The following is a 144,179-nucleotide window of genomic DNA, read 5'->3' on the forward strand; positions in this document are numbered from 1 at the left end:
ACGAATCTCAGAAAAGGTTGGGAGTCTGAGTGAATGGGGATGTGGAAGTAGGCGTCCCTTAGGTCTAGCGAGACCATCCAGTCTTCCTTTCTGACCGCTGCTAAGACTGACTTTGTGGTCTCCATGGAGAACTTCGTCTTTGTGACAAAGACATTCAGAGCACTGACGTCTAGCACCGGTCTCCAACCTCCTGTCTTCTTTGATACTAGGAAGAGACGGTTGTAAAATCCCGGTGATCGAAGGTCCGAGACTTTGACCACCGCTCCCTTCTCTAGTAAAAGAGACACTTCCAGTTTCAGGGCTTGTCTCTTTTCTTCCTCTCTGTACCTGGGAGAGAGATCGATGGGGGACGTCGCTAGAGGGGGTTTGCGTACAAAAGGGATTTTGTACCCCTCTCTGAGTAACTTCACAGATTGTTGATCTGCGCCTCTCTTCTCCCAGGCTTGCCAGAAGTTCTTGAGTCTGGCTCCTACTGCTGTCTGAAGTTGCGGGCAGTCAGACTCTGCCCTTAGAGGACTTGGATCCTTTCCTCTTCCCTCGCTTCCCTTCGGCACGAGCACCTCCTCTGCTGGAGGCTCTGCCACGAAAGGGCGGAATAAAGCGAGACGCTGGAGTGTCTATCCTCGGTCTAGCAGACAATGCAGGCAAAGGGGGAGCTTTGCGAGCCGAGGACGCAACTAGATCGTGGGTGTCCTTCTGAACTAAAGATAAGGCAATTTCCTTTACCAAGACTTCAGGAAACAGGCACTTGGAAAGGGGAGCAAAGAGTAGCTCAGATCTTTGGCATGGCGTCACTCCAGCAGACAGGAAAGAACAGAGAGACTCTCGCTTCTTCAGGACTCCGGACGTGAATGAGGCGGCTAGCTCGTTGGACCCATCACGGACGGCATTGTCCATACAGGACATAATGAGCAAGGAAACATCCTTATCTGCAGAAGAGATTTTCCTGCTCAGGGCTCCTAAGCACCAGTCTAGGAAGTTAAACACTTCGAAAGCCCTAAATATCCCTTTAAGAAGGTGGTCCAGGTCCGATGGTGACCAACAAATCTTCGAGCGTCTCATGGCAAGGCGGCGGGGAGAGTCTACAAGACTTGAGAAGTCGCCCTGGGCAGAGGCAGGAACTCCCAAGCCGAGAACTTCTCCCGTGGCATACCAGACGCTCGATCTAGACGAGAGTTTAGATGGGGGAAAGGCAAATGCTGTCTTCCCTAAACTCTTCTTAGACTCTAACCAGTCTCCCAACAGCCGCAAAGCTCTCTTGGATGAGCGAGAGAGAACGAGTTTAGTAAAGGCAGGTGCGGTAGCAGGCACGCCTAATACAAACTCTGACGGCGGCGAACGAGGAGCCACAGAAACAAAGTGGTCCGGGAACAACTCCTTAAATACAGCCATGACTTTTCTAAAGTCCAATGATGGTTGAGTTGCCTTAGGCTCGTCAAGTTCTGAAGGTTGATCGTCTTGTGGTTCAGCAACGTCCTCATCTGATAGTTCCTCATCCGAAAACTGATGAGGAAACGGCAACGGAGTGGGCAACGTTTGGCTCGCTGAGTCCGGTCGCACTGGTGCATGCGTGACGGAGCCGGACGCAGCGTCATGGAACTGCTGCACAGTCTGTGAACTGTCAACAACCATGGGTGCGCGAGGACGCACAGCGTCCACCCGAGACTGCTTAGACCGTCTGGGTTGTGCAGTCAACACCATACCGGGTTGCGGAGGTTGACGCACCGCGTCAAAACAAGTCACCTCTGATGGTTGCTGAACGTCCTGAACGTCAACAACCACCTCCGTGCGTCGCCTAACGTCAACGTGCGGCTGGCAACCCACACTGGGTCGCATCGGTGGAGGTACCACCCCAACTGGTAGACGCGAGAAAGTTACCTCAGCGTCAACAGGACGCACAACAGACCGCTTGGATGGTTGTTGGCCAGAAGGTTCAGCAGCAACCTTCTCCGCATTAAAGTCCTCCATCAAGGACGCAAGCTTGGACTGCATGTCCTGCAGCAACACCCATTTAGGGTCTACGGCAGCAGGTGCGGCAACAGACGGAGTGAGCGACTGAGGCGGTACCGCTTTGCCTCTCTTAGGCGGCGAGCAGTCATCAGATGACGGCATCGAGTCCGAACTGACCCAGTGGCTACAACCGGGACGTTGGACTTGTCCTGAAGGGACCGACTTACGTTTCAAAGGTCGTGAGACCTTGGTCCAAGGTTTCTTATGAGAAACACCTTCGGACGACGAGGTAAAAACGGGCTCTCTTGTCTTACGTAGGTAGGGGCGATCTTGGGGAGATACGCCTGATACCATGGAGGGAACGTCTGTTCGCTGATCAAGGCCTCTCGAACCCATGCGTCGTACGACATTGCTTCTCCCCTGGGCTTGGGAGCTTGCAAGAGGTCCCGGACTAGGAGGACGACAGGCACGAACAGACGAACCCTCAAGCGCAACACTGTTCACAACACTTTGAGAAACACTAGGCACTTTATCACTTCCCGCGGCACTTTGGCACTTTAGTTCCTTAACATCCGCCATGAGTTGATTGCGGTCACTTGCAAGGGACTCAACTCTCTCCCCCAAGGCATGGATAGCACGCATCATGTCAGCCATCGATGGTTCCTGAGTGCTAGGAGGGGGGTTAGGAACAACCACTACAGGGGAAGGATTAGGTTGAGGAGCATGAGGAGAGGAAAAATCTACCGACCTAGAAGAACTTCTCCTTACCCTATCTCTCTCTAGTCTGCGTGTATACTTCTCAAATTCGATAAAATCGAATTCCGAAAGGCCCACGCATTCCTCACACCGATCTTCCAATTGACAGGTTTTACCCCGACAATTGGAACAAACAGTGTGAGGGTCGAGAGAAGCCTTTGGAAGACGCCTAGAACAGTCCCTAGCATTGCATTTTCTGAACTTGGGAACTTGTGAAAGGTCAGCCATTTTGAATTGGTCAAGGGAAAATTCCAAAAAACGATCTAAGTCATCAACAATGAATCCGATACAAAAAAAGAGTTCAAGGATTTATTTGAAGAAAACCCTGCACTGCGAAAGCTCAAAACCAAATTAAAGTACTTCACCAAATATGATGGGAAAAACTCCAGGTTTCAACAGCGAGTAAAGTACGTCTTGTCGACACGTCGACAGAGAAGAAATTGAGTCTTTGTTTACATCGAGTATGGTATCTGGCCGACAGTTGGCGCTGGTGGGCACACCCGCAACCTGTATAGCGATCGCTGGCGAGTTTTTTTACTGTTTTTTGTCTGTCGAGCAACAGAGTTGCAGCTATATATATTCACCGGCTAAGTTAAATATTTAAAATTGCCATATAAAAGAATGACATACTTTACTAAAAGAAATTGTATATCCTTAACATCTGAGTTACTTCAGTGACAATGGTTAAAGACGAGGATTCCTAAGAAAAAGTTCACAATAACCTGCATTGGCCAGTGCAAAACTACCACATTGTCCTCGTTATCATCTACAATAATCACACGGTAAAGATATATCTCAAATTATGAGAAAATTTTAAGAGCATCATGTACTAGGTTGATAGAATTTTTATCTTCTTTGAGTATTATATTTTCTTTAATATATTTATATTGGGTTTTGCTTATATTCTAGTACACTTTACTGACTAATGCATGGCATTCTAACAGTGTTCTTGATTTATATCATGGTGGTAGAATAAAGGAAGGGGAGACTCTCCGTTATCTTGCCCAAGGACTACAACTTAATCATGGAAGAGAGAAAAGCTGAAAACAATTAACTTCAACAGTTTATTCTCAAGAACAGTACTTGGAAACTGCATTTGTCTCCAAAAGACATTGTTCTACAGATGTTACTTTGGTAGAAAAAAAATATCTCCTCAAATTATTTCTGTCACTTGGCATCTCTAGTAGTGAAATAAAAAACTGAATTTTACAATAAGAAAGTCATCTTTCTTCTGTTATATTCTACTAAAAAAAATTTAAAGTTCAAATTAAACATATGATATATTTTGATATCTTTTCAGAAAAGATAAGCTTATAGCATCATATAAGGAGTAAATAATAAACAAATCCAAGGCTGTACATATGTACATATAAAGCTTGGATACACTTATACTGTACCTTTAAAAATAAATCAGACTAAATAACTGTATTGATTCTTCAACTAAAACAAACAGAAAAAGATTATAAAACTTAATTTCTCTGAAAAGGAAGACAAGCATGGCAAAAACTTATGGCCACTGAACATGCCCTGCTAATTTGCTGACCCTTCATCAGAGTGAGCCGTCTTACCCTTATTCAACTGCTGTAGCTCTTCTTCCAGTTTAGCTACTGTGCTTGCCAAGGATTTATTTTCCTCCACAAGTTTTACATGTGCAGCATTCAACTCCCTCCTTGAAAGAAAAAATAAGAAAATTAAATTTTCTCCTATTATAGCATAGATTATTTTATCGCTTAAAAGTGCTGGGGTTCCAAGTGAAATAAAAAATACACATCATTATCCAGAATTATTGTGTAAACATACGCAAACTTGATTTTAAATAAATATATGTGGCAAAATTACTGGCAATATTTGGTTCAACATGACTTTGTGAAAGGACATTTCATTCATGAAATTCATCAAATAAAAATTGCAAGCCTCAATCAATGGCATAAACCTTGAATCAGAATTAAGATGTGCACCGACTGATTTTAAACCAAGACAAGCAATTACCAATGTTCTCACTGAATTTACGAATGCTTTTGTTGTATATCATATCTGAATTTAAATAAGTATTTTTTCTATCCCAAAATACCCATAGACTATGCCTGTATTTACACAATTAATATATAATTTACCAATTTACTTGAATTATAAAAACGTTGACTTTAACCAAATAATTCAAGCAACTGGCAAAAGCATTATTGAGACTGGGTGTATTTAATTATCCATGATATTTGTATTTAAATAATTATTTGTTATGTTGCCTTGAATTAATTCCAAAATATTTTATCTTTTCCAATATACAGTAATTAATGAAAGAAATTACAAATACAGAATCTTCATTGAGTTAATGAAGAACCATCACTTATCTACTGTATATTAGGTGTTTGAAATAGAATAGTGTTAGTAATAAAATAACTAATTTTCTTCACTTTGTTTATAAGTTATAACTTTATTATTTGTTAATTAATACCAAAATACAGCATTCTATCAAAATACCACAAAATATGAGTATGTACAGAAAAATTATTTTTAGAAAACTATGAGAAATATGTATCATTATCCAACAGTCATATTTTAAATAACTTAGCAAATGGTATATGTGATCATTTTAACAATATTTCAATATACAATATTACGGTGGCCCACTTGATTTTAGAGTTTTCATAAAAGTGGCCCACTGACAAAACTTGGCTGGCCCTGATCTAAAGGACTCAGGTTTGCATAGCTAGGAAAAATACAAACTACTTCAATATTTTAGGGCCTTAGCCAGTCTGGCTCAAAAGAAAACCAGTAGTTATTTCTTGATATTCACATATTTAAATTGAACAGATTTGAAATACCACCCTTTATTATTAAGAAAAAATTCTATTAGCACACGAGGCTAAGGACTGCTAGTAACTAATTAGTTCTACTTATATTGATAGCTTACATAATTGTGATTCACCCTACATTTATGCCAATATTTGTTTCAATAAAGGATTTTGCAAAACATAGTTGGTAAACAATTGACTAAGATTAGTAATGAGGGTAATGCTGCCAAAAGGTCTAAAAAATCTATACCACCAAAGTTTTAATAATTTGTATTTTTCCTAATTATACACACCCAAGCCATTTAAGGAAGTTTTAACTTTATGCATAAAATTTTAAGTGTTCTTAATTTATATTATGGTGGTGACATAAAGGAGGGGGAGACTCTCCATCATCTTGTCCAGAGAACCAAATATGACATGACCACAACTTAGTAGTTACGGGTAAGGGTGGGGAAGTCCAACCTCCTTGCCAGCACACTGATTAGCCACTTTGACCATCACCTAGAACTTGAGGGGTGGTTGCAGCAGGAAGTGTAACTTAAAAGGCCTCGGGTTTGTTTGGTTTGGAAGAATATAAAATACAGTACAGTACTTTAAAAAAAAATTTATTTGTTCCCACATATACAAAATATACTTTAAAAAAGAAATTATTTGTTCCCACATGTATACAAACCCTTGTCCTTTAATAGGAGTTATTCTTAGGGGGGAGGAAGTTCCTCTAACCAAGTTGGCCAGTTAAAAATCCTCGGATGTCCGAACACTCGGACCTACAGAGGTGAGGTAGTGTTGACTCTTGTCTCTCCGGTAATAGGCTAAGTTTCTGTCAACACACGCAGTCAATGAGAAACCTATATCCCAAAGAGGATGTCATGTCTGAAATGTATGGTCAATTTACAAATAATGGGTTGTATACAGTGTCCATCCTCCCCCTCATAGGGGGAATGTGGGGATACTTCTATCTATTAAGGAATAGAAAAGTTGTTTGGAACGGCAGCTAACGTGAATATCAAAGTCTAATCCAGTAAATAACGACACAACCACTGCATCCCAAGGAAGGGGAGAGGAAAAAGGACCAAACGTTCTTCTTTCTCATCCTACACTTACATCAGGACCACTATTTTTGATGAGATGATTCTTGTTCTGTGAAGGAGCTAGGTTTTCCACACAAACTGCTGAACAACCTCCACTGGTCCCAGCGAGAACTTGTCTAGGAACTTGTGACTATGCTGTACTCCCGCAGATGGTGGGCAATGAAGGTTGCCTGGTGTTTCAAGAATTCGGCATTCATATCTTGCACTGACATGTTCTTCCTGAAGGCTAGTGTTGATCCAGTCACACTCACTTTGTAAGTGTCAGTTTGATAGAATTCCTCTGGATCTTAAGCTGACGGTAAGTAAGCTCGTCTTATGTTTTCTCAAAGCTAGATGGATATGGTGTTCCTGGAGATCTTCTTGGATCTGCCTGCACTCAGGAAAAAAATTTGGTGCTGCAGTCTGAAACTCCGAGTGCACTTCATGAGTGCCGTAACACCCTCACCACCCAAAGAAGCACTAATGACATTATAAATTCCATGAAGTATGCCTACTTGTTTCACCAAGGTCAGGGGTAGGAGAAAGACCATATCGAGTGTCTGATCTTTATCTGACACGTGCCTCAAAGATCTGTACAGGGACCTCTTGAGGGACATGAGAAGACATCTACAAACGATCTACTCAGGCATCCAGACATCTGTGCAGTGCCTCGCAAAAAGCATTTCACTAGATGTTTGATAGTCTTCACCCGTGAAGTGACTGGGATGTCACCAAGTTGTGGTACCTTTGCAGGTTGGGTTGGCAAAGCAGGTTGGGCTATAGTAGTAGTTCTCTCTGTACATCAACTAGGAATGGCACTAGGTCTGGTTACCATTCAGCATGTAGCCATTTGGGAGCCACCAGGGTTACGCTAAGATTTGGAGAAGTCACTCTGCTGATTAATCTGCAAATCAGTCAGAATAGTGGAAAAACATAAATGTCAGTGGCGCAAGAACTTCTGACTTGGGGGGAGAGGACGCAATTGGAATGTTCATGTGAAGATGAAACGGGAAGTGAAGACCACAAGCAAAACCTCGGTGCTCATACAAGCAAAGAAAATTATCATAGATTCCTCTTTCACCAGTATCGTAGCAGATGTCATAAGTTCTTTAGCCCAAAAGTTACTGTAGAACAGGCGCGAGAGATCGAAAAGCGAGGTGTCTGACAAGTGTGTAGAAGACCGATTCCATAGTGATCACACTGAGGCAGCTAAATCGGTGACGTAGCGGCCGGGATCATGATCATATGCATTGTGACCGTACCCATTGTGATCATGTCATGGGATCAATTATAAAATGTTATTTTTATTAATAAAATAAATTTTTGAATATACTTACCCGGTGATTATATAAGCTGCAGCTCTGCTGCCCGAAAGAAAAACTCTACGTTCAAAATACGCCAGCGATCGCTATGCAGGTAGGGGGTGTACATCAACAGCGCCATCTGTCGAGCAGGTACTCAGTACTCAATGTAAACACAGAACTCAATTTTCTCCTCGGTCCACTGCGTCTCTATTGGGGAGGAAGGGAGGGTCCTTTAATATATAATCACCGGGTAAGTATATTAAAAAATTTATTTTATTAATAAAAATAACATTTTTCAATATTAAACTTAGCCGGTGATTATATAAGCTGATTCACACCCAGGGGGGTGGGTAGAGACCAGCATTAATTGTTTACATTATTATGAGCTAAGTATTTTGTATTTCATTTTAGCAGTTATTCAAAATAACAAACATAAAATAAATAAGTACCTGGTAAGGAAGTCGACTTGAACAATTACTCTGCCTTTTTTAAGTACGTCTTCCTTACTGAGCCTCGCGTTCCTCTTAGGATGCTGAGCGACTCCTAGGAGCTGAAGTATCAAGGGTTGCAACCCATACTAAAGGACCTCATCAAAACCTCTAATCTAGGCGCTTCTCAAGAAAAGAATTTGACCACCCGCCAAATCAACCAGGATGCGAAAGGCTTCTTAGCCTTCCGGACAACCCAAAACAACAATAAAAAAACATTTCAAGAGAAAGATTAAAAAGGTTATGGAATTAGGGGAATGTAGTGGTTGAGCCCTCACCCACTACTGCACTCGCTGCTACGAATGGTCCCAGGGTGTAGCAGTTCTCGTAAAGAGACTGGACATCTTTAAGATAAAAAGACGCGAACACTGACTTGCTTCTCCAATAGGTTGCGTCCATTATACTCTGCAGAGATCTATTTTGTTTAAAGGCCACTGAAGTTGCGACAGCTCTAACTTCATGTGTCCTTACCTTCAGCAAAGCATGGTCTTCCTCATTCAGATGGGAATGAGCTTCTCGTATCAACAGTCTGATATAATAGGAAACTGCATTCTTTGACATAGGTAAAGAAGGTTTCTTAATAGCACACCATAAAGCTTCTGACTGTCCTCGTAAAGGTTTAGTTCGTCTTAAATAGAACTTAAGAGCTCTAACAGGGCATAAGACTCTTTCTAGTTCATTTCCAACCAAATTTGAAAGGCTTGGAATATCGAACGATTTCGGCCAAGGACGAGAAGGTAGCTCGTTTTTGGCTAGAAAACCAAGCTGTAAAGAACATGTAGCCGTTTCAGATGAAAATCCGATGTTCTTGCTGAAGGCGTGTATCTCACTGACTCTTTTAGCTGTTGCTAGGCAAACGAGGAAAAGAGTCTTTAAAGTGAGATCTTTAAAGGAGGCTGATTGTAGTGGCTCGAACCTTTCTGACATAAGGAATCTTAGTACCACGTCTAAATTCCAACCCGGTGTAGCCAAACGACTCTCCTTCGAGGTCTCAAAAGACTTAAGGAGATCCTGTAGATCTTTGTTGTTAGAAAGATCTAAGCCTCTGTGACGGAAGACTGCTGCCAACATGCTTCTGTAACCTTTGATCGTGGGAGCTGAAAGAGATCTTTCCTTCCTCAGGTATAATAGGAAGTCAGCTATTTGGGTTACAGAGGTACTGGTTGAGGATACTGATACCGACTTGCACCAGTTTCGGAAGACTTCCCACTTCGACTGGTAGACTCTAAGAGTGGATGTCCTCCTTGCTCTAGCAATCGCCCTGGCTGCCTCCTTCGAAAAGCCTCTAGCTCTCGAGAGTCTTTCGATAGTCTGAAGGCAGTCAGACGAAGAGCGTGGAGGTCTGGGTGTACCTTCTTTACGTGTGGCTGACGTAGAAGGTCCACTCTTAGAGGAAGAGTTCTGGGCACGTCCACCAGCCATTGAAGTACCTCGGTGAACCATTCTCTCGCGGGCCAGAGGGGAGCAACCAACGTCAACCTTGTCCCTTCGTGAGAGGCGAACTTCTACAGTACCTTGTTGACAATCTTGAACGGGGGGAATGCATAAAGGTCTAGATGGGACCAATCCAGCAGAAAGGCATCTATATGAACTGATGCTGGGTCCGGGATCGGTGAGCAATATATTGGGAGCCTCTTGGTCCTTGAAGTTGCGAAGAGATCTATGGTAGGTTGGCCCCATGTGGCCCATAGTCTCTTGCACACATCTTTGTGAAGGGTCCATTCTGTTGGGATGATTTGACCCTTCCGACTGAGGCAATCCGCCATGACATTCATATTGCCTTGTATGAACCTCGTTACTAGAGAGAGGTTTAAATCTCTTGACCAGGTGAGGAGGTCCCTTGCGATCTCGTACAACGTCATAGAATGGGTCCCTCCTTGCTTGGAGATGTACGCCAAGGCCGTGGTGTTGTCTGAGTTCACCTCCACCACTTTGCCTTGAAGGAGGGACTTGAAGCTTTTCAAGGCCAGATGAACTGCCAGTAGCTCCTTGCAGTTGCTGTGTAACGCTCTTTGATTCGAGTTCCACGTTCCCGAGCATTCCCGACCGTCTAGTGTCGCACCCCAGCCCGTGTCCGATGCGTCCGAGAAAAAAATGTGGTTGGGGGTCTGAACAGCCAGGGGCAGACCCTCTCTGAGGTTGATACTGTCCTTCCACCAAGTCAGTGATGACTTCATCTTCTCGGAAATGGGGATCGAGACCGCTTCTAGCGTCTTGTCCTTTTCCCAGTAAACAGCTAGATGAAATTGCAGGGGACGGAGGTGTAGTCTCCCTAACGAAACGAACTGTTCCAGGGATGATAGCGTCCCTATCAGACTCATCCACTGTCTGACTGAACAACGTTTCTTCTTTAGCATGTTCTGGATGCATACCTGGGCTTGACTTGTTCTGGGGGTCGACGGAAAAGCCCGAAAAGCTTGACTGTGAATCTCCATCCCTAAGTAAACTATAGTTTGGGATGGGACCAGTTGGGACTTTTCCATATTGACCAGGAGACCCAATTCCTTGATCAGATCTAGAGTCCACTTTAGATTCTCCAGACAGCGACGACTGGAAGACGCTCTTAGAAGCCAGTCGTCCAAATAGAGGGAGGCTCTGATATCCGCTAAATGCAGGAATTTGGCAATATTCCTCATCAGCCTCGTAAAAACAAGAGGAGCCGTGCTTAGGCCAAAGCACAGGGCTCGAAATTGGTAGACAACCTTGTCGTAAACGAATCTCAGCAAAGGTTGGGATTCTGGGTGGATGGGGACGTGAAAGTATGCGTCCCTTAGGTCTAAAGAGACCATCCAGTCTTCCTTTCTGACCGCTGCTAGAACTGACTTTGTGGTCTCCATGGCGAACGTCTGCTTTGTGACAAAGACATTCAGCGCACTGACGTCTAGCACCGGTCTCCACCCTCCTGTCTTCTTTACCACTAAGAAGAGACGGTTGTAGAAGCCCGGGGATTGATGGTCCCGGACTTTGACTACCACTCCCTTTTGTAGCAAGAGAGACACCTCCTGCTTCAAGGCTAGCCTCTTGTCTTCCTCTTTGTACCTGGGAGAGAGATCGATGGGAGACGTTGCTAGAGGGGGTTTGCGGACAAACGGGATCTTGTACCCATCTCTTAGCAACTTCACAGATTGTGCATCTGCGCCCCTTTTCTCCCAGATCTGCCAGAAGTTCTTGAGTCTGGCTCCCACTGCTGTCTGAAGAAGGTGGCAGTCAGACTCTGCCTTTAAAGGACTTGGTACCTTTCTTCTTCCCGCGTCTCCCTTCGGCACGAGCACCTCCTCTGCTGGAGGCTCTGCCACGAAAGGGCGGAATGAATCTGGACGCTGGAGTGTCCATCCTGGGTCTAGATACGGTAGGCAAAGGGGTGGCTTTGCGGGCAGAGGACGCAACCAGGTCATGGGTGTCCTTCTGAATCAAGGAGGTAGCAATCTCCTTTATCAATTCCTCTGGGAAGAGGCACTTTGAGAGAGGAGCAAAAAGAAGTTCCGATCTCTGACACTGTTACTCCAGCTGACAGGAACGAGCAAAGGTTTTCCCGTTTCTTGAGGACCCCGGAAACGAACGAAGCCGCAAGCTCACTGGATCCGTCACGTATGGCCTTGTCCATGCAGGACATAATGAGCATGGAAGTTTCCTTGTCAGAGGGGGAGGTCTTCCTGCTCAACGCTCCCAAACACCAATCCAAAAAGTTAAAAACCTCGAAGGCTCTGAACACTCCTTTTAACAGATGGTCTAAGTCTGAAGGAGACCAACAAATCTTAGAGCGTCTCATGGCTAGCCTGCGGGGAGAGTCTACTAGACTTGAGAAGTCGCCCTGGGCAGAGGCAGGAACTCCCAAGCCGAGAACTTCTCCCGTGGCATACCAGACGCTCGATCTGGAAGAGAGTCTCGCAGGGGGAAACGTGAATGCTGTCTTCCCAAGGTGCTTTTTGGACTGCATCCATTCTCCCAACACCCGTAAAGCTCTCTTAGACGAGCGGGCGAGGACGAGCTTCGTAAAGGCAGGCGCGGATGACTGCGTGCCTAAAGCGAACTCAGATGGAGGAGAGCGTGGGGCCGCAGAAATAAACTGATCAGGATACATCTCCCTGAACAGTGCAAGAACTTTCCTAAAGTCCAAGGAGGGTTGCGTGGTCTTGGGTTCGTCGATGTCCGTATGCGGGTCGTCAATGTGTGCAGCGTCGTCATCATCAGAGAGTCCATCATCTGAAAACTGAGGAGGAAGCGGCAAAGGAGTAGGAATCGGCTGGTCAGCTGAGTCCGGCAGCACGGGTGCATGCGTGACTGAACCGGACGCAACGTCATGGAACTGTAGCCCAGTCTGTGAACTGGCAACAACCATAGCAGCGCGGGGGCGCAAAACGTCTACTCCTGACTGTCTAGTCTGCTGTGGGCGAGTAGTGGTAACCACACTGGGTTGCGGAGGTTGACGCACCGCGTCAAAACAAAACAACTTAGGTTGTTGTTGTAACTCGCGAACGTCAACGGAAGGTTCCGTGCGTCGCTGAACGTCAACATGCGGCTGGCAGGGTACACTGGAACGCATGGGTGGCGGGACTCTCACAGCTGGAGTGCGGGAGAAGGTAGCCTCAGCGTCCACTGGACGCACAACCGTGGGTGGTTGTAGGCTAGAGGTTGGTGTAGCGTCAACCTTCTCCGCACGAAAGTCCTGCATTAATGACGTTAACTGTGTCTGCATGGTCTGCAGCAACGACCACTTAGGGTCTACAGTAGCAGGTGCGGCAACAGACGGTGTTACTGCCTGATGCGGTACCGCTTTGCCTCTCTTAGGAGGTGTGCAGTCATCTGAAGACTGCAGCGAGTCCGAACTGACCCAGTGGCTACAACTGGGCCGTTGGACTTGCGCGGAAGGGACCGACTTACGCTTAAGAGGCCGCGAGACCTTGGTCCATGGTTTCTTTCGAGAAACCTCTTCCGCAGACGAGGAATAAATGGGCTCTCTCGTCTTCGTGTGGGTGGGGCGATCTTGGTTAGATACGCCCGAAACCACGGAGGGAACGTCTGTTCGCTGATTAAAGCCTCTCGAACCCTTTGGTCGTACGACATTGCTTCTCCCCTGGGCTTGGGAGCTTGCAAGAGGTCCCGGACTGGGAGGACGACAGGCACGAACAGACGAACCCTCAAGCGCAACACTATCTATAACACTTTCCACAACACTACCACTCACTTTGTCACTACCCACAGCACTCTTACACTTCAACTCCTTGACGTCTGCCATGAGTTGGTTACGGTCACTCGCCAATGACTCGACTCTCTCACCCAGAGCCTGGATGGCACGCATCATATCTGCCATCGAAGGTTGTTGAGTGCTAGAAGGGGGATCAGGAGCAACCACTACAGGGGAAGGAATAGGTTGTGGGGCATGAGGAGAGGAAATATCAACGGAGCGAGATGAACTTCTCCTGACTCTATCTCTCTCTAGCCTACGTGTGTATTTCTGGAATTCGATGAAATCGAATTCCGAAAGCCCAACGCATTCCTCACATCGATCTTCCAATTGACAGGCCTTATCCCGACAATTGGAACAAACGGTGTGAGGATCGATAGAGGCCTTCGGAAGACGCCTTGAACAGTCCCTGGCATTACATTTCCTAAACTTAGGGACTTGAGAAGGGTCAGCCATTTTGAAGTAGTCAAAGGGGAATTCAAAATCTATCCAAAGTCGTCAACAAATAATCCAAAATCAATAAAAGAATGCAAGGATGTATTGAAGATAACGTCTGCAAAGCGAAAGCTCAAAACTAGAAATGTGTACTTCACCAAAATATGTGAAAACCAATCCAGTAAGCAACAGCGAATTTAGTAGGTCTTGCCGGTGGCACGACAGAGAGAAAATTGAGTTCTGTGTTTACATTGAGTACTGAGTACCTGCTCGACAGATGGCGCTGTTGATGTACACCCCCTACCTGCATAGCGATCGCTGGCGTATTTTGAACGTAGAGTTTTTCTGTCGGGCAGCAGAGCTGCAGCTTATATAATCACCGGCTAAGTTTAATATTGAAAAATACTGTTATGTTCACGATGATCATTGATAGTACACTATACCACGCTCCTTCTGCTGGGTTGTTGTCTCTGGAGCTCTCCAAAGAGGGAAGGAATGTAAACCTCAATACAGAAATCACTTGAGCTATTGCAGAGGTTTCGTTCCATGCCCCCAAGCAATAGCTGAAAGGCTGTAAAGTAGATACCTATGGGATATATTTTTTCATTATGTACTTCCATAATTTTTCATTACAGTATCTTTATAAATCTAAACTTTTATAAACCTTTCCAACACTATTATAATCCCATTATACACTCAAACATTCTTTTAAATTAAAACTTACTTTTACTGTAGGCACATCCTCACATGCACTTAATGAAAAAATTAAATGTTTAGTTGGCATTGTAAGGCTTGAAAGCAATTACAATTTTTGAAAAAAAAAAAAAAAAACACACGCACAAAATCCAGATAATGACGCAGAGCGATGGGATATTGAATACTGCAGTTTACTTGTATTTGTATAGGAACAAACAATCAATAATACATTACCTTAGAATTATTAAGGCAGTGAACAATTTTTTATTTAAAATTTAGTACTGAAAACTGAAGAACTGGAATTAGACTACAGTAATTCTTTTTTAACTCTGAACATATGTGGCAATATAGACAAAAAAATTAGAGATGATTATGGTAGCTGGTTCTGTGGATTGCACTTACGAGCAGAATACAGTATTTGCCTCTATCTTTAAAAATCAACAGTAGTTGTATAACAGTGACAATGACTCCCAGAATGGCACTTATCCATACAGTATTATTATTCTACTTGTACCCCCTTCCTGCCTCCCTGCTTTCCTTACTCTCCACACACTTTTCAAGATTTTAGGTACACAATGAGTATACGTCTACTGTACGAGTAAAACATATAGAAAATCTTTTGATTAAAGACCTTCCATTGTAGTTTTGTCCCAAAACATAGTAATGGCTTAACCTATTACTTTTTGAGATTAAAATATCTGAAACAAGAGTACAAAAATGTTCTTAATTAAAGTTGCTAAATCATTTAAGAAAAAAAATATTTTAAAAGGAACTAATTACACACTACAGTATTTACCAGTACTTACGCAATTAGATTTAGTTCATCTACAGGCAGACGATCTTCCCTTCCCTTCTGAAGTGAATTTTGTTCCTCTTTGAGCTCAGATATTTGTCCTTCTAATACACTTATCTCCTCACTGATTGTTGCCTCACTTTCTTCCTTTTCATGTACCTGTTTCATCAAAACAGGAATATAAAAGTCATAAATCAAACATACTCCACAATCCTAAATAACACATTAAAATCTTTAATCAAGCAAACCAACATAAACATTTGCCAATGAAAATTATATTCAATCTAACAATTATACTTGGTGTACATCTAATACAAATATAATAGTTCTATAAATAATTCAACTTACTGTATTATAAATCATACTCTAATGGGCATAATTTGAATTTACAGCTCAACTCCTTCAATCATAAAATTCTAAAATAAAAGAACTGACCTAAAGAAATATAATACATTCAAAAAAATAATATTACTTATCTTTACAACTTACAGTATCATTGAGCTTCAAACTTTGGAATCTGAAGAGGATATCTTTGCTGACACCTTCAATCTCATTCCTGCGTAAAATAAGAGAAAATATAATCAATCACAGTCATGAGTGGTAATGTATATATAATTCACAGAAATTTCCCACAATAAATTTTTCCTAAAACAAAATTGCAACATTTGCCTTTGATTATTTCCTATAACAAACTGGAAAGAGGAATTTAGCAGATTTCATGTCATTACATAGCATAGAGTGAGTGCTGTGAAAAATCCCTTAAATCTGAATAAAAAATAAAACCAATCTTACAAGATAATTTAGATTTAAGAATTACCGTAAGTTACATACATACATATACCAAGGCACTTCCCCCAATTTTGGGGGGTAGCCGACATCAACAAATGAAACAAAAACAAAAAAGGGGACCTCTACTCTCTACGTTCCTCCCAAGGGACTCAACCGAGTTAAGCTGGTACTGGTAGGGTGCCACAGCCCACCCTCCCCCGTTATCCACCACACATGAAGCTTCATAATGCTGAATCCCCTACTGCTGCTACCTCCTCGGTCATCAAAGGCATCGGAGGAAGCAGCAGGGCCTACCGGAACTGCATCACAATCGCTCGCCATTCATTCCTATTTCTAGCACGCTCTCTTGCCTCTCTCACATCTATCCTCCTATCACCCAGAGCTTCCTTCGCTCCATCCATCCACCCGAACCTTGGCCTTCCTCTTGTAATTCTCCCATCAACTCTTGCATTCATCACCTTCTTTAGCAGACAGCCATTTTCCATTCTCTCAACATGGCCAAACCACCTCAACACATTCATATCCACTCTAGCTGCTAACTCATTTCTTACAAACATTCTCACTCTCACCACTTCGTTCCTAACCCTATCTACTCGAGATACACCAGCCATACTCCTTAGACACTTCATCTCAAACATTCAATTTCTGTCTCTCCATCACTTTCATTCCCCACAACTCCGATCCATACATCACAGTTGGTACAATCACTTTCTTATATAGAACTCTCTTTACATTCATGCCCAACCCTCTCTTTTTTACTACTCCCTTAACTGGCCCCAACACTTTGCAACCTTCATTCACTCTCTGACGTACATCTGCTTCCACTCCACCATTTGCTGCAACAACAGACCCCAAATACTTAAACTGATCCACCTCCTCAAGTAACTCTCCATTCAACATGACATTTAACCTTGCACCACCTTCCCTTCTCGTACATCTTATAACCTTCCTCTTACCCACATTAACTCTCAACTTCCTTCTCTCACACACTCTTCCAAATTCTGTCACTAATCGTCCAAGCTTCTCTTCTGTGCCTGCAACCAGTACAGTATCATCTGCAAACAACAAGTGATTTACCTCCCATTCATGGTCATTCTCATCTACCAGTTTTAATCCTCGTCCAAGCACTCGAGCATTCACCTCTCTCGCCACTCCATCAACATACAAGTTAAACAACAAGTTAAACAACCACGGCGACATCACACATCCCTGTCTCACCCCCACTCTCACCGGAAATCAATCACTCACTTCATTTCCTATCCTAACACATGCTTTACTACCTTTGTAGAAACTTTTCCCTGCTTGCAACAACGTTCCACCAACTCCATATAACCTCATCACATTCCACATTGCTTCCCTATCAACTCTATCATACGCTTTCTCCAGATCCATAAACGCAACATACACCTCCTTACCTTTTGCTAAATATTTCTCGCATATCTGCCTTACTGTAAAAATCTGATTCATACAACCCCTACCTCTTCTAAAACCACCGTGTACTTCTAAGATTGCATTCTCTGTTTTATCCTTGATCCTATTAATCATTACTCTACCATACACTTTTCCAATTACGCTTAACAAACTAATACCTCTTGAATTACAACACTCATGCACATCTCCCTTACCCTTATATAGTGGTACAATACATGCACAAACCCAATCTACTGGTACCATTGACAACACAAAACACATATTAAACAATCTCACCAACCATTCAAGTACAGTCACACCCCCTTCCTTCAACATCTCAGCTCTCACACCAGCCATACCAGATGCTTTTCCTACTCTCGTTTCATCTAGTGCTCTCCTCACTTCATCTATTGTAATCTCTCTCTCTCATTCTCATCTCCCATCACTGGCACCTCAACACCTGCAACAGCAATTATATCTGCCTCCCTATTATCCTCAACATTCAGTAAACTTTCAAAATAATAAGTTAATTTAAAAAAAAAAAAAAAGTAAAAAGTTTGTTAGAATTCTCAAAAAAATAATAAGGTTGAGCTTCAATTATCCCACAAACTTTAAAATAACTTGTATTTTTCCAAACTATACAAAACTGAGTCCCTTATTAGGAGAATGATTCAGATCAGCTGGAGGACTAGGCACTTAAAACTTATAAAAAGGTGTCAGCAGTAGCTGGTAGTTACCAAACATTGAACAGTCACTTTGATTATACCTTGGGACTTTTAGGGAGCTGAAGGAGTGAATTTGAAGGACTCAGGTTAAGAATTCCCTGTTACTTAAATGGCTGGCTAAAACAACGTGATGGCTATGCTCAGGCCTGATAAAGTAAGGAGAATATGATCCTAAATACCTCTCAAACCAGGTTAGAAAGTATCATCAGGCTCATGGCTCAGGCAACCAAGGATGTTGCACAAGAAAATCTCTCTTAGATTAGCGAGTCTGTAAAGTAGCGCATATAAAAATCAATGGGTTTGCCTGTAAATATCCATCCTCCCCATCATAAGGAGGATGGTAGAATGAACACTTCTATTCAAAGGTATTAGAAAAACTGCAAATAATAGGTGAGGCACACCTGTAACAATGTCCATTCAGCTACATAGGATACCAACAGCTATACCTCAAGTGAGGGGAAGAAAAGAGGAAAAGGGCCAGACACTCTCACTCCCATTCTAGACTTATGTTGTAACTGCTATCTTAGACATGATACTGTACTTTTGGTCCTGTAAAGGGCTCGAGTCACTACCTCACTTGCTGAGCTGCAATCACTGGTCACACTGAAAACTTATCCACAGACTTGCAATTGCATCGAAACAAATAATGTATTTGAGCCACCAAGAGATTTTTCTTAAAGGATAGAGTAGCACCAACTCCTACAATCTCAATGCTGTGCACCTGAACTTGCTCTGATGTACCGGAGGATCTAGGGTAAAACGCTCTGTTAATAGTCTCTCGCAGCCAAAGGGAAATTGTATTTAAAGCAACTTTTTTCTTCACCCTACCAGCTACCAGTGCTTAAGAACAGGTTCTGTAACCTAGGTCTGGTAGTCTGGGTTCTCTTTAGGTAACACCTTAGTGGCCTTACAGGTCACAAAGGTAACTCATCCAGATCCTTGGTTAATTCCTTTAGTGATGAAATCCTGGAATTAAGAATAGATGAATTTTAAGTTTTAACTATGAACTCAGGAACAAAAGATAAAGCGTGCCTCCAGTGCTCAGAATGAGAGACTAAATAAGAAAGTCCACGTAGTTCACCTACACACTTAGTAGAAGCTAAATAAGCAGAAAAACACTTCTCAGGGTTAGGTCCCTATCTCACGCTAGCCTCAACAGTTCATAGGGATTTCTTTTCTTATAGTAAAGAAAACTGTACGACTCCACTGCCCTTTTGTATGGCATTGTCTGCTTTACTAACAGCGTTAATCAATACAGCAAAGAAAAATAAATGGAAAATATCCAATCTCCCGGGCGATGACCTTGGTTACATTCAAAACTAGTGCCATAGCCTCTGTACCATGATCTTCAACTGTCTTGAGTTAGAGTTCTCTTGCTTGAGGGTACACTCCGGCCCACTATTCTACTTTATTTCTCTACCTCTTGTTTTTTCAAAGTTTTTATAGTTCATATATGAAATATAGATTTTAATATTGTTACTATTCTATTTTTCCTTGTTTCCTTTTCTTACTGGGCTATTTTTCCTATTGGAGACCCTGGGCTTATAGCATTCTGCTTTCCCAACTAGGGATGTAGCTTAGAAAATAATAATAATAATAATAATAATAATAATAATAAAAATAATAATAATAAAGTCAAATTTTATGAGGAGGAAAGGTCTTCTCTATACTCCAGATAAGTACAGATAATTCCCAAAAAGGGAAAATATTCACTTCTCTCAGTCTCAGTACCTGATTCAAGGATGAGCAATACCCTTCTAATGCTGAGACAGAAGTATTTTTCCTTTCGTAGATACGCTAGAAAGTTTGCTACCAGTGGAATAGAGGATCCAAGAGAAGTTCTCTGTCGACGGAACCAGCAACAGAAGATGGCCCACTTTGCCTGGTACACATCGGTGGATGATTTCCTGGGGTAGCCAGAAAAGTCGTGCGATAAGCCTTTCTCTCTAAAGAGGTGCTGGGTAACCTCCACCTGTGAAGTGATAGAGAGCTGATTGTGCCCAGGGGGAATAAATATATATATATACATATATATATATATATATATACATATACAGTACATATACATATACATATACATATACACACACACACACACATATATATATATATATACATATATATATATATATATATATATATATATATATATATATATATATATATATATATATGTGTGTGTGTGTATTAAATATATATATATATATATATATATATATATATATATATATATATATGTGTGTGTGTGTGTGTGTATTAAATATATATATATATATATATATATATATATATATATATATATATATATATATATATATATATATATATATATATGTGTGTGTGTGTATTAAATATATATATATATATATATATATATATATATATATATATATATATATATATATATATATATATATATATATATATATATATATATATATATATATATATATATGTATTAAATATATATATATATATATATATATATATATATATGTATATATATATATATTTATATATATATATATATATGTGTGTATATAAATATATATATATATATATATATATATATATATATGCATGTAAATATATATATACCTGTATACAGTGAACCCTCGCTACTTCGCGGTTCGACAATCGCGGATTCACCACTTCGCGGGGTTTTTCCATAACCCATATATATATACATATCGCGGATTTTCCGGAAAATTCGAAAATACCGCGAAATCTGAAGACCCCCAAATACGATATTTTGTTACCTGTAATTCCATTAATACTGTAATTAGTAATATCTGCTCTTACTGATTGTTCATTGCATTACATATGATATATAATTCAGCACAGAAAGAAATAAAACACGAAAAGAGAATGTGATCATACGATAATTCAGTACGTAGTAAAATTAAATCGAACATGAAACGCAAATCAGATGCAGTCATACCATATTAGAATGGTGTGTACTGTAATGGATGTGCTTCTTTTCCATGAATCTTTTGTATGTATACGTACGTAGTACAGTACTGCATCCAATAATATTCTTTGTTGCAAAAATCACATTTCGAATAAGCGTACGAGAGAGAGAGAGAGAGAGAGAGAGAGAGAGAGAGAGAGAGAGAGAGAGAGAGAGAGAGAGAGAGAGAGAGAGAGAGAGAGAGGCGTAAAATAGCGTACGTAAAGTGTGTATTATTATTATTGTTATTATTATTATTATTGTTGTTGTTGTTAATAAAATTATTATTGTTATTATTATTATCATTATTATTATTATTATTACTGTACAGTATTATTATCATTATTTATTATTACGGTATTGTACTTAATCTACGTACGTTCAGTATGCGCGGGGCATCTTCTATGAGTAGGTAACCAACGCATCATAGTAATGTAAGACGGGTTGTGATTGGTTCAAGCGCTGATAGATGACGAATCAGAACTCAAGTTTTGTTATCTAGCCTGTGATTGGTGTTTTGCCCGCATCTTCTACCCGCAGCATCAAAGTTCTCGCGGGGCTGGATCGTTCACTCTCTGTTACCGCGTATCGCTGAGTAGACGTTCTTAAGTTTGTGAAGTTTAATCTGTGCTGTGTGCGACCTTTTTAAGTTGAACTTTTTGTTACAGTACTGTACGTAAATCCTACTGTAATGGCTCCCAAGCGTTCTGCTTCTCTTAAGGCTGGTAGTGAGCCTAAACGCCACCGAAGGATGATGACGATAGCTGAGAAGGTTACGCTTCTCGACATGTTAAAAGATGGTAGAAGTTACGCGGCCGCCGGCCACCATTTTGGCATCAACGAAACCACCGTTCGCTATATCAAAAAGGACGAGGCGAACATTAGAAAGACGGCTGCAATCACCTTTAGCAGATCAGCGAAGCGAGTCGTTACAACGCGTAATAAAACGATCGTACGCATGGAAGGTGCTTTAGCTGTGTGGATTGCCGACTGCCGGAAGAAGAACATAGCGTTGGATACGAACACCATCCAAACAAAGGCTTTGAGTTTATATGAGAATTTTGCTGCAAAGGAACCTAAAGACGACGACGGCAACCATGCTGAAGATGATGATGATGCAGATGATCCTCAACCAGGGACATCCACTGATTCCCAGCCTCAGAAACGTTTTTCCGCAAGCAAAGGATGGTTCGCGAAGTTTCAGAAACGCTTCGCCCTGAAAAGCGTTTCCCTGCATGGGGAGTCTGCTTCCGCTGACACTGCCGCTGCTGAAACTTACGTGAACCAGACGTTCAAGAATATTATCGCCGAAGGTGGATACAAGCCGGAACAAGTCTTTAATATGGATGAGACTGGCTTGTTTTGGAAGAGAATGCCGTCGCGAACTTTCCTGTTCAAAGAGGAAGCCAAAGCCTCTGGCTTTAAGGCATTCAAGGATCGCGTTACCCTCGTGATGTGTGGCAATGCTGCTGGATTTTTGTTAAAGCCGGGGCTTATTTATAAGTCGAAAAATCCTCGCGCTTTGAAAAATAAAAATAAGAATCTCCTTCCCGTGTACTGGATGCATAATCAAAAAGCATGGATTACGAAGATGCTGACCTCCAACTGGTTCCACCAGTGTTTTATCCCGCAAGTCAGTAAATATCTCTTAGAGAAGGGCTTGCCATTCAAGATCCTTCTCCTTATGGATAACGCTGGTGGACACGCAACTGACCTGTCGCATGAGGGCATTCAGGTTGAGTTCCTGCCACCCAACACCACGTCATTAATTCAACCGATGGACCAGGGGGTTATCAGGGCGTTCAAGGCCCTCTACACGAAGAATACCTTGGCGGACCTCGTTGCGTGTGTGGATGCTGCCCAAGATGACGAGGATGAAGATTTCAACTTGAAGGCGTACTGGCGGCAGTACACCATAGCCACGTGCCTGCAGAATATTCAGAAGGCACTTCAAGAGATGAAACCTGCAACCGTGAATGCGAGCTGGAAGAAGTTGTGGCCCGATATTGTTTACGACGACAAGGGATTTACTCCGTCGGAAATCCAACACTCTGCAATACGGAAATCTGTGCAGTTGGCTGCCATAATTGGAGGTGACGGGTTTGGCGACATGACGACTGAAGACGTCGACGAGTTGTTGGACTGCCATTCCCAGCCCCTAACTGACGCAGACCTCGAAGACCTGACGAAATCGGCAAGTGAGGAAGAGAGTGATACCCAGGAAGAGACCCAAGAAAATGTCGAAGAAACGGGCTTAACATTAGAACGGCTTGCCAAGGCCTGCAACCACGCGAAGGAGTTGAAAGAAATGTTGCAAGAGTGGGACGAGGATATGGTTCGCTCGATGCAATTCTGCAACAAGGTTGATGACATAATGACTCCCTACAAAATGCTCTTGGATCGAAAAAAGAAGCAGCGGCAACAACTTCCGATCACAATGTTCTTCCAGCCTCGCAAAAGAGAGCCAGTTCCTCCTGCTAGTACGCCTTCGGAAGAAATTGAAGTTTCCCAGGAAGAAGTTGAAGAGGTGTCCCAGGAAAAGACACCTCCGTCTGAAGAGACGTAAAATACTATCATTGGCTGCACAGTAGAACACATCATCAGCTTCATCATCATCATTTCTACTATGCAGCAAATTCATCGCCATCACCATTCAAGTTTTTCTTCAACTTCTTTCGTGGTGAGTACAGTAACAATTTTTATTTTTTACTTTAATATTCTTACTGCCTGTTTTATAGTTTAGTAATGTACGTACTGTATGCATTAAGTTAAAGGGAAGGTTTTAAAAGTCTACATGTTGTAACCTATCATATTTTTTTTGTTTAAAATTTACATTTACTGTACGTACGTAAAACAATCTCTCTCTCTCTCTCTCTCTCTCTCTCTCTCTCTCTCTCTCTCTCTCTCTCTCTCTCTCGTAAATTGTTTTCCTGCTTTGCTACGTACAATACTGTATAATTTATATTTGTAAGGTAACATATTTTGTAAATGCTTTTACTGTAAATACTGTACAGTATGTACTGTATCATTATTTATCACTATCATCATGCGCGTTAAATGCCTTGTTTGTTCTGAGCGTGGTTGTTTACTGAGCGTACACGCCGTCGTTTCAGGCGGCGTCAAAGAAAAACATTTCATTTGGAAGTCCTAAGAAAAATACGTAAACTAAAACATTGGTAATAAACAAATCAACATACAGTACAGTACTGTATAATCAATATAATCGATGCAAAAACTAACCTATACATATATGTGTACTGTACACTAAATGAGTTTGTTTCTTCATTATGATCAGAGATGAACGTAAACAAAACATTGGTTGCCATTTTTTATCGTGCTTTTTAGGTGTTTAGGAAACGCATGATATAAAATCGCCTTTAATATTTGTGCCTGTTTTAGTTTAGGGTGCTGTAGTACATGCATTAAGTGTTCTGTACATTAAAGGGTGGTTTGTTAACAGTACTACGTACAAGGGAAGGTTTTAAAAGTCCGAATATACATGTTAAATAAATAGGTAAATATGATGTCACTACTTCGCGGATTTTCACCTATCGCGCCCGCGTCTGGAACCTATCTACCGCGATAAACGAGGGTTCACTGTATATATATATATATATATATATATATATATATATATATATATATATATATATACTGTATATACTGTATATATATATATATATATATATATATATATATATACTGTATATATATATATATATATATATATATATATATATATATATATATATATATATATATATATATACACACATATCTAAAGTTTTTGAACGTCTTCTGGCAAAACGTCTTAATAGGTTTGCTGAAGGTAATCACCTACTCCCTAGTTTGCAAGTTGGTTTTTGTAAAGGCCTTGGAGCATGTGATGCCTTTCTTACAATCTCCAATACTGTACAGAAATCCCTTGATTGTGGTCAGGAAGTTCGTATGATTGGCCTTGATTTTAGTGCTGCCTTTGACCGTGTTAATCATGAGGCCCTTGTTTTCAAATTGAAACAGTTGGGAGTGGGTGGGTCGTTTCTTAGCATTATTATTGATTTTTCAAGTAATAGATCTCAAAGAGTTGTTGTTGATGGGCACCACAGTGAGTATAGGAATGTGATATCTGGTGTTCCACAGGGTAGTGTTCTTGGCTCATTACTTTTCATACTATATACACATGACATGTGGTTTTGCCAAGAAAACAAGCTTGTTGCATATGCAGATGATGCTACTCTCTTTGCATCAATTCCATCCCCTGAATGTAGATCTGGAGTTGGTGAGTCCCTTAATAGAGATTTAGCTAAAATTAGTGCATGGTGCAAATTATGGGGTATGAAGTTGAATCCTAACAAAACTCAAAGTATGATTGTAAGTAGGTCAAGGACGGTGGCTCCTCAACATCCGGATCTCAGTATTGATAATGTTTCTTTAAATTTGTATGACTCTTTTAAAATTTTAGGTGTGATTCTCGACAGGAAATTTACTTTTGAGAAACACATTAGGTCTGTGTCTTCTTCAATTGCACAAAAAGTTGGCTTATTGAGAAAGTCTTACAAGATTTTCGGTGATCAATCTATTCTGAAGAAGTGTTTTAATTCTTTCATTCTACCTTGTTTTGAGTATTGTTCTCCTGTCTGGTCTTCAGCTGCTGATTCTCATCTTAATTTGTTGGACAGAAACTTACAGTCTATTAAATTTCTTATTCCTGATCTAGATATTAATCTTTGGCACCGTCGTTCAATTACTTCATTATGCATGTTGCATAAGATTTTTCATAACACTGACCATCCATTACATTCAGATCTCCCTGGATAATTCTATCCTGTTCGTAATACTAGGCAGGCAGTTAATTCTAATAGCCAGGCCTTCTCCGTCATGAGGCTCAATACTACACAGTATTCTAGAAGTTTTATTCCAGCTGTTACCAAGTTGTGGAATGATCTTCCTAATCGGGTAGTTGAATCAGTAGAACTTCAAAAGTTCAAAGTTGGGGCAAATGTTTTCATGTTGACCAGGCTTACATGAGTCCTTTTATTGTTTATATATGACATATCTGTTTTTGAAGTTGTTAATACATATATACATGCATATATACATATATACGTATATATATATAAATATATATATACATGCATATATACATATATATATATATATATATATATATACAGTGGAACCTCTACATACGAATTTAATCCGTTCCAGAACCAACTTCGGATGTAGAAATTGATCGGATGTCGAAACGAATTTTCCCATAAGAATACATTGAAATAGGATTAATCCGTGGTTGAGCCCAAAAACCTATGATAACTTCTTAATAAACTACTACACATAATTTTCCCATGAGAATAATGAACACTAAATTAGATAATAGACATGTAAATAAGAAGAATAGACATGTAAATAAGAAGAATTAGCAAAAAATGATAAATAAGAAAAGGGTTTTTAGCGTCACTTTACCTTAGAAACTCCAGCGCAGGTGTTGTTCGTCTTCGCTACGCAGAGAGGAGAGAGGAGACGGACGGACGGCGAGGAGGTAGAGAGGTTAACTACGATAAACGTAACACTACCGTAACTTATTCTAACTTACACTAAGTGAACTTTAACATAACTTAGCTTATTTTTTTTTTTATTTTTATATTTTATATTTTTTTTACATTTTCTTTTTTTCTTTTTGATGATTACGTAATTTTAATCACTATCACTTACATTTAAAATTGACTGAATTTCTTTTGCTTCACTCTTTTCCGTTTTCTGTGTTTCACTTTCTTCCTCTTCACTCTTTGCCGTTTTCTTCGGTTCACTTACATCCTCTTCATCGCGAGTTCGCTTCGCAGTTTTTTTAAAGAAAGCATCGATAGATAATTGCTTCGTACGGCTTTTCAGAATGTTTCGAAAGTGCGTTAGGCAAACATCATCGAATTGAGAAACTACACGACAAACCTGCAATTTCTTTGGATGGTATTTGTCGATGAAGTCGACCACGTCTTGATATTTTCCTAACACCTCTTTTATTTGCGCTGAACCTAACACATGTTCTACCTCCTCGCTCTCTTCCTCGTCATCACTCATGTGCTCCGACATAGCATGGAGTTCCTTGAGCTCATCCGTCGTCAGTTCGTCGTGATGTTCGGCGACGAGTTCCGTAACGTCATCTGCGTCGACCTCCAGACCCATGGACTTGCCAAGGGAGACGATTTCCTCTACGGCTTCCGCTGCACCGACCACGGGATCAGGTTCGGGGTTAAAACCCTCGAAATCTCGGGGAGAAACTGCATCAGGCCACAGCTTCTTCCATGCAGAATTGAGGGTCCGTCGAGTTAATCCCACCCAAGCCTGATCAATGATCTTTAAGCAGTGCACGATATTGAAGTGACCCCTCCAAAATTCACGCAAAGTTAAGTTGGTGCTTTGCGTGACATTAAAGCACTGCTTGAATAAGTGCTTGGTGTACAGCTTCTTAAAATTAGAGATGACTTGCTGGTCCATGGGCTGGAGGATAGAGGTGGTATTTGGTGGAAGATACAGCACCTTTATGAACTTGAATTCATCGAAGATATCATCTTCAAGTCCGGGGGGGTGAGCGGGTGCATTGTCAAGGCATAGCAGGCACTTTAAAGGCAATTTCTGCTCATGAAGATACTTCTTCACAGAAGGACCGAAAACTTGGTTTACCCATTGCACAAAGAATTGCCTAGTGACCCAGGCCTTCGAGTTGGATCGCCAGAAAACATGAAGCTGATCCTTATCGACGTTGTGTGCTTTAAAGGCCCTAGGGTTCTCTGAATGGTAAACAAGCAAGGGCTTAACTTTAAAGTCCCCGCTAGCGTTGGCACATAGAGCAAGAGTCAACCGATCCTTCATTGGCTTATGCCCAGGCAATTTCTTCTCTTCAGCAGTGATGTAGGTTCGACTCGGCATCTTCTTCCAAAACAGCCCGGTTTCATCACAATTGAACACCTGCTGCTCTACGTAGCCTTCTTCCTTTACGATATTTTCGAATTTCTTAACAAAGTCAGTTGCAGCCTTTGTGTCCGCACTAGCAGCCTCTCCGTGGCGAACAACTGAATGAATCCCGGACCGTTTCTTAAATTTCTCGAACCAGCCACGAGATGCCTTGAAATCATCTAAGGAAGGCTCGGTTGAACTCTCCCCAGCATCACCCACAGAGCTCTCCTCCTTCAAGTCCGTAAAGATGGCGTGCGCCTTCTCGCAGATGACTGTTTCGGTGATGGTGTCGCCAACGATCTCTCTATCCTTAATCCACACTAGTAGAAGTCGTTCCATCTCTTCTATGATAGGGGTACGGCGTTTGGAAATTATAGTGATCCCCTTAGAAGGTTTCACTGCTTTAATAGCTTCCTTCTGTTTAAGGATTGTCGAGATCGTCGACATATTACGGCCATACTGTTTAGCAAGTTCACTCACGCGGATGCCACGCTCATGTTTTTCAATAATTTCCTGCTTAATTTCTATAGAAAGCATTTCCTTCTTCCTTTTCTCACCACTACCACTACCACTGGCAAAACTAAGCCTTTTTGGACCCATGATTTACGTAAATTATCGTTAATGGATGCACGTAAAAAATCACGATTAATTCACAGTTAATATCACAACGCAAAGAGCACAACCACACGAAGCCGGCGAGAACAGAGGACTGACCCAAGCCGCGCTAATTGAGCGTCCCTCCGAGGTCGATGTGCTGCCTTCTATCGGCGGAAATAAAAAACACTTCAGGCGCTATGAGCACCGACTACGCGTACGAGTATTGTTTACTTCGGGTGTCGAAAAAAACATTCGGGTGTAGAGTCGGAACGTGTTCGAATTGTACTTCGCGTGTCGAAAAATTCGGATACAACCGGTACGACGAAAATTGCTACTTCGTGTGTCGAAATAAAATTCGGGTGTAGAGTCAAAAATTTGCTCGAATTTTTCTTCGGATGTTGGAAAATTCGGATGTAGATACGATCGTGTGTAGAGGTTCCACTATATATATATATATATATATATATATATATATATATATATATATATATATATATATACGTACATATATACAAATATACATACATACATGCATATATGCATATATACGTACATATATACTGTACATATATACATATATACGTACATTATATATATATATATATATATATATATATATATATATATATATATATATATATATATATATATATATATATACTGTATATATATATATATATATATATATATATATATATATATATATATATATATTATATATTATATATATATATATACATATATATATACATATATATATATATATATATATATATATATATATATATATATATATATATATATATATATATATATATATATATATTTATTTCTGGGTCGACCTGTGACGGCCGGTGAAAAGTCCTTCTATCTACCTTTTCTGATATAAATCTTCCAAATATACCAGAGAAAAATAAAACCATGGAATGCAGAGGTTACTACCCTCGCGCGAGCACCTCGTGAGTGTCGTGTCTACATCGGGGGGACCTAGAATTTACTCTCAGGTACTAGAATTCACATTCAACGGATTCGTTCGATTGGAAGAGCATGCCTTGGTTAGGTTAGACAAGGTACCGAAGGTAACGGTATTATTTCCTAAAGGGCAGGCTCGATCTGTCTGGACCAGGATGTTGTCGGTCTGGGGGGTTACGATAATTCCAAGCTCACCCCACACAATGGGGAATACGCCATATCTACAGATGCTCTCATTGTTGCCTTGCCTATTATGGATAAATGGACAGGTCTTACTATTCAAACTGACAAAGAAGGTTCGGCCATACCGGCTCTTAAAGAGCCGGACCCCACCTCGGGGAGACCCTAGCCTCGATTTATCCCACTGAGACTTTGTTTCAGATATTCAGGAAGAACCAATCTCTGCCCTTCCAATTCGACCTACACATTTGGTGGTCTGATCGGGTTAGTTGTGGGAAATACGTTCTGTCTGAGGCCTCTATCAGACAGGAATCGAGCAGGCTGATAGTTCCTCCTGATGAGGTAAAACCCTCTTCCCTCAGGAGGAGGTGAACAAGGTTCTACAAGATGATACGAGAGCAACCCAAAATTGCAAGAATGAAGGGGCCTCGCTGCCAGAAAGAAGGTCGAAGACCAAAAGCAAGCTTTCTTCAAGAAGAAGCAGAGAGTTGCCCTCTACAAAACGAACCGGGGTCACTGCCATCAATAGTCAGTTACCCACTCGACATCACAGTCTTCCTCTGATTCGTCGACTATGCATCCGAGGTCCTCCTCCTCCACCAGTGACCCTCTCCCAGAAATCCACTCCCATCCTGAAAGAGTACACCACAGAGTTACTCAAGAAGAAAGCAATCAAACGGGACCGATCACCGAAGTTCCAAGGCCGCCTGTTCACAATTCCGAAGAAAGGCTTGTCGGCATTGAGAGTGGACCGGGACTTGTCAAAGTTAAACTCTTACATTCTCTGCGACAAGTTCCAGATGTTGTCTATCTCTCAGGTACGGACCTTACTTCCCCGTGGGGGCGTCACCACCTTTGTCGATCTTACCGACGGCTATTATCCTGTGCCTATAGCTCGAAACTTCTCTTCTTATCTGGGTTTCCGCCTAGGCAGGAAAGCCTTTGCGCTCAAGACATGCCCTTCGGCCTCAACATTGATCCCAGGATATTCACGAAACTGGGAGAGACAGTGTTAGAACAACTCCGGAATCAAGAGATACAGATCATTGCTTATCTGGATGGTTGGCTCATTTGGGCCCGGTCGGCCATAGAAGGCAACAGAGCTACGAAGGAAGTACTTCGATTTCTCGACAACCTGTGATTTCGGTTCAATCTCCAAAAGTTTCGCCTGCAACCATCAGGCCACTTAGATTGGTTAGCCATTCAGTGCGACCTTTCGAAGCACACGTTGTCTCTCCCTTCCAAAAAGGTAAGAGGAATAGCTTCCAAGATCAAGAATTTTCTCAAACACAAACAGGTGCTCAGAAGAACCTTAGAAAGTATCATCGGTCTTCCCCAATTCACTCCAATAACGGGTCTCCTATTAAAATCCAAACTCAAAGACATCAATCGAGTTTGGAGAAAGAGAGCTCCCCTCTGTCTTGAAAATGAGACTACGCCCATGGTCCGAACCGAAGAACCTCTCCAAATCGGTTCCTCTACAATTCCCACCTCCACAAGTGACATTCCATGCAACCGCGCCTCTAAGTGGATGGGGGGATTACTCCGAACATCAGATGTTTCAGGGCTCTTGGTCACCCGCCATGAAACAGTCCCATATCAATGTTCTCGAAGACATGGCAGTGTTCTTGACCCTGAAGAGACTCTCTCCTCCGAGGTCGAGCCACATCAGAGTAGTGTCAGACAGAACAGACGTAGTACACGGTGTCAACAGGGGAGGATCCAAGTCACCCAACCTGAATCGGATCCTGGTCACATCTTCGCCTGGCCAACAGAAAAGAACTGGTTCCTGTCAGTAACTCACCTAACGGGAGTCCAGAATGTGAGAGCGGACTCACTAGCCAGGACGAAACCACTGGAGTCAGAATGGTCTCTAGACATAATTTCATTCCGGTGGATACTCAGGAACCATTAGAAGAAGGTTTACCTATTTCCCCCACTGAATCTTCTAATGAGACTTTTACACAAACTACGCCCCTTCCGGGGGGCAGTGGCTTTAGTACCACCTCACTGGCCAAGAACAGTTGGTTTCCTCTCCTCCTCGAGTCGAAACTCCGTCCCTTCCGGATCCCGTTCCCCAAACTGACTCAAGTAATCCAAACTCACTATGTCAGATTACTCTAGGATAGCCAAAACTCTAACTTTGTGGACTACAGGAAGTTTGCAGATCGTAGAGACGTGAACATTGAACCGGAAAACGGTCTCTTCATCGAATCAGACAAAAGGGACTCGACAATTCGCCAATATGATTCGGCCGTTAACAACTAGCAGATTCCCTAAGAGTTCAGACCATACTCGTAGGTATCCGAATATAGCCATCTCTTTCTTGAGGTTCCTATTTGGCAAAGGCCTAACAGTTAGCACTTTAACCACCATCAAGTCAGTTTGGAAGAAGATCTTCCTTGTTGGGTTTAGCATTAATCTAGCTGATTCCTATTTCTCATCTATTCCAAAAACATGTGCTAGGATTTGACCTTCGGTTCGGCCACAAAAGGACTCTGGTCTCTGAACGGTGTCCTCAAAACTTGCGCCGGACACGGGCAATGAATCCTGCTCTTATATCACTCTTCTTAGGAAGACCTTATTTCTAACGGCTTTGGCCTCAGGTGATGGAATATCAGAACTAGCTCTCTCACGAACCCGGAAAACATAGATTTCCTCCCTTCAGCCGAAGTACTCCTTTCTCCAGACAATGCTTTCCTAGCTAAAAGATGAGGATCCGCAAATAGGTGCTCCCCTCGGAAGATTATTCCTCTTCCCCAGGATTTTTTCTCTGTGTCCAGTCACTACTCTCAAGGCCCTTTTAGCTAGAACTGCCACCCGCTCGTCTGGCCCCTTGGTTATCAGGGAACAAGGAGGTACTATTTCCATTCACGGTATCAGGCAACAAATCCTCTACTTCTTTAAACATACTAATCCGGAATAATTTCCCCAGGCTCATGATATACGGACAGTAGATACTTCCATCAATTACTTCCAGAACAGGGACTTTGATGATTTTTAAAAAATATACGGGTTGGAAATCCCCTATGGTTGTCAAACGCCACTATCTAAAGATCTTACAGGCCCTTAAATACCCGACGATGGCAGCGGGGAGCCTTTCCCTCCCCAGTAATCTCTACTTCTTCCTTTCTTCCATCTCTTCTCTTTTCCCTCCTACCCGCCACTCACACCACGTCACCACTCTCCTGGGTAGTTCGTTAGCCCTATGATATTTGCCATGTTTAATTCCTATGGTTTAACTGTTATTGTAGTTACCGTTCCTTTAATGTTTAGATATGCTTAGACATGTAAGGTTTGATGCCTTTTGCGATTCGACACTCAGTTGATTCCTTGTCGTCTTAGTTATTTAGTCTTACGTTCCCTATGTCATTTGGCTAATTGGTAATTGGACGTTTCTTACATTATTATATTATAATATTGTTGTACATGGTGATTGTATTCTCCTCATTATGTTATTACTTTATTGGGCTTGGAAGGCATTCTCTGGTACATTTTCACCGGCCGTCACAGGTCGACCCAGAAAAGGGATTTTGACGAAGGAAAAATTTATTTCTGGGGAGAGACCTGTGACGCCCGGTGAAACCCTTCCCGGTTATTTTTGTACGGACCCACCCTTTCCTTGCCAAGCCATGTGTTCTTGCAGAAGGATGACCTGGAGGGTGTTCGTGTGGGTAACAGTGGCATGGTGCAAGTGTGGTTTCTGGGGTCTTTGTTACGGCCCTTCCCTTTGATGAAGGAGTTATCTAATTGGAAGACAGCCTGTGAATAGTGGTTTTCACCATCCCCCGATGTAGACACGACACTCACGAGGTGCTCGCGCGAGGGTAGTAACCTCTGCATTCCATGCTTTTATTTTTCTCTGGTATATTTGGAAGATTTATATCAGAAAAGGTAGATAGAAGGACTTTTCACCGGGCGTCACAGGTCTCTCCCCAGAAATAGATTTTTCCTTCGTCAAAATCCCATATATATATATATATATATATATATATATATATATATATATATATATATATATATATATATATACTGTATATATATATATATATATATATATATATATATATATATATATATATATATATATATATACTGTATATATATATATATATATATATATATATATATCCCCTCTCTCTCTCTCTCTCTCTCTCTCTCTCTCTCTCTCTCTCTCTCTCTCTCTCTCTCTCTCTCTCTCTCTCTCTCTCTCTCTCTCGGCAAGCAAAAACAAAATTAAGCAAAAATGTTATTTTCATTAGTAAAATAAATTTTTGAATATACTTACCCGATAATCATGTAGCTGTCAACTCCGTTGCCCGACAGAATTCTACGGGAGGGATACGCCAGCTATCACTATACTAGAAGGGGGTGTACTCACAAGCGCCACCTGTGGCCAGGTACTACAGTACTTGTTGTTGACGCCACCTCACTTTTTCCTCGGTCCACTGGTTCTCTATGGGGAGGAAGGGTGGGTCAATTAAATCATGATTATCGGGTAAGTATATTCAAAAATTTATTTTACTAATGAAAATAACATTTTTCAATATTAAACTTACCCGATAATCATGTAGCTGATTCACACCCAGGGGGGTGGGTGAAAAACCAGTGTACAAGACTAAAGGATAGCTAAGTATCCCGTATTTCATATAATCAGTTATCCACAATAACAATGAAATAATAAGTACCTGGTAAGGAAGTCGACTTGAACCGTTACTCTGCCTTTAATAAGATCGTCTTCCTTACTGAGCGCAGCGTTCCTCTTGGAAGGCTGAATCAACTCAAAGGTGCTAAAGTATACAGGGCTGCAACCCATACTAAAGGACCTCATCACAACCTTTAACCTCGGCGCTTCTCAAGAAAGAATTGACCACCCGCCAAATCAACAAGGATGTGGAAGGCTTCTTAGCCGACCGTACAACCCATAAAAAGTATTCAAGAGAAAAGTTAAAAGGTTATGGGATTATGGGAATGTAGTGGCTGAGCCCTCGCCTACTACTGCATTCGTTGCTACGAATGGTCCCAGGGTGTAGCAGTACTCGTAAAGAGACTGGACATCTTTGAGATAGAATGATGCGAACACTGACTTGCTTCTCCAATAGGTTGCATCCATAACACTCTGCAGAGAATGGCTCTGTTTGAAGGCCACTGAAGTAGCCACAGCTCCCACTTCATGTGTCCTTACCTTCAGCAAAGCAAGGTCTTCTTCCTTCAGATGAGAATGTGTTTCTCTAATCAGAAGCCTGAATAGTAAGAAACTGAGTTCTTAGAACTTGGAAAAGAAGGTTTCTTGATAGCACACTATAAGGCTTCTGATTGTCCTTGTAAAGGTTAAGACCTTTTTAGATAGTACCTAAGAGCTCTAACTGGGCAAAGTACTCTCTTCAGTTCATTCCCCACCAAGTTGGACAGGCTTGGGATCTCGAACGACTTAGGCCAAGGACGTGAAGGAAGCTCGTTTAGCAAAAACCAAGCTGCAAGGAACATGTAGCCGTTTCAGATGTGAAAGCAATGATCCTGCTGAAGGCGTGGATCTCACTTACTCTTTTAGCTGTTGTCAAGCACACGAGGAAAAGAGTTTTTAATGTGAGGTCCTAAAAAGAGGCTGATTGGAGAGGTTCAAATCTTGATGACATAAGGAACCTTAGGACCACGTCTAGATTCCAGCCTGGAGTGGACAACCGACGTTCCTTTGAGGTCTCAAAAGACCTAGGGAGGTCCTGTAGATCTTTGTTGGTGGAAAGATCCAAGCCTCTGTGGCGGAAAACCGCTGCCAACATACTTCTGTAACCCTTGATCGTAGGAGCTGAAAGGGATCTTACTTTCCTTAGATATAACAGGAAGTCAGCAATCTGGGTTACAGTGGTACTGGTTGAGGAAACTGCATTGGTCTTATACCAGCTACGGAAGACTTCCCCTTGAGACTGATAGATACTGAGAGTGGATGTTCTCCTTGCTTTGGCAATCGCTCTGGCTGCCTCCTTCGAAAAGCCCCTAGCTCTTGAGAGTCTTTCGAAAGTCTGAAGGCAGTCAGACGAAGAGCGTGGAGGATTGGGTGTACCTTCTTTACGTGAGGTAGACTTAGAAGGTTCACTCCTAGAGGAAGAGTCCTGGGAATGTCGACCAGCCATTGCAGTACCTCTAAGAACCATTCTCTCGCGGGCCAGAGCGGAGCCAACCAACGTCAGCCGTGTCCCTTTGTGAGAGGAGAACTTCTGAAGTACCCTGTTGACAATCTTGAACGGCGGGAATGCATACAGGTCGAGATGGAACCAATCCAGCAGAAAAGCATCCACGTGAACTGCTGCTGGGTCTGGAATCGGAGAACAATACAACAGAGAGTCTCTAGGTTATCGAGGTAGCGAACAGATCTATGGTTGGCTGACCCCACAGGGCCCAAAGTCTGCTGCAAACATTCTTGAGAAGGGTCCACTCTGTGGGGATAACCTGACCCTTCCGGCTGAGGTGATCTGCCATGACATTCATACCGCCCTGAATGAACCTCGTTACCAGTTAGCTTTCGATCTTTAGACCAGATGAGTAGGTCCCTTGCGATCTAGAACAACTTCCACGAAAGAGTCCCTCCCTGCTTGAAGATGTAAGCCAGGGCTGTGGTGTTGTCAGAGTCCACCTCCACCACTTTGTTAAGCTGGAGGGACTTGAAGTTTATCAAGGCCAGAATAACCGCCAACAACTCCTTGCAATTGATGTGAAGTGTCCTTTGCTCCTGATTCCATGTTCCCGAGCATTCTTGTCCGTCCAAAGTCGCACCCCAGCCCGTGTCTGATGCGTCCGAGAGGAGACGGCGGTCGTGTTTCTGAACAGCCAAAGGTAGACTTCCTTGAGAAGAAAGCTGTTCTTACACCACGCGAGAGAAGACCTCCTCTCTTCGGAAACAGGAACTGAGACCGTCTCTAGCGTCATGTCCTTTATCCAGTGAGCAGCTAGATGATACTGAAGGAGGGGGAGGTGGAGTCTCCCTAACACGATGAACAGGGCCAGCGATGAAAGTGTCCCTGTTAGACTCATCCACTACCTGACTGAGCATCGGTTCCTTCTCAGCATGCTCTGGATGCATTCTAGGGCTTGGAAGATCCTTGGGGCCGACGGAGAAGCCCGAAAAGCTCGACTCTGAAGATCCATACCCAAGGAGACAATGGTCTGGGATGGGACGAGCTGAGACTCCTCAAAATTGACCAGGAGGCCCAGTTCCTTGGTCAGATCCATAGTCCATTTGAAAATCTCCAGACAGCGACGACTTGTGGGAGCTCTTAAAAGCCAGTCGTCTGACGGAGCCGGACACAAGATCATGGTACTGCTGCACAGTCTGTGAACTGTCAACCATGGGCAAGCGAGGAAGTACAGTGACAACCCGAATCTGTCTAGACTGTCTGGGTCGTACAGACAACTCCTTATCGGGTTGCTGAGGTTGCCGCACTGCGTCACAAGTCACTTCTGCTGGTTGTTGAACGTCTTCCCCGTGACACATTGACTCCGTAAACAAAAAAAAAAAATCCTCTAACAAGGACTAAGCTTGGACTGCATGTCTTGCAACACAGCTCAAGGTCTATGGGAGCAGGTGTGGTAACAGACGGGATTAGCGACTGAAGTGGAACCATTACCTTCCCTGGAAGCATGTTATGCTTAAATAAAAGTCCATAGGAGGCTACGCAGCTAAAGGCTCCCTCCAAATGACAGAGTCCTCAAGGGAATATCAGAAGGAGGGAGAAAAGAACTTTCTCATCTACAGGGACCATATCCTAGAAAAGCTAAGTTCTCTCAGTGAGGGTTTCACTGGTGCAAAAGCAGCAGACTAGAAGGCAACGTTATGAAACTGCTTGCCAGTCTAGTGAGTTGGCAACAACCAAAGATGTGTGACTGAGAAGCATGCGGTAAGGTATGCAGAGCATGTTGTATGCAGAGTATGCTGTATGCAGAGCATGCTGTATGTAGAGCATGTTGTATGCAGAGCATGCTGAATGCAGAGCATGCTGTATGCAGAGCATGCTGTATGCAGAGCATGCTGAATGCAGAGCATGCTGTATGCAGAGCATGTTGTATGCAGAGCATGCTGTATGCAGAGCATGCTGTATGCAGAGCATGTTGTATGCAGAGCATGCTGAATGCAGAGCATGCTGTATGCAGAGCATGTTGTATGCAGAGCATGCTGTAAGCAGAGCATGCTGTATGTAGAGCATGCTGTAAGGTAAGCAGAGCGTGTGCATGGCGTTTAACATTTCTCAGAAATTCCATGACCAGTGCTAGAGTGCTTTATGCATGCTTGCATGGGGTTTAATATCAACATAATATTTACCTTACATTCATAACTCATGATTCATATTTTTGCCATATTTTGCGATATTGTTAAAAATATATTGCAAGGAATACAAATATATTTTTATAAGTAATACAAATAACCTCCATTATCATAATGTTTGAAAATGGAGGTAAGGTATGCTGAACAGCAGAGTCAGAACGAGCTGGAACAACAATAGTTGTGGTTTCCTCTTCAAGACTCTGTTGAGGGAACACCTGAGGCTCAGTCTGCAAAGGCTGATCAAAAGAAGTAGCAGAAGGTAGGCGCATGGGTGGAGGAGGCTGACTCCTGGCATGAGTGGCTGAACTCAAGGGTTGCGCTTGCTGAGTGGTTGGCGGATGCGCAGTAGCAAGTTCCTGAGGAACGAGTTGAGGTTCCTGCGGTGTGAGCTGAGAGCGAAAAGGCAGTGGCTGCGCAGAACGCAGTAAAAGTCTCGCAAGTTGAGGCTCCTGAGGCGCAAGGCTAAGGTGTTGAGGTGCTTGCCCTGAGGAGGGTTGAGCTCGCTGCAGCGAGAGCTGAGGAGACTGACTCATGGATGGGAGAGGTTGTTGTACCTCAAGCGAGTGTTGCCTCACTGGTGGAACAGCAAGTGGAAGCGGAGGAAGAGAGGTATAAGCCTCCTGTTCCCATTGCTGAGGTTGCCTTAAGGAAGGCGGAGGGAGCTGCACACCACTGGGATCAGTAAACTCATAACGTGGCTCAACATCGTACGCCTGGCAGGCGGTACTGCGGTCAGGCGGAGCGAGCGCAGGTGGAGGGAGCGCAGGCGGAGCGAGCGCAGCGGAGGCGCAACCTTCTCAGCCCGACACTCACGCATCAAGACCGAAAGTTGTGACTGCATGGACTGCAGTAGAGTCAACTTGGGGTCGGCAGACACTAAGGTCTGCTGAGGTAAAGCCTTAACAGCAGAGATCTATTGCGGCAGAACCTTACTCCTCTTAGGCGGAGTGCATTCAACTGATGACTGCGGCGAGTCAGAGCTAACCCAATGACTGCATCCGGGTTGTTGAACTCTAACTTCGTACGTCTGGCATAGGTCTGGACTTTACGTTTAAGAGGTCTTGAGACTTGAGACCAGCGTTTTCTCCCCTAAATTTCTTCTGCAGACGAGCAAAATAAGGGCTCAATCGTCTGCGGGTGGGAGTGACGGTCTCGGTAAGACACGCCCACAACCACCGAGGATACTTCTGTGCGCCGATCAAGGCCTGCTGAACCCTTTTGCCCTTCGACATTGCTTCTCCCCTGGGCTTGGGAGCTTGCAAGAGGTCCCGGACTGGGAGACGACTGGCACGCACAGAAGTACCCTCACGCACAACACTGACACACTTTGCGCTAATCACTTATCACTTTGATTTTCTGTTTGCACTTATTTCACTGAACTCGAAACTTTAAGTGGTTTGTACCTGAAACACGCAATTCTATCCTTTCTCAAAAGTTAGTAATTGCGAAAACAGAATTACAATGTAACAGAAAAATCTAATGAAAGATAAATAATTCAGTGGCTGGAAAGAGACTAAACACTAGATCACTCTAGAAACGTTTACCTTCTTCCCCTAAAGAGACTAGGGAGAAGAGCAAAAACGATAAAAACGTTACTCGCTTGAATGAAACGTTTATCTTCCTCTTTCTCCCTCCGTCTCTCTCTCTCTCTCTCTCTCTCTCTCTCTTGACTTAGAACCTGAGAGAAGAGCCCAATCATATATATCGTTAAAACATATTATTGTTAAAGGAAAAAACTGAAATATTTCCCAAAATGAAAAGTTCCTTTATTAGGATTAAAACCATTAAGTTAAGAAAGAATGAACAAAACGCTAGACACGGTTATTCTTACTGCAACGTGAAACCGTGAAAATTCTTTCTCTATCGTAACGATAGAGCGCAAGTTGAACGTTAGTTCAACTTTGAAAACAGTACGAGACTATCAAAGAAATTCTTTCAAAGACATTAAAATAGCATAATATGTTAACAGGTAAAACCGAAATGACGGGCTCAAAGTTAATTAACTTCGGTACCAAGAAAAGACCGCCTACTATTAGGAAGGTCGAATATAAACAAATATAAAAATTAATTTTAATAAGTTTATAATAAAAGGAAGTTAATCGAAGAGGCCTATAAGAGGCGGAGAGATATAAAATAAATCTATAACTTTTGTTAAGCAAAATTAAGAAAGAGAGTCTATACTCTCTTAGACACCAACACTTCCGTCTAAGGGAAGGGTCGGCCATTAAAAGGTGAAAGAGAGTTCATACTCTCTTCGTCACCATAAATAATCAAATGAATTCCAAAAGCTAACTAAGCTAATATAGAAGTTTCCAGTATAGCGAATAGCTGCAAATTTTAGAGAAATACTTCACCAAACCGTGAACAATACTCCAAAATCATAAGCGTATCCAAGAACGTCTTGCCGGAAGCCCGACAGAGGAAAAAGTGAGGTGGCGTCAACAACAAGTACTGTAGTACCTGGCCACAGGTGGCGCTTGTGAGTACACCCCCTTCTAGTATAGTGATAGCTGGCGTATCCCTCCCGTAGAATTCTGTCGGGCAACGGAGTTGACAGCTACATGATTATCGGGTAAGTTTAATATTGAAAAATTCAATCCTTTACATCTATTGACTTGAAATTGCCTAGGGAATAGAATAGGCTTCTGCTGTAAGGCCGACAGTCAATGTATGAGCTTTTATCCACACTGGGATATTTCAATACAATGTAAAGTTAATCTCCATCTTCCCACTAATTAGGAAGTAGGTGTTCATTATGGTAGCTTACCTGCATCAGTGTCCCTTCCAGCAACATGTTGACCACTGCACCCTTAGGAAGGGGAAGAAAAGAGGAAAAAAAGGCCAGACATTCTTGCTCTTATCCTAGACTCATGTTGCAAACTTTATTATAGACGATGCTTCTTGTCCTCTAGGGAGCTAAGACTGCTACACTACGTGTTGAATAACTACCACAGGTCCTAGGAGAAACATATTCAAGGACTTGTGGGTCAAATTGCTTACGTAATGGATAATGATGGTCATCAGGTAATTCCAGACTCCTGCCTCCAAAACTTGCCTTACTGACAGGTTCCTTTTGAAAGCAAGAATTGCTCTTATTCCCCTAACTTCATGAGCAAGCACTTGGGACGGTTCTGTTGGGTCACTAGATGCTCGACGTTACTGTGCTTGAAGGCCAGAGAGAGAAGGTGTTCTTTGAGACTTTCCCCTTACACCTCCCTGTACTGATGAACAGGATTTAGAGCTGCAGTCTAAAGTGTTGTGTGCACTTCATATAACATCTTAGTGCCCTTACAAGGCAAAGAAGCAACTCGCCTTAATCTCTGGTTGTTTCTTGGAGTGATGAAATAAAAAAGGTCTCAAACCTAGGGTCATGAATGGCAGGGTTCTGAGTCCTCACTATGAATTCAGGAACAAAGGAAATGGAAATTACCTTCAACCCTAGGTATGAGACAGAGTATGACAATCAGGATTTTGTCAACCCATTCAGCTGAGGCCGAAACTAACAAGAAAACTATCTCTACGGTAAGATACCTGGCAGATGGAGCTGCGGATTGGTGATATCCCAAGCTGGTGGTCTGAGCTCTCATCAGTAATGAAAGTTCCCATTGAGAAGATGTGGTCAAGGCCTTAAGCCTAAAGACTGGGTTCAAGGCTGAGCATTAGCCTTTCTATAGTGAAATTCAAAAATGTTTCTCTCTAAGAAGATGAGAAAGTCTGCTATAATCTATAGAGGCTTCGACCAGGGATAAGCACCTGCCACAGCACCAACCATAGAAGATGGCCCACTTAGCCTGGCAGACTGCTGCCAAGGACTGAGGTTTGCTGTGAGGTTTTTTATCAGGCAGAATGGCAGGAAAGCATAAACGTCGAGGCCATCCCACGTATATTGGAAAGTGTCCTTGAGAGCCACTACCTGATCAGGTATTAGTGAGCTCCCCTACTTGTTGCAAACAGGACTATTACTGGGGAATCCCACAAAGTTAGGAAACTTTTCACCACTTGAAGATGAAGAGAGCATTCTGTGCCTACCACCTGTCCTTGGCGACTGAGTTTGTTGGTGATGACATTCTTCCGGCTCGGATTGAACCTAGTTGAAAAGTCTACTGCAATCTCTGCAACAAACAAGTAGGCTTGTTTCACTAACCTTTAGAGGTGACAAGTTGTTCCTCCTTATTTGTTGATGTAAACCACCTAGGTAGTTTTGACACTTGTCAATGCTACTGAGTGATCTCACAAAAGTTGTTGAAACTAATGCAGAGCTAGAAGGGCTGCTTTCAGTTCAAGCAGATTGATATACAGGGTCTTCTCCTCATACCAAAGTCCTGCTACAATGTGCTCTCCCGGATGTGCATTCGAGGCTTCCTTTGATGAGTTCAAGATTAGAAACATCTCTGGCGGTGAGCATTATGAAAGTTTTCAAAAAATTGTCATCTATTAACCACTAGTACAGGTCCTCCCTTATTTCCTGTGTTACTCGGACTAACTGGTGTTTGTAGTTGTTGGCTGCCAACCAATACCTCTGTAAGCACCACAAAAGGGATCTCTGATGTAAACTCCCCTGTAGTACAAAGTTTTTCAATGGAAGACAAGTGGCACAGAAGTTGGTGCCACTATCGCACATGAGTTGTTGTGGCTTGTGAAGGAAGGGTCGTGCTACTTTCCTAAGTTTTGTGACACCGTCTTCGGAAGGGATAACTTTCCCCAATACCGTGTCTATCCTCATGCCCTGGTAGACCATTGTCTGCTTGAGCTCTAAGCTGGACTTCTAAATTTATCATCAGCTCCAGATTGTTAAAAAAGAGAAATTCGTCTCGCTATTGGAAGAGCTATTTCCTTGAGGAAGATAGGATCAGCCAATCATCCAGGTATTGAAGAAGACGAATAACTTTAGAGTGAGCTCAAGCCGAGACTAGCATGAAAACACAGGTGAACACTTGAAAGGCAGTCGACATACGAAACAGAGAACTTTGAACTGGTATACCTCCCGTCTGAGGATGAAGCGGAGAAACTTCCTTGAGGGCCAATGTAATGATATTTAAAAGTACTGTATGCATCTCACAGGTTTATGGAGAATATATAGTCATCCTTCCTGATGGTAGCTTGTATGGTGTTCTTCATCTCCATTTTGAATTGAATTTGAAGTACAAATTCATTCAAAGATAAGAGGTCAATAACTAGTCTCCAGCTTCCTGTCAACTTCTCCATGAGGAAATAGTGACCGTAGAAGCCTACAGACTCATCTTGGACAAGTTGACTCATCTTGGAAAAGTTGTATCGCATCCTTCCCTTGCATCTTTTCCACCACCTCTGCTAGCATGATGAAATGTTTCTCTGAGGATTAATTGTGTAGCATGTAGATGACATCGTCGGTGTCCAAGTGAAGGGAGGATGAAACCTAATGAATGGGGGCGGTAACAGTCCGAAAGGACACTTACCATCTAGGCCTCTCCTCTGTGGTACTGCCACCTTGCACGTTGGCAGTGGAAGGTGGGAATTGCCTTTTCTAACATTCTCTGAATAATCTACTGCCTCTTCCCCTTTTAAGTTGACTAAACTCTGGATCCCTGAGGGGGATCACGTCAGCCTTCTCCACCACAAGGATTGCAGTAGAAGTAGTGATGGATCAGAAAGCTCTAGGTTTAGTGCTAGCTAAGGCTGGCATAAGCTTCTCTGCTGATGGACTTCCCTCTAAGTACATAGGCCATCGTCTTTTGTAAGGACGTAATCTGAAATAGAAATTTAAGGGTCACTCCAAACTGGCTGGGGACCACCCATCTCTATAGGAGAAACAGGTAGGACCACATACCTTGGAGCGTACGTTAAAGTAAATTCCAAGTTGTCATCCACCTCTGTCACCACATAAGGGAGGTGTGAAGTAGAGTGCCCAGAGGCCTGAGTACCAGACAAAGGAGAAAGAGATTTAGCAAAACTCTTCAACTTTGAGGAAGACCTCAAATAAGAAGTATTTTGCTTAGCGTTCTTTTTCTTTCTCTTGCCATGCGCAAGCCACTGTAATGAGAGCCCGATTTACATCCATTGCAGCGTAATGACTTTACAGTCAAGGCCCTTGAAAAAAGAGCACTATGAATAGAGATCCACTAAGCTCCTACTCATAAACATTCCACACCTACGACCAGAGAAGTCAGGGCAGCACTGCATATCCACAAGTGGTTTCTTCATCAAAATCGTCTAGTCACAATGAAAATGAAAAAAATGATATTTTCATAATAAAATAAATTTTTGAACATACTTACCCGGTAGTTATATATATAGCTTACGTCCCTGACGTCACGGCAGAAATTTCAAAAATCGCGGCAATCGCCGATTGGGTAGCCAGGTGTACCACCAGTGTGTCCTCTAGCCAGGTACCTGGAACCATTCCAGTGATTCCTCAGATCTTCCATGCCCATAGGTCTCTAGAGAGGAGGAGGGGAATTAAATTATATATAACTACCTGGTAAGTATGTTAAAAAATTTATTTTATTATGAAAATATTATTTTTAAACATCTGACTTACCCGGCAGTTATATATATAGCTGATTGACACCTTTGGTGGAGGGTCAGACAGCCAACATTATTGGAATTTACTTAAGAGTTAATAAACAAGCTTAAGAGTTCGTACCTGATAAGGAAGCTGACTTCAATGAATTCCTGCCTCATTATGTCCGCTTTCCTTACGAGATCCAGCGATCCACCCAGGGAGCTGAAGCCCTCTAGGAGCTGTCAAATCGGTGTAAATACCTCTATGTGACAGGACCTCCTCCAATACCCTTGTTCCGGGTGCTTTCAAGGAACAAAATTGACCACCTGACTAAAATCAATGATTGTGGAAGACTGTCGACCAATCTCCACAAACAACCATAAAAATACAAAAGTTCCAAGAGAAGAAAAGGGTCTTAGGTTATGGGAATGTAGTAGTAGATCCTGCCCCCACTACTGCACTCGCTGCTGTGAATGGTCCCAGAGTGTAGGAGTCCTCATAAAGAGTCTGGACACGTTCCAAATAACGTGAGGTGAACACAGATTTACTCCTCTAAAAGGTTAAGTCCATAATGCTCTGCAAAGATCCATTCTGCTTGAAGGCTACAGAAGTTGCTACAGCTCTAACTTCATGTGTCTTGACTTTCAAAAGCTTGAGGTCTGCCTCACTACAATGTGAATGAGCCTCTCTTATTAAGAGCCTGATGAAGAAGGATAGAGCATTCTTCGACATCTGTAATGAGGGCTTCTTGACCGAGCACCAAAGAGCTTCTGACTTGCCTCGTAACTCTTTCGTTCTGTCCAGGTAGAACTTCAGGGCTCTTACTGGGCGCAAGACCTTCTACAATTCCTCACCAACCACATCCGAAAGGTTCGGAATCTCAAAAGCCTTGGGCCAGGGTTGAGAAGGGCGTTCGTTCTTGGCAAGAAAGCCTAGCTGCAAGGAGCAGATTGCTTTGTTATCTCTAAAACCAATGTTCTTACTAAAGGCATGAATCTTACTGACCCTTTTAGCTGTCGCCAGACTGACCAAAAATAGATTCTTCATAGTGAGGTCCTTAACCGAAGCTGAGTGCAAGGGCTCAAACCTGTCACTCATTAGGAACTTTAGGACTATATCCAGATTCCAAGCTGGTGATTCCTGGTGCCGTTCCTTAGATGTTTCAAAGGATTTGAGAAGATCCTGCAGGCCTTTATTATAAGAAAGGTCCAAGTTCCTATGCCTGAAGACGGCCGCTAACAAGCTCCTGTATACCTTGATGGTAGAAGATGAAAAGCTACGTTTCCTTCTAAGGTATAACAGGAAGTCAGCAATCTGAGTCATAGAGGTACTGGACGAGAAAACAGAGTTGACTCTGTACCATTCTTTAAAAACCTCCCACTTGGATTGGTAAACCTTGATGGTAGAAGTCCTCCTTGCTCTTGCAATAGCCCTAGCTGCCTCCTTCGAAAAACCTCTAGCTCTTGTGAGTTTTTCGATAGTCTGAAGGCAATTAGGTGTAGAGCCTGGAGGTTTTGACGGTACCTTTCTAAGTGGGGTTGTTTGAGTAGATCTACTCTTAATGGAAGGCTTCTCGGGGTGTCCACCATCCATTCTAGTACCTCTGTGAACCACTCTCTAGAGGGCCAAAAGCGGGCCACTAGAGTCAATCTGGCTCCCTCGTGTGACACAAACTTTTGCATCACTTTGTGCACAATCTTGAACGGAGGGAATGCGTACACGTCCAGGTGGGACCAGTCTAAAAGGAAAGCGTCTATGTGGACTGCTTCGAGATCTGGCACTGGGGAGCAGTATGTCTCTAACCTCTTCGTCTTCGAGGTTGCGAACAGGTCTATACACGGACGACCCCAAATCCGCCACAGGTTCTTGCAGACCTCTTGATGAAGTGTCCATTCTGTGGACAGAACTTGACCTCTCCTGCTGAGACTGTCTGCCATCATGTTCTTTTCCCCCTGAATGAACCTTGCCACAAGGGTTACATTCTTCTCTTTTGCCCAGTAGAGAAGAATCCTCGCAGTCTCGTAAAGGGACCTTGAGTGGGTTCCGCCTTGTTTGGCTATGTAGGCCAATGCTGTAGTGTTGTCGGCATTGACCTGCACCACTCTGTTCAATACTGACCCTTCGAAGCCTTTGAGGGCCAACAGGACTGCTAACAGCTCCTTCTGGTTGATGTGGAGGCTCTCCTGATCTTTTGTCCACAGACCCGAGATCTCCAACTTGCCCAGTGTTGCTCCCCACCCCAAGTCCAAGGCGTCGGAACAAAACACAAGGTCTGGGTTCCTCTGTTCCAGGGAGAGACCTTCTTGAAGTTTACCCGGATCGTTCCACCACTGAAGGCAACTTCTTACGGATTCCGGTGAGGTGGAACTGAAGAGGACGAAGATTCAGCCTTCCCGGGGAGACAAACTGCTCCAACGAGGAGAGGGTTCCCAGCAAACTCATCCACTCTCTCACAGAAAACTTCCGTTTCATTAGAAAGGAATGAAGTTTCAAGAGGGCTTGCTCCGTCCTTGAGGCTGACGGAAAATCCCGAAAAACTTGACTCTGAATCTCCATCCCCAAATAAAGGATCTTTTGAGATAGTGTCAGTTGAGCTTTGTCTCTGTTTATAAGAAGACCCAGTTCTTTTGATAACTTTAATGTCATCTGTAGACCCTTCAGGCAGCGATTGTAAGAACGAACTCTGAGTAGCCAGTCGTCTCGATACAGGGAGGATCTGATACCTTTTGAATGCAGTATGCTTGCTACATTTAACATCAGCTTCGTGAAAATTTGAGGGGCGGTGCTGAGGCCGTAACACAGGACCCGAAACTGGAAAACTTCCTCCTTGTAAACGAACCTCAGGTAATGCTTGAAGCTCGGATGAATGGGGATGTGGAAGTAAGCATCCTGGAGGTCTAAAGAGACCATCCAGTCGTCCTTTCTTACTGCTGCTAGGACTGACTTCGATGTCTCCATGGAGAACTTTGTCTTCTGAACGAAGGCGTTGAGACCACTTACGTCCAGGACTGGTCTCCACCCCCCCCCCACCCCCGAGTTCTTGGGAACCAGGAATAAGCAGTTGTAGAAATTTGGTGACGGCAAATCTCGCACCATCTCTATTGCCTCCTTTTCCAACGAGAGACATTTGAAGTTGCATAGCCTGCCTCTTTGACTCCTCTCTGTATCTGGCAGAGAGATCTATCGGAGCTAATACTAAAGGAGGTTTCCTTATGAAAGGGATTTCGTATCCCTCCTTCAGTAATTGTACGGACCAAAGGTCTACTCCCCTCTTCTCCCAAGCTCGCCAGAAGTTGTTTAGTCTGGCTCCTACTGCTGTCTGAAGGCGAAAGCAGTCAGACTCTGCTTCGCCCTGGTCTGGATCCTTTTCTCCTTGCTCTCTTTCCCTCGGGTCTGGAACTACCCCTACTGAGAGTCTTCCCTTGAAAGGGCTGCGAAAACTGAGGGAATGGAGCTAGTGAAGGAAGTAGGTAAAACCTTCCTTGCTGTCTTTGACACCAAATCCTGTGTGGCCTTTTGGGTTAAAGCGGAAGAAACCTCTCTGACCAACTCTTGAGGAAAAAGAGAGGAAGAAAGAGGTGCGTACAACAATTCTGACTTCTAAAAGGATGTAACCCCAATGGACAGAAAAGAACACATTTGGGCTCTTTTCTTAAGGACCCCCACCAAGAAAAGGGCTGCTAACTCGTTGGATCTGTCCCTTAAAACTTTATCCATGCATGACATGATATGGATGAGACTATCAGTGTCAACATCCTTTAAGGCAGAAACCTTTTTCCCCAAAGCTCCCAGAGTCAAATCAAGGAAATTGAATACCTCAAAGGCTCTGAAGACGCCTTTGAGAAGATGATCAAATTCTGAAGTTGACCAGAGAATTTTGGTCCTTCTCACGGCCGTCCGACGAGGAGCGTCTAACAGAATTGAAAAGTCTCCTTGGGCTGAGGCAGGAACTCCCAAGCCGAGAACTTCTCCCGTCTCGTACCAAACACTAGATCTGGAGGCCAATCTAGCTGGGGGAAAAGAGAAAACCGTCTTTCCCTGGTCCTTCTTGGACTGCATCCAGTCTCCCATCATCCTCAAAGCTCTCTTTGATGATCGAGACAGAACCATCTTTGTTTTTACAGAGACTCCTTCAACGCCTTCCCTAACATAAATTCTGAAGGCGGTGAACGAGGAGCAACAGGCACAAAATAATCCGGAAACTCTTCAGTAAACACTCTCATGAGTTTCTTAAGGTCAACAGAAGGATGAAGGGTCTTAAGATCTTCTCCTTCCAAGAATTCCTCTAACAGCTCAGTAGGGGAAGTTGATCCCTTCCTTCGACAATGCTCTAACCCAGATAGAGACGTCTTGTTTACAAGGAGTCAACTCCTTAAGGTCCTGACTTCTGGCGTCAAGGGGTCCAAGTCATCACGTCTGGCATCACGATGTCCCAACGCTTGACGCTCAGAACTAAGACGCTCGCAATCATTACGATCGGAACTAAGGCGTGCACGATCTCAACGCTTGGCTCGACTGGCATCATCACAACGTCCGAGAGACTTACGCTCGGTGTCACGTCTCACAACTTGACACTCGGCATCACGTTTAACTGCGTGACGCTCGGCGTCACGTCCTGTTTGACGCTCGGCATCACGTTTAACTGCGCGTCACGTCCTGCTTGACGCTCGGCATCACGTTTAACTGCGTGACGCTCGGCATCACGTTTAACTGCGTGACGCTTAGCATCCCGTTTAACTGCGTGACGCTTGGCATCCCGTTTAACTGCGTGACGCTCGGCGTCACGTCCTGTTTGACGCTCGGCGTCACGTCCTGCTTGACGCTCGGCGTCAAGTCCTGCTTGACGCTCGGCGTCACGTCCTGCTTGACGCTCGGCGTCACGTCTGGCTGCTTTACATTTGGCGTCACGTCTGGCTGCTTGACATTTGGCGTCACGTCTAGCTGCTTGACGCTCGGCGTCACGTCTGGCTGCTTTACATTTGGCGTCACGTCTGGCTGCTTTACATTTGGCGTCACGTCTGGCTGCTTGACGCTCGGCGTCACGTCTGGCTGCTTGACGCTCGGCGTCACGTCTGGCTGCTTTACATTTGGCGTCACGTCTGGCTGCTTGACGCTCGGCGTCACGTCTGGCTGCTTGACGCTCGGCGTCACGTCTGGCTGCTTTACATTTGGCGTCACGTCTGGCTGCTTGACATTTGGCGTCACGTCTGGCTGCTTGACGCTCGGCGTCACGTCTGGCTGCTTGACGCTCGGCATCACGTCTGGCTGCTTGACGCTCGGCATCACGTCTGGCTGCTTGACGCTCGGCGTCACGTCTGGCTGCTTTACATTTGGCGTCACGTCTGGCTGCTTGACATTTGGTGTCACGTCTGGCTGCTTGACGCTCGGCGTCACGTCTGGCTGCTTGACGCTCGGCGTCACGTCTGGCTGCTTGACGCTCGGCGTCACGTCTGGCTGCTTGACGCTCGGCGTCATGTCCTGCTTGACGCTCGGCGTCACGTCTGGCTGCTTTACATTTGGCGTCACGTCTGGCTGCTTGACGCTCGGCGTCACGTCTGGCTGCTTGACGCTCGGCGTCACGTCTGGCTGCTTTACATTTGGCGTCACGTCTGGCTGCTTGACGCTCGGCGTCACGTCTGGCTGCTTGACGCTCGGCGTCACGTCTGGCTGCTTGACGCTCGGCGTCACGTCTGGCTGCTTGACGCTCGGCGTCACGTCTGGCTGCTTGACGCTCGGCGTCACGTCTGGCTGCTTGACGCTCGGCGTCGCGTCTGGCTGCTTGATGCTCGGCGTCATGCGGATCCCTCTCTCGACGTTTAACAGGAGGATCCTTATTACGCCGCTCGGCGTCATGTCTGACTGCTTGACGCTCAGCGTCATGACTATCATGCTCTCGACGCTTGAAAAGCTGTCCATCGTCAAGAGCCTCTCGATTTTTAGCCTTCTGACGCTTGGCGTCAAGGTGTGAAGCTTCCTGACGCTCGGAGTCTTGGTGAGCCACTCTCTTGTTGTCCGCAGGCTGATAGACTTGCATGAGAGAAGAGAGTTTCTCCTGCATATCTTGCAGCATATTAAAATTAGGGTCAACTTGTTGTGGCAAAACAGGAAACGTTACTTCTACCACAAGCTCGATTTCTACGTCGCTCAAGGAACGCGCAGAGCGTCCAGAGGACGACAACCAATCTGAAGGTGGAGGAGGAGCATGAACCGAGGTTATGCCAGTCTCAGAAAACTGTCCTGCAACTGGTTGGGCTGGACGGTTGACAGTTTCCGACATCCTTACAGGGCGCTTGGCAGGAGAGCCTTTTTCAGAAGAAGGAAAACGCTCCGGACTGCTCCAATGACTACAACCAGGAGCTTGCGGCGTCATGACACGACGCTGATTGACATAGTCCATCTTCCTCTTCAGAGGTCTGGAAGCGTGACGCCAGCCCCGTCTGGGCGCTGCGTCATCCAAAGATAATGAAAACACTTTCACCTCACCTTTCCCATGGTGAGGGCGAGTGTCCCGTGAAGCGTCAACAGGTACGCTCGAGGGGACGTCTGCTCGGGCGCTAACGCCTCTCGTTTCCTTTCGCCGTTCGACATTCCTTCTCCCAGGGGTTGGGGAGTTTGAAAGAGGTCTAAGGCTAGGAGAACGACAGGTACGAGCAGACACACCCTCCATTGCACTAATTAACCCTTTTACCCCAGGGGTATTTGGAAATTTCCAACCCTTAACCCCCAGGGGGTTATTTTTTTCCCAGCACATTTTGCAGTATACTGTATTTTCTTTAAATTGCTCTAACAGCCTTAATTTTTGTCATAGAGAGGTCAGGTTGGTCTCATTCTCTTGGAAAATGCTTGAATTTTCTCAAAAAAATATCAAGAAATATGAAAAACTAATTTTTATAGCGTTATTTTGAAAGGACGTACCGGTACGTCCATGGGGGTAAAGGGATGGCTTTTGTGAAACATACCAGTACGTCCTTTGGGGGTAAAAGGGTTAAATTCACTGCACTTTTAGCAATGACACTTTTTAATTGTTTAACATCGGACATTAACTGGGTTCTGTCCGCAGCAAGCGATTCAACTCTCAAGCCCAGGGCTTGAATGGCCACCATCATGTCCTTTAGAGTTGGTTCATCAGCAGTAACAGTAGTGGGATCTGTAACTACCACTACAGGGGAAGGATTAGGTTCGTTGACACGGGAAGAGGAATAATCTCTAAAAGAACGAGAAGAACTCCGTCTAATCCTATCTCTCTCAAGTTTACAAGTGTAGCGGTCAAATTCTAACCACTCACTCTCAGACAAAATAAGACATTCATCGCAACGATCACCCAACTCACAAACTTCACCTCTACATTTTACACAAATGGAGTGGGGATCAATAGAGGCTTTAGCAAGCTGGGTCTTACAACCTCTCACACACTTTATATAAGTTGAAGAAGGGTCAGACATTTTGAATATCTAGAAGAGAGATCAAACAAGCAAGGGTCAAAATAACAAAATGCCATAGTGGTTCAAGAAAATCCAAAAGCAAATCCAAACGAGCGAAAGCCAAAACCAAATTGTACATCACCAAGATAACTGCAATAATTCAGGTTAACAACGAGTGAAATATCCAACAACGTCACCGGTGCGGCGGCAAGGAAGATCTGAGGAATCACTGGAATGGTTCCAGGTACCTGGCTAGAGGGCGCACTGGTGGTACACCTGGCTACCCAATCGGCGATTGCTGCGAGTTTTGAAATTTCTGCCGTGACGTCAGGGACGTAAGCTATATATATAACAACCGGGTAAGTCAGATGTTTAAAACATAAAGTTAATTGTCATATTTAGTTGCACCAAGAATAAGACTGTACAGCTTGGTGGCTAAATTCAATGAATGAATGATTGCAAATTATCTGGCATCATTACATCAATGGTCATTGATGCTGATTGGAGTATGATTTATAAAATATTATTAACTTCAACGATACAGAAAAGCATTTAAGATATTCCATATCTTTTACAAACAAATATAAAGGCCATCTAATCTCGGTGAAGATGTAACATCCATCCTCATTAGGAGTGGCCGAGATCAAAGTGGCTACTCAATCAGCTGGCAGGGGGGGGGGGGAAGCTTCCCTGCCCTCCACCTACAATTATCATCACCTCGTTATAAAATCTTAACAACTGAGTTTCCAGCTTCAGTGAAATTATAATACTATCAAAGGATAAAAGTTTGTATCCGTGTTGGAACAAGTAAAAATATAATTAATCATAAAAGAAAAATATGATATTTTCAATTTAAAATAAATTTTTGAATATACTAACCTGGTGAATATATATGTAGCTAACGTCTCCGACGGTCGACAGATTAAAAAAACTCGCGAGCAATCGCCGTGGTGGTTGCTGGGTGTGACCACTAGCGCCAACTGCCAGCCAGATACCGCATATATTTCCCCAGGAATTCAGTTCTTCTCAGTCCGTAGGGTCTCTATCGGGGAGGAAGGGGGGCCTTTAATTATATATATCCACCGGGTAAGTATATTCAAAAATGTATTTTAAATTGAAAATATCATTTTTAAATATTTAACTTAGCCGGTGGATATATATGTAGCTGATTCACACCCTTGGTGGAGGGTAGAGACCAGTATTAAAAAATTAAAGGAATATAAGCTCAAGAGTGTTTGACAATTATCCAAAAAACAAACTTAAGTATATGTAACTGATAAGGAAGCTGACTCTGATGATTACTCTGCCTCATTAGTCCGCTATCCTTATGAAGCCCAGCGTTCCACTCAGGGTGCTGAAAGACTTCTAGGAGCTGTTACATGTAGGGTGAACACCCCTATAACAGGACCTCATCAATACCCTTGATCTGGGCACTCTCAAGAAACAAGTTTGACCACCCGCCAAATCAAAAGATTGCGGAAGACTTCTTAAGTCTCCACGTACAACCCAAAAAATTGAAAGTTTCAAGAGAAGAAAAAGGATATTGGGATTAAGGGAATGTAGTGGTAGAACCTTCACCCACTACTGCACTCGCTGCTACGAATGGTCCCAACGTGTAGCAGTCTTCATAAAGATTCTGGACATTTTTAAAATAATGTGAAGAGAACAGATTTACTCCTCCAAACGGTTGCGTCCATAATGCTTCTAACGGATCTATTTTGTTTGAACGCTACTGAAGTTGCCACCGCTCTAACTTCATGAGTTTTAACCTTAAGCAATTTCAGGTCATTGTCACTTAAATGAGAGTGAGCCTCTCTAATTAAAAGTCAAATAAAATATGATAACGCATTTTTCAACATACAGTAGGGTCCCGAATTACACGTGTTCTAATTACGCGATTCCTCAAATACGCGATCGATAGTTTTTAAAAATTAAATTTCCTGTATCTGCGAGGAGCATTCTAAATCCGCGAGTCAAGCACCGCGAAGTGTAGGAAATCTATTGTTTTCTTAATTGTATAGGGGGGGGTGATGGTTCCCCGATGTCTGAGAAGGAGGGGGGGGAGAATGTGAGAGAAAGATTTCTGTTCAAACATTTTAAGACTAGTTTTGGATGAAAAATGTTAAGGTTTGCCCATCTGTTGTGTGAACTCGTCGCTAGGCTAGCCTAACTGTCCAACACCTATATGTATAATATTCCATATTTGTACTAATTAATTTTTATACTTACGTTGTGATTATGGTGAAAAATCCTTATTCATTAAACTTTAAATTAAAAACCATCAAAATCAACAGTGCCATTTGAAATATTGAAAAGTTTTCAAAAAAAAAATCAACAGAACAGCATCGTCATGAGAACACCTTTGTTGCTTTCGTGTGCAAGACTACCGCTATCATCCAGTAGTAGTGCGTTGTGCTCCGTTTCATCTAAATTGTTTGAAATTCTTTTATATAGTATTTTTGAAACCAAAAATTAAATTAAATAAAGACTATTTTATATCATGCTACTGCCAAACATGTCACTACAACCAAACCCATTACTTTGTTTAGTACGTTCCATCGCCGATCATAACGAACTCGCTAACCAATTTTAACATCTGTCTATAGGTTAACTTTTGCGGCAAAAGATATCTGACCAGGTACTATGTAATAATAATGTTATAATTAATGTTGTTTTATTTATCCTTAGAAAATCAAAATAAATGAAATATGAGCAATTTTGTTTCGTGTTTTTTTTTCCTAAAAAAACGCCTCCTTAAAAGGAAAACGTTTTTTTTTACGTTTCATCGTCGATCATAAACGCATTTACTCCTGAAAGTGATATTGAAGAGCTTTTACTAAAGATGTTATTATAAATAAAGATTATAAATAGGTGGTAAAATATCTATAATTAAAGTGTAGCAGCATCAAGAAATGTAGGGTTCGCCCTTTACATAAGAATGTACTGTACATTAGATTAGACAGAACGTAGAAAAAATCAATTAGGGAAAAATCGGTATTCGATATCCTCTTCATCAGCATCGTCAATCGGGCTTTTTATTTTTTTTATTCTCAGTCGCTAACTAGTTATCGCACTGTCAAGATCTGCACACATTCCGATAATTCACATTTGAAGGTTTTCTGGGAGAGGATGGATAGAGAAAATACCGAACTATATAAAATGTTTTTTTAACCTGTTAAGTGTCACCCATGTGATAAACCGTTCACCACGATCTACTCGGTACCGCCTTCAACTGTATATTCCGTTCATGACTTTATTGCCTTTTACAAGCCGTCAGTCTCGTGATATTACGTTTACTCGTATAGTAAGTATAGGATCACCACTTGGCAACACACTCAGCATATGGGGACTGTGAATAAAAACTTATATGATGTCTGGCAACTATTTTTCTGAAGGTAGCTTGATGTTAGAAAACTGGTTTCCTATCAGTGCGCTCGGGCGTTCATGCATAAGTGGTTATTTGTTGTTCCTTTTGTAATGAACGGTCTAAAGAGGAAGGTTATTTCTTAAGATGAAATAAATGATATTCTTGTTGAGGAATTTGATAATGATAACCTGTTTGATAATGAGAGCACTAGTTCCGAATGCTCCAGTGATGAGTATATTGAAGAAACAAAGTTTTCTTTCGATGCCAAAACCGAAAATGACTTCTCATTACCGAATGACTGGACAACGAAATTTCACAAAACTATAAAGGGAAAGGAAACGCCGAGAGAGAGAGAGAGAGAGAGAGAGAGAGAGAGAGAGAGAGAGAGAGAGAGAGAGAGAGAGAGAGAGAAAGAGAGAATAAAGTGGATAATGTACAAATGTATGACGAACATATTTGAAAACTATACAGGAAACTATATGAAAAGAGAGAGAGAGAGAGAGAGAGAGAGAGAGAGAGAGAGAGAGAGAGAGAGAGAGAGAGAGAGAGAGAGAGAGAGAGAGAGAGAGACTTATCCCTTTCCTTTTGTTGCTTATCCAGGCGTAAGATTTACGATTGAAGATAAAAAGAACCCATTAGAATATTCAGTATTATGTAGCCATTTGAAATGAACTAATAGTAGTATTAATTGTTTTTTTTACTCAACCATTTAATTAATATCCCTACTTTTAACTATAATTACGAATTATAAGCATAAAGAAATAATATTAACTTTGAAAAATTATCATTAGTGAAATGACCGCTCAGGGCAAAAAAAGCGTGATGGTACGTTAGCGGCAACCTGGTCCAGGGGGGACGCTTAGATGTTTTCTGGCAGAAAATTACGGTAGATTATCGTACAGCAGCCTAGTGCACACTTGCGCCTAGTGGCCGTGTTTACGTGTGGGAGTGTCATCATGGATATACAGTACCCCTATACTGTAATTTTTAACTATTTCTAGATACTGTATCAAACCTTGAAAACCCTTTTTTGTTTTTTGTATCTATAGGAAATAATTCTACATCATTCGGAAAATACTGAAAACAGTAAGCTATGCATAGTACAGTAGTAAATACTACAGTCATAGAAAATTATCAAAACTTTAACAACTTTTTATTGTTTTATTTATCCATAAAAGAAATTTTGTACAGTATTTTATAAAAAAATCTATAAGAAGGATTTCTTACAGTATTGTTAAGATAAAAGCTACAGTATATATATATATATATATATATATATATATATATATATATATGTTTTATATATATATAATATATACATACAAACATACATACATACACATACATACACACACAGTGTATATACAGTATATATATAGCTAGAAAGCTAAAAATGGAGTGAAAAAAAATTGACGGGTAGGTTGCTGTTTGCCGCCATGATGTGTTTCGAAATATACGAATTTCCAATTACACGAGGCCTTTCATCGACCAAATTCTCGCATAATTCGGGACCCTACTGTAGGTAAGGAGGGCTTTTTAACTGAACACCATAAAGCCTCTGAATTACCTTGCAGCATTTTGGTTCCATTTAATTAAAATTTAAGAGCTCTTACAGGGCACAGGACTCTTTCAATTTCGTTCCCAACAATTTCAGATAGACTGGGAAGTTCAAACGATTTAGGCCATGGACGAGATGGTCATTAATTTTTGGCTAAAAAACAAGTTGAAGCGAGCATACTGCTTTATTAGAGCAGAAGCCGATATTTTTGCTGAAGGCATGTACTTCACTAACTCCCTTTGCGGTAGCCAAGCTCACTAAAAAGAGAGTTTTGAGTGTAAGATCTTTGAGTGAGGTTGAATTCAACGGCTCAAACCTTTCAGACATAAGGAACTTAAGGACCACGTCCAAATTCCAAGCAGGAGTAGTGATCTGACGCTACTTGGAAGTCTCAAAAGACTTGAGAAGGTCTTGAAGATCTTTATTATTAGACAGATCTAAATTTCTATGTCTAAAAACTGAAGCTAACATGCTTCTGTAGCCTTAAATGGTTGAGGCAGAAAGGATGCGATCATTTCTAAGATAAAGTAGAAAGTCTGCAATCTGTGCTACAGTGGTATTGGAAGAGGAAATAGAGGAGGACTTGCACCAGTCTCTAAATATCTATCATTTAGATTGCTAGATCCTGATGGTAGAGGACCTTCTAGCCCTTGCGATCGCTCTAGCTGCCTCCTTCGAAAACCCTCGAGCTCTAAAGTCTTTCAATAGTCTGAAGGCAGTTAGACGAAGCGTGGGGAGACTTTAATGAAATCTTTTTACATGAGGTTGACGCAGGAGATCCATCCATAACGGTAAACTTCTTGGAATGTCCACCAGCCATAGAAGTACCTCTGTGAACCATTCTCTTGATGGCCAGAGGGGAGCAACCAACGTCAACCTGGTCCCTTCGTGAGAGGCGAACTTCTGAAGAACCTTGTTAGGATCTTGAATGGTGGGAAGGCATAGATGTCTAGGTGAGACCAGTCCAGAAGGAAAGCGTCTATGTGGGCTGCCTCTGGATCTGGAACTGGAGAGCAGTAAGTTGGGAGCCTCTTTGTCAGTGAAGTCGCAAACAGATCTATGGTGGGTTGACCCCATGTCATCCATAGCTTCTCGCACACATTCTTGTGTAACGTCCACTCCGTGGAGATGACTTGTCCTCTTCTGCTGAGGCAGTCCGCTAAGAAATTCATTTCTCCTTGCACGAACCTTGTCAAAAGAGAGATGTTTCTTGCCTTTGACCAAATGAGGAGGTCCCTTGTGTTGACGAAAAGGGAGTGAGAGTGAGTCCCTCCTTGTTTTGAGATATACGCTAAGGTCGTGGTATTGTCTGCATTCACCTGTACCACCTTCTTCTGAACCAGACTCTCGAAACTCTTTAAAGCTAGATGGACTGCCAGAAGTTCCTTGCAGTTTATATGGAGTTTCTTCTGATCTGTGGACCAAAGACCCGAGCATTCCAGATTGTCCAGTGTCGCTCCCCAACCCAAATCCGATGAGTCTGAATACAACACATGGTTTGGGTTCTTGATCGCAAGAGAAAGACCTTCTCGAAGTCTGATGTTGCTGTCCCACAAAGTCACACATGTCTTGACTGAGTTGGAGATTGGAATAGAGATCGTCTCTAAGCCCTTCTCCTTGTTCCAATGGAGGTTTAGGTGAAAATGGAGAGGGCGAAGGTTGAGTCTCCCCAGAGACATAAACTGCTCCAGCGATGAAAGAGTTCCCACGAGGCTCATCCAAACTCTTACTGAGCAACTGCTTTTCTCTTGCAAGTGACAGACTTTTAGCAGAGCTTGTTCCATTCTTGTGGGAGACGGAAAAGCCCGAAAAACTCGACTCTGTATCTCCATCCCTAAATAAAGAAATGTCTGGGATGGAGTAAGCTGTGACTTTTCTACGTTCACTAGGAGACCTAACTCCTTGGTTAGGTCTAATGTCCATTTGAGGTTCTCCAGACAGCGATTTAATGACGACGCCCTGATTAGCCAGTTGTCCAAATACAGGGAGGCTCTGATCCCTGACAAATGTAGAAAGCTTGCTACATTTCGCATGAGCCTTGTAAAAACAAGAGGAGCAGGGCTGAGGCCAAAGCACAGTGCTCAGAATTGGTACACTACTTTCCCGTACACAAACCTCAGATATTGTTGAAAGTTTGGATGAATCGGGATGTGGAAGTATGCATCCTGAAGGTCGAAAGAAACCATCCAGTCGCCTTCCCTTACTGCTGCCAAAATAGATTTGGTAGTCTCCATCGTGAACTTTGTCTTTACAATGAACACATTGAGTGCACTTACATCTTAAGTACTCCTGCAGTGAATGTGGCTGCCAGTTCATTGGAGCCATCCCTTATGGCCTTGTCCATGCATGACATAATTTGTACAGCAATATCATTGTCCGCTTGAGAGACCTTCTTACTTAAGGCTCCCAGGGACCAATCCAAAAAATTAAATACTTCGAACACTCGAAAAACTCCTTTCAGGAGAAGGTCTAGCTCTGAAGAAGAACATAAAATCTTGGACCGTCTCATGGCTAGACGACGAGGAGAGTCTACTAGGCTTGAGAAGTCTCCCTGGGCAGAGGCAGGTACTCCCAAGCCGAGAACTTCTGTGTCATACCAGACGCTCGAGCGAGAAGCTAATTTAGAAGGAGGAAAAGCAAAAGCAGACTTTCCTAAACCTCTCCTGGATTCCAACCAGTCTCCCAGTAAGCGCATGGCTCTCTTGGAAGAACAAGAGAGAACTAACTTGGTATATAAAGGAGTCGAAGAATCAGACGGTGGAGAACATGGCGCAGCCGTTACAAAATGAGTAGGAAAAATTTCCCTCAAGATACTCATAATTCTTTTAAAATCAAGGGATTGTTGGACAACCCTAGGTTCCTCCTCTTCTGAATGAATCCCCAAAGGTACATTAGTTGAAATGGGGTCATCAACTTCTTCTTCAGAAGGCACATCATCTGATAAATCTTAAGTCTTGCGAGAAGGAGATTTATATTCAGAATGACGTGAAGGTAAAGCCTGATAGGCTACATCAACTTGTATATGATCAGAAGTTAAAGTTGGAGGGTCGATGTCACGTTGTGACTGCAGAGAATGTTGTTCTACTACACGTCGTAACTGAAGTGACTGACGTTCAACGTCACATAGTAACAGCGGTGACTGCTGTTCGATGCCATATCGTGACTTCGGTGACTGACGCTCGACATCACGTCGTGTCTGCGGTGTCTGCCGCTCAACGTCACGTCGTGTCTGCCGCTCAACGTCACATCGTGTCTGCGGTGTCTGCAGCTCAACGTCACGTTGTGACTGCGGTGGTTGACGTTCAAAATCTCGGCGGGACTGCAGTGACTGCTGATCAGTTACGACTCGACTTGACTGACAGTCGATCAAAGTTACGTCGAGATTTATGCTCTGCATCTCGTTTAACAGTAAAGCTGACACTAGGGTTAACATCAGCGTGACGTAACAAATCTCGTTCAGATAGTTGAAGACCTGAATCACGTTTTCCAGAACCGTGACGTACAGCAAGCAAAGGATCCTTTCGCACAGGAACAGGATCGTAAGCTTTCAATAAAGAAGAAAGCTTTAACTGCATATCTTGCAAAACACTTAACTTCGGATCAACCGCACTTGGAATAGATCGTGACGTCGGTAACGTCTGTACATGAACGTCATCGCTATGAACGGGACTCTCATAATAAACGTCACGTCTGGAACGACCAGAAAGCAAAACGGGATCGTGACTTTCAGAATAGGCCTCCGAGGCCACAAAACTAGACGATAAAAGAGATCGCTTAATAGGAGAGTTATCCTCTGATGAGGGAATACGGTCTGGGCTGTCCCAATGACTACAGCCAGGACGTTGATCTTGTTCTGAAGGAGCTAATTTACGTTTCAACGATCTCGAAACCTTACGCCAAGATTTAAGAAAAGAGTCATCGGAAGACGAGGAGAACTTAGCCTCTCCTGTCTTATGGTAAGGACGGGCTTGAGGAGCTACGTCTGATACCTTTGAGGGAACGTCTGTTCGTTGATTAAAGCCTCTCGCTCCCTTTGATCTTGTGACATTCCTTCTCCCAGGGGTTGGGGAGCTTGAAAGTACGAAAAGACGAACCCTCCGCAACAGTGAACATGTTTTTCGCACTTTCTTCACTGACACTCACATTTTTTAATAATTTCACATTAGACATGAATAAGGCTGATTTCTATCTGAAGCAAGCAATTCTTCCTTAAATCAAAAGGTTAGAATTGCGAAATATGTCGTATGATGTAAGCTCATTAGTACATAATGTATCACTCATGCAAAAATTAATAAACATATACATACATATATATAATAAAATGGAAATATATAAAGTTAAAAATGATCAGTGACTTGGGAGGAGACTAAAAAACTAGATCGCTAAGGACTACGTTTTCCATCTCTCACTGTACAGTACCTTGGGATGAGAACAAAAACTAGAACGTGAATGACTACGTTTTATCCTCTCTCTCTCTCTCTCTTTCTCTCTGTACAGACTTGGAACGAGAGTAAATAACTGAATCAAGAAGAACGATACTCACTCCCAAACTCCTTGTATAGAGATTTGGGACGAAAACAAAGTTTTGGATCGTTCTCTCTCTCTTCAATGACACACGGTTCTTGTCACGAGAGTATTGGTTCATTTACTCTTCGTCAATAAAAGGTTATTTGACTAAAGAAAAATACTAAAAGGACTAAGAAATGCAAAATAACATGTTCCTTTTAAAAAGTATTTAAAAAAAAAAAAACTTCAGTTTGTAAGAAGAATAAACTAAACGTCAAAATAGATTAACTCTTCTGCAAAGTGACACCGTGATTCTCTTTCTATCGTAACGATAGAGAGCAAACAGCATAGCAAAAATAAACTTAACGCTAGTTCATCTTTGAAAACAGAACGAAGACTATTCAAAGAATAAATTTTAAAAGACGAAAAATATTTTCTAAAAATATTAATCCCATCAATCTATAAAAATATAAAATATAAAAGTTGAATGGGCTCAACATTGCTTAACTTCGTTTTCCAAGTCAGAACCACCTACAAAGGATAGGCATAGGTCGCTTATAAAAAATATAAAATTACTAAAAACTAAAAGCCTTTAACACACTTCCGTACACTGAAGTAAGGGTCGGCCATCTTCTCTCTCTCTCTATGGAAAATCCAGAGAGAGATTAAAAAAAAAAAAAGGTAAAAATTTTTCTCTCCTTTCAAAAAGAGTTTCTATTGAAGATCTTATTGTTTGAGAATAATCCAACACGGCGAAAGCCATAAAACCATGAAAAAAGTACTTCACCAATTAGTTGAAAACTTTGAGGTTAAGCGCAAGCGGAACCAATGTTGTCATTTCAACCGACAGAGAAGAAGTGAATTCCTGGGGAAATATATGCGGTACCTGGCCAGCAGTCGGCGCTAGTGGTCACACCCAGCAACCACCACGGCGATCGCTCGCGAGTATTTTTTAATCTGTCGACCGTCCGAGACGTTAGCTACATATGTATCCACCGGCTAAGTTAAATATTTAAAAAAAAATAGTTTGACAACAACTAAAATGACTTACACTTTTCCATCAACTTTTTCTCGAAGTTCTATTTCTCTCTCCAGTTTCTGCTGAAGTACTTTCCTCAGTCTATCTGCCTGAGCATTCATATCCTTCAAAACTGCTGTCTGACATCTCTCACGTTCTTCTCGCTCTTTCACCATACCTGTTAAGTATGAGCTTTGTTTGAACCAGTAATAAGATTGGGTATACAGTACAGTATAATCTTTTAGATGTAATGAATACTTTTAGAAATATGTCATTTTAGTTCTAAGCTTGTGAAATATAGCGTATAGAATTTATAAATATTAACTCCAGCTTACTCACTTGTTACATGAAATCACAAAGCTGAAAGATCGTTTAAATTTTTGCTAGAAACAAACTCATAGATTTATGTATAGATATACTTTCACCAAAAGATGGAATGGCCATTGAAAAATATTTTTAGTAACAGAGGGGGAAGGGGATACACTCTTCCCCTAGGCATTTACTAACCACTTTTCCTTTTGGTACAGGAGACAAGATGATGGGGATGGTTTGAGGAGATTATTATAAGACTTCAGTTTTGAACCCTAGGAAAACTGTAAATCGTTGTCCAGATTTGCAACCTATTCAAAGTTCAGTACTAAATGCAACCTCTCATTTTTCATATGAAGACTACTCCCATGCTAAATAGCAGAGGGTCACCGACAACACACGCTAAAGTTTATGACTAGATTCCTGCTACGGTGAAAAAATATATCCACACTAAAGAGCAAAATGTTTGTATTTGTGTGGTAAAAACCCTTGTTTTCATGAGCGCTCATAGTCGTTATATCTCTCTGCTACAGGAAGCAAGACAAAAAGTAGGGCTTTGGAGCTTTGGTTAGATAAATGTCTTGGGTAATTTTGAACTCATTACTGTATTTACCTTTAAGAAGCTCAAGCTGAACTTTAGCTTGGGAAGTCAGCTTCCTTTCTTTCAATGACTTTTCCTCTAATGATTTTGTTTTATGTTTTGCTTGCTCCAAGTTCTTACTCTGAAAAAAAAGAACTCAATAAACAAAATTAATACACAATTTACATATATATATATATATATATATATATATATATATATATATATATATATATATATATATATATATCCAGAATTTATCAATGAACATTACAATGTAGGCTAAAAAACAAAAGATGTTGCAACACCAGTTACAGGGCTGTATCAAAACCTATCCCTTCTCAACACAACATGACCTATTTTGGTAGATCCCTATCTGACAAGAGCAACTTCACACACCCAAGAGTAACTTCATACCTCGTGAACATCTCCTTCCTAACCTGCTAGTGCCATAAATCCTTAATATAAATGACAAATTTTTAAAAGTAATATGACAAATTCGAAGATAATTTGTATTTTTCCTAACCATACAAACCTTAGCTATTTACAAAGGGTTATTACTTTTAGCGTAGCTGAAATGGCGAGCCATTAGAATTTAACGAGGGTGTATTACCCCCGCGCTAGTTAGCGGGGGGGTAGGGGAGTGGTAGCTAGCTACCCCTCCTCCCCCTCACACACAGGTGAATACTCACTTTCACTTAGAGGTAGGACTTGTCTTGGGGGACAGGGCTGGCGGGCAAATATGTGTAAATAGCTAAGGTTTGTATGGTTAGGAAAAATACAAATTATCTTCGAATTTGTCATTTGTTCCGTAACCGAAATACAAACCACGCTATTTACAAAGGGTGACTTATCCCTTAGGAAGGGTGGAAAGTCCCCAGCCATACTGGCTTTGGCTTTACCCGGGGACTCAGAATCCGAGTGAGTCGCACTCGAGAAAAGGAGTCCCTGCACCTCACAAGTTCCTTGCACCGCAAGGAACCATGTGGCCTACGTAAGCTTGTGTGTGAAGGAAGAAGTGTGACCCGTCCTAGGCAGTTGACCTGGAGTTCCAGAAGGAACTCTGGGTTAGGACGTTCCCAATACCACCTCGTCAGGGTATGGGGGACGCGACAGTATTGACTCAATACTCGGAACACAAGGAAGCATGGTTTACCTGCAGAGGTTCGAGGTCAGCTATGCAGAGACCAGGATGCTGCTTCCCCGTAGAGGGGATGATGAAGAAAGAAGTAAGGGCCAGACATACTTCTTTCGTTCATGCAGACTAAAACCTGATAACAATGCCCTCAACCTTCTGCTACCTGTCCAAAAAGGAGCCTGAGGTTAGACCAGCTGTTGTGTAGCCACCACAGAGCGATAGAAAACGTATCGAGACTCCTGTGGGTCACGCCCTGCAGGAAGCGGGCTGCGAAGGTCATCAGACGCTTCCAGACTCCAGCTTGTAGCACCTGCGTCACAGAGTAGTATTACTCGAAGGCGAGGGACGTTGCGATGTATCCAACATCGTGCTGTAGGGCGACGTGACGGGGGAGGGTCTGAAGACAGGTCGAGATGAATGTCCTTGAGTCCGGGCTGAAGAGGTATACTGGTGACTCTCCCCCCATGTCCTCCTTGTGTTCCCAAATCGGCTGCAACTGAGGCCAAACTGCAGCTGTTCCCAGCGCTAACCTCTCGATTCCTGTACTGGCAAGAAAGAGAAGGTCTTGGGACATCAGACACAGAATGGAGACTCAAAATCTTGAATGAATCGGACCGAAGGGTCGGGACCCTCAGATTCTGAGTCTAGCCAACAACTCAGGAGCGAGCCTGAATGTTGCCTTCTCCTCTTCCTTAGAAAGGGGGGGAGTAGTAAGAGACCAAGAAGATTGCTTACACACTGGCCGTGGCCAGAGTGAGCAGAAGACCCAAGGCGGAATACAATCCGAGGCCTGTCGTAAAAGGGTCTTGAGAAGATCTCTTAAAGGACTAAAAGTCCGAGCCATGCTCCAAGTCGGAGGTCTTCCTCCGACTAGGGCAGGGACGATCGTAGCTTCGCATGAGCGAGGATAGATCCAGCGGGCAGGAAAAAGTTATTCCTTTAAGCCTGAAGGTCAGGGAAAGGCTGAGCGACAGGCTTCATTGCCAAGAGCGGAAAGGAGTTTCCTCCCGCCGAAAGGCAATAAGACCGTTATTGCTGGAGAAGAGGCCTCACGGGAAGAGGTATATCTCCCACGGCACCAACCACCTTAGACTCTTCACTTTGCCTGGGAGACCCCTGTGGATGACTATCGCAGATGACGCGACCTCCGTACCGCGACTGTAGCGGGTTGTCTCTTCTAGAGGAGGAAGCGTAGTGTCTCCAGGCATGAAGCCGAAGCGACGCCCCGGTTCGGGAGAGATGTCGCAGTGTGGTTGCTTGAGTAGTCTGCGCCGTGGGAGAAGCTCTCCCGGGAGTTCCGTCAGGGGAAGCAGAGGGTCCAGAAACCGTTCTGCGCATAGTCCCAGTGGAGCTCTCCCATTGAAAGGTTGACAGACAACCTGGTTTTGTTGAGACCCATTGTCCGCAGACAAAAAGGAGGGAAGACGCAGGCGTCGAAGTTGTCCCACCATCACCGGAATGCATCTTGCCAGAGTCTCGGGGTCTGAGACTGGGGGGAAAACTAGCGGAAGCTTGAGGTTCCAAGCTGTCGCGATCAGGTCCCCCAGACCAGCACTTGCTGGTTACCCAAGGTCAAAGACCCTTAGGTACACTCTCTCTATGAGGCTCTGCTCGGATAGTCTGAGAGAAACATTCCCCTGCCTGGAATGAGAGAGCCGATGGTGGAATTGAGAGAATCTCAATCATCCCGGTATCTCTACTGCAAGATGTGAAGGTGTGAAAATGCGTCCCCTGCTGGTTAGCATGAAGTCGACACGCAACGGGGCGACTTGGCAGGAGCGGTAGGATCTGAAGAGGGGCCAGACTAAGGCCCTTAAGCCTGCCTGAATGATGGAGAGGTATCCTTCAGGTCTTGACCATAGGCCTGGACCGGAACATGCCCCCCCCCCCCCCTTTCCTTTGACGAGTCCGAGAACCGCATCAAGAATGTGGGGAAAGGACGAGAATATCCACTACCATCAAGAGGCTCCATAGGTCAACACCCATTGCAGGTTTAATAGTTCCGCTGGTCCCATAGGGCCAGGGAGTCCGGTTAAACATTGCCTGAAGCCACCGGAACTTGGATCGCCCCACATGGAACTTATCCTGAGGCGACCGTTCGGACTATAAACGGGTCAATGAGGAAAGAAGAACTAGGAAACGTTCCAAGGTAGGGCTGAAAACTCTGCTTGACTGAGAACAGGTACTGCGACTCTCCTCAGTCTTGCCACAGTCAACCGAAAGGAAGGCTCGGAGGATGTGGTAACAGAATCTGGCGTCCCCAGGTGGTCACCCATCCAAGTACCGACGTTGCTTAACCTCGCTGGACGGACGAGAAGCGGGGTTTCCAACGTGGTAAGGCGGTTGACTCAATATCATGGCCAGATACTCCAGATGTTGAGGCAGAGGAAGAGAAGGCTCCAAGCAAAATACCATGAGCCCACACTCATGGTCAGCATTCGGAAGCTTTTCCCGGCGCTGAAGAAGGTCGAAACCCGAGCCTACCGGAGTTGACCAGCCCTCCAAACAGCAGAGGAGGCGAAAGTCTGCACCTGAGCGGCCAAAAGGAAGGCAGGGAGAGTTCTCTGGGGAAACACACCTGCTATGCCACGGCGGGATAGCCACACTGCATCATAAGCAGGAATACTTGCAGTTTAGGCTGAATTCGACGAGCACCCTGGAAGATGGATGGAATGGAAACTGAAAGTACCCGTCCTTCCGATCCAGGGTTAAAGGAGTCCTGTCGCCTCGTTACCAGTCTGATCGATTCTGCTGGTCTACGCTGGCCGAAGTTTGTTCGACAAACTTGATCAGGGCTGAGAGGTCGACTATGGACATCCCCTCTCAGATCCTTCCTTACAAGAAAGGATCGACTGAGGGGGCCGGGGGTGAAGCCGTCGATGATCCTAAGGAAGACCTTCGCCTAAGGTATGGATCATTCTGCCCAACCGGGCAACTCTGCTGATGCTATGGCATAGAGGTTCAGAGACACTGAATTCGCTGACAGAGACGGCAGGCGCGATATCCTTGGCTACTCACAGAGATTGTGCGGGAATGGGCATCGGGAAGCTGTCATTCGGATGAGTAACCTTAAGCATCCTCCCAGCGAAAAAACCTGCAATCCTAGAGTTCGTGAACTCCTTTTAGGACTATGCCCTCCCCCGGGGAAGTCTCCCGTGCCATCTGTTCCTGACAGGAGGAAACTGCAATTGGACACCTTGTCCCAGTTGTCGTAGCCGATAACTTAGGCCGACGTGGTTGAAAGAAAAGGGAGCTGGAGCCCTGCAGAGTCTGGAAGAAAGCGCCTTGGAGGAGTGAAACCGGAAGTCGATTTACTCCGCACAGCAGATGTTTAAGTCTCTGTCCTTGGGCAAAGACAAAACTCTTCTCAAGGATGGAAGGGTGTCTGAGGTCGTTGACCTCCACAGATGAGACACCCGAAGGAAGCCTTCAGTCAGTGCGTCCAGATGGTACAACATCGAGCTTGTCCGCAAGTAGATACTTAACGACGAAAGGCCAAGGTGCCTGAGCTCGAGAGGAGGAAAGTACCCTTGATCTTCCTGTAGCTTCCTTGAACCAAACCTCGGGCCGTAACCGAGGAGGGAAAGAACCTGGTAAGCTCCCAGAGGAAGAGGTAAGCAGTCACCCCTTGTCCGATGGAGAAATCTTCAACGGAAAGCCCCCCCGCCAAAAATCCTTCCAGGGCGGGAGAAGGAGAGAGTACTCGTGCAGGAGTGGGGACCCTCGAGACCGACCTCTTGGGAACCAACTTCGCCCTGGGGGAAGTCACCACGAAGTCCACTCCTCTCTTTCTCTTCAGCGTAGGAGAGACAGCCGCTGGTTTGTTACCCTGGCCGGTGAGTGCTGGTTTCATAACCCTCATTAACGCCCGTGCCAGCGGATCAAACCATGTCTGCTGCTCCAAGGACACAGAGTCCGAAATCCTCGCTAAGGTGAAAGGGATCGGGCGATCCTTTGGAGAGGACACGACGGTTCCTGCCTGAAAAGAAGGTGGGAAGAATGCTGTACTGACCTGTCTTCGTCCTGCACTACCAACCTGTGCTTGGATGGAGGTGATCCCGAGTGCCGCCTAGGAGCAGGCGTCCCTGCTGCTACCACCGGCTGTGGAATTCGCCGCGAACTATGGTCGCGCGAGGGCGAACGGTCGCGCAAAGGCGAATGGTCGCGCGGGCGCACAGGCGAGTGGTCGCGCGGGCGCGCAGGCGAGCGGTCGCGCGGGCGCGCAGGCGAGCGGTCGCGCGGGCGCGCAGGCGAGCGATCGCGCGGGCGCGCAGGCGAGCGATCGCGCGGGCGCGCAGGCGAGCGATCGCGCGGGCGCGCAGGCGAGCGATCGCGCGGGCGAGCGATCGCGCGGGCGCGCGATCGCGCGGGCGAATGGGCGTGACGGCGAGGGATCGTGCTGCCGCGTAGGTGAAGAAGATCGCTGGCGGTAAGCGATGGCGAGCAGCATGTGTAGGTGAATGATCGCGTGATAGGGTGCGATGGTGATCAGCATCCGCAAGAGGGCGAGCGTTCAGGGTTGTGCGATGAGGAGCAGCATGCGTAAGCGGGCAATCGTGCAGGGTTGTGCGATGGCGAGCAGCATGTGTAGGTGAATGATCGCGTGAAAGGGTGCGATGGTGATCAGCATCTGCAGGAGGGCGATCGTTCAGGGTGGTGCGATGAGGAGCAGCATGCGTAAGCGGGCAATCGTTCAGGGTTGTGCGATGGCAAGCAGCATGCGCAGGTGAATGATCGCGTGAAAGGGTGCGATGGTGATCAGCATCCGCAAGAGGGCGATCGTTCAGGGTTGTGCGATGAGGAGCAGCATGCGTAAGCGGGCAATCGTTCAGGGTTGTGCGATGGCGAGCAGCATGCGCAGGTGAATGATCGCGTGAAAGGGTGCGATGGTGATCAGCATCTGCAGGAGGGCGATCGTTCAGGGTGGTGCGATGAGGAGCAGCATGCGTAAGCGGGCAATCGTTCAGGGTTGTGCGATGGCGCGCAGTTGAGGGTCGCGCGATGGCGATCAGCATCCGCAGTTGAGGGTCGCGCGATGGCGATCAGCATCCGCAGTTGAGGGTCACGCGATGGCGATCAGCATCCGCAGTTGAGGGTCGCGCGATGGCGATCAGCATCTGCAGTTGAGGGTCGCGCGATGGCGATCAGCATCCGCAGTTGAGGGTCGCGCGATGGCGATCAGCATCCGCAGTTGAGGGTCGCGCGATGGCGATCAGCATCTGCAGTTGAGGGTCGCGCGATGGCGATCAGCATCCGCAGTTGAGCTAGTAGCTGGCGAACCATGTTCCTTCAGAAGTGTTGGAGAACGTTGGCGTGCCAGCTGTAACACACGTGGGCGATCCGGAGATCGCTGGCGAGCTGATGATCGCTGACGAGCTGACGATCGCTGGCGAGCTGATGATCGCTGACGAGCTGATGATCGCTGACGAGCTGATGATCGCTGACGAGCAGAAGGCTACGCGTGGAAGCCTGCGTAAAGAAGAGTCCTTGACCCCGACCTGAACCGAAGTTCTAGATCGCGAGGGCGAACGTGGGCGCACAGGGCACGTAACAGGAACCGCAGGGAAGATCATCTTGAAAGCGCTGACGAACAGGAGAGCGCTGACGAACAGAAGGGCGCGCAGGGAAACCCTGACACGCAAGGGAAGAACCCCCGTGGGGGCAACCCTTTGCCCCGAAGGGATCGTTGTCCGCCGGGAGACTGATGTCCGTCGGAAGACCGCTGTCCGTCGGGAAGACCGTTGTCCGTCGGGAAGACCGTTGCCCGTCGGAAGACGAGATTAGACTGCTGTCCATCTGCACCAAGACGGAAGATCGAGAAAAAGAAGTTGTAGGCTGCAAACGGAGATTCAAAAAGGCGCCTCAAGCACCCTTATAGGGAGATGAGAGGCCCTTACGACGAGGCGGACGGAGGGCCTTACGGCGAGGGAGGCCAACAGCAACAGCAACAGAAGAAACCTCCGAAGAGGAGTCTCTATGAGTGTACTCTCTCGCGAACGAAAGAGAAACACTTCGTGGAAGAGACTGGTCAGCCAGTGACCTAAAAGGGGCAATCCTCCGAAGAGGAGCTCCTGCAGTTGCCCAGCCCCTTGAGCGAAACTGCAGGTGCGACCGCTCAGCACCAAGAGCATAGTCGCACGAAAAAAAAGGCAAGAGAAGAACCCCCCATAAGAGGAAAAGCTCAAGCCTGGACAGGAAAAAACTTCCCTCGGAAGGAAAGTTATCCGCCCAAGGAGGCAAGCCTCCTGACTGTTCTAAAATGAACTGGAGAGCTGTCCGTCGACACGGGAGTACTACCAGTAGAAGGAGACACGCCCCTGACGACAATACAAGGGGGGAGGCAGCAACAGCCGAATCCCCAGGACTCAACCAGACAGCTCACACCGTTGCTATATTACAGAAACGAACTAGATCGGTAACTGTAAAAAAATAAAACAAATAATATTAGTACACATTCATTCCCCCGGGAAGGCTCCGAAGAGGAATCCCGAGGAAAAGGAACAAGAATTACACAACAGGCACGTGCCCTCACAACCACTTACACTCGCGGAAGGAGAGCTGTAACCAAAACAGAATTATAACAATTATAATTATGTAACTATGTAATTATGTAATTTAAAAATGAATGAACACTAAAGAAAAAAAAAAAAAAAAAAAAAAAAAAAAAAAAAAAAAAAAAAAAAAAAAAAAATTAACAACTACAATTAGATTCATAAACTAATTGAGACAAAATGTACGGCGTAGCAACCCCACCCACACGGGAAGGAAGCTACAAGGGCGTAGTAAAACATAGTAAAAGGGTGAACGACCTCAAGAGAGAGAGAGAGAGAAAGACCGAAGTCAAACTCGATCGCAACCCATAAAATTAGGCCGTGGTGGCCTAACTGCCGAGGCCTCCACGTAGATATCGTACACTACACACACACATCTGAAAAGGAAACTTACTTATTTCTATACTCAAATATATATACAAACATGAAAACATGTTTACATATATATTGAGTAAAAGAAAAGTAAGCGAATAAGTAAAGACAAAACAGACAATGGCTGCCAAGCGAGGACCAAGACAGAGAGACGTCTGTCACAGTCCGAGCCAAAAGTGAAAAGTGAGTATTCACCTGTGTGTGAGGGGGAGGAGGGGTAGCTAGCTACCACTCCCCTACCCCCCCGCTAACTAGCGCGGGGGTAATACACCCTCGTTAAATTCTAATGGCTCGCCATTTCAGCTACGCTAAAAGTAATAACCCTTTGTAAATAGCGTGGTTTGTATTTCGGTTACGGAACAATTGTATTTTTCCTAACTATATACATCTAAGTCCTTTACATGGGAGAATGATAAGACTGAAGCGGAAAATAGCCGTTAAAAATTATAACAAGGTGTCAAGAAAGGAAAGTAGTTACCTACCGGTAGTGGAAGGCAACTGTCACCCCGTTGGCTCACTGATAAACCACTTAGATAGCAGTTGGGATTTTCAAGGAGTTCAGTGCTGGTGGGGAAGTATGAGTAAAGTACTGAAGTTTGTATAATTAAGGAAAATACAATACTTGAAAAAATCTGTCATTTGTTCCTACATAAATACAACCAATCGTCCTTTACATAGGAGACTCCTCCTTAGGTAGGAGGAACGTCCCTTTCAATTGGCTAGAAAACTTAACCTGGAGTCTCAAAACTTGTGTAACTGCGATGCTGAAAGAGTTAAGGTTCCTTTCACTACATGTACCAGTGGTTTAGCAATGCCAGCAGGTTTATGGCCCTGGCTTCAAGGTTATTCTGAGCTAAAATTTCTATGTTGTAAAGATATGTGATGGGTTTGCTTGAATCACGTTGCGTGAAACACATATAATTATGGGTTTGCCTGGTTATGTCAACAGCCACACGCAGACTGGGGCTTACCTGTTAATCAGATTGAGTTCATGTGATTCCATAAAAGAGGGGAAGATTGAAAGGAAAAGAAAAGGCTAGTCATTCTTTCCTTTCATCCAAGACTTACACATAACCTTCGCCCTCAATCCAAAGTTAATGGTCCTTTGAGAGGAGCTGAGGTAGCTAAACTATCTACTGCACAACTACAACAGGCCCCCAAGATAGTGTTAGGGGCCTGTGCGTCATATTCCGCAAAAAATGAGCAGTGAATGTTGTTTGACATTTCCATCTGCCTGCTTGGAGTATGTGTGTCACATTGAGATTCTTCTTGAATGCTAAAGCACTTATGCTTCTAACATCGTGAGCTCTTAAACGTGTTCTTCCTGAGGAAGAAAGGGAAGACGGTGAGGGTATCCGTGTAATGACCTCTTTCAGCCAGAACAAAAATCGGGTTTTGGTAATTTTTTCGTCTTCCCTGTACAGTGCTGATGAAAAGATGTTGCACATAAGGTCTAAGAGCAATTGTACACTAAGATAGCACCTCGGTGCTCTCACACAACACAATAATAACTGATCAGGATCATCAGTTACAATCCTAAGCTCATGATCTGAAAGATAAAAACCTGGAATCAGGTATCAATGGGTTCTAGGTCTTGGCTACAAACTCAGGGATGAAGGAGAGTGAGACCTTCCTCCACCCCCTTGAATGGGTGATGTCAAAAGAGAGACTATGAAGTTCACTAACCTGTTTAGCTGAGGCTAAAGCGAGCAGGAAAACCGTTTTAAGGATAATATCCCTATCCAAGGCAAGCCCAACGGTTCGTAGGGTGGGGAAAACACAGGTAAAACCTTGACGACATTCCAGGATGGTGGTGTCACTTCAAATGGACAGCAGGTCTACTCAAAGCTTCATATAAGCATAGAGATTTCCTCCAAAGAAGAAATACCTACTGTACTTGGTTCAATCTAAAGACTTGGGATAAGGCTGAGCATAGCCTTTTACCGCTGAAATGGAAAAGAGTTTCTCCTTGCGGAAGTAAAGTAAGAAGTCAGCAATTAAAGGTATAGAGGCTCCGAGAAGAGAGACTCCCTTTCCAAGACACCAACCTCAAAAGATGGCCCTATTGTTGTTATTATTATTATTATTACTTGCTTAGCTACAAGCCTAATTGGAAAAGCAGGATGCTATATGCCCGAGGGCTCCAACATGGAAAATAGCCCAGTGAGGAAAGGGAAAATAACCCAGTGAGGAAAGGGAAAATAGCCCAGTGAGGAAAGGAAATAAGGAAATAAATAAACTATATAGGCTATAAAAAAGTTATGGATAACAATATAAAATATCTTAAGATCAGTAGCAATGTTAAAATATGACAAATTTAGAAATACTGTAATATGATATTTTAATCATAAAATAAATTTTTGAATATACTTACCCGGTGAATATATAATAGCTGCTGCTCCAGCGGCTCGACAGAAAAACACACAAAAACTCGCGAGCGATCGCTATGAAGGTTGCGGGTGTGCCCACCAGCGCCAACTATCGGCCAGATACCGCATATGCATGTAAACAAGCCTCAATTCTTCTCGTCCCGCTGCGTCTCTATTGGGGAGGAAGGGAGGGCCTTTAATTTATATATTCACCGGGTAAGTATATTCAAAAATTTATTTTATGATTAAAATATCATTTTTAAATATTTAACTTAGCCGGTGAATATATAATAGCTGATTCACACCCATGGTGGTGGGTAGAGACCAGAGTTAATTAAGTTTACAGCGTATATGCTTAGAGTTTTTGACAGTTATAACATAACAAAACCCAAATATATAGGTACCTGGTAAGGAAGGTGACTTAGACGATTACTCTGCCTTGTTAGTCTGTCTTCCTCACGAAGCCCAGCGATCCTCTTAGGATGCTGAAAGACTCCCAGGAGCTGAAGTATCAAGGGCTGCAACCCATACAACAGGACCTCATCAAACCCCTAATCTGGGCGCTCTCAAGAAATGACTTTGACCACCCGCCAAATCAACCAGGATGCGAAAGGCTTCTTAGCCTTCCGTACAACCCAAAAACAAGATTAAAAACATTTCAATAGACAGATTAAAAAGGATATTGGAATTAGGATAATGTAGTGGTAGAACCCTCACCCACTACTGCACTCGCTGCAACGAATGGACCCAGTGTGTAGCAGTCCTCGTAAAGAGTCTGGACATCTTTTAAGTAAAATGACGCGAATACCGACTTGCTTCTCCAAAAGGTCGCGTCCATAATACTTTGCAGAGATCTATTTTGCTTGAAGGCCACGGAGGTTGCTATAGCTCTTACTTCGTGCGTCTTAACCTTAAGCAAACATCGGTCTTTCTCATTCAAGTGAGAATGAGCCTCTCGTATTAAAAATCTGATACAATATGACAAAGCATTCTTTGACATAGGCAATGATGGTTTCTTAACTGAGCACCATAATGCCTCAGATCTACCTCGAAAGGACTTAGTACGGGCTAAGTAGAACTTAAGAGCTCTAACAGGACATAGCACTCTTTCCAGTTCGTTGCCTACGATCTCTGATAAGCAAGGAATATCAAAAGATTTAGGCCAAGGACGAGAAGGCAGTTCATTTTTGGCCAGGAAACCAAGTTGAAGTGAACAACTGGCTTTTTCTGTAGAAAAGCCGATGTTCTTACTGAAGGCATGAAGTTCACTGACCCTTTTAGCCGAAGCCAAGCACACTAGGAAAAGTGTCTTGAGGGTGAGATCCTTCAGGGAGGCTGAATGTAATGGCTCAAACCTGTCTGACATGAGGAAACTTAGGACCACGTCTAAGTTCCATCCAGGAGTTGCCAAACGACGTTCCTTAGAGGTCTCGAAAGACTTAAGGAGATCTTGGAGATCTTTATTGTTGGAAAGATCTAAGCCTCTATGACGAAAGACCGAAGCCAACATGCTCCTGTAGCCCTTAATCGTGGGAGCTGAAAGGGAGCGAACATTTCTCAGATGTAAAAGAAAATCTGCGATTTGGGCTACAGAGGTACTGGACGAGGACACAGATGCTGACTTGCTCCAGTCTCGAAAGACTTCCCACTTCGACTGGTATACTCTAATGGTGGAAGCTCTCCTCGCTCTTGCAATCGCACTGGCTGCCTCCTTCGAAAAGCCTCGAGCTCTTGAGTCTCTCGATAGTCTGAAGGCAGTCAGACGAAGAGCGGGGAGGCTTTGATGAACATTCTTTACGTGGGGCTGACGTAATAGATCTACCCTTAGAGGAAGACTTCTTGGAAAGTCTACCAGCCATCGAAGTACCTCGGTGAACCATTCTCTCGCGGGCCAGAGGGGAGCAACCAACGTCAACCTTGTCCCTTCGTGAGAGGCGAACTTCTGCAGTACCTTGTTGACTATCTTGAATGGTGGGAATGCATATAAGTCCAGATGAGACCAATCTAGTAGAAATGCGTCTATGTGTATTGCTTCTGGATCTGGGACTGGAGAGCAATAGATTGGAAGCCTCTTGGTCATCGAGGTGGCAAAGAGGTCTATGGTGGGTTGACCCCAAGTCGCCCAAAGACTCTTGCACACGTCCTTGTGGAGGGTCCATTCCGTGGGAATCACCTGACTCCTCCGACTGAGACAGTCTGCCAAGACGTTCAAGTCCCCCTGGATAAATCTCGTTAACAGGGAGATGCCTCGATTTCTTGACCAAATGAGCAGGTCCCTTGCGATCTCGTACAGCGTGAGGGAGTGTGTGCCTCCTTGCTTGGAGATGTACGCCAAGGCTGTGGTATTGTCGGAGTTGACCTCTACCACTTTGTTTCGAAGGAGACTTTCGAATTTCATCAAGGCCAAGTGGACTGCCAATAGCTCCTTGCCGTTGATGTGCATGCTCCTCTGACTTGAGCTCCACAGACCTGAGCATTCCCGACCGTCCAGGGTCGCACCCCAACCCAAATCCGACGCGTCTGAGAACAACACGTGGTTTGGGTTCTTGACTGCTAGGGATAGTCCCTCTCTCAGACTGATATTGCTGTTCCACCATTTCAGGCATGCCTTTACTGGTTCGGAGACCGGGATTGATACCGTCTCTAACGTCTTGTCCTTGTTCCAGTGAAAGGCTAGATGGAACTGGAGAGGCCGAAGGTGTAGTCTTCCTAGCGAGACAAACTGCTCCAGGGATGATAGAGTTCCTACGAGACTCATCCAATTCCTGACTGAGCACCGTTCTCTCTTCAGCATTAGTTGGACTTTGAGCAGGGCTTGATCTATTCGGGTGGCAGACGGAAAAGCCCGAAAAACTGGACTGCGAATCTCCATCCCTAAATATAGAATAGTCTGGGATGGGATCAGTTGGGACTTTTCTAGGTTGACCAAAAGTCCCAATTCCTTGGTCAGACCCAACGTCCAATGAAGATCCTGCAGACAGCGAAGACTGGACGATGCCCTGAGAAGCCAGTCGTCCAAGTACAGGGAGGCTCGGATACCCGATAAATAGAGGAATTTTGCCACATTCCTCATGAGCCTCGTAAATACGAGAGGAGCAGGACTGAGGCCAAAGCACAGGGCCCGAAACTGGTATACCACATTCCTGAAAACAAACCTCAGAAACGGTTGGGAATCCGGGTGTATAGGAATGTGGAAGTACGCATCTCGTAGGTCGAGAGAGACCATCCAGTCTCCCTTTCTGACCATTGCTAAGACGGACTTCGTGGTCTCCATAGTGAACTTTGTTTTCGTAACAAAAACGTTGAGCGCACTGACGTCTAGCACCGGTCTCCAACCTCCTGTCTTCTTTGGGACTAGGAAGAGACGGTTGTAAAACCCCGGTGATTGAAGGTCCGAGACTTTCACCACCGCTCCCTTCTCTAGCAACAGAGACACTTCTTGGTTTAGGGCTTGTCTCTTTGACTCCTCTCGGTACCTGGGAGAGAGGTCTATGGGAGTTGTCACTAGAGGAGGTTTGCGTACAAACGGAATTTTGTACCCCTCTCTGAGCAACCGAACAGACTGTTGGTCTGCGCCCCTCTTCTCCCAGGCCTGCCAGAAGCTCAATCTGGCTCCTACCGCTGTCTGAGGCTGTGGCCAGTCAGACTCTGCCACGTGAGGACTTGGCTCCTCTCTTCTTACCTCTCTTTCCCTCGGCACGAGCGCTTCCCCTGCTGGGAGCTCTGCCACGAAAGGGCGGGATAAATCTGGATGCCGGGGTCTCGATCCTGGGTCTTACAGCAAAGGATGTAGAAGGAGTCCCTTTGCGAGCAGAGGACGCCATCAAGTCATGGGTGTCCTTCAGCAAAGGGAATCTCGCTTCTTTAAGACTCCCGACGTAAATGTGGAGGCGAGCTCATTGGAACCATCGCGGATGGCTTTATCCATACATGACATGATAAGTAAGGAAACATCTCTGTCAGCAGACGAGATTTTCCTACTTAAAGCTCCTAATGACCAGTCAAGAAAGTTGAATACTGTACTTCAAAGGCCCTGTATACGCCTTTAAGCAGATGGTCAAGGTCCAAGGAGGACCAACTAATCTTCGAGCGTCTCATGGCTAGGCGGCGGGGAGAGTCTACGAGGCTTGAGAAGTCACCCTGGGCAGAGGCAGGGACTCCCAAGCCGAGAACTTCTCCCGTGGCATACCAGACGCTCGATCTAGAAGAGAGCTTTGAAGGAGGGAAGGCAAAGGCCGCCTTCCCCAAACTCCTCCTGGTATCCAACCAGTCGCCTAAAAGTCATAAAGCCCTCTTGGAAGAGCGAGAAAGCACTAGCTTAGTAAAGGCTGGCATGTTAGCAGGTAAGCCTAGAGCAAACTCAGACGGTGGCGAACGAGGAGCAACGGTAACAAAGTGATCGGGAAAAAGATCCTTGAAAATCAACATGATTTTCTTAAAGTCCATCGAAGGAGGAACCGTCTTAGGTTCGTCTACATCTGAAGGATGATCATCATGATGAGGATCAGCAACGTCCTCATCTGAAGGATCTTCGTCCGACAACTGCTGAGTAACAAGCAAAGGGGAGACCTGCCTTGGCGGCAATGCTTGACACGCAGAGTCCACACGCACTGGTGCATCAGTAGCAGTCCAGGACGCTACGTCATGTAACTGCTTAACAGCCTGACTGTCAACAACAACAGGAGCGGGAGGACGCTCGACGTCAACTCGAGACTGCCTTGACTGCCTAGACTGAGCAGTCAAAACAACTCTTGACTGCGGTGCTTGACGCTCAGCGTCAAAACAAGTCAACTCCGCTGGTTGGCGAACGTCCTGAACGTCAACAAGAGCATTAGGAAGCGGCTGAACGTCCATATGCGGCTGAAAGTCAACACGGGACTGCATCGAGTGAGGCTCTACAAAGCGTGACTGACGTGACTTAGTAACGCCAACGTCAACAGGACGAGCAAAGGCTCGTTTGGGCGGCTGACGGCCAGGATCTCGATCAGCTAAGCGGCGAGGATCATCGTGAACCTTTTCAGCAGAATAGTCTTCCATAAGGGAGGCGAGCTTGATCTGCATGTCTTGCAGTACAACCCATTTAGGATCAACGGGAATGGGTGCGGTAAAAGACGAGGGTAACGTCTGTGACTGCAAAACCTTGCCTACACCAAGACTCTCGGAGCCTGTGTAACGTTTCTGCTTAGACGGCGAGCAGTCTTCCGATGACTGCAAAGGGTCAGAGCTGTCCCAATGGCTACAACCAGGACGCTGGACCTGTCCTGAAGGGACCGACTTTCGCTTTAAGGGCCTTGAAACCTTGCTCCACGGTTTCTTATGCGAAAAGCGTTCGGATGACGAGGAGAAAATGGTCTCTCTCGTCTTATGGTAGGGGCGGTCTTGATGAGACACGCCTGAAACCATAGAGGGAACGTCTGTTCGCTGATCAAGGCCTCTCGAACCCATAAGTCGTACGACATTACTTCTCCCCTGGGCTTGGGAGCTTGCAAGAGGTCCCGGACTAGGCGAACGACAGGCACGAACAGAAGAACCCTCGGTCGCAACACTGATAACACTTTGCGCACTAATCACTTTCCCACGATTTTCCACTGTGGCACTCTGACACTTTAATTCTTTAACGTCAGCCATGAGTTGATTACGATCTGTAGCTAACGACTCAACTCTTTCGCCCAAAGCATGAATGGCACGTAACATATCCCGCATTGATGGTTCCTGAGTGCTAGTAGAGGGTTCAAGCACAACTACTACAGGGGAAGGATTAGGTTCAGGGGCATGGGGAGAGGAAAAATCTACCGATCTAGAGGAACTTCTCCTCACCCTATCTCTCTCTAGCTTACGAGAATACTTGTCATATTCAAGCCAATCGAATTCCGAAAGGCCCACGCACTCCTCACACCGATCTCCTAATTGACAGGTTTTACCCCGACAATTAGAACACACAGTATGTGGGTCGAGAGAGGCCTTTGGAAGACGCCTATTGCAATCCCTAGCATTACACTTACGAAATCTAGGAATTCGAGAAGGGTCAGCCATTTTGAAAAAGTCAAAGAAAGTCCAAAAAACAATCCAAAGTCATCAACAATTAAATCTGTCCAAAAAAGAGTTCAAGAGTTTAAGTTGAGGATAAAACACCTGCACTGCGAAAGCTCAAACCAAAATGAAGTACTTCACCAAGTCTGTTGAAAAACTCCAGGTTATACAGCGAGTAATGGTACGTCTTGTCGTTCAGACCGACAGAGAAGAATTGAGGCTTGTTTACATGCATATGCGGTATCTGGCCGATAGTTGGCGCTGGTGGGCACACCCGCAACCTTCATAGCGATCGCTCGCGAGTTTTTGTGTGTTTTTCTGTCGAGCCGCTGGAGCAGCAGCTATTATATATTCACCGGCTAAGTTAAATATTTAAAATTGTATTTTTCCTAACATACAAACTGAAGCTCTTTACTATGGAGATACATTTTGGATACATCTGAAACTAGCTGTAACACTTTTAGCACAGTGTTACTCTCTTCCACTAGTTAGCGGGGGTAGTGGGGGGGGGAGACCCACTACTCTGCTCACACACTCAGTAGCCAACAATAGCGACTTTGCAATTGCTTTCTAGACTTCCTGGGGGTAGGTGACGGTGACCAAGAACTGTATGTGTAAAAATACTTCAGGTTTGTATGGTTAGGAAAAATACAAGCTATTTCGAAATTTGCCATTTGTTCTGGCACCTAATACATACCTTCCAGCTCTTTATTATGGAGATTCATGCTTAGCTGAGTGGAAGTCCACGATCAACTGACTGGTCCCTGACCTGGAATGTGACTCTTATGCTTTGTACGAGCAGTGGAGGAGTACACCCGATCTTCTCACTTACTCCCAATGAGAGATAACAGCCTGAGCAATTGTGCGAAAGTGTGACAACTAAACAATGTGACACTTCAAGGTAAGACTTCACTTGGCTATGCTTTTCTTACCTGGACGTTACCCGACTCCCACCTTACTGGAAGAAAGGGGACGTATATACAGTACCTATATTAGGATACATAAGGGGCGATGATACCCTTTTACAGTCAGGGGAGGTCAGCGTGCAGAGTTCCTCGGTTTGCTCAAGCTCCAAGAGAGGAGAGAACGAAAGGTGAAAGGCCAGTCCTTCGTCTATCATACTCGACTTACAACTGGGTAACATCTGCTCTCCACCGACTGCTACTTGTCCTACTAAGGAGCTGAAGAGAATGTGTTGAGCCTCCTGTGGGTTACATCTCACAGGTAGTGGGCAGTGAAAGCTGACTAACGTCACATTAAAGTTCTTTTGAATGCCAGAGATGTACTAATGCCCTGATGTCATAAGCTCTAGATCTACGGTCAAGAGGTAAGTCCGGTTGGAGGGCTCGTTTAATGACTTTCTTGATCCAGGAGTATATTGATTCCCCTGTAAACCCCCCCCCCCCCCCATTTGACTTTATCTTAAAGTTGAAAGTTGCGGGTTTTAGGTCTCCCATAAGACGACCTTCATCATCTCCTCGGGCGACCATGAGCCAGCTGGGACTATCACTAGCCCCATCTAACCTACCCTCCAGGCGCCACCCTGGGGAGTACCCCTGGTAGAAGGTCTCACACTATTCACGCCTTAGCGGGGACGCGAACTCGGGACCTCTGAAACAAAAGCTCGCGACGCTACCAACCTAGCTGCGCTGGGAAACAGTCTATTGATCTGTGGTCGATTTCAAGATCTTTAAGGTATTTTATCATGGCTGTTACAGGACATAATAACAGTTGATCTGGATGATTTGTTATAGTAGAGAGTTCTCAATCCACAAGAGCCCGAATCTAGGATCTGCTACGGCAGGATTTTGAATCTTGGCAATAAACCCAGGGATGTAAGTTGAGTGTCACTTGCACCCATCCTCTTGAATGGGCGATGTCAAGGACATAACATGTAGCTTCCTAACTCTATTTGCAGAGGCCAGGGCTAAGAGGAAAACCATCCTTAGATTCAGGTCATGTTCTAAATTCTGACTAGGAGGTTCAAAAGTTGCTCCTTTCAGGGACTGCAGTACTCGTACCCCATTCCACAAAGGTGGTCTGACTTCTGACTGAGGGCAAGATAACTTAAAACTACATATGAGGAAAGATAATTTAATCATGGGAAATGACGACTCCATTCAGTTTAAAAAGAGAAGCTTAAGGCTGAGCGACAGCCTTTCACTGCCGACACTGAACAGTTTTTCCTCCCTGAAGTATAAGAAAAATTCCACTATTGTTTGAATAGTGTCACTGAGCGAAGGGATGCCCCTTCCACTACACCATCCATAGAAGATAGTCCACTAAGCTTGGTAAACAGCAATAGATGACTCTCGGAGGTATCTGGCCATTCTCATTGCAACTGGTTATGAAAAACCTCATGCAGTGAAGACTTGCTGGATAACCTACAAGCATGAAGACATAGCGAAGCTACTCATCAGGAAAATCTGAACTAGTAGTTGTTTGAGTAACTCAGGAAATGGAGGAAGTTCCCTGGGTGCCTTTATGAGCAGATGTAGAACCTCAGGAAACCATTCTGCATACTGCCACATCAGAGCTATTAAGGTTATCTAGGTTTTGAGATAACCGAACTTTGTTCGGAAGCCTCCTTAATAGGTAGAAGGGGAGGGGGGACGCATAGACATCTAGGTTGTCCCCCGGGTGTTGAAAAGCGTCTCACCGGAACACTTGGGGATCTAATACTGGGGAGCATTACACAGGTAGTTTGTGGTTGAGACATCGCGAAAAGACTATTGTCGGTGAACCCCACAGTCAGAACTTTGTTGGCTTTCTCTCTTGATTCAAAAACTACTTGATGCCAACTATCCGAGTCTTCCTACTCATTTTGTTTTTTTTGCCTGCCAAGATGTTTCTCTAGCCCGTTATGAAAGGAGCTGAGAGGGTAACCGAGTTGTCTACCGTCCATTTAATTATCTCCACAGCCCGGTAGCAGGGGGCCTGAGAAAAAGTACCTCCTTGCTTGTTTATGTAAACCACCACCGTGGTGTTGTCACTCCTCAACACCATAGAGTGTCCTGAAAGGAGTTGGAAGTGTTTGAAAACTAAAAAGTCAGCTCTCATCTCTAGGAGGTTTATGTGACAGTGTTGCTCAGCTTCGAACCATAACCCGGAGGTGGTATGTCGCAACAGATGAGCACCCACCCTTCCTTTGATTTATCCATGCAGACTTGAATAAGTTAAGAAATGGTATAAACGATACTTTGTTAGTGTATTCGTACACTCTCAAGAGCGGCAGCTACAGTAGATGTCAGCTGATCTAATCACAGCCAAAAGTAAAACAAAAAGAAGTCAACAATACTCGATTTTTAAAACACACCCGAAATTTAAAAACAAAAGTACACGCTTTCTTAATGTGCAATTAACTATTTAAAGAGTAGCAATTTTCTAGAATAAAATGATGTTTCCCAAAAAATAGTGATTTGCTGATGAAATCGGATGCCGTATTTTTAGCTATGATTGAAATGGATGTAGATTCAGCATAATTTTTTCGTTTCTTATTTAATTGACACTAAGAAAACTAATTTTAGATTCTTCATCTAAATGTAAGTATTGTATAACACGGGGGGGGGGAGAGAGAGAGAGAGAGAGAGAGAGAGAGAGAGAGAGAGAGAGAGAGAGAGAGAGAGAGAGAGAGAGAGAGAGAGAGAGAGAGAGAGAGAGGGAGAGAGAATCAGCTGTTGTAATCAAATGGCGTGTTTTTGTTTCGTGAGAATTTCATCGCCACGACTACAGTATAACAACAACATACAGTAATGAACTTTACAGTATTATACAGACTACTGTAATATGATAAAGTAAAATATTTGTAATCTATTTTATATGAAATGGGGCTATTTTTTTTTTTAAATTTACATTTACGTATGTAAAAACTCTCTCTCTCTCTCTCTCTCTCTCTCTCTCTCTCTCTCTCTCTCTCTCTCTCTCTCTCTCTCTCTCTCTCGTAAATTGTTTTCCTGCTTTGCTACGTATGTATGATTTTATATAGATACGGTAAATAATATTTGTAATAACATATTTTATAAAAGCTTTTACTGTAATATCATTATTTATCACTTTCATCATGCGCGTTAAATGCCTTCGTTTGTTTACTGAGCGTACTTTATGACGCCGTCGTTTCAGGCGGTGTCATAAAGAAAAACATTTCATTTGGAAGTCCTAAGAAAAATTAAGTAAAACATTGGTAATAACAAAATCAACATACTTGTACTGAATAATCAATATAATCGATGCAAAAACTAACCTATACACAGATGTGTAAATGCGTTTGTTTCTTCATTATGATCAGAGATAAACGTAAAGAAAACATTGGTTGCCATTTTTTATCTTGCTTTTTGGCGTGTTTAGGAAACGCATGATATAAAGTCGCCTTTAATATTTGTGCCTGTTTTAGTTTAGGGTACTGTAGTACATGCATTAAGTGTTCTGTACATTAAAGGGTAGTTTGTTAACAGTACTACGTACAAGGGAAGGTTTTAAAAGTCTGAATATACATGTTAAATAAATAGGTAAATATGGTGTCACTACTTCGCGGATTTTCACCTATCGCGGTCGGGTCTGGAACCTATCTACCGCGATAAACGAGGGTTCACTGTAGTCAGAAATGCAAACTATACACAAGATAACCAGTTGGAAAAATATATGAATCATGTAGTGGATGAAAATTAAAATGTTATTTTCATTAGTAAAATAAATTTTTGAATATACTTACCCGGTGATCATATAGCTGTCAGCTCTGCTGCCCGACAGAAAAAACCTACGGACGGAATACGCCAGCGATCGCTATACAGGTGGGGGTGTACATCAACAGCGCCATCTGTCGAGCAGGTACTCAAGTACTCGATGTCAACACAGAACCAATTTTCTCCTCGGTCCACTGGGTCTCTATTGGGGAGGAAGGGTGGGTCCTTGAATTTATGATCACCGGGTAAGTATACAGTGAACCCTCGTTTATCGCGGTAGATAGGTTCCAGTCGCGGCCGCGATAGGTGAAAATCCGCGAAGTAGTGACACCATATTTACCTATTTATTCAACATGTATATTCAGACTTTTAAAACCTTCCCTTGTACGTAGTACTGTTAACAAACTACCCTTTAATGTACAGAACACTTAATGCATGTACTACAGTACCCTAAACTAAAACAGGCACAAATATTAAAAGTGATTTTATATCATGCATTTCCTAAACATGCTAAAAAGCACGATAAAAAATGGCAACCAATGTTTTGTTTACATTTATCTCTGATCATAATGTAGAAACAAACTGGAGGTAGAGCTTTGCTTATTACCCAGACATATTTCCCATACTTTTCCCTTAGAACTACATCACATCTTCCTACTTTAGATATATAGATATATATATATATATATATATATATATATATATATATATATATATATATGTGTGTGTGTGTGTGTGTGTGTGTGTATATATATATATATATATATATATATATATATATATATATATATATATATATATATATATATATTTATATGTATACACATATACATACCTACATATATACATAAATACATGCATACATATATATATATATATATATATTACTGTATATACAGTATATGGGTGATGGAAAAAATCCGCGAAGTGGTGAATCCGCGATGGTCGAACCGCGAAGTAGCGAGGGTTCACTGTATTCAAAAATTTATTTTACTAATGAAAATAACATTTTTCAATATTAAACTTACCCGGTGATCATATAGCTGATTCACACCCAGGGGGGTGGATAGAGACCAGCATATATGTTAACATTAAGAGCTAAGTATTTCGTATTTCATTTTAGCAGTTATTCAAAATAACAAACATAAAATTAATAAGTACCTGGTAAGGAAGTCGACTTGAACAATTACTCTGCCTTTTTAAGTACGTCTTCCTTACTGAGCCTCGCGATCCTCACAAGATGCTGAGCGACTCCTAGGAGCTGAAGTATGAAGGGTTGCAACCCATACTAAAGAACCTCATCAAAACCTCTAATCTAGGCGCTTCTCAAGAAAGAATTTGACCACCCGCCAAATCAACCAGGATGCGAAAGGCTTCTTAGCCTTCCGGACAACCCAAAAAACAACAATAAAAAACATTTCAAGAGAAAGATTAAAAAGGTTATGGGATTATGGGAATGTAGTGGTTGAGCCCTCACCCACTACTGCACTCGCTGCTACGAATGGTCCCAGGGTGTAGCAGTTCTCGTAAAGAGACTGGACATCTTTAAGGTGAAATGATGCGAACACTGACTTGCTTCTCCAATAGGTTGCATCCATTACACTCTGCAGAGATCTGTTTTGTTTGAAGGCCACTGAAGTCGCGACAGCTCTAACTTCATGTGTCCTTACCTTCAGCAAAGCATGGTCCTCCTCATTCAGATGGGAATGAGCTTCTCGAATCAAAAGTCTGATATAATAAGAAACTGCATTCTTCGACATAGGTAAAGAAGGTTTCTTAATGGCGCACCATAAAGCTTCTGACTGGCCACGTAATGGTTTAGTACGTTTCAAATAGTACTTGAGAGCTCTTACAGGGCATAGTACTCTTTCTTGTTCATTTCCAACCAAATTAGAAAGGCTTGGAATCCCAAACGATTTGGGCCAAGGACGAGAAGGAAGTTCGTTTTTGGCTAAAAAACCAAGCTGTAAGGAACATGTAGCCGTTTCAGATGTAAATCCAATGTTCCTGCTGAAGGCGTGTATCTCACTGACTCTTTTAGCTGTTGCTAAGCAGACGAGGAAAAGAGTCTTCAAAGTGAGATCTTTAAAAGAGGCTGATTGAAGTGGTTCGAACCTTGCTGACATAAGGAAACTTAGTACCACGTCTAAGTTCCAACCTGGTGTGGCCAACCGACGCTCCTTCGAGGTCTCAAAAGACTTAAGGAGGTCCTGTAGATCTTTGTTGTTGGAAAGATCTAAGCCTCTGTGACGGAAGACTGTTGCCAACATGCTTCTGTAACCTTTGATCGTGGGAGCTGAAAGGGATCTTTCCTTCCTTAGGTATAAAAGGAAGTCAGCTATCTGAGTTACAGAGGTACTGGTTGAGGATACTGATTTTGACTTGCACCAGCTTCGGAAGACTTCCCACTTCGACTGGTAGACTTTGAGAGTGGATGTCCTCCTTGCTCTAGCAATCGCTCTGGCTGCCTCCTTCGAAAAGCCTCTAGCTCTCGAGAGTCTTTCGATAGTCTGAAGGCAGTCAGACGAAGAGCGTGGAGGCTTGGGTGTACCTTCTTTACATGCGGCTGACGCAGAAGGTCCACTCTTAGAGGAAGTGTTCTGGGAACGTCTACTAGCCATTGCAGTACCTCGGTGAACCATTCTCTCGCGGGCCAGAGGGGAGCAACCAACGTCAACCTTGTCCCTTCGTGAGAGGCGAACTTCTGCAGTACTCTGTTGACAATCTTGAACGGGGGGAACGCATAAAGGTCTAGATGGGACCAATCCAGAAGAAAGGCATCTATGTGAACTGCTGCTGGGTCCGGAATCGGTGAGCAATAAATTGGGAGCCTCTTGGTCATCGAGGTTGCGAACAGATCTATGGTAGGCTGACCCCATAAGGCCCATAGTCTGTTGCAAACATTCTTGTGAAGGGTCCACTCTGTTGGGATGATTTGACCCTTCCGGCTGAGGCGATCTGCCATGACATTCATGTCGCCTTGAATGAACCTCGTTACTAGGGATATGTTTCGATCTCTTGACCAGGTGAGGAGGTCCCTTGTGATCTCGTACAACGTCATCGAATGAGTCCCTCCTTGCTTGGAGATGTACGCCAAGGCTGTGGTGTTGTCGGAGTTCACCTCCACCACCTTGCCTAGAAGGAGGGACTTGAAGCTTCTCAAGGCCAGATGAACTGCCAGTAGCTCCTTGCAGTTGATGTGCAGCGTTCTTTGATCCGCATTCCACGTGCCCGAGCATTCCCGACCGTCCAATGTCGCACCCCAGCCCGTGTCCGATGCGTCCGAGAAGAGAAGGAGGTCGGGGGTCTGAACAGCCAGTGGCAGACCCTCCTTGAGGAGAATGTTGTTCTTCCACCAAGTCAGTGAAGACTTCATCTTCTCGGAAATAGGAACCGAGACCGCTTCTAGCGTCTTGTCCTTTCTCCAGTGAGCAGCTCGGTGAAACTGAAGGGGTCGGAGGTGGAGTCTCCCTAACGCGATGAACTGGTCCAGTGATGAAAGCGTCCCTATCAGACTCATCCACTGTCTGACTGAACATCGGTCCTTCTTCAGCATGGACTGGATGAATTCTTGGGCTTGACTGATTCTGGGGGCCGACGGAAAAGCCCGAAAAGCTTGACTCTGAATCTCCATTCCTAGGTATACTATAGTTTGGGATGGGACGAGTTGGGACTTTTCCAAACTGACCAGGAGACCCAATTCCTTGGTCAGATCTAGAGTCCACTGTAGATTCTCCAGACAGCGACGACTTGACGAAGCTCTTAAAAGCCAGTCGTCCAAATAGAGGGAGGCTCTGATGTTTGCTAAATGCAGGAATTTGGCAATATTCCTCATCAGTTTGGTAAAAACTAGAGGTGCCGTGCTTAGGCCAAAGCCCAGGGCTTGGAACTGGTATACAGTGAACCCTCGTTTATCGCGGTAGATAGGTTCCAGTCGCGGCCGCGATAGGTGAAAATCCGCGAAGTAGTGACACCCTATTTACCTATTTATTCAACATGTATATTCAGACTTTTAAAACCTTCCCTTGTACGTAGTACTGTTAACAAACTACCCTTTAATGTACAGAACACTTAATGCATGTACTACAGTACCCTAAACTAAAACAGGCACAAATATTAAAGGTGATTTTATATCATGCATTTCCTAAACACGCTAAAAAGCACGATAAAAAATGGCAACCAATGTTTTGTTTACATTTATCTCTGATCATAATGAAGAAACAAACTGGAGGTAGAGCTTTGCTTATTACCCAGACATATTTCCCATACTTTTCCCTTAGAACTACATCACATCTTCCTACTTTAGATATATATATATATATATATATATATATACAGTATATATATATATATATATATATATATATATATATATAATATATATATATATGTATATATATATATATATATATATATATATATATATATGTGTGTGTGTATATATATATATATATATATATATATATTTATATGTATACACATATACATACCTACATATATACATAAATACATGCATACATATATATATATATTACTGTATATATATGGGTTATGGAAAAAATCCGCGAAGTGGTGAATCCGCGATGGTCGAACCGCGAAGTAGCGAGGGTTCACTGTACAACCTTCCCGAAAACGAACCTTAGAAAAGGTTGGGAATCTGGGTGGATGGGGACGTGAAAGTAAGCGTCCTTTAGGTCTAACGAGACTATCCAGTCTTCCTTCCTGACCGATGCTAGAACTGACCTTGTCGTCTCCATGGTGAACGTCTGCTTTGTGACAAAGACATTCAGAGCACTGACGTCTAGCACCGGTCTCCACCCTCCTGTCTTCTTCGGCACTAAGAAGAGGCGATTGTAGAAGCCCGGGGATTGATGGTCCCGGACTATGACTACCGCTCCCTTTTGTAGTAAGAGAGACACCTCTTGCTGTAAAGCTTGTCTCTTGTCCTCCTCTCTGTACCTGGGAGAGAGGTCGATGGGAGTTGTTGCTAGAGGGGGCTTGCGCAAGAATGGAATCCTGTACCCCTCCCTGAGTAACTTCACAGACTGTGCGTCTGCGCCCCTGTTCTCCCAGGCCTGCCAGTAGTTCTTGAGCCTGGCTCCCACTGCTGTCTGAAGAAGGTGGCAGTCAGACTCTGCCTCTAGAGGACTTGGAACCCTTCTTCTTGCTCCCACGTTGACTTCCGGCACGAGCACCTCCTCTGCTGGAGGCTCTGCCACGAAAGGGCGGAATGAACCTTGACGCTGGAGTGTCCATCCTGGGTCTAGGCACGGAGGGCAAAGGGGTGGCTTTGCGTGCGAATGACGCCACCAGGTCATGAGTGTCTTTCTGGATCAAGGAGGCGGCAATCTCCTTGATCAACTCTTCAGGGAAGAGACACTTCGAGAGGGGAGCAAACATAAGCTCCGACTTTTGACATGGGGTGACTCCAGCTGACAAGAAGGAGCAAAGGTGATCCCGCTTCTTGAGGACCCCGGACACGAAAGAAGCCGCAAGCTCACTAGAACCATCCCGAATGGCTTTGTCCATGCAGGACATAATGAGCATGGAAGTTTCCTTATCAGAAGGGGAGGTCTTCCTGCTCAACGCTCCCAAACACCAGTCCAAGAAGTTAAAGACTTCGAATGCACGGAAAACTCCCTTCATAAGATGGTCCATATCCGAAGGAGTCCAGCAAATCTTGGAGCGTCTCATAGCCAGCCTGCGGGGAGAGTCTACCAGACTTGAGAAGTCGCCCTGGGCAGAGGCAGGAACTCCCAAGCCGAGAACTTCTCCCGTGGCATACCAGACGCTAGATCTGGAAGCAAGCTTGGCCGGGGGAAACATGAAGGATGTCTTCCCAAGTTGCTTTTTGGACTGCAACCACTTTCTCAGTACCCTTAAAGCTCTCTTGGACGAGCGAGCGAGTACGAGCTTCGTAAAGGCAGGTGCTGGTGACTGCATGCAAAAGCGAACTCAGAGGGAGGCGAGCGTGGTGCTGCAGACACAAACTGATCCGGATATAAATCCTTGAACAGCGCAAGCACTTTCCTAAAGTCTAAGGAGGGAGGCGTGGTCTTGGGTTCGTCGATGTCCGAGTGTTGGTCGTCAAGATGTGCAGCTTCGTCATCATCAGAGATTCCATCGTTTGAATGTTGAGGAGGAAGAGGCAACGGAGTAGGTAAAAGCTGGACGGCTGAGTCCGGCAGCACGGGTGCATGTGTGGCTGCACTGGACCCAACGTCATGCCACTGTTGGTCAGTCTGAGAACTGGCAACAACCATAGCTGAGTGGGTGCGCAAAGCGTCTACTCCCGACTGTGGAAGGATAGCGGAGACCACCGTGGGTTGCGGAGGCTGACGCACCGCGTCAAAACACGGCAGCTTAACTCCACCCTCCTGTTGTTGTGGTAGCTCACGAACGGCAACGGAGGGTTCCGTGCGTCTGTGAACGTCAGCATGCGTCTGGCAGGGTCGACTGCGCATGGGTGGAGGAGCTCTCACAGCTGGAGTGTGGGAGCAGGCAGCCTCAGCGTCTGCTGGGCGCACAACCATGGTAGGTTGTAGGCTAACGGGTGCAGCGTCAACCTTCTCCGCACGAAACTCCTGCATAACAGCAGCTAACTGAGTCTGCATAGACTGCAGCAAAGACCACTTAGGGTCTACAAAAGCGGGTGCGGCAACAGACGGAGTTACTGTCTGTTGTGACTTAGGGTCTACAACAGCGGGTGCGGCAACAGACGGAGTTACTGCCTGTTGCGGTACCACTTTGCCTCTCTTAGGAGGTGTGCAGTCGTCGGAGGACTGCAGCGAGTCCGAACTGACCCAGTGGCTACACCTGGGCCGTTGGACTTGCTCGGAAGGGACCTTACGTTTAAGAGGCCGTGAGACCTTGGTCCATCGTTTCTGTCGAGAAACCTCTTCCGCAGACGAGGAATGAACGGGCTCACTCGTCTTCTTGTGGGTGGGACGATCTAGGAAAGATACGTCCGAAACCACGGAGGGAACGTCTGTCCGCTGATTAAAGCCTGTCGAACCCTTTGGTCGTACGACATTGCTTCTCCCCTGGGCTTGGGAGCTTGCAAGAGGTCCCGGACTGGGAGGACGACAGGCACGAACAGACGCACCCTCATGCGTAACACTGACACTTTTCACTGCACTGACACTCACTTCACTTCCCACTGCACTTTTACCTTTCAACTCCCTGACGTCAGCCATGAGTTGATTGCGGTCATTCGCCAATGACTCGACTCTCTCACCTAGAGCCTGGATGGCACGCATCATATCTGCCATTGAAGGTTGATGAGAGCTAGCAGGGGGGTCGGGTGCAACCACTACAGGGGAAGGAATAGGTTGTGGGGCATGGGGAGAGGAAAAATCAATTGAGCGAGACGAACTCCTCCTGATCCTATCCTTCTCTAGCCTACGTGCATATTTAAGGAATTCTTGAAAATCGAATTCCGAAAGCCCAACGCATTCCTCACATCGATCTTCCAATTGACAGGCTTTACCCCTACAATTGGAACAAATGGTGTGCGGATCGATAGAGGCCTTCGGAAGACGCCTTGAACAGTCCCTAGCGCTACACTTCCTGTACTTGGGGACTTGAGAAGGGTCAGACATCTTGAATTAGTCAAAGGGGGGAATTCAAAATCTATCCAAGTCGTCAACAAATAATCCAAAATCCAATAAAAGAATGCAAGGAAGTATTGAAGATAACTTCTGCACAGCGATAGCTAATAACCAGAAATGAATACTTCACCAAATAACGTGAAAATCAATCCAGAAAACAAGAGCGTATTTAGTAGGTCTTGCCGGTGGCACGACAGAGAGAAAATTGGTTCTGTCTGTGTTGACATCGAGTACTTGAGTACCTGCTCGACAGATGGCGCTGTTGATGTACACCCCCACCTGTATAGCGATCGCTGGCGTATTCCGTCCGTAGGTTTTTTCTGTCGGGCAGCAGAGCTGACAGCTATATGATCACCGGGTAAGTTTAATATTGAGAAATACAATTCTCTATGATTCACTTCATGTCCAAATGGTTTTTGCTTTGCTGTGGCTCGCTTCACTCGCATATAATCATAATCTCACAGCTCCTATGTTCTGGCATGCGGTATGTGAATGTGCTGCGCACACCAGCCCCGTGGGTCCCTATTTCGGAGATGATTTTAATTTTTATTTTATTATTATTATTTTCTTTTTCTTTTTTTTAACCTTCACATGAGCAACAGTAGCTATACATTGAACGGAGGGAATTTTCATCATGATCAACTGCTGACATAGAATAAATTACACTAAATTTCAAAACAAATTGTACTTCCCTCTTGGTGATGTCTTTTTGTGAAGGTGGCAAAGTTCAAACTGAAGGGGATGATGGAAAAAAAATGGGGTTAATGTCTAGGAGAGGGCCGCATGAAGATATCAGTGATATTCAATGTATTTTTACTAGAATGTGTAGGAATGTATGTAAATAGTGGTATACGAGTGAGATAATTTAGTGAAATTCAATAACAGTCGAAATATCGACGATCAAACTCACGCTACCCTTGTCTTCCTCCCAGAATTTTTCTAAGTCTGTTGTTATTGTTGACTGTCTTGTTTTTAGCTTAAATGAGCCCTGTAACTACTATAATCCGCAGACAAAATAGTCCACTATGACGTCTTAAGGCCGATTCACACGAGCCGTTTTCTTTCTGACAGGCTGGCCAGTGGCTAACCGCCGTCGAAGTGTTGTACATTCACACGAGGCGTTCAGTATTCGTTTACCGGTGCGCGGTTTTCATTGTTTACTTAGACACCGTCACGTGAGGATCAAGTAAATTACGATAATTTTGACACTATATGATGTTGGTTGATAACTGTGTTGATAAAATAAGTTATGCAACTTCATTATACTTTATGCACCATGCCAAGAATATTAAAATCATGATAAATTCACCTGTTCTATTTAATGCCTCTCCAGTCATTTTCCATATCTTTTATTTAAGTAAATTATTTCTATACATCTTGTTTGCCATGTCAAACATCTCCTCATAGGCTACCCTTGAACAAGTTCAATTAAACTCTCATACATGGTGTCAATTACAAACTAACTCTAATTTTTATGAATATCGTATGAGGAAAAGTCGAGGTTGTAGGCCACGAAACGAACGGGTACGATATAGATCCTCGTTCACACGAAACACCACCTCTCAGCCATTTCTTATTGCGTACTCCAGTTTTGCTAGCAATTAAAGAATCGTGTATAAACAGGTTGTGTTTTTCAAAATTTTCATGCGATGTCTAGAACGATTTCATCTACATTGGGTTAAGAGAGGACGTGAAGTTTCGATGTTCATTACTGGTAATAGTAATATTGAATGGAGGTGAATATTTACTAATTAAGTAGCCTAGGCTTACCTAATCTCATTGGCCCTGTGAAACACACCAGTACAATAATAGGATTTTATTATAGTTACGGACGGGGATATATAATTTTACCCATATTAAGACTTAATTTCCTGTAGTGGCAGTCTGACAACTAGGGTTTCAAACTCCCTCTCAGGTAACCAAATTTCCTTTAGGTTATGTCTAGGAAAGGGCCGCATGAAGATATCAGTGATATTCAATTTATTTTTACTAGAATGTGTAGGAATGTATGTAAATAGTGGTATACGAGTGAGATAATTTAGTGAAATTCAATAATAGTCGAAATATCGACGATCAAACTCACGCTACTCTTGTCTTCCTCCCAGATTTTTTCGAAGTCTGTTGTTATTGTTGACTGTGTCTTGTTCTTAGCTCAAATGAGCCCTGTAACCACTATAACCCGCAGAAAAACTAGTTCAGTATGACGTCTTGGCCAATAACAGTGCGACAAAACATTTTCTTACCCAGCCATTTCATTTCGTTCTTAGACATGGAGGCCATAGCGAGCACGTCATCTGATATTGCACAAGAAGTTGAAATTCCAGTTTCTTGTGCTGTCTGTTTCTTAAGTTACGGTGAATTTGTTTTAGCCTATTCGGGGAATATTGAAAAACTAGTGGATTTGTGCCAGGGACACAATTTAATTTTGCAAAATAAAAATTGTCCTGCATGTCAAGGAACCTTCGCAACGGTTCACGTTTTCCTCAAAGCAGCAGCACATCTTTAACAACCAACAGTTTAAGGTAAGCTTCATTAATTTATGGAGTATATTATAATGGTGATAGTATAACTATGTATACAGCAGTACCATCACTTTGGATTTGGTTTGATGGATGTGTTAGGTAGTGTCCTTAAGGGGGGGTCGCAGGGGGGGGCGGAACCACCCCCCCCGGTAGGCCTAGGTAGGGATACAGGGCCCCTAGGCTAGGTTAGGTGGGTGTATTAGGTTCGGTGTTGCCCTGAAAATCACTGTGGCCTTAAGGGGGGTCGCAGGGGGGGAGCCCCCCCCCCCAGTAGGCCTAGGTAGGGGTACAGGCCCCCAGGGTAGGTTAGGTGGGTGTATTAGGTTCGGTGTTGCCCTGAAAATCACTGTGGCCTTAAGGGGGGTCGCAGGGGGGGAGCCCCCCCCCAGTAGGCCTAGGTAGGGGTACAGGCCCCCAGGGTAGGTTAGGTGGGTGTATTAGGTTCGGTGTTGCCCTGAAAATCACTGTGGCCTTAAGGGGGGTCGCAGGGGGGGAGCCCCCCCCCAGTAGGCCTAGGTAGGGGTACAGGGCCCCAGGGTAGGTTAGGTGGGTGTATTAGGTTCGGTGTTGCCCTGAAAATCACTGTGGCCTTAAGGGGGGTCGCAGGGGGGGGAGCCCCCCCCCCCCAGTAGGCCTAGGTAGGGGTACAGGCCCCCAGGGTAGGTTAGGTGGTTGTATTAGGTTCGGTGTTGCCCTGAAAATCACTGTGGCCTTAAGGGGGGTCGCAGGGGGGGAGCCCCCCCCAGTAGGCCTAGGTAGGGGTACAGGCCCCCAGGGTAGGTTAGGTGGTTGTATTAGGTTCGGTAGTGCCCCGAAAAATCACTTTTCTCCTCCTCCCCCCACCCAAAAAAACCCGCTTCCCACTGGGGTCCCCCATAATTGTAGTAGTAGGTTTATACTTACATTTTATGTGTAAGAGTTAAGTCTTAGTTTCTTTTCAATTCATTTCCTCATGTTTCTATGCGATGTGCAACAATGATCTGGTTATTTTTTGCCGTTTTTCGTCGTTAATACTTGAAAAACGGGTGCGGCCTTCTCCTAGACATTTACCTTACTTTAAGACAATGAACATAAAAAATTAAAGGATATCAAAAAAGGCAGAAGCTAAAACTTAGTAAGACTCACGAATCGTGCCATGCCTTCTGTGTACTCTGCCACGGTTTTCTTCAAATCATCCATTCTAAAGTTAAAATTTACATTGGACTTTTTCTGCGACATGATTTCACTTGAATAAATGTTGCCCAGTCGTGTTCAACTTCTAGAAAATATTTCTTTTTTTTTTCTGCCCAGGCCTTTAAACACTAAAAGTCTTCAGCAAAAGGCTCAAGGATTAACCTTAGAGCAATGATAATTAAGCAACAAGATAGAGGCTTAGAGCAATGGCAACTGAAATTAAACTGAATGCGACCGTTGCGATGGCGACTAAAGATCTAATAAATGATAGATTACAGATTTTGTTTAGATTTATCGAAAACTTAAGTAAACTAGGTTTTCGTTCCCCATGATATTGAAAGGCACACCATGCAATAGTATTATAATTAGTTATGATATGCCCCTTATAGTGAGATTCCATGTAGAATAATGTAAGATATTTATTCATCTTATTTTACTTTAATGGCTGTTTCCCTGGTCCTCATACACACGGATGATGGAAACTAATATGCACTACTGGTTGTATAATGGGAAGATACTTTAGAGAGGGGTGTCTTGAGAGCAAATGTGAATAATACAGTACTGAAGCTATGGTGACCTGTAAGGAAGGTATCTACTATAAGTCAAGAGAAAGGATGTGAGGCTTAAATTAAGAATAAGCTAAAATCAACCTGGGGAAGTAAAATGGGTTAGCGAGAGTGGTATATGATAAGAAAATGCTCATCAAGTTAAAAGTCAAAGTAAGACCAGTGTTAATGTATGGGACAGTATGAATCGAAAACGTGGGCTCTAAGACGAAAAGAGGAACCTAAGTTTGGGAGAACAGAGATGAGAATGCTGATGTGTATTATGGGAATGTCACTGCTTGAAATATTGTGAAATAATAAGAATAGCAGGCGCGTTAAAGATTACTGAAGTTGTAAAAATGTTCCGAGACTCACGACCGAGATTGTGAGGGCATGGGTTGAGGATAGGTGGTAGGGACTAGGGAATGAGAGAGTGAGGACTAAAGGGCTTGGGACGTTGGGAGGAACCTGCTAGGAGAAAAGATCGAGAGGGTGACCGTGGCAGTAAGCAAGAATTACGTGATGAGATAAGGTGATTGATGATATGGAGAGAAGAGGGTAGATAGAAGAGGATACCTTTGGTAGAGGGTATAAAAGATGGCGCATCAGGCAACTGCCCCTTAATATCTTGTCTTTCGTATGCCTAGTGGGAGCTTATTGTAAGTCTTGAGTCCGATTATATGAAAGCTTTAGAACCTTTGGTAGAGGTAGCCTACCTCTTGGGATTCTCTACTGAATCCAATGGCTGCACGATGAATAGCAATTCTCTAAAATATTTTGGAATTGGGCGTCCGGATCTGACAACTTGGTGAGTCATTGCACACATCTAATACTCTATTCTGGCTTTACAATGCAGCCAGTGTAATTCAGTTAGTATAAAAGTAATCCTTTCGTGGGTAGGACTGTGGGACACCTTTTATCAATCTTGCTCCCTTGTTTATTAAGCTTTGTAATTTCTTAAGTCGCACTTTGGGTCGAATGTAATAGACAGACTTGCAGTAGTCAATCCTAGTAGTAACAGACTTAATCATAAGTCTCTTGACAAAATAATGAACTTTATTACAACAGCAATGTTTCTTATGTGATTTATCAGTGATTCTTACATTATTCATTTGAGCACTGAGACGCAAATCACAGTCAAGTGATATACCTATGGTCTCGAACTCTACTATATATCTGAACCAAAATGTTATTATTAATTCGTAAATCAACCAAGTTTCTTAAGTTGTATTTCTTCGTCCCCAATTATTGCATCATGTGCTAATTTTTGCTTGTTCTCTATCAATCGATTCTGCAATTACAGGTCTATCCTCAGGAGATGGAATTAGTGCAAAGAGATTACTCTAATCTGTATACGCAGCAAACATTTTTCAAGGTCAAACCACATATCAGGTGTATAAAGTAAGAAAAGTAATAGGCAAAGAACAATACCCTGGAGTACACCAGATCTCATATTTCTATACTTCCTATGGTGCCCATCAACAACACCTTTTAGTAATCTATTACTTGAAAATTAAAATATTATACTAAGCATAGACCCATCTAGATCAACCTGTTTAAGTTTGATAACAAAGACAGCTCTAAATGAAGGTCAATCATACGAACTTCCTGGCCATAATCAACGGATTTCTTCACAACAATTGGAAATTGTAAGAAGGGCACCACATTTTCCGATGACCTCTTGAAAGCCCAACTGCAAACTAGAAAACAGATGATTACCTTCAGCATGCCTGGATATTTACTTAATCTACTTTAAGGGTTACTGCTTTCCTGGCCCTATCACGTAGGCGAACCTACTCTCTAAATGACCTACAAAATCAGTTCATTGTTTAGCCTGCATTATTTGGTATTTTGCATACACACTGCATAACTGGTGTTTATTGTCAAATTCACATAAGCAAAGCACTTAAAGAACAAGAAATCTTCGGCTTTTCCTTTAACGAAATATTTCTTATTTATTAAATATCGAATTTGATTTTTTTTTTACCCAGACTGAATATTTACATAGCCGTAATTTATAACATCCTTGGTATTTATAGCCCATATTTTCTGCTAACCTTTTAAATTCCAAATCATAGGCTTGGCAATTTCTTGCATTCACTATACTACTGTATTATCTGTTGTGAGTTATATTCCTTGGTGGTGTGATTTCATGAACATTTCCCCCATTTTATCATGTCTTGAACTTGTAATCTTTTTAAAAATATCCATATCTTTGACAGTGACAGCAGGTGATCATGTATGTTATAAGTAACCCGTCGCAACATAACTGTCACCATTATCACGAATATAGCTCTTTGAACTTCAGGATCACGTTCCAACAAGCAATGGGTACTCCCATTTGCACAACTTTTCTTGAAAACCAGACTTAATCTTCTCATCTACATTTTGAATCCGGTCTCGACGACGATTTCTTTGAATCAAAGCCTTTAATACTACATCTTCATTGTATTTATTGCATATCAATATTTTAGCTCTTAATTTCCCAATTTTCTCGTTTCGGTGTCGACAACCATGGTTTGAATCTTGTTTGCTGTTTCATGTCTGATGTTTTCCGTCAGCAAAATTTCCATTCCCGTTTGAGGTCGACTTCATATTAAGAATTTCCATTTCCTACAGTGCACTTTCAACCTCATTTCTCTTGGAGGTAATTGTAGTTGATGTTTTAGTTTATTTAATTACTAGTATTTTTCCCCTTAAGTAAAGAAAACAGAATTTGTGTCGATGAACAGAAAAATAAGGATGAAGCCTGAAAATAAATATTGAAACAGGAAAATAAATAATTCAGTGGTACGAATATCAATGCATAATGCAGTGGTATAAATATCAATGTATAATGCAGATACACATACTGAAGAGAGTGAGAACATATGATTCGAGTAAGATAGATCAAATGCTAATTGCAAATGATATAGAACATAATATCCTAAAATATATATATATATATATATATATATATATATATATATATATATATATATATATATATATATATATATATATATATATATATATATATATATATATATAGCTTTAATGAGCCGATATCTAAGAAATATCAATTATAAATACATATGCACAAACGCCGCATAACTTCTTATTACTAATATCTGCCATTTTCTTACATGAAAACGTTTCTTCAAATTTATGGTAGAAATGGCCAATAACTTCAGAGCTCCGGAGAATAGTTCTTTACAGAATTCACGAAAGCTGCTCATAAAAATTACTGGATAATTTTGACACATCGCGTGTATTACAACCAAACTTTTTTAATCAACTAAAATTTCGAAGGCCACGAATTTTACTTAAGCTATAGCTTACCGAATTTGCTGTGGAAATAAAGAAAAAAATTTGTCAATGGACAATATAATTCTTCATATTATTTGAAGTTTTCTTTTATTGAAGGAAAATTTTTTATAATAGGTTACTATTCTGTAATAGAGGACAACTCATTTAACATAATAAATTGTAATTATTCAATTATTTATGAATACCCTTTACATATTTTCATGGACTCGTCTTTCATAGAGATATATTAGAATTTATCTTAAGCGTTCTAGTTACGTAGGCCTACACGTGTATTATTGACAGTATATACCTGTGATATATATATATATAAATATATATATATATATATATATATATATATATATATATATATATATATATATATATATATATATATATATATATATATATACACACACACACACACACACACACACATTTATATATATATATATATATATATATATATATATATATATATATATATATATATATATATATATATATAGTGTGTGTGTGTGTTCATATATGTAATGAGCAAATGAAAACAAGGAAAACTATAAACATAATTGATTCTTATAGGCATTAAGACTGAATTGACGGAAGTCAATAACCTGAGAGAATATGCGAATTACAAATTAAATTGTGTAAGAGAGGTAGTCAGATCTGTGAAATAGAATTGGAAGAAAAGAGGAATGCCAATGGTATCCAAATTAGGAATATACGAGGGCATTGGCATGTCTATTATTTTTCCGTACACACGAAAATTCAACGCTAATTGCAAATAAGATAAAAAACGTGTTTTACCTGCACATGATGAGTAACGGAGATTGAAGAGGCGAATTTTGACGTTTGTAAATAGGAAGAGATGGGTTATTGTTTTAATGTGGCTTGACCACCTGGAAAGGATGCATGGTAATAAGGTATGGAAAAGGGTACATTATTCAGAAGAATTATAAGTGGGAACAGAGAAAGAATTGCAAAGGCTCGATGGATTGAGAGGAAGAAGTATAAGATTGGAACGCCTTTCAAAAGATGAAGCTAAAAATGCAAGCTGGAACTAGGTGGATAACAGTGTGCTTGGGAGGTCTGATGATAAGTTGACTTATGAAGCACCTCATTTTTTTAAAGCTTTGTGTTCAATGATATGTCTGATAGGACCAGGAAAGCAGTCGCAAAGTAACCAAACAATAACGACTCAAGCTAGGGCTGTACAGTGCTTTTTCTCCCGAAATAGAATCCCCTATTGTTGAGAAATAAATATTGATCTAAACCCAAAACAGGAATATGGCACTCGAGTAATCTCTCTTATACATTTCTAATCATGTCCTGCCATTCAACTCCCAATATTCTTCTGAGGACTTTGTTCTCAAATTACAAAATCTATTAGAGATCGCTTCATTGTCATACCACGACTCATGTCCATACATTAATACAGATCTCACCAAACTGATATATAGCCTGATTATTATATGTAATCTCAGGAAATTTGATTCCAAATTTTTCTTAACCTAGCCATTGTCTAATTTGCCTTTTTTCAATCTTTCACTAAACTCCTATTCTAATTACCCTGTTTAGGAGATCATGATTGCTAAATACTTAACTGATTTTACCTCATTAATTTTGTTCTCCTTACAATTATATTTTCACAAAGAAATAAGTTTCCTTGACAAGTTCTTTTCCAACAATGTGTTCCCATCCAGAATCATTAATTACAAACTTAGAACATTTCTTGATAATATATCTTATCCTCGGTCAAAAAAGTTTGGTCCCCCAAAGAAACTTAAAATCTTCGTCAAAAATACCTTATCTTCATGATGAAAAAAAAAAATAACTTAAAACCAAAATAAATGAAATTTTGAGTAAATACCTGCCAAAAATTAGGCCGAATATAATATTCTAAAAAAAGGTTTTGTTAATCACATATAAAAACTGCAAAAGACCTTTGAATCTATGGTACTGTACTTGTTTGACTGCCCAAATTGCCAATTAGCTTATACTGGCTCAATGAAAAAAAAATGCATTTTTTACTCGCTACCAAGATCACAAGGGAATTAGCAGCCCATTGGCAAAGCCTTGTCTAAACCTTTGCAGTTTCCAATCCAGCGTACGAGATCACTGTGACATGGATTATAAGTGTTCATTCACAATGGATAACTTTTCAATATTACTCAGAGGATAATATAAAAATAAAATAGGAATAGACTAGTCAATTTTCAAATATGAAAAACCACAACTTAACCAAGAATCTTCGTTTCCATTGAAAATTGCCTGAATATTCCCTTTCCCATCAAGTTATATTTACTTACACTATTAATGCACAGCTTGCTCAATATTGTTTTACTTTATTCTACCCTGGAACATGATTATGAACACAGATGTTTGAAAAATTGTTGTTCATTGGCGATGGAAATAAATATAAAAATGTTTGGTGTTATCGTAATTTTCTAGTTCCTTAACCAGTATAATAATAAACCTGATGCTACTAACTGAAATGTGAAATAAAATATATTATGGTCATGTTTGAATTTGTAAGAAACTAATCTAGTTTTAATGTTTCTATGAAAAAACGTAAAGCATATTTTATTTGTAAGAAACGTTGCCATTTCCCTTACATCACAACCAAAGACTATTATTATCTTTGACCACAACTATCGAAATTTTCCACTTCCTTAAATAATATAATAACAAGCCTGATAATACTAGTTGAAATGAAATGTGAAATAAAATACATCATGGTCATGCCTGAATTTGCTAGAAACTAATCTAGTTTTAATGTTTCTATGAAAAAACGTAAACCATATTTTAGTTGTAAGAAACGCTGCCCATTCCCTTACACCACAACAATGGCAGAAGCAACAGAAGCAATGCGGCAAACTGTCGCTTCAATGCTTAGGGGCATTGAACGGTAAGCTCTAAATTTCAATTTTAGTTCATTATGGAGTTTGGGGTTATAAATCCTACAAGTTGGTTTGGCCATAGAACAATTGGACGCCTCAGAAAGGGTCTCCCATGCTGTCATCCGGGTAGGGCTCCTCATCGTAGGGTATATCAGCCTAGCCGAATACCTCAATTTCTGGTATACTAATTTTTAATTTTAATAAATCATGGGACTCTGTCTCCTTACGTAACGAGGGAATTAGACCCCTTCTGACCCCTGAACTGAGATAACGTTTGAGTTTGTTTTTATTCCTTTAACATAAGTATCAGAATGGTTAATGGGTAAAGTTATACCACAGTTTTGATGAATTATCATATGTCGTTGTGTAAATGCATTATTTCTGATTGCCTGGCTGAGGGAGCCTTTGTATATCAGCGGCCAGATCCTCACATTCAATCAAAATGGACATCAACTTACTAAAATTTTCCCCCTAACCTAACTTACTAGCCGTGTCCTTACCTATTTACCTAATGGGTAGCTAACGCCCTCCTACGGCAGGGGTTCAACTAACTTAAAATTTTCCCCCTAACCTAACCTACTAGCCGTGTCCTTAACTATTTACCTAACGGGGAGCTAACGCCCTCCTATGGCAGGATAACCCCTGCTGTATTCTAAGTTAGCCGTAATCAAACATACAGTGGCCGCTATCATACATACACCCCAGGCTGAGTAAGCTCAACGTAATGCAGTGGGAAGTGCAGAGTAATACAAAGGTAGTAGTGGTACGTATGTTAATTGTTGGGTCACCGGCTTGCGTCTCACATAGAAAATCAGAATCCTTATACATGTTCGTTGCTACCCATATTTTATTGTATATATGAGTATGTTGCTTAATGAACTAACTCTTAATTTTTCATTTACTGTTCTTATTGCTCTTCTGTTCTGGCAAGCTGAATGGGCATGTATTTTGGTGGACAAATAGTGACCCAGCCACCTACATACTACCTCTAGTATGTACTCTATTGTAAAATGTTGGGACAGACTCATATCAGCTTATGGGGTGTATTTAGGATAGCAGCCACCTGTATGTATTATTATGTCTAACTTAGAATACAGCAGTGTAAGGGGGGGGGGTTGTAGGGGGCGTTAACAACCCCCCACAGTTAAGTAAGTAGGGAAGGACACGGCTTGTAGGTTAGGTTAGGGGGGAAAGTTTAAGTTAGTTGTCCATTTTTAATGAACGTGTGAGGAACTGGCCGCTGATATACAAAGGCTCCATCATATTTCCTCAACGTCAGGTTGGTTAAACGAGTTGGTGTATCCACACTGACAGGTATCAAGGTAGATGACAGTAGGAATAGGTTCAAAACACAGAAAAATGAAATGATAGTTAAGGCTCAAAGGCTAGCTAATCTTACATATTCAATCATAGAAAAAAGTTGCAATAAAATACTGATAGAGAAAACATACTGGAAAAGTGTAGCACTACCCTCTATATTATATGGAACAAATGTAATTAACTTAAACTGAAATAGAAAAGTTGCAGGGAATTGAGAATGGAGTTTATAGAAGGATATTAGGGGGTGCAAAGAATACAGCAATTGTAGCCTTGAGAGGGGATGTAGGAGCATCTGCTATGAAAATAAGGGTAATGGATGGAAAGCTGAGGTTCCTTAATAGCATTTATAAGAGAAGGACATACTAACAGCAATAGTCAATGATATGGAAGAAAAAGAGAGGAAGTGGTGGATGCATGTGAAGAAGTATGCAAGAGGACATAAAGAAGAGAACAAGAGAATGGGACACAAGCAAATGGAAGAGTGAAATGGAGTATAAGGAGAGTCTAATTCTGTATAAAAACTGGAAAAGTGAAGTCAAGGAGGAGGAAGTTTATGACAGCTCATTTTCGTCAATTTCATTATTCAGAGCAAGGACAAACATATTGGGCTTGAATATAAAAAACAGACTCCAAGATGGAAATATAAACTGTGTATTCTGTGGTGTAGAAAAAAAAAGCTAACCACTTCATGTTATATTGTCTACAATTTAGTGATATAAGAATAAAAGCAATTGAGCTCCAACAATCATACGAAGAATTCTTTTTTTTGTGAAGAAAATATTGAAAATAAAAATGTACTACAACAAATGTGGATGAGAAGAGAAAAACTAGTGAAAGTAAGGAACACACGAAACTAAAGGACAAAGAGGCGCCGTTGCAAAGGTGAAGCCTAAACGTGAATCTGATCTTATCTGATCTGTGGGTAGGAAGTTAGGTTATTAAATGTATTATTCCAATGAAACTATTCCAAACTGCATCTTCAGTTCCCCATGTGAATGGTCTCAATAAAGAATTGGAATTATGTATATTCAGTTTAAGCTACAGGTTGCTCCAGGTAAATTTTACCTTATTTGTTCCTAGAAGCAAGACGTGTTAGCATAATTTTTTGGGGAGGTAAATGTTTACCCAACTGCGGCACGAGTGAATAACAAAACCTCATATTCCTCCCTAACCTAACCCAGGAGTTCGTGTTCCTTGCCAACGATGACCATAGTACTGTAGAGTATTTGTTTTCCTCACCCAGTACTGTAATCGAATTGTTGATAGGCGGGCAAGATCTTTACACAAGCATAGTTATGTGTGCTGTAAGATATACAGTATAGTCTGTGAATGGGGCATACTGAATATATATGTTTTCTAGGTTAGCTGGAAAATACCTAGCTCAAATGGATAAAGTGTAAGCAAGCCAGCCACTGTCTGTGGTCAACAAATTATAACCTAAAAAGTGTGATGCATCGATGCCGATTTTCATTGAAATATTTTTCAAACTGCCCCTATGTTAATAGGTTCTACTTTAAGGTTCTGTTAATTTTGGTCACAATTGTTGACACATGTACTGCTGTTTCTTTTGAGTGATGTCTTACAAGTACTTTAATAATTTGCCATTTTATTTCAGCTATAATCCAGAAAACATACATACTCTTGAGCGATATGTTGAACTCCAAGCACGTGATAATGGATATGATCTTGAAGCAAATTTGGCTCTTCTCAAATTGTACCAGTTCAACCCCACAACTTATCAGCCCAATATTGCTTGTCTGATTCTTTTGAAAGCTTTGACTAACCTCCCACACACTGACTTTGTCCTTTGCAAGTGTCTCTTAGGCCAAGATCAGGTAAGGTTTTATTTGAGGTTATAATAGTTACAATTTGAGTACGCTATTTAAGTACTTCTAGTTTGCATATTTTATGAAAAAAATAATCATATAAGGAAAAATGCAGTACAGTTCTGTAGTTCATATTGTATTGAGTAAAATTTAGGTTGTTCCTACACTAATACAAACCTTCAGCCTTTAATAGGAGAAGATTTCAGTGAAGCTGGAAAACTTTTACTGTTGAAAGTATAACAAGGTGTCGGTAGTTATCAGCAGGCCGGTGGAGATTCTCTCCCCAACTGCTGGCTCACCTTGTAGCCACTTTATTTTCAGCCGTCAATGCATACTAACATTCTTAGTGCCTTAACTGAAATTTGGCTGAATTCATTTTCTTTGCTTTTTTTTTTTTAGTGTCTGTTAAGAGTATGAGCTATGGAGAAACCAAAAAGAGACATGTGTACCTGCCCCGGACTTACTGATCATAGTTAGGGGACGTTCATGAGCAGGTCATTGGTTGACCCTCATTTCTTGTGTCTATCCTGCAGGGGACATAATTGCTCACAATCCTCTCTGTGTGAGGAAGTCCTCTTAGTGGCAGGCATTCAGCAGGAGAAGGAAGAAGCATTCTAAGTGAGACTCCTCTCCTCCAGTGTCTTCCTCTAAATCTAAGAAGTTTGCCAGACCTCTTCCTCTTAGCCATAATACCCTACTCTTTGATCTTTCCTCGTTGGCCTCTGATGGTGGTGCGAGGAAGGGCAGCAGTCTTAATCAAACCTCCCCTAAAGAAACTGGTGGATTTCTCAGAATTCCTTGAATCTTTTCCAGATATTGACCCTGCTGATGATGCCCAGAGGAGGGTTATAGCTGTCTTTGGGTTTGGAAGGTACATCCCAAGAGAGTCGGATGTCGGCTCTTGCCAACTCACATAAGTGGGTGGCCTCTCTAATTGCTCCTGCAGGTGCCGCTCTTGTGTGTGAGGACCTTGTTTCCCTAACACAATCATTCTTGGAAGCTTTTCGTTCTTCAGGACGTAAGAAGGATTTCCTTCCCTCTCCCAAGTTACAAAGAACTTGCGGAGGAACCTGGTTCTTCACTGGATCATTCATTACGTCAGTGAAAAAATCTGAAATGATGTTTTCTAATGATGAACATGATCGTGATTCAGAGCTTTTTCGCAGAAAGTGAGAAGCTCCCATTGAGAGTGCCACTCACTCCTACCAGCGCACACAAGATATCACTTTTAGGGAACGTTCTTGTCTTTGGTCTTTCCCCTGTTTCTACGTGCCTTAGTAGGTTGCCATGCAGCCATTCTTCTCAAGTAAACTCTTTTGAGAGCTTTGCATTTTAAACCTTTGCATGCTATATCAAGCTGCATGATTCTGTCCACAATATTCCAGAGACAGGGGGTTTTTTGTTGCCAGGCTATAGTTTATTTGTTGTAGGTTTCAAAGACAGTTCATTATTAAGCTTATCAAGTCAATTGAATATTCATTTTGATTGGTTCAAGTAAAAAAAAGTCAGTAACTAGATCTTGTTTGGGTAAAAAAAAAATTTAATTCCCTTTTTCAAGAAAAAAAACTTTCTGCATGATATGAGCTTGTCTCCTTTGCTGGCATTGAGAGATGAGATGATTTGAAGAGTACTTGCCTCTGTAATACATACATACACTAATTGTCTAATATATCTCTTAATGAGGCTTAACTAGTCTAAACTATTTTTTCCTTAAAGAAGCAGTCCAATTTGGCTATTAAAGGGTTTTATGTCCATTTGTCAGTCTTTCTTTGAACATTTATGATTGGATTTACTGTATCCGTGTTTGGTGTTACTGTATGTCCATTAGTCACACTTTCTTCAAACATTTATGATTGGATTTGTCTGTGTATTTTATTATTGCTGATGTATCAATGTACTTTAGTATTGAAAACCTCCATTAGTCAGATTTTCTGTTTTTTAATTCTTTTGATATGTTGATGTAATATTACTTGTTTTTCAAGTTACAGATTCAAAAATTTTTCAAATCTTTCTATTGAAGATCTTGTTGGGAAAAATTTTTCTTTTGACATTATCATCAGCTAAATGCATCAGTGAACTAAAAGCTCTTTCTTGTAAGGTAGGTTTCGGAGAACATAAGAGGATCTTATCACTTTGTCTGCTTTCAGTGCTAAGAATAACTTTAAGACTAAATGCTTACGGCAATTTTTTTCAATTCCATCTATGGAAACAGAAATTACGAATCTATCTGAAAGAGATTTCTTTGTCAGGTGAGGGTGGTTAAGTATTATTTTACCAAACTTCAAACATTAAGGGAATGTTCCAAATTTGTTCTGTGGGGTTAGGTCTAAATGCTTATCTTTTCTGGTTAAAGATTGGTTGCTTATTTTAAAGTCATAGGAAAGTTTTAGTGCATAAGTAGTGCATCTGTATCGCTGAAGTTTTTTAGCAATCTTCCTTTGGAAAGAGTATTGGTGCTCAAGAGTGTATCAAGTCTATATTCACTTAATATTTTCTTAAAGAATCCTGATTATTGGTATTGAAGTGGCATAGTAGGTGCTGAGGATATGGGTTTAATGAAAGTTGCTTTGGAAAAGAGTATTGCTGCCCAAGCGTGTATCAAGTCTATACTGTATTCACTAAATAATATTTTCTTAAAGAATCCTGATTCGTATCAAAGTTATTGATATTGATGTGGCATAGTAGGTGCTGAGGATATGGGTTTAATGAAAGTCGCTTTGTAAAAATCTTGGTTGCGAAATTCTTTTACCAAAACACTCGACTAAGAGATAAGTCTGTTGTAGAAATAAGTATTTTTTGAGAACTTTAAATTTCGTATTTCGTCTTTAATGACCCCACCTCATTCAGCAATATTAATATCAGGGGAGGTTCATAGAAATAAATGGAATTTTTTTAATAAAATTTGTTAATTCTGTACTCACCGGATGTTCTATACATGCCCACCCTCCTCTCCACTGACTAATGAGGTCAAGAATAGGATATTGGTTGCAACTGAGACTGAATTAGGTTGCCAATAACCACTAGATGTCACCTTGGAGGGAAGAAAAAGTTTTTTTTTTTTTTTTTTTTTTGATATCAATATTGGATCAGTTTTGAAGGATAAATCAATAAAAGCACCTGAGAAGTATATAAATCAAATTTATTAAAATTCCATTTTTTTCTAATAAAAGATTAAAAATTTTTGAACCATGATTCAGTTTCTGATTTTTATTTGAAAATTTATCCTTTACAGAAGTATGTTATGTATTTTGATATGATATAAAAATGACTTCAATGAAATTACTGTATGTTTCTTTCAGATGGAAGATGCAAACATTAAGAAGATCATGTACCTTCATGACCTTTTGGAGATGTGTCAATTCCAAACATTTTGGAAAGAGAAGTCACAGTATAATAAACTGGTAAGTATGCAGTGAATATAAATGCACATAGGTTAATAATTAGATGGGAACGTGCAGAGAATGCATTGGAGAATTTAGAAACCGAAGCTTATGGTAATATATAATTGTTCCGTAACCGAAATACAAACCACGCTATTTACATTGGGTTTACTTTCGGCGTAGCTGAAATTGACGAGCCAATAGAATTTTATCGAGGGTTAACTACCCCCGCGCTAGTTAGCAGCGGGTAGGGGAAGGGGTAGCTTGCTACCCCCCCCCCCCACACACACCGGTGAGTTGTCTCACCTCAATTTTGGCTCGGACGATGTGCAGATGTGTCTGTCTTTCGTCCTCGCTTTTGACAGCCTTAATCTGTTTTTTGCTTTTCCTCAGACTTGTTTGTTTGGAAGTTGGCCTCTCCCTTCATCGCTATTATGCGCAAATGCCCTAGACTCCCCGGCCGCCCCTGTGGTACCTTCATGTCGGTGGTCAAAGCGGATCCTCACACCCTTTGCCCGCAGTGTCGAGGTCAACAGTGTGATAAGGACTTAACGTGTAGTGAGTGCAGGGAGTGGTCTACCTCCCAGTGGGAGAGGTTTGCCCGGCGAAGTAAGGAGAAGTCCAAGAGAGACCTTTCTCCTTCAAAGGCTGAAAGAGGAAGGCTCCAGGGACTCTTCTTCCGCCGCCCTAACCTCCTCCGAAGTTCCCGCTCGGCCGGCCTCTCATGAGAGACCGCCGAGTGGTAGCGTAGACCCTTGTTCTGTTTCCCGATCTCGGGTTGCGGGAGAGGGCGTCGCCTCCCATAGCGGGGGCGGCTCCCCCTCCTCCTCTAGGGGAGGATTTTGATTCTCATTATGATGACCCTAATGCTGTGTCTAATGATGATCTCTTTCAGCTTTGGGCTTCCTTGGGGCTTAAGGGCTTGCCCTCCAAGGAAGCCCTGTTTGACCTTATCCAGTTGGGGGCCGCTGTCAAACAATCGCCGGTGATAGCAGAGGTAGACCCTCTGTCTATTGTCGACGTGGTTGTGGCAGAGGCTTCCGACGGGTCTGGTCAAACCTCTGCTGTGGCTGCTGTTGCGGACGTTGCTGAAGGCCCTCCTCCCCCTTTCGAACATCCTTCGAAAGGGAAGTTGGGTTCCACGGTCTCTCCTGCGGGTACGCCTCCTCCTCAGGGGAGCGCCCTGACAGAGACTCCTCTTCAGAGGACCGACGATCCTGATGACCCTCCTCGTGGCCACCTTCGCCGTAAGGCTCGTCGTCGTCTTCGCCGCAGGGGCCTCCCGTCTCCCTATAAGGGAGTCAAGAGGCGCCTCTTCGAGTCGTCTCCGCCTTCCTCCGCAGAGGATTCTCCTCGTTGGGAGCAGACCGTAGCAGCCACGTCCTTGGACCTCTCCGGTGATCGCTCGCGATCTCCTACGCCTACCAGACCTTCCACTTCCGGCGCAGATGCGCAGCAGGCGCCTTCTAACCTCGTCATCCGACGGGCACCGGTCCCTAAGGGGCAAAGGGATGTCTCCCACAGTGTGGGTGCTTCCCTTGAGCGTCAGGGTTCCCCTGTGCGTTCGCACGCAGTAGCGCGTAAGCGCTCTCCAGAGTTGCAGCCACCAGACTCGCCGCGCCAGCGCTCACCTGCTCGTCAACGTTCGCCTGCTCGCCAGCGCTCTCCTGATCGTCAGCGTTCTCCTGATCGTCAGCTCTCTCCTGCTCGCCAGCGCTCTCTTGTTAGCAGCCAGCATCCTTCCGTTCCTGCTGCGCGCCATTGGTCTCCTGAGCGCTCACGATCTCCTGCTCGTCAGCGCACACCTGGGCACCCTGTTCCTGATGCGCGCCAACGCTCGCCCGCGCGCCCTAGATCTTTGGATCTGGACGTGGGCAAGGACCTGACTCCTCCTTGCCCACGCGCTCCTGTTCATCCATCTTCGCCTACGCAGCAGCGCGCACTTCAAGAGTTCCTGCGCGCCCGCGCGCCTTCATATCCTGAGCCCATCCGCGAGCGTTCGCCCTTGCGCGTCGCCGCGCCTCCTGATCCTGCGCCCCAGCAGTCTACGCGCCATCGTTCGCCAACGCGCCATCACTCGCCAGCGTTCGCCAACGTGCCATCGCTCGCCCACGCGCCGTCGACCTCCTGCGCTTTACCATTCACCTGACCAACAGCGATCTCCGCTACCCTCACGCGCTAATTCACCTGCGCGCCCCCTCGCCCGCGAGCGGTTATCCCCATGCGACTGCGCACCGCTGCTCCACCAGCCCCCCGCGTTCGATTCCTTGAATGCTCTTCCGCGCGAGCGCTAGTACGACCCCCCGCGCGAACCTCGTTCTCGCCGGGTTTCGCAGCTCGTGCCTGCGGCAGGGACGTGTGCTTCTAGATTGCCGTCGGGATTGCCACCGCGTAAGCGCAGGTCTCTCACTTAGGACCAGGAAGAGTCGTCGGAGAGGTCTCAGCAACATTCTTCCCTTTCTTCTTTACAGGTAGGCCCCGTTGCGTCCACTCTGAAGGATCAAGCGATCCCCTTTCCTCCAGCGGGGATTACGGACACTGCGTCCGTATCCCGTCAGTCTTGGTTTGGTCCCCTGATGCGAGCGGTGGTGCAGGCTATAAAGCCGGCCCTCGCCGATCTAGGACTCAAGCCAAGGACAGACTCGCCCCCGCTGAAGAGAAGGAGAGGAGTGGACTTCGTGGTGACTTCTCCCAGGGAGAAGTTGGCTCCTAAGAGGTCCGTCAGAAAGGCTCCATCCCCTTCGCAGTCGGTTTCTCCTTCTCCTGTGGATGAGGCCTTTCCGTCCTCAGGAGAGTTCAGCAGGGCGGGGACCTCTCCCACGGCACCAAGGGGAGAGACCCCACTTCGAGGAAGAGAAACGACTCGTGTGGAAGGTACCTTCCAGACCTCGTTGTTGGAGTCCTGTATCCCGCCCAGGAGGGAACCCAAGGACTCAAAGACAATTCCAAAGTCGTCTTCGCAGATTCGTCCGGAGCCAACCGAACCCCGGGAGAACGTCCATGTGTCTCCCCAGGAAGAGCCCCTGGGGACGGGAGACTTAGCTGCCAGTCCGCAGAGAGGAGAGCAGCACGAGTATGAGCATGCCTTCTGGCAGGTCTTGAATCTGATGAGGCAGCTCAACAGATTCAAGGACCCAGAGATCGCCCCTCGCGAAGGCAAGGACACGGTCCTAGACCGAGTCTATGGTACCCAGAAACCCCCGAGGGCCAGCGCGACTTTGCCCTGGTCCCAGGGGGTGAAGAGTGCCAGAGACAAGGTCGAAGCTCAGCTCTCGGACCTCGCCTCCTCCAGCCGTTCCTCTGCCGGGAGCAAACTCCTCCCACCTCCTCGTTTACAGCAGAGGAGGTATTTTGAGATCATGGGGGAGTCCAGTCTAGCTCTTCCCCTCCACCACTTGGTGGAAGAGCTTACATGGGGAACTCCGCTTGAGAAGCTCTCCGCCCGGCAGGTGACATTCTTGGCGTCGGAGATCCTGAGCCAGGAGAAGGTCGCGAAGTGTGCCATGCAGGCCACTTCGTGGCTGGACGTCTGGCTGGGTTCTCTGGGTATCCTATTGCGCTCCGAAGACTTGTCTAAGGAGAGCAATAGGAAGGCCTTGGAGACCTTCCTCTCGGGCACTCGCTCCATCGAGTTCCTGGCCCACCAGGTTACCAACCTGTGGGCCAACTCGATCTTGAAGCGTTGTGATGCGGTGACCGAGAAGTTCCACCCGAAGGTCCCCGCTGTGGATGTCTGCAGGCTCAGACACTCCTCCATCCTTGGGGGTAGCTTTTTTGAGCCCAAGGACGTGGAACGCACAGCTGAGAGGTGGAGGAAGTCGTACCAAGATTCGCTCCTCCAAAGGGCCCTCTCATCTAGGCCCTACAAGGCTCCAGCTCCACAACAACATCAACAGCAGTCTCGCAGGACACCGAAGCAGGCTCCGGCAGCTAAGACGAAGGTGTCTAAGCCTCAGTCCTTTTCTTCAAGGACAAGAGGGGCGGTAAGTCCTCCAGGGGAGGCAAAACTCCTAGATGGAGCGGCCGTGGCCGTAAACGCTAGGAGTGGCAGTCCCCCCGCGTGTCCACCTGTGGGGGGACGCCTACAAAGTTGCGTGCACAGGTGGCAGCAACATGGGGCCGATTCTTGGACGGTCTCCGTGATCGGCCAAGGTTATCGCGTCCCATTCCCAACATCTCGACCTCCCCTGACAGCGAATCCAGTGTCGTTGAGCTCCTATGCCATGGGATCGGCAAAGGGCTAGACCTTCGGGCAGAAGTCGAGACCATGCTCAAGAAGGATGCTCTCCTGGAGGTCGTCGACGGCTCCCCAGGCTTCTTCAGTCGACTCTTTCTTGTAAAGAAGGCATCTGGAGACCCTTCATCAACCTCTCGGCTCTGAACAAGTTTGTCAAGCAAACTTCGTTCAGCATGGAGACAGCGGACACGGTACCTACACAACCTGCTAGAGATGAAGGCCGTGTATCTGGCTCTTAAACAGTTCCAACGGACCCTGGCGGGCCACTCCGTGGTGGTGATGAGCGACAACACCACGGTAGTGGCTTATATCAACAAGCAGGGAGGTACTTATTCACAACAGCTATCCCATCTTGTAGTAGAGATTCTGAGGTGGTCCGAAGTCTACTCGATAACACTATCAGCTCGCTTCATTCCTGGCAAGAGGAATGTGCTCACCGACAGTCTGAGCAGGGCTCCGCAGATAGTGAGTACCGAGTGGTCTTTGGATCCTCAGATAGCCAACAAAGTCCTGACTTTGTGGGGTTCCCCGACGGTGGACCTGTTCGCGACAGCCTTGAATTTCAAGCTGCCTCTGTACTGCTCCCCAGTCCCAGACCCCAAGGCTCTCTGGCAAGATGCTTTCCAACAGCGGTGGAACAACATCGACGTGTACGCCTTCCCACCGTTCTGTCTGATGCGAAGGGTGCTCAACAGGACCAGACTATCGGTCAACCTGTCTATGACCCTGATAGCTCCGCTATGGCATCACGCGGAATGGTTCCTGGACCTTCTGCAGCTCCTGACGGAACTTCCGAGAGAACTTCCCCCACGACACGAGCTACTCAGACAGCCACATTGCAACATCTTCCACAAAGCCGTAGCCTCGCTTCGGCTTCACGCCTGGAGACTATCCAGTGTCTCCTCACGGAGAGAGGCTTTTCGCAACAGGTTGCGGAGAGAATGTCTCGTCACCTGCGAAAGTCCTCCGCAGGAGTCTACCAGGCGAAGTGGAGAGTCTTCTGTGGTTGGTGTTGTGGGAGGGGTATCTCTCCACTTGATGCCACTATTCCAGCAATAGCCGAGTTCCTCGTGTATTTGCGGGAGGAAATGCGCCTTTCAGTCTCGGCGGTGAAAGGCTATCGCTCAGCCTTAAGTCTGGCCTTTAGGCTGAAAGGAGAGGACATTTCTTCCTCGCTAGAACTCTCTTTACTCATATGTAGCTATGAGGTTACCTGCCCTCAGTCGGAAGTGAGACCTCCTCCATGGAACGTGGTTCGGGTTCTCAGGGCTCTGAAGAGACCTCCATTCGAACCATAATGCTTCTGATCGCCACCTGACTTGGAAGACGGCTATCCTACTCGCGTTGGCCTCTGCCAAACGAGTTAGTGAACTTCATGGTCTCTCATACAACATCGCCCATTCAAGGGGATGGGGGGAGGTAACGTTCAGGTTCGTCCCTGAGTTTGTTGCCAAGACTCAGAACCCTGGAGTGCCGGACCCACGGTTCGACTCTTTCAGGGTCACGAGTCTCCGTTCTGTAACAAGTGACCCAGACCATCTGCTACTATGCCCAGTGAGGAGTCTGAGGCGTTACTTGAAGAGGACAGCTGCAGTTCGTCCCCGTGTGCAAGCGCTGTTTGTTAGCACAGGTAGGACGAAGAGGAGGGTTACCAAGAACACCATCTCGGCTTTGGATTCGAAGGGTCATCCACCACGCCTTGAATCCTGACCCTCCTCCGTCACGTCGCCCTAGAGCTCACGACGTCAGGGGCATTGCTACGTCCCTGGCCTTCAAGAGAAACTTCTCTGTGACGCAGGTACCACAAGCTGGGGTCTGGAAGCGTCAGACGACCTTCACAGCCCACTACCTGCAGGACGTGACCCACAGGAGCCTCGATACTTTTTCTATCGGGCCTGTGGTGGCTGCACAACAGCACAACAGCTGGTCTAACCTCAGGCTCCTTTATGGACAAGTAGCAGAAGGTTGAGGGCGTTGTTACCCGGTTTTAGTCTGCGTGAATGGAAGAGTATGTCTGGCCCTTACTTCTTTCTTCATCCTCCCCTTTCTTGGGGAAAGCAGCATCCCGGTCTCCGCATAGCTGACCTCAACCTTTGCAGGTAAACCATGCTTCCTTGTGTTCCTAGTATTAAGTTAATACTGTCGCATCCCCCATACCCTGACGAGGTGGTATTGTGAACGTCCTAGCCTAGAATTCCATCTAAAGGACTCCAGGTCAACTTCCTAGGACGAGTCACACTATATTCCTCCACACACATCTTATGTAGGCCACACGTCCCTTGCAGAGCAAGGAACTTGTGAGGTGCAGGGACTCCTTTTCTTGAGTGCTTCTCACTCGGATTCTGAGTCCCCGGGTAAAGCCAAAGCCAGTAAGGCTGGGGACTTTCCACCCTTCCTAAGGGGTAAGTCACCCAATGTAAATAGCGTGGTTTGTATTTCGGTTACGGAACAAATGACAAATTCGGAGATAATTTGTATTTTTCCTAACCATACAAACCTTAGCTATTTACACATATTTGCCCGCCAGCCCTGTCCCCCAAGACAAGTCCTACCTTTAAGTGAAGTGAGACAACTCACCGGTGTGTGGGGGGGAGGGGTAGCAAGCTACCCCTTCCCTTACCCCCTGCTAACTAGCGCGGGGGTAGTTAACCCTCGTTAAAATTCTATCGGCTCGTCAAGTTCAGCTATGTCAAAAGTAAACCCAATGTAAATAGCTAAGGTTTGTATGGTTAGGAAAAATACAAATTATCTCCGAATTTGTCATTTTTTTGCAAAGTCATAGATTTATTTAATAATTATTTAAAAGTACTGTATTGAAGTAGAGTACAGTATTTGAATTGCAACTACTGTACTCAAGTTTGTATAAGCTAGGAAAAAATTTAATTTACTTAAAAAAAAATTTATTCTTATTTCATAATCTACACAAGGAATGTTACATTCTTTTAAACAAGTTAAGGATTTGTTTAGTTTCACGTATGTGAGGAAGGTAAGGTGAAAGAAAAAAGAAAATGAATATCTTTATGGTGTTCGTGCAATGGAATTGTTGGAACTTCAGAAGTTCAGACTGTGCAAACATCACTATTTTGTTTAAACAGGCTCACTTGAATCATTTTTTGCTTGTTTTATTTGATTTCATTGTTATTTTTCTTAAATAGTTTATCCTTACGTACAATCAGTGTATTTGTTTTGTATTTGGCTTTTCCCCAATTGGAGACTTAGAGTAGGTGCTAGTGCCATCAATGCACCTCAAATGGTGTACTTTAGACATCACTAAAGTGTCCCTTCATCACTTATCTATACTGACATTTTAGCCTTTCACCCTTGTACCCTGTCTATTTTTTTTTTTTTTTTTATCTATCCAGCCTCATTTACTTCATAGTACAATTGCCTAGTATTCCTAAAGTTCCACCCCACCACTGAATGGCCTTTCCAGCCCTGGCACTCTAAATTCCTTACATCCATCCTATTGAAGACTAGACTTATAGCATCCTGCTTTTCAAACTACAGTTGCAGCTTAGGTAGTACAGTGATAATAGTAAGAATATAGAATTAATTTTACATCTTAAGAACTTGTGATCTTTTAATATTTTTAGTCCTTCATTGTAGTATCACCCCATCCTAAAAACTCGAAACACAATTGCTGTTGATGTTGACTAATCTTGTTGGAGGGTTAAGATCTCTCTCTCACTAAAATAATATTTCATTAGTAACGAGTTTTCCTACGTAGAATTTGGTCTGCCTTTACATTATTGATCCAAGGATGGAATGTAGTTTGATATTTTATATTTTTCTTCCTTTAACCATCGCTAAGGTTTCACCCACAGATTCTTAAATTCTACCATAGAAGGCCAACTTGGGTGCCAAGCAGATACTTAGTTTTCTTTTTTTTTTCTTTACCTATCATTGCTTCCTCTTGTCACTCCCTCTATGTTACATGTAGAATTTTAGTAATGATATCTGCTTCTTGTGTTTGTTAACAGAAAAAGTTTGTTAATGGGTAATTGATGTCACGGGGCGTGGGTTAATTACATAATAATACACGATAGGAGGCGTTGAATTAGACAATTGTTACATCGTAAGAGGATTTATTGTCTAAGTAATTTTTCACCATAAAAATTAGCATAGATCTTCTTCAGAGCGAGTGAAATAGAACTTTAAATCTTGAGATTACATAACAGAAGAATTATAAGTTTCTTGCTGGCTCTTAAATGATTTTCATCAGTCAAATACAATGGAATTAACTTTTAACTAATAAAATAATTACACACAGGGAGAGGGGACACTCAGGGAGACATTTATATGACTTTTATGTAATATTACAAAAAGAAATCGTTGGATGTCTTAGGGCGTATGGACGTCCGCCATGGTTGAGGTAGGCTTACCATGGCAGGTGGGCCTAGTGAGGGTTGCCCACTCACGAGGAGGACTTGAACTTAACTACCTTCGACTCACATAATCGGGGCGTTCTTATATTCCCTACATTGCTGGGGGGTTTGAGGGCTTGTCTCGCCTAAGGGTAGCAATGGCGGGTGATGTAACCACACCATACTGGTTCTCACTCTGCGTCCCCTCTACCCGGTGTACCTGTTGACACGTGTGCTTAGGTCATCAAAAACCAAGCAATAGGGAAAGTGGCTTGAACTGCTTCCCACTAAACCCATGGATCAGGCAGACAAGGTGATATAGCTCGGCAATATCCGCCCAACTCCCTACGCGTTTGCTTCACTGTTAAGCCTTTGTTTAAAACAACATATTTGTCCGTGAGATTGAGCAGATTTTCCAGTACACTGTCAGCAAATTTACCCTCAATAACTGCAAATTTGACATTGATACAGAGTTAAAAGCCTCTATTATTGCAATAAGTTCTCATCTCATTGATATCTTCAACATAGTGTAAGTTGCAGGAATTACTCATTTAGTCTGTTAGCTATAATTTTAAATTATTAACCTAGTTGCCTTTTAAGGAAATCTCTGGAGTGCTTTAGTAGTAAATTGTGCCCGGGTTAATTTATCATGGCTTTCTTTGCAGATTAGTGGAATTAAAGACTTCAGTGATAGCATCCGGAAATATGTTTGCCATGTTACATCCATTACCTATCAAAACATTGAAAAGCCAGTTCTTCAGCAGCTTCTTGGCGGCATAGATGGTAAGAGAAATACTGCTGTGTCTTTTAAAATAATATATTTAGTAGATACATACAGTAGAGGAATAGAATACTGTACTACATATATCCTTGACATAAAATTTTTATTTACATCAAAGAAAAGAATGCAGTAAATGAAAAAGCATAAGTCCTAGAGAAAAAAATTAGGAAAAGATCATGAATACAGTAGTCATATATCACATAACAAAACTGATAGGAGTTAACCGCCTCACTACAAGGCATCGGATCATCCTCAGTAGCTGCTTACAAGATTTACCACCATAGGATATACTTCACAGTATCATATAGTATTTCCTTAAGTATTTGTTTTACTCCTGATTACAGATTAATTTTTTAAGGCACTTTCATGTATGTTTCCATAGAAGAAATCTTTCCATTCGTTGTGAAGTAATTATATGAAAAACATTTCAGAAATTTATTTCATGTTATTGTATTTTTAAAATTTTTAAATGAATAAAGATATGGAGAGTACTAAGTATGATCTTTGATGCTATATTATATGCCAAAACTAACAGTCGGCTGATTGAAGAAAATGCCATAGATTCTTAGGCCTTGATTCCTTGCAAGAAACTGATTTCTGCTATACGTACAGGTTCAGTGCATATGCTAATAACCATATCCCGAGTTTAATCTTTTTATATAATTAATCTTGTCAATTATCTGATGGATTTCAGTGTTTCTTAAAGAGGTTATAGTTTAGAAGATCCTTCTTAAGTTTATTTGGGTTTATCTCGCCTGTGAAACACATGTCTATAATGCCTTTCATAATCAGACATAACTTGCTAAGAGGTTTAATATTTTGTAGAGTTGCTCTAGCTCAACTCTTCAGTATAAAATTTCACATTTTTTGTTGTATCAACAGAGGCATCTCTACAAGGCTGGATGACTAAGTATGGATGGAAGGAAACTGAAGAGGGACTAGTTGCTATTGCAAGTCAAGAGGATACAGTGAAGACAAAGAACATCACAGAGAAGATTGATTTTGATAGTGTAGCCGGTATCATGGCTGCTTGCCGTTAATGGTAATGCAATGTAATTTACTATACTTTTGCATAGATTTTTTGTGTTATAAGTTGTGTTTTTTTAACCTCTTCATAATACTTATAGTGTCCTGAAGGTGAATTTAAAAAATAAATTTTCTTCCTTATGTATGTGAAATCTTGACTACTATTGCCAAATAAGAGAACATAAATGATTTTATTAAAATCCTTGTTAATTTTCATGATCCAGATCATGGTTGTTATAGTTTGTTCCCACACGAGTACAAACCATCGTCTTTTCATTGGAGTATGACTTTTGCGTAGCATAATTGGTCATTTAAACTTTCAACAAAGTAGTAGTAATATTACCTAGCGGGTGGTAGGTAAGCCCTGCACACCTGACAGATAGAGTAACCTTTACTTTGAGTTTGGCTGCTGTTTCTTTTCAAATTTTCTTGTAGTCATATTTGAGGGATATTAATGGGAAAAGCCAAGGATATGCTGCATTTCCTGATAACTGTACAGTAGATGTGTGACTGTTTTCTGTGGTGCCTGTCTTTATCCAACATAATTATTTTGGTCAGGGTGTCATATCTTGCTGTTCTATTCCTTGTGTGTGTACACTGTGGCCTTACAGCAATGACAGCAACATGAACCTAAGGAATAGGAAGTTGGGTTTTGTGGGACATCTGGATCTTGTTGGAAGAAGAGTTCTGCCAATGCCAAGTGTGAAGGGAGAGGAGTGCTGCTCTTTCCATTAGTGTCTGGCGATCTATGAAGGAACTAAAGACATATCACCTGTTTGAGCTGTTGTGGTCCCTTTCCCAATGGGAGCATTGTTATCAGCATGCACAAAACAAAAATAATTATTTCAGGTTCTCCCTTCTACCCTGCCACTTTGGAAAAGGAGCAAGTAGAAGACATCATCAAAGAAGTCTGATCAATAGGAGTCAAGTACACACAACTCCCACCTCCCTAATTTTGTGTGCGTCAAGAATTTTCTCCATATTGGGAAAAAACATCGGTGCACACAACACTATGGAGGTGTCTGAGTACTTGGTATCAATGTTTTCACACCTTTCACCTGTGCTTGGTATTATGCAGGGAAGGGCCGAGAGTTAGCCCATGGCGAGAAGAAACTTCGATACAGTACTTTCAACTCTCGTACGAGCTGAACATATGCACTGCTAGTTGTGTGGGAAAGGCGCCACCCTTCTTTCTCCCTTTTCAGGTGATTTCTCTCTTTCTTTCGGAAGAGAGAGAGAAGCAGTACTTGAAGAAATATTGGTGCATGCTGATATTTCTGTGTCCCCTTTGCCTGTTGCAGAGTTCCAGAGACAACAACTGAATCTTCAGATCCAACACTTACTGAGGAAAAAGTTACCAAGACAGGATGACAGACCGGGCCAAATCTTTCAAAACATTGACTGATCTCTGTATTGTTTCATGAGAGAAGTAACTCTGTGCCAAAACCCGGTCCTCCTAACATGAAAGAATTTCGGTATGAGGTACAGGAGTTCATGCTCCTGCTACCAATACTAAGTTTCAAAGTTAGATCAAGCACAAACACGACTAGTCAGGATGAAGGAGCTACCTTCATACCTCTTCTGCCTTGGGACGTTCCTGAAATGCTTCGATGACGCCATCGCCACTGCGAAGTAATCTCTGATTGTTCCTCTTGCTCAATTGAATCACAAGAACCTCTCCTGACTGATCTCTGTTTGTGTGCGCGTTAGAGGGACAGTACATACTAGGAACATATCTACTCGAGAAGACGATCCTTGTACATTCTCGCTTTGTAAGTGTGGTGAGAGAGAACGTATCAGAAATGTTTTTTTCCCTGAGAATACGTTTCAGTATGCAGTATATGTGTTCTCTCATTTGCTATCAGCGCTGGTTTTGTACGCCAAGATCCTTCAATAAATTCACGCGATAAGTATTGGAGGAGATGACAGAGCCTTTTTAGTTGGTTGGAACAGACCGGATGTAAAATTCCAAAAGTTATGACTGGAAAAACACATTTTAACAGGTAAATAATCACAATAACACCACCTAACCTAAGTTAGGGGCTGTATTCTTACCTACCACAGTTGGCCATGCTCCTTGCGCCCACCGCCTCCTTTGATTGCCAAATCCTTAGTTTGCCTAAAGATTAATCTCGACCCTGTTTGCTTCCCAGCCCTACATCTTTGCAGTTTCAGTTATTCACGGTTCAGAGATCCGTGTAATACTGAAGTAAAGTCTCAAGCATTCGCGGGTAGGATTGCTGCCAAAGGCAGCCTAAAGTTTTCAAACGGGTATGCTTCTTTTCACCCAGTTTTCACTGTTTCCCGCCCTGCTTAACACAGTAATGAAAAACAAACTATACATGATAATGTCATATAGTAATATGTTAACACGTAAACTATCAGTGATAAACCGTTGGCATAGACATTCTAATAATAAAAATGATTAAAAGATGTCCACAAGACCAAAGTGCATTAACTAGTCCTTGATTAGTAAACCAGGCAGTGTTGGTTATAGGGACTTCCTCCTAAGGATAAGTCTTCTATTAAAGGATGATGGTTTGTGTTTATATATGAAAACAATCACAAATATTAAAGTCGTATGTATTTTTGTCAACTATACAAACCTTAGTACTTGAAGTACTTGTAGCAACCACCCCACAAATTATTTATTTTGATGTTACGGTTCTTAAAATATTTTTTTTCCTTGTTTCCTTTTCTCACTGGGCTATTTTCCCTGTTTGGGCCCCTGGGTTTATAGCATACTGCTTTTCCAACTAGGGTTGTAGCTTAGCAAGTAATAATAATAATAATATTTTGACTGTAAGGTGCAGTAAACATTCAAAACCCTTACTGAATATGACCACTACACCCAAACATGGAAGTTGGGTTAAGGTAAGCAACCGGGCAGATAATTCAGAATTACTGTCTACACCCAAAAACTTTTCAGCACCCTGAGATTAACAAAGGAAGTTACGTAAAGATTTTTGAAGGATCATCACGTAAAAATTTGGCTGGTCAAGTAATGTCATGTCATATCATAGTCAATTCTGTATTAAACAACTAACCTAGTCTCTGGGAAGAACCAGTTTCATTAGCACTAGACCTTTAAATACTTTCCCCGAGAGGAAAAGTTAGATATCATACTACTCGCAACAGTTACAATATTTAAAACGGTTTCCAGTGAGAGTAGGACTGAGACAGGGATATGTGATATGGCCGGTTGTATAACTTGTATGTTGATGGAGAGGTGAATGCTCGAGTGCTTGGACAAGGATTGAAACTGGTAGACGAGAATCACCATAAATGGGAGGTAAATCAGTAGTTGTTTGCGGATGATACTGTACTGGTTGCAGATGAGGAAGAGAAGCTTGGACGGTTAGTCACAGAATTTGGAAGGGTGTGTTGAGAGAAGGAAGTTGAGAGTTAATGTGGTTAAGAGTAAGGTTATGAGATGTTCGGGAAGGGAAGGTGGTGCGAGGTTGAATGTTATGTTGAATGGAGAGTTACTTGAGGAGGTGGATCAGTTTAACCCTGGATAGGTACGCTCCTCGGACACCCCTTTAAGGGTATACTCGGACGCGAACGACCCCGACGCCAAAAAAAATTCTTGAAAAATCAGTTTTTGCAGTAACCTCCTTTTTTCTTTTGCCAAAAAAAACTTCAATGAATGCTTAAAACAACTGTAAAGATAAATACTACTCATCTGCAGGAAAACTATTTATTATAAATATTTTAAAAAATTAAGTAGAAAAAAAAAAAAGACCTGACATAAAAATTCATAAAAAAAAAGTTTATACATATATACACAAATCCTTTTAGGAATTGATTCTTGAATGTTTAGGACACATCTTGATGTATTTTGGATGAAGTCAGACCCATGGAGGTGAAGATCTGAAATGAGAAAAAAAGGGTAACTTTTTTTGGCCAAAAAAATTTGTCCAAATTTCATGAATTTTTTTGGGTACCCGAATGAAATAGGAAGTGGCTAATTTTTTAGGGAATAAACATATGTTATCCTAAAATAGAAATATGTAAAAAAATCTTCATTATTTTGTAAATTACACTTATATCAGGGGCCATATCTAAAGGTAATTTTTTGAATACTTAGAAATTTCGTAAAAAAATACATATATTTAATATATAATATGATATTTATGCAGGTAAAAATATACCAAAATATCACAAATTCTATAGGGAACAAGAATATATATAGATAGGGCAACTTACGCTTCGGATATGTCCACAAAATGGCCGCCAACCACACTGACTCAGACTCCCTAATCTGCCACTTGAAATGTAGGAAGGGTATGTCAATTTCAAGGTGTTATTTACTAATCTAATTATTATTGGATATGCATAAAAATTGTATGGTGGGTTGCTGGATAATTGTCGATTATTTTACGACTATAAAATTAAAATTCTGACCCAAAAAAATTTTTTTGAAGGGAAATAAAATCGAAAAAAAAAATGTAAAATATAATATTTTAGCTAAATAATTTGATGATATTCAATCAAAAAAGAAGTAAACAAAATTTTCCGACAAATAAACATCTAGAGGAATCATTACTCTGTGATAGTTCCTTAGTACGTAGTAATTTTGAAAGAATTGGGAAAAAACGAAAAAATGGCAATCACCGGAAAATCGAACACATACCTATATATACGCCATATCTGGCTAAAAAAAAGATAGGCATGGGTAGCCAGATCATCTAGAAACACTTTCCAACACTATAAAAATATAAGTTTTGCGACACTACTTGCCAATTCCTTACGGTAACATGACTAAGCAAAAAAATGCAAAACAAATAAAAAGGGGCATTCGCGGAAAAATGGCTAACATTCTAATATACGGCATTTCAGAAAAAAAAAAATTCAGCCACGTACTAGGCAAACCATCAAGGCACATTTTCCGACAAATAAACATCTAAATGAATCATTACTCTGTGATAGTTCCTTAGTACGTAGTAATTTTGAAAGAAATGGGAAAAAACGAAAAAATGGCAATCACAGGAAAATCGAACACATACCTATATATACGCCATATCTGGCTAAAAAAAAAAGATAGGCATGGGTAGCCAGATCATCTAGAAACACTTTCCAACACTATAAAATTATAAGTTTTGCGACACTACTTGCCAATTCCTTACGGTAACATGACTAAGCAAAAAAATGCAAAACAAATAAAAAGGGGTACTCGTGGAAAAATGGCCATTCTAATATACGACATTTCAGAAAAAAAAAATTTCAGCCACGTGCTAGGCAAACCATCAATGCACATTTTCCGACAAATAAACATCTAAATGAATCATTACTCTGTGATAGTTCCTTAGTACGTAGTAATTTTGAAAGAAATGGGAAAAAACGAAAAAATGGCAATCACAGGAAAATCGAACACATACTTATATATACGCCATATCTGGCTAAAAAAAAAATAGGCATGGGTAGCCAGATCATCTAGAAACACTTTCCAACACTATAAAAATATAAGTTTTGCGACACTACTTTCCAATTCCTTACGGTAACATGACTAAGCAAAAAAATGCAAAACAAATAAAAAGGGGCACTCGCGGAAAAATGCCCAACATTCTAATATACGGCATCTCAGATAAAAAAAAAGACATGCACGTGTTAGCCCAACCATCAAGGCACACTTTCTAACACATAAACATGAAAAAAAAATCAATAATATACGGCAATTCCTTACTACGTAGTAAATTTTTACAAATATTGAAAAAAAACAGAAATTGGCAACCGCAGTTAAATACCCAATATACCAATAACTACGTCGTATCTGACAAAAACAAAATCACGCATGGGTAGCCAGATCATCTAGACACACTTTCCAACACTAAAAAAGCAAAAGTTTTACGACACTATTTGGCAATATCTTAAGGAAAAATGACTTGGCAAAAAAATGAAAAAAAAATGAAAAAGGGGCACTCGCGGTAAAATGCCCGACATTCTAATATACGGCATCTCAGATAAAAAAAAAGACATGCACGTGTTAGCCCAACCATCAAGGCACACTTTCTAACACATAAACATGAAAAAAAAAATGAATAATATACGGCAATTCCTTACTACGTAGTAATTTTTACAAATATTGAAAAAAACCAGAAATTGGTAACCGCAGTTAAATACCCAATATACCAATAACTACGTCGTATCTGACAAAAACAAAGTCACGCATGGGTAGCCAGATCATCTAGACACACTTTCCAACACTAAACAAGCAAAAGTTTTACGACACTATTTGGCAATATCTTACGGAAAAATGACTTGGCAAAAAAATGAAAAAAAATGAAAAAGGGGCACTCGCGGTAAAATGGTCCTCGTGGTGATGAACGACATTTTAACTAAAAAAAAAATCATGCACATGGTAGCCAAACAATCCACCAAGACTTTCCACAACTGATAACCTATACAAGTTGAACCATTCTACGACAATTTCATAATACGTAATAACTTTGATAATTATGCAAATTACCTTAGAAGGGTAAACTCGGTCGCGCTCGACCCCGACGCGTCTCAGAAATCGAGGAAGGAGTACAGCTACAGCAATGCACATCTGGACACTACTAGAGCGTGTAGGGGAGACACCTCCTGCAGGTCGATCACCCACAAATTCAGTCACGGGGGTGAGTCACGTGAGAAAAACCTGTTTTTTTTTGACGATCGGGGTCGCGAACGACCCATCGTACCTATCCAGGGTTAAGTACTTGGGGTCTGTTGTTGCAGCAAATGGTGGAGTGGAAGCAGATGTTCGTCAGAGTGAATGAAGGATGCAAAGTGTTGGGGGCAGTTAAGGGAGTAGTAAAAAAATAGAGGGTTGGACATGAATATAAAGAGGGTTCTGTATGAGAAAGTGATTGTACCAACTGTGATGTATGGATCGGAGTTGTGGGGAATGAAAGTGACGGAGAGACAGAAATTGAATGTGTTTGAGATGAAGTGTCTAAGAAGTATGGCTGGTGTATCTCGATTAGATAGGGTTAGGAACAAAGTAGTAAGGGTGAGAACGGGTGTAAGAAATGAGTTAGCAGCTTGAGTGGATATGAACATGTTTAGGTGGTTTGGCCATGATGAGAGAATGGAAAATGGTTGTCTGCTAAAGAAGGTGATGAATGCAAGAGTTGATGGGAGAAGTACAAGAGGAAGCCCAAGGTTTGGGTGGATGGAAGGAGTGAAGAAAGCTCTGGGTGATAGGAGGATAGATGTGAGAGAGGCAAGAGAGCGTGCTAGAAATAGGAATGAATGGTGGGCGATTGTGACGCAGTTCCGGTAGGCCCTGCTGCTTCCTCTGGTGCCTTGGATGACTGCGGAGGTAGCAGCAGTAGGGGATTCAGCGTTATGAAGCTTCATCTCTGGTGGATAACGGGGGAAGGTGGGCTGTGTTCCCCTAGCAGTACCAACCGAACTCGGTTGAGTCCCTTGTCAGGCTGGGAGGAACGTAGAGAGGAGAGGTCCCCTTTTTAGTTTCATTTGTTTGATGTCGGCTACCCCCCAAAATTGGGGGAGGTGCCTTGGTATATGTATGTATGTCTAAACCCATCGGGGGAGACAACTTAAAACGCTATAAAAACTTGTCATAATCTGGAATGGTATACATCTAAACACCAATTTGACGGAAGAACTGAATACCTAAAGAACCCCTGGTGATCCTTGCCATTAAGAGATAGAATATTTTATTAACTTATCTAGGCCGTGTATCTATTGAAAGGAAAGAAAACAGGAAAATTTTTACTAAATTTTGAAGTTGAACGTCAAGAAACAGAGCTTCTGGAGAACAAGCATTATGAACATATGGGGAGGTTCATAGAAATATTTAACAAATTTTAAGTTGTATTTTTTTTTATTACATGGGAGTAGTAATTAACAACAAATCTTGTTAATACATTTTTCCAAGGAGCAAGGCCTCCTCTAATCTAGTCAAGATTAACCCCAAGTTAACAATGCTTCCTTATCTCTAAACATGTGACATGGAAATGCCATACCTTAATTATTTCCATGAATCTTACCTCTGAATAGAACAAGCTATAAAATGGAAGTGCAAATTTCATGACCTCTAGATCAAATAAAGAAATTCCCCTTCCCTAACCTTCGTACTCTCCTTCCTTTAAATTAGACACCAAAAATGTCCTTATCTGTAGGGAAGAGACAGATGGCCCTGGGATAGCAAGGGAAAAAGACAAAGAACTCTTCAGATTTAAGTGGTTGTTGCTACTTTGACACCTGGTTTTTTATCTCGTGTCTTTAGTCCAGTCCAGTACAGTAGTTCATTTTGTATGTAGACTTCTGTAAGTAATATTTTTATGGCTTGGCAGTTCTTTTGCTATTTAAGTGTGTCTATAACTAATCCTTCACCGAAATATTGCAATACTGTAAATGTAAAAAAAAAAATTTCCTGTAACTTTGTTGATCCTTCCCCTCCTTGTGTTTCCAAGGCTCTGAATGTACTCTATCCCTTCCTTGCCCTCAATGTGTGCTTCATGATGATAAAAAGATTTGAAGGTGTAATGATGTCTGTTTATCTTAAATGGCTTAATTAGAGTAAAAGTTAGAAGGCTGTTAGACCAAGCTGAGCGCAGTGCTTGGTTCAGACATAGATTCTTTACTTCGTTTGATTTTTAAATTCCTAATTACTCGGCGGTTATTTGATTAGTTTTTAATGAGTTGCCTAAGTCTATACCCGTCATTTTATGCTACTGTATAAGTGTCTTTTAGTTTCTATGAAGAAGCTCATGAAACAATGATCACTTTGTGTTGATGTCATCTTATATCATCTGAACCTTGGTAACATTTGCAGACGACCGTCTTGCTTTGATTTTTATTCATGCTGAAATTTGACCTTTTTTTTAGCAATCTAAATTGACGTTATCATTAATATATCCCTACATATTGTTTAAAATTTGCCATTAAGAGATATTGTAAGCATTAATCTCTGGGCATCAGGTTAGTCCCAAATATTATGTTTTAATTTAATATTGTATAGTTTGCTTAGAATGGCACGTTTTAAGGTGGATAGCAATTACATAATTTTCTGTTGGTCAATGGAAGTGATAATAATTTCTCGTGATCAGTTTATGGAAGACGACGAATCAAATACTGTAATGGAAATTTTGTCTTGCTTTTTGTACATTTTTATGGTATTGTTTATTACTTCATATTCCAAGAGTAAGTTGCAACAGTTTTCTGTACTGTATACAGTTAAGAAGTTTCCCAATTTCTCAACATTTGAATTAATTCTAGAGCAACTCCTATTTTCCTTATTTTAATTTTAATAACAGTATGGGTTGCTACAAAATATTGCAATCTAGGAAGACAATGGTGATGATTTCAATCTTTAGGTCTGCAATAAACACCCTTCTAACAAATATCAAAAAATATTTGAACAATAAAGTTTTTGATTCTCGTTCATTAACTCCGGGTTAATTTTGAAATAAAGACAATGCCTGAGAGGCTTCGCATACTCCCATATTTCAAATCGGGAAAGACAAACGCATTTTTTGTGTTCTTACTGAGTGGTAATATTTGTTCTGGTTTAGACAGTGGAATAATTTTCCCTTATTCTTTAATACCACATCTAAGGCTTAGGTCACACCCAGTCTCTAAACTTACTTAGGTCTTCGGACTAATGAAGACTTCCATGCCATCAGGGATGTTTCCTATGTGGACATGCCCCGAGAGGTCTATAAAGTCCATCTTCCTTGTACTTGCTTGGGAAGTATATATATTGAGACGCCCATGTTCCCTTTTCATTTGCTTCGGCAGTTCATATTATTAAGGGATTTTGACGAAGGAAAAATCTATTTCTGGGGAGAGACCTGTGACGCCCGGTGAAAAAGTCCTTCATTACACTTTTTCTGATATAAATCTTCCAAATATACCAGAGAAAGATAAAAGCATGGAATGCAGAGGTTACTACCTTCGCGTGAGCACCTCGTGAGTGTCGTTTATACATCAGGGGCGTGTGAAAACCACTATTCACAGGCTGTCTTCCATTTAGATAAATCCTTCATCAAAGGGAAGGGCCGTAACAAAGACCCCAGAAACCACACTTGGACCACGCCACCGTCACCCACACGAGCCCTCTAGGTCATCCTTCTGCAAGAACATATGGCTTGGCAAGGAAAGGGTGGGTCCGTACAAAAATAACCGGGAAGGGTTTCACCGGGCGTCACAGGTCTCTCCCCAGAAATAGATTTTTCCTTCGTCAAAATCCCTTTTCTGGGTCGACCTGTGACGGCCGGTGAAAATGTACCAGAGAATGCCTTCCAAGCCCAATAAAGTAATAACATAATGAGGAGAATACAATCACCATGTACGACAATAATATAATATAATAATATAAGTAAACGTCCAATTACCAACTAGCCAAATGACATAGGGAACGTAAGGCTAAATAACTATGACGACAAGGAATCAAATGAGTGTCGAAACGCAAAAGGCATCAAACCTTACATGTCTAAGCATATCTAAACATTAAAGGAACGGTAACTACAATAACAGTTAAACCATAGGAATTAAACATGGCAAATATCATAGGGCTAACGAACTACCCAGGAGAGTGGCGACATGGTGTGTGTGGCGGGTAGGAGGGAGAAGAGAAGAGATGGAAGAAAGGAAGAAGAGATTAATGGGGAGAGATAAGGCTCCCCGCTGCCATCGTCGGGTATTTAAAGGCCTGTAAGATCTTTAGATAGTGGCGTTTGACAACCATAGGGGATTTCCAACCCGTATATTTTTTAAAATCATCAAAGTCCCTGTTCTGGAAGTAATTGATGGAGGTATCTACTGACCGTATATCATGAGCCTGGGGAAATGATTCCGGATTAGTATGTTTAATGAAGTAGAGGATTTGTTGCCTGATACCATGAATGAAAATAGTACCTCCTTGTTCCCTGATAACCAAGGGGCCAGACGAGCGGGTGGCAGTTCTAGCTAAAAAGGCCTTGAGAGTAGTGACTGGACACAGAGAAAGGATCCTGGGGAAGAAGAATAATCTTCCGAGGGGAGCACCTATTTTGCGGATCCTCATTTTTAGCTAGGAAAGCTTTGTCTGGAGAAAGGAGTACTTCGGCTGAAGGGAGGAAATCTATGTTTTCCGGGTTTTGTGAGAGAGCTGCTAGTTCTTATATTCCATCACCTGAGGCCAAAGCTGTTAGAAATAAAGTCTTCCTAAGAAGAGTGATATAAGAGCAGGATTCATTGTCCGTGTCCGTCGCAAGTTTGAGGACACCGTTCAGAGACCAAGAGTCCTTTTGTGGCCGAACCAAAGGTCGAAGCCTAGCACATGTTTTTGGAATAGATGAGAAATAGGAATCAGCTAGGTTAATGTTAAACCCAACAAGGAAGATCTTCTTCAAAGCTGACTTGATTGTGGTTAAAGTGCTAACTGTTAGGCCTTTGTCAAATAGGAACCTCAAGAAAGAGATGGTTAAATTCGGAGACATACGAGTATGGTCTGAACTCTTAGGAAATCTGCTAGTTCTTAACGGCCGAATCATATTGGCGAATTGTTGAGTCCCTTTTGTCTGATTCGATGAAGAGAACGTTTTCCGGGTCAATGTTCGCGTCTCTACGAGCTGCAAACTTCATGTAGTCCACAAAGTTAGAGTTTTGGCTATCCTTGAGTAATCTGACACAGTGAGTTTGGATTACTTGGGTCAGTTTGGGGAACGGGATCCGGAAGGGACGGAGTTTCAACTCGAGGAGGAGAGGAAACCAACTGTTCTTTGGCCAGTGAGGTGGTACTAAAGCCACTGCCCCCCGGAAGGAGCATAGTTTGTGTAAAAGTTTCATTAGAAGATTCACTGGGGGAAATAGGTAAATCTTCTTCTAATGGTTCCAATCCCAGGTTAATGCATCCATGGCATAAGCCTAAGGGTCCAGGGTTGGGGTCACATAACAAGGAAGTTTGTGATTCATCTGAGTTGCGAATAGATCTACCTGGAGGCCCGGAACCAGCCTGAGTATCCACCGAAATGAAATTATGTCTAGAGACCATTCTGCCTCCAGTGGTTTCGTCCTGGATAGTGAGTCCGCTCTCACATTCTGGACTCCCGCTAGGTGAGTTGCTGACAGGAACCAGTTCTTTTCTGTTGCCCAGGCGAAGATAGTGACCAGGATCTGATTCAGGTTGGGTGACTTGGATCCTCCTCTGTTGACGCAGTGTACTACGTCTGTGCTGTCTGACACTACTCTGATGTGGGTTGACCTCAGAGGAGAGAGTCTCTTCAGGGTCAAGAACACTGCCATGGCTTCGAGAACATTGATATGGGACTGTTTCATGGCGGGTGACCAAGAGCCCTGAAACATCTGATGTTCGGAGTAATCCCCCCATCCACTTAGAGACGCGTCTGTATGGAATGTCACTTGTGGAGGTGGGAATTGTAGAGGAACCGATTTGGAGAGGTTCTTCGGTTCGGACCATGGGCGTAGTCTCATTTTCAAGACAGAGGGGATCTTCGAGACCTTGTCTCTTAAAGGTACTGTAGCTCTCTTTCTCCAAACTCGATTGATGTCTTTGAGTTTGGCTTTTAATAGGAGATCTGTTACTGAAGTGAATTGGAGAAGGCCAAGGATTCTTTCTAAGGCTCTTCTGGACACCTGTTTGTGTTTGAGAAAATTCTTGATCTTGGAAGCTATTCCTCTTACCTTTTTGGAAGGGAGAGACAACGTGCGCTTCGAAAGGTCCTACTGAATGCCTAACCATTCTAAGTGGCCTGATGGTTGCAGGCGGGACTTTTGGAGATTGACCCGAAATCCCAGGTTGTCGAGAAATCAAAGTACTTCCTTCGTAGCTCTGTTGCCTTCTATGGCCGACCGGGCCCAAATGAGCCAACCGTCCAGATAAGCAATGATCTGTATCCCTTGGTTCCTGAGTTGTTCTAACACTGTCTCTCCCAGTTTCGTGAATATCCTGGGATCAATGTTGAGGCCGAAGGGCATGACTTGAACGCAAAGGCTTTCCTGCCTAGGCGGAAACCCAGATAAGGAGAGAAGTTTCGAGCTATAGGCACATGATAATAGTCGTCGGTAAGGTCGACAGAGGTGGTGACGGCCCCACGGGGAAGTAAGGTCCATACCTGAGAGATAGTCAACATCCGGAACTTGTCGCAGAGAATGTAAGAGTTTAGCTTTGACAAGTCCAGGTCCACTCTCAATGCCGATAAGCCTTTCTTCGGAATTGTGAACAGGCGGCCTTGGAACTTCAGTGATTGAACCCGTTTGATTGCTTTCTTCTTGAGTAACTCTGTGGTGTACTCTTTCAGGATGGGAGTGGATTTCTGGGAGAAGGTCACTGGTGGAGGAGGAGAACCTTGTGGCCATTTCCACCTCAAACCTTTAGAGATTATGCTATGAGCCCACGGACCGAAGGTCCAATGGTCTCGAAAGTGGTAAAGTCTCCCCCCTACCGGGACCACCTCGTTGTGAGGGAGTGAATCTAGGTCCTTTCCTTCCCCGAGCCCCCTTTTTTCTAGGTCCGCCTCGATGGCGGAACTGTCTTCTACTCCTGTAGCTTCCTCTCTGGTGTCCATGAAAGGAACCTGAGGGTTCGGAGCTAGGGCTGTATGCAGGCGAGGGCATCCAAACGGGGTTGGGCTGTGTACCTGGGGAATCAGTGAGGTAGACCACCTGATGAGGGGGATTCGGATGCAGAGACGTCGAATCAGAGGAAGACTGTGATGACGAGTGGGTAACTGACGATTGATGGCAGTGACCCCGGTTCGTTTTGTAGGGGGTAAATCTCTGCTTCTTCTTGAAGAAAGCTTGCTTTTGGTCTTTGACCTTCTTTTTGGCAGTGAGGCCCCGCCTCACCTGCAATTTTGGTTTGCTCTCGTATCATCTTGTAGAACCTTGTTCACCTCCTCCTGAGGGAAGAGGGTTTTACCCCAGCAGGAGGAAGCTATCAGCCTGTTCGGTTCATGTCTGATAGAGGCCTCAGACAGAACGTATTCCTACAACTAACCCGAGCAGACTACAAAGCGTGTAGGTCGATTTGGTAGGACAGAGATAGGTTCTTCGTGAATATCCGAAACAAGGTCTCAGTGGGATAAATCGAGGCTAGGGACTCCCTGAGGTGGGGTCCGTCTCTTTAAGAGCCGGCATGGCAGAACCTTCTTTGACATCTTGAATAGTAAGACCTGTCAATTTATCCGTAATAGGCAAGGTAATAATGAACGGATTTTGAGCGAAGCGAAAAATCTATTTTTGGGTGAGATAGCCATGGCGTCCTGATGGAAGGATCCTTTTTGGTAGCTTCCTTGGGTAATCACTACTAGGATTTTCCCAGAGAATTAAACCACAGGTTATCACAGAATTCTAACTTCTGGAGCGAGTATCCTAAAGGTTTCCCCTTAAGACATCGTGTATCAACAGGGGACACGCATGTATAAACGTGCCACATAGCTATCTGCACCCCATATAGAGTTAACGCTTCAATATGGCGGACAGGGAGTGGCTGAGAGCTGAGCCGCAGCCGATCTAGATGTGGCGATATCGGTACTCGCGATGTAAACAGACGGACGCCATTGCTTTTGATGACGTCACGTCCGTCCTCATTCCTTTGCTAGTAGCTCGCTCGATTGGACGTATTTTTCCCTTTGTGCGACTTTATCTACTTGCATCCTCGCTATGTCTCAACCGTCAGCTTCACCTTCTTCTGGAAAGTTGAGTACAAAGGTTAAAGTATTGTTTAAATAAGCTCTGGCCTTAAAGTAAATCTTACTTTTCGAGATATTTGCATAATTGTGGCAGAGCTTTGCCAGACCGGTCAGCGCCATTTTATGACGCTGCTGTTGCTTGCATGCCTTATTTAGTTAGCCGCAACAGCCTTACCGGTATATAAATTACTAATCAGCGCTATTAGTTATTTAGTCTTCATAGCTAGGAACTTTATATCGTGTTTTTGACGCATTAGTTAGGGTCTTCGCTGACCCCATACCAGTAGGCTTTGATTAGCCCCTAGGCCAGTGAGCCTATACCAGTGTTAATGCATGATATTTCAGTGATCCTAGTGTTAGTTATGAAGATTTTGGCATTATTTTACAATACCATTGACAGTGATGCAAGTGTTTTTCGCCTTCAGGGACCATATAGGGGGTAGGTTATCTTGAGTGCCTTGCTAACCTAACCTTATGATAGGACCCCTATATGCTCTCTTCATCCCTAGCCCTAGGGCTTCCCTCTGGTAATCTTGTATCCTATTACATGTGATAGGACAAGACTCCTCAGAGTACTGTATCGCCTCCCCACCTAAGGGAATGACCCCTCCCTTAGTGTTGCGGACCTTAAAGGTAGGATCACCTCCTTTAAGCTGAATCGGTCCTTGACCTTTTCCTTGCAATACGTCTTCTCCCTTCCTTGATTAGGGTCTAACAACCCTAATCCAGGTTAGGTTGGGAGGGCTGGTTTATGTACCTTGCTGAAATATACGCGTGCACCGTTTTTCAGTTGGTCCACCTACTATAGGTTAGGGTGAGCATCTCCCTTCCTAGGTGGCCGCTCTGGTGCATAACCCATCCTTTCTTGTAAGAAGACCCTTTACCCCCCCAACCTATCTCTTACCTAGCCTAACCTACCAGTAGGTTAGGCTTCATATGTCCCCTGTCCTACACTCCACCCTAGGCTGGAGTGCTGGACCCCGTGGTGCTCCCAGTGTTGTCCGCTCTGATACATAGTCCCTCCATAGTGCTATGGAGTCAGTTATCATTTGGTCGACATGAAGAGTCTCCACCCCTTCTTTGGGTACACCCTGTCCTCTCTTGGACTGCCTTAGCCCCGGCCATTGCGGCTCCTGCTTAGGATGATAGATTCACCTCTATCATGGTGGTACCTTTTCCAGAGGTGTCTTGACTAGGCTAGTACAGCCTTGCCATCCCACCTCCATCTTTGGTGCCTGTCCCTTGCCGCCTCTACCCCGGCTTTACCGCCACTACGGGTGACTTCCTTATCCTTGCCGCCTTCCCCCGAGTGCCGGGGGATCGCCGCCGGCTTACCGCCGTGGCCTCTCCATTCCCTCATAGCCTCGGCACACTGCCGACCCCTCCCGGAGTGCCGGCACTAGCAGCCGGCCCCCGGCCCCGGCTATGCTCCTTTATCCTTACCCCTGTCACCCTCCGACTGCCTCCGGCTGCCGGAACCGCCGCTCCTTGCCGGCGGCCGCCGCTACCGGCTGCCGCCACCCTGGCTTCTTTTGACCATAGAATGATCATTCTTGAATGCCAGAAACTCTGCTCGAGCGGCTTCCGGCGTGCCGGGGGTATGCCGGACCCGTCCGGAGGCGGCAAGATGCCTTGCACCCCTTCTCTCAGCTATCTTTACTAGCGATAGCTCCTAAAAACCGCACCTAGACGGCTTGTTAACGCAGACAAACTGGTACGGAATCGTACATTTTGTTCAGTTTTCACTCTGTCTTCTTGCGTGTTTCATCTTTCCAGCACGCTACGTGTAATTGGCACGTCTGGTTGCCGGAACCTTACTAGGATCTCATGATCCCCAGACTTTCTTGATAAGATTTCAAGCCTAGTCTATAATATGGTAATTCTAAATGGAATTCCCATTATCAAGACACCTTCCATGGAGGCCTACGGCCACCTGGGACTGTCTGATGCTACGGCAACCAGCCGGGCGGGTTACACGAGGCATGCGTCTGTCTCCTTTCACCCACCCTTCTGTGCATCACAAGTAACTTATGTTAATATTAACTTGTTAATAATTAACTTTATATACGAGCCATATTATGACTCTACAATACTCATCGTCTCTTTCTTTTACAGGAGGAGTACGTCAAGTGTGACCACGACTTCTGCGCGGTCAGTCGGCCACACTTCTATGGACACACGGCGTGTAGGACACACGCCCCTTGTGCTCACAAGAGAGGGGATCTCAAGTACTGGGGCCCCACCACCTGTTCGGTCTGCCAAGAATGCCTACAGAAAGCATTCTATGACCCTCCCTCAGCGGAGATTCGGGACACTGCTCGGGACAACCTACGCAAGTGGGTACGTGGCTTTCAAAAGAACGCCACTGGACCATACCTAGCCACAGAAGAAATGAGGTCTTTGCTGTTCCCAAAGGCCTCACCAGACTCAGTGGTCCCAGTCGAACAGATCCCCGTCGTCCAGATCACAGTGGAACCTGATACTGTCATGGCTCAGTCCATGAATGATTGTCACCTGGATTCAGAACATGATGAACACATGTCAGAGATCTTGGAGGACACCGAGAAAACCCTTATGGCCCAGGGTGAAGGGGAGGATGATGAAGAAGAGGACCGGGTAGTATATACCGAGTCCGATAAGGAGGATGCCCCTCCCTCCATCCGTAATAGACAAGGTAATAATGAGAGCAGTTGTAGATATGGCGTAGGCCCCATTGTGTGGGGTGAGCTTGGAATTAGCGTACCCCCAGACAGCTTGGGCCGGCTCTTTAGGAAATATTACCGTTACCTTCGGTACCTTGTCTAACCTAACCAAGGCATGCTCTTTCAAAGGAACGAATCCGTTGAATGGGAATTCTAGTCCCGGAGGGTAAATTCTAGGGCCTCTAGAGGGCGGACGCCTATGCCATCCAGAGTTATGGTACCATCTATATATGGGACATGTAAGGCAAATTTCTATGGATTGTTTTTATCGAAGGAGGTTACTTCGATGCATCTGGAGCTGTAGGGGTAGACATCCGAGTTTCTGAACGGATCAGATTCGCCACCATATCTTTGAGCTCCGTCATAGCTCCTTGGCTTGCCCTAGAATGTGTTGTATCTGCTCTTTAACCCTATCCCTGATCAGGTCGGCGGGGAAGGAGGGATCCTGAGCACGACCCGCTGTCGAAGCCCTGGACTTATCGGACTTCGTCTTTTAGCAGTCACGGTTTTATGCAAGGTAATATGAACATCAGGATCCTTTGAGGGTCCTAGGCCGGTGACGCAGATAATGGCAAAGCTGAAGGCTCAAAACTCATCACCACCTACCTGCCCGTCCATGGGGTCGACGCCCAACCCTAGAGAGGACACGCCGAGGAGATAGGGCCCGGAGAGATTCATCATCATCCTGAAAGAAGTGAGGGGATTAGTGATGAAGGAGAAGACAGTTCTCCCCAATAAGCGATGTATACATAAATCAAGAACAAATTAAATCATCGCCAAAGAATACCAAAAAGAAACAAATTAGAACCAACTTAAATCATCGTTCAGGAGTAGGGAGGACAGCTCGTAGCAGAGCGTGCATGACTCCGAGAACCATACCATGTAGGCGGACCTTCTGTAAAAGAAAGGAGACATAAGTCTGGATGTTCCTTGAAACTCTGGTTAGTGATCCTATTCACAGGCTGGGATCAACCAAATTATCTATAAACAATAATATATATGTTTATGTATATATTTTTACATGTATATAATACATATGTCTATATTTATGCATATATTTAATTATATATATGGATAAATATCCATACAACATCGTGTTCAAATAGAAATAAATTTCTACTCCGTACTTGGGATCGAACGCTAGCCCCTTCTAATGAAAAAGCCAGGTCGAAACCAACCATGCCATGAGAGGCCATTTTACTGTTCCTTGAGACTCTGGTCAGTGAACAGATGAATCAAAAGAAATAAATAACATTAATTATGTGTGACTAATATGGTTTTCAAAATTGTTAGCTAGAGCTACAAATTAATATACTAAAATCCAGTAACCACGTAACATGTAACTATAAACCTCATCGGTAAAATAATGTTAACCCCGGTTCTGAACGTCTGAGTGATCTCTGTTGACACCGGAGATCCGGTGACAAAGGTCCGTGAACATCAGCGGTAAGATAATATTAACCTCAATGCTGAACGTCTGTGTGATCTCCGGTGAAGCCGGAGATTCGATGAAAAAGGACCGTAATAATGAAATTGTGATTAATCATGAAAAAAAGGTTCGTGTGCATAAGGCCGAAGCCGGAGTCTGAGTGCCGGATTTCACCGATGCACTCCAAATATCTGACTAGTTCCCAACCCAATGAGTATCCATTATAGCGGAGTATAACTCAAGGCGGTGATTAATCATGAAAAAAGGTTCGTGTGCATAAGGCCGAAGCTGGAGTCTGAGTGCCGGGTTTCACCATTGCATTCCAAATATCTGACTAGTTCCCAACCCAATGAGTATCCATTATAGCGGAGTATAACTCAAGGTGGTGAACGTTCCGAAGAGAACGGAGCTAAGGGTGTCGGCATAAAGCGATCCCAAAATAATGACTCATACACTAACGGAACCTATTAATAATGCTAGCTATATTAACAGTAACCACATCAATAAAACGTAAATACCATCAAACGTAATATCATAAACCCGGAGAAGAAGCGGAGGCAGAAATAACATGTGATCGTATAAAACGGAAAATGGAAAATCCACCTCTCCTTACTCGAGCTTAAGAAAGAAATCGAGAGAAAGGATAACTCGTAACTGTAGTAACAGAAAATGAGCACTCCATGCTCATGCTCTCATGGTTACATTATAAAGAACCAAAATCACACAATAATATGATAAGAATATTGATAAAATTGTAATAACCAAGAACGAAGAATAACGACAAAGTAACAAATAAATATAAAGATATAGTCTAAAACGAGCACCTTCCCGAGGCATGTGCGTAAACTATAACCAAGGCAAAAACGTTATTCTTCGTTCGTCCAAATTGGACTTGCTAGCAAAAAAAAAAAAAAAAAAAAATACCATAGTAAAAACAATAATAAAATAATAATAATAAAAATGGTCATAAAACGTAAGTGATATAACCTAGATGACAGAGTACCAGATGGGCAATATTAACTTGAAAAACTATCGAAGCGAACAAGGCCAAAATGGCTGCCGTCACCGAGGAAGGCCAAGCCGCTTCCAAAATTAAAATCCACATTACTGAAAAGAGAACAAATGCCCGGTACTGAAAAAAACTGTCAAAACAAACTATGGTACTTAACATTGGTAAAGGTGAAGTAGCAGCGTCAGTCATGATGAATTAACGACAAACACTTGAAAACACCGAAAGCACAAAAACAATTACGACTATGCGGGCAAGTCCAAAACAGAAGGATGACCTAGAGGGCGCTCGTGTGGGTGACGGTGGCGTGGTCCAAGTGTTGTTTCTGGGGTCTTTGTTACGGCCCTTCCCTTTGATGAAGGAGTTATGTAAATGGAAGACAGCCTGTGAATAGTGGTTTTCACACGCCCCTGATGTATACACGACACTCACGAGGTGCTCGCGCGAGGGTAGTAACCTCTGCATTCCATGCTTTTATCTTTCTCTGGTATATTTGGAAGATTTATATCAGAAAAAGTGTAAAGAAGGACTTTTTCACCGGCCGTCACAGGTCGACCCAGAAATTACTAGCCAAGCTACAACCCTAGTTGGAAAAGCAGGATGCTATAAACCCAAGGACTCCAACAGAGAAAAAAAAGCTCAGTGAGGAAAGGAAATAAAGAAATAAATAAACTACGAGAAGTAAAGAACAATGTAAAATATTTCAAGAACAGTAACATTAGAATAGATCTTTCATATATACTGTACACTATAAAAAGAGACTATGTAAGCCTGTTCAATATAAAAAAATATTTGTTTCAAGTTTGAACTTTTGAAATTCCACCGACTCAACTCTGATTAGGTAGATTTTTCCACAATTTGCTCATAGCCGAAATAAAACTTCTAGAATACTGTGAAGTATTGAGCTTTATGATGGAGAAGGCATGACCATCAGAATTAACTGCCTACCTAATATTACGAGCAGGATGGTACTGTCTGGGAAGATATGAATGCAAAGATTGTCAGAGTTCTGAAAAGTCTTATGCAAATTGCACGAGGAACTAACTGTACGACTGTATTGGAGATTAATAAGAAATTTAATATGAGATTCAACAGCTGAAGACCAACCAGAGAACAATACTCGAAACAAGTCAAAATGAATGACTTAAAACACTTCTTCAGAATAGATTGATCACCAAAAATCTTGAAAGACTTTCTCAATAGGCCAATCTTTTGTGCAACTGAAGAAGAAACTAAGCGAATGTGTTTCTCAAAAGTAAATTGCTATCAACAATCCACCTAAAACTTAAAAAAGTCATACTAGAGTTAAAGAAACATTATTAATGCAGAGATTTGGATGTTGAGGAGCCACTGTTCTTGACCTACTTACAATCATACTTAGAGGTTTTGTTAAGGTTCAACTTCATGCCCCATAATTTGCACCCTGCACTTGATCTCTATTAAAGGATTCACCAACCCCAGATCTACTGTACATTCGGGGGATAGAATTGATGTAGAGTAGCATCATCTGCATATGTAATGATCTTGTTTTCTAGGCCAAAGCACATATCATGTGTACTGTATATAGTATGAAAAGTAAAGGGCCAAGAATGCTATCTTGAGGTTCACCAGATATCGCATTTCTATAATCCTCATTATGGTCAACAACAACTCTTTGCAATCTATTACTCAAAAATTCAGTAATGTTGCCAAGAGAAAACCTACCTACTCCCAACTGTTTGAGTTTGAAAACAAGGGCCTCATGATTAACACTGTCAAAGGTAGCGCTAAAATCAAGGCCAATCTTACAAACTTCCTAACCACAATCAAGGGATTTTTGTACATCATTGGAGATTGTATGAGGCATCACATGGTCCAAGATCTTTACAAAAGCCAAATTGCAAACTAGGGAACAGATGATTACCTTTGGCAAACCTATTTAGACGTTTTGCCAAAAATCTTTAAAAACTTAAGATAATATGGAGTTATAGAAATTTGGCAGTAATTAGCTAAATAGAGCTACCATACAAATTTACATAAGGGAGTAATATTGCTAATTCTCTATCAAGTGCTAAAAAGAACCTCTTCTTGCTAACTTGCAGAAAATAACAGATAAGAAATCAGCAGTTTTTATATGAAAAAAAAAGAAAAAAGAAACGAAGGAAAAATATGATTTGGGTCTACAACACCATAGCATCAACAATCATGGAACAATGCAGAAAAGATTAGCATGCTCTACCCAAGGAACACAACAATTAAGGGTAAGGTGTGCATAGGAAAGACTGCCTATGAATGAAGTTTTGATAATTGAATCAAATACAGTAAGTCTGTGACTCCAAGTGGTTCTCATGATACTAAAAGTAATACAAATGTCTATAAGGTAGGTACATGAATCAGTAGTGTTTCAGATACTGGCCCCCATGCAAGATGTATATAGCTGACAATTATCAGAGCTTTTAAGCATTCGAAGGACGAGTTGATTTTGGTCCTGATTCCTAGAACTGGCCCTAAATAACATTGTGCTTCCACAAGGGGAACACGTGAACCAGAGCTACATAATCCATGGCTTAGTCCTTGTGAATATAGTACTTCAGGAGCAAGGATCTACATTGCAGGGTTGGTGGGGTATGAGATGATAACTGTACTTGAACATGTGCTGGAAGCTTTTCCTTGCAGACTGCCACCGATGAGTTTGACCTAAGGAAAGCTTGGCCTTCCTTAGGTTTTGCAAGTAGGCCCTTCATGTTATTTTTGAAGGAGCTGGTAGCCAAGGCTGATTTACCCCTGGTGTCCCCAGTGCCAGTAACCCAAGTAGTGACCTCAGTGATATCAGTGCTGATTTCAGTCCCTACAGTGTCAGTGACTCCCAAAAAGTGCCTTAAGACAAAAAAGCAACTAAAAGATTGCTATGAAGTATTTCACCCCAGCGGAAATTAAAGTGCTGAAGCTGGAAGGATGTAAAAAGGGTCTGGGACTGGTAAACCTGTGTATCACTCAATGCTCATAACCCCTGTGATTGTAGCTTCAGTGTCGTTCACCTTGTTTCCTGTTACTCTGACCCATCTCTGTGTCCTGGGGGCCCTTAGCTTCCACAATCCCAGTACCAGTAACCACCATCCCTGTATCTGTGTTATCTGTGTTATGAGTACAAGTGAGAGTGCCTACTGGTTCCCCTATGACTGTAACCCTAAAGTTGTGGTTCCTGCCAAAGCAACTTCTGTGGTTCTATCCTAGGGGGAGCTTCATCGTTAATAATCACTCAGATCTTCACTTCTTTGCATATAGAGCCTTCTTTTTCTTCTTTTCAGGAGTCCAGGAAGACCAGCCAAAGTCGCAAGAATAGGGCTCTTGACGACTATTTCTCTTTTGGGGGAAACGGATTGCTACCAGTGGTACCAAGGCCGCCTGGGGCTTGGTACCTGGTGGCTGGCCTGACTACTTCAGTAGCGGAGATGGCCAGAGATACACAATCCTATGCTGGAATGTATACTTTCAATTTAGCCAGGTTGGTTTCTGGCCCCAAATGGTTGAGGGCCAGGTGGCTGGCTCAACTAGCACTGTAGCTAGGCTGGCCAAAGATGTACAAACCCATTTTGGGTAATGCACTCGTTCTGTTGGTCAGGCTAGTCCTCTGCCCCATACTTTGGTCCCTACCTTTTGGCTGGCCTGACTACCCTGGTAGCCACTCTTCCCTTTGGCCGGGTGTTACAGGAATTTGGGTGTCCTCCTTCACCTTTTTTACTTGGACAGGGATTGTTACTCCCTTCTGTGATATTCATGAACTAGGAAAATGGCAACTCTTGAGGATATTTTTGTATGCTTGCGAGCAGCTGCCATCCACGAGTTAAGGACTGAGGTAACACATCCTGTGCTCATGAGCACAGATCCACGGATTACTCATCACGATCGACTGATCAAGGTCACCTTCTTGCCTTTTGTTGCAATCTTGGGCTCATGATAAATTGGCAGAAGTTAGATTTTACACCCAAGCAGAGGTTGAAGTGTCTGGGCACACTGACAAGCACAGCAGCATTGAGAGTACTTCAATCAAATGTCCCATCAGCAAGCTCAGAGAAGCAAAAAGAACTTTCATTTCAATGATGATAAGTCTTCTCGGTCATCTCTAATTGTTAGAGAAACTTGTTCCTCAGGGGTCATGGGTATTTTCACCACAGATCCCTTCACTGGTATTGGAGAATCATTAATCAGGCCTTCAGAGATCTCTCATTCTATTCTGTTCCAGTCGGACAGGAGGTACAGGCCACACTTTCCCTCTGGTTGGAAGAAGAAAACCTCACTAGGGGAGGCCCTCTTGATTCCCTGCCTCTAGACATGCAACTGTTCCCAAATGCATTGAAGGAGCAGTAAGATTTTCACCTGGGCGATATAATCACGTCAGATGTGTGGTTAGCAGAAGAAATGCATCTTCATCAATGTTTTGAAGATACAACAACCTTTCCAAGAATGTTTGAGTAAGCACTCAGTAGTGTCAATGAGCAACAGCATTACTGCAGTAGCTTATATCAACAAGAAAGAAGGTATAATTTCCCTACCTCTCTCCAAGTTGACAAAGCTGATGTAAATTTGGGAGGTGAATCATCGTTGAGTTGTCAGCCTGATACATTCTGGGCTAGAAGCCTTTCCCCAGTTCAGTCTGATTTGCTGGTTGTTGATACCAGGTCTCAGATGAACCTGGTTACT

The 144,179-nt window shown here is 43.1% G+C and overlaps 2 protein-coding genes across 2 annotated transcripts; one reads left to right on the forward strand and one right to left on the reverse strand.

Annotated features, from left to right (window-relative positions):
* Positions 1 to 3,989: 3,989 nt before the first annotated feature.
* On the reverse strand, positions 3,990 to 96,286 carry LOC137640652 (immunoglobulin G-binding protein H-like). The gene is made up of 6 exons (XM_068373150.1): positions 95,997 to 96,286; positions 63,634 to 63,742; positions 62,745 to 62,889; positions 15,959 to 16,025; positions 15,483 to 15,628; positions 3,990 to 4,375 (listed from the first exon to the last, which is right to left on the reverse strand). Exons 1-6 carry the CDS (start codon positions 96,087 to 96,089, stop codon positions 4,237 to 4,239), a joined length of 699 nt encoding a protein of 232 aa, XP_068229251.1. The 5' UTR covers positions 96,090 to 96,286; the 3' UTR covers positions 3,990 to 4,236.
* Positions 96,287 to 102,626: 6,340 nt separating this feature from the next.
* eIF3k (eukaryotic translation initiation factor 3 subunit k) lies at positions 102,627 to 119,777 on the forward strand. The gene is made up of 5 exons (XM_068374290.1): positions 102,627 to 102,785; positions 105,713 to 105,932; positions 109,223 to 109,324; positions 118,570 to 118,687; positions 119,568 to 119,777. The coding sequence occupies exons 1-5, from the start codon at positions 102,661 to 102,663 to the stop codon at positions 119,723 to 119,725; spliced, it is 723 nt and encodes a 240-aa protein (XP_068230391.1). The 5' UTR covers positions 102,627 to 102,660; the 3' UTR covers positions 119,726 to 119,777.
* The last annotated feature ends 24,402 nt before the right edge of the window (positions 119,778 to 144,179 follow it).

This window comes from Palaemon carinicauda, chromosome 5 (assembly GCF_036898095.1).
Source record: "Palaemon carinicauda isolate YSFRI2023 chromosome 5, ASM3689809v2, whole genome shotgun sequence".
Taxonomy (NCBI): domain Eukaryota; kingdom Metazoa; phylum Arthropoda; class Malacostraca; order Decapoda; family Palaemonidae; genus Palaemon; species Palaemon carinicauda.

Coding starts and splice junctions, on each gene's coding strand:
- LOC137640652 (XM_068373150.1), bottom strand. CDS start 96,089: ATGTCGCAGAAAAAGTCCAATGTAAATTTTAACTTTAGAATGGATGAT. Junction 15,629..15,958: donor GTTTGAAGCTCAATGATACT/GTAAGTTGTAAA, acceptor TTGATGAAACAG/GTACATGAAAAGGAAGAAAG. Junction 4,376..15,482: donor GATGAACTAAATCTAATTGC/GTAAGTACTGGT, acceptor TTTTCTTTCAAG/GAGGGAGTTGAATGCTGCAC.
- eIF3k (XM_068374290.1), top strand. CDS start 102,661: ATGAAAAAACGTAAACCATATTTTAGTTGTAAGAAACGCTGCCCATTC. Junction 109,325..118,569: donor AGTCACAGTATAATAAACTG/GTAAGTATGCAG, acceptor CTTTCTTTGCAG/ATTAGTGGAATTAAAGACTT. Junction 118,688..119,567: donor GCTTCTTGGCGGCATAGATG/GTAAGAGAAATA, acceptor TTGTATCAACAG/AGGCATCTCTACAAGGCTGG.